Source organism: Episyrphus balteatus, chromosome 2 (genome assembly GCF_945859705.1).
Source record: "Episyrphus balteatus chromosome 2, idEpiBalt1.1, whole genome shotgun sequence".
NCBI lineage: Eukaryota > Metazoa > Arthropoda > Insecta > Diptera > Syrphidae > Episyrphus > Episyrphus balteatus.
The window spans coordinates 93,499,109-93,643,287 of NC_079135.1; the positions used below are offsets into that span (position 1 = coordinate 93,499,109).

Here is a 144,179-nt window from a genome sequence, read left to right on the forward strand (position 1 = left end):
ATCATTTCAAAATCTCGCATTTCCCTTCCTCTAAAAAAAAAAAACACATTTTGTATTGTAAATTGTTAAATGCTAAGCAATTTGTAGAGAATACATTGGTTTTCAAAAAAAAAAATAGATTATAGTTTTGAGAAGATAGTAATTTAAAGAAGACCAGACCCAAAAACATTAAAACCGTTATAATTCAAGATCATGCGAAAAGAGTAATATATCCCTTAAGTTTTTCGACTTACAATAACTTCAAGAACCCTTAATTTCTATCTGTGGCGTTGACTCTGGGACACCTGGGTAAGTAATTTAGTAATTAAAATTTAATATTTTCTTTTTGTTCTTTTCCAACACCCTTTGTTCAGTGCACTGAATTATTACACGTATTTAAATTAAGTTTAATTGAAATCGTGTTTGAGCCGTTTTTGGGAATATTGCAATTCTTCGAAAATTGAAAAACCGGGTTTAGGAAACTATACTTAAAAAACATCTATACCAAAATTTAAACAATTCGATTCGTCTGTTAAGGCCCTAGCTCCATGTGCCTATGAACGCATTCAGTACATTTTTATTTAAATTATCGTATTTAAGGGGGTGCTATAACCTTTAAAATTATTTATTTAGCTTTGTTAAATAACAAAAAATTGTTTTCGTTAAAAAAGTTATTAAATAACTTTCGTTTTAGCTGGAATAAATATGGCGAGGTATCCTAATGTTGCAAAAAAAAAATTTACTATCTGTTCGCATATAAAAAATGCATTACAAAATCGATTTTTAAGAGTTCTATGAGTGAGGAGAGGATATCCAACTTTTACGGACTGTATGACCATAAATAAAAGCGAATTAAATAAATATTAAAATAAGGATTTATTTTTATTAATACAATTTAATTTTCGTTTGTAAAAACATGAAGACGCGTTACCTTTTGGCAGAGCAAAGGTCCAATAACAGGCCGATCATGATCTCTTTCTGCCTTCATAGTTTTCTTTTCTATTTTGTGTTTGTTAAAATCACTCATTTGAGCAGTATTTGGGTTTGTGTTTGCCTTGAAAATCAAACAGCCTTTTTGGCTTATTAAATTTCAATCTATTGTCGTTTTCGATTGGAATAACTCAAGGATTCACTCATTCTGAAATCCAATAAAACAGTTTAAATCGCTTCCACTCAATTCTGAAATTTTATATCTGTATTGGTGAATAATCAAATAAAATTTTTTTGCTTTTCTACTAGAAAATTTTGTTTGACGTTTACTTATTTAAATATTAGTGATTTTGAGTGAATTCTGTTTTGAAATCAAGAAGAGAATTTTTATTTTCAGAAGCGTTCTGTCTGTCATATTAGTGCGAATAAAACACTTACAGAAGGCTTCTGAATGATTCCGGACGCTTCCGGAGAGCCAATCGAAAACGACATTGAACGGGATTAGTCGAAGATTCCTTGATACTACGATCAGGAACCTGGGTTCCTTTCATTTATAAAATGTTAAGATGTCTCTGAAATGCGCTTTTTTTCTTTCTTTCTTTCTTAAATAAATAAATAGAGTAAAACCGCAAGGAGCGAAGAGCTAAATGCAGAACATTTTTTTAAATTCGTTGTCCTTATAGAACATAGAGTCCTTTTATTCAATAAATACTTTTATTTGGGACGTATGCAAAAATACAAAACAATTTTAAAATTTCGTTCGAAATTTTTTCCATACCTGTTTTGTATGACGTACGACAAACCAATACTGAAGAAAAAAAAGCTGAAAAATACATAGAATTTTTGTCGTAAACGCTAAAAGTTGGCGCTTACGACAAACCAAAGCTAATCCGATGCTTATTTTGTGGATATACGACAAAATGCATACTAATTATCTCAGTAACGGTAAACGATAGGACAATTCTGATAACAGAAATGAAAAGAGCACGTTCTAAAACCTCTTACTACATATCCAGTTTAAAAAAGTGCATTTTGGCGTTTACGACAAAACAACTCTCGGGCGACGAAATCACAAATTCATATTTTAACTTTTGTATTAACAAATTTGTAACTTTTTGAAGTTCATACAGCAGAATTTATTAATATTTTACAATTAAAAAAAAGTGGTAGTAAATTGTAGCACAAAACCAACTCAGCTAGCTTAAAAAAAAAAAGTATAACCTAATGTTAGAAATTCTATCAATACCTTCATCATTTTTAGTTTATAAAAAACATACCCTTCTTTCTTATGATAAAATATTTTACTTTTCCAATTATGAAAAATTTGAGAATGTAACTCGTATCTGAAAATTTTAAAAACCTTATTAAAAACTAGAAATAAAACAAGTCTCATTTTGACTAGTTAAACATCTTCAGTCATTACTCATCTCGTATATTTGTATATAAGATTCAGTTAATGTTATCATTTGTGGTAAAATCTCCGTTACATGCAAATCTTGCATTTCATACCACTGTCCATTGGCTTTATGCAATATATGAGCACGGAATGTACCCTTTCCAGGTTCACCATCATGAACAATATTCGCCACCAGACTATATTTAGTATTCTTATGTCTGTCTCTATTTTCTTGTGTAAGTATATCACCGAAATCTACATTTCTGCAAAAAATTACAAATACAAATTAATAAATTACATAAAGGGTTTATATTTGCTTAACTTACTTAATAGGAAAATTAACTATAGTTGGATTCTTCTCCAAAAAGAAGGTATTCTTCGTAAACCGTTTGATATACAAAATTATATACTGCGGCAATCGGGTAATCTCAAATCGTTTCAAATAATTATCTTTATAAGTCTTGTATTCTTTGTCCATTGTCCCATTAAATTTCGATAAAAGTTGATACAAATTCACCTGAGGAATAATATTCTCTCTGAATTCATCAGTAAACAATGGCGGAGGTGGTAAATCGCAAGTCAAATAGAGAAAGTTTGAATCCTCACACTTTTCCTGATACTCTTCCGTGGCTAAAAGGAGTGCCTTTTGAGTATCATCCAATTCAACAGGTGGAATTTTTCTAGTGAATATCTTCATTTCCCCCAGAAATATCTTATAAATAATTGACGAGTCTGCTTTCTTGGTTCCCTTCATTGCACGATGTAACGAATGCAAAAACCATGAAAGAAAATCAATAGGATCACCTTGTTCAGTGATTTGGAATCGTTTATTACTCCAAAGAACAACTGCCTGCAACATTTCATGAGGCGAGACGTGTGCTTTGAAGTTCCTGGGATTCCACATTTTCCTCATCAACTCGCCAAATCTTTGGACAAGTGTGAATATGGAATCACCCGGAGGACGACGTATTTTGGCATAACTCTCTTCCCGAAGGAAGTAGTTTCTTAGTGGACCAACATGAGACAAAGCATGCAACACAACGTTGCAATAGTCATTTGCTTTGATATTATTAAGACCAACAACGCCAGGAAGATATAAAGTTCCATCGACAGTTCGTGAATACTTTACTAAAGGATTGTCAAGATTTTTTATATCTTTGACACTGAAAGTGGGATTTAGGACGTATTTAATATCATCGAGAGATGAATCAATAATTTCATAATTATCAGGGAGACAATAGAAACGAAGGGTTTGCAAGTTTAAGAAAACATGATGGGATTCGGAAACAGAATGAGTGTAGGCATGAGTGTTTGTACCTCGGCCTTGGAAGTATTTGCCACAGACAAGGCAAGCGTAAACGTTTATTCGGGTTAGGGAAATTGAGCAAAGTTTTTCGAAATCAAAATCGAGGAGTGGTCGGTTGATAGTGTCGAGATATGGACAGACTCTAAATTTGGGATTAAATGCTGATGGTGTTTCGAGTTCTGTGGAAAATTACATTACATTAGATTTACGAATGAAAAATTTAAAAAAACAAGAATATGTACCATCTTCATCTTCGTAGTCGATTTTCGGTTTCTTCACACGGGGTTCTAAAAGTATTTAATAAACAATCAATGATTTGAAGTATGGAAGTAATGTTGGTTAAATCTTACCGAATTTAGTCATTTTTATTTAATTTGTTTCTTGTTTAATTAAGAATTTAGTTTTTAGTTTATATTTTTATAAAAACAAACGCGGCAAGAAAATAAACTACCACTTAACCACTTAAAAGAAATGTCAAACTATAATTTGACGTTTGTTGTGGTTTGAGCAGTGTTCATAAATAGAACTTTTGGTTGGTGTGTTCATGTTCATGAAAAAAAGGATAAACATAGAGTGTAAAACTTATCCCGGATTTATGGTCGAAACAGACGTGCAGTTTTTTCCCTGCAGCAAAATAAAATAACACGGCGGGCTCTTCTAGGAGAAAAATCTGCATGCAGCGCAGAGCCTGCATCACGTCTCTATTTCTAAATTCCATTCCAAGTTTCATTGCATCCACAACAAGAAACAACAAAAATACAAAATACTTGCTATTTGGCATTACTGATATTGGCAGTTAACACAATCTATCATTCAAAAATTCAAATAACCTTCGTTTTGATTTTCTTAAAATGGAAGAACTAATTGAATTTATAAAAAAAAAAAACATAATCTTCTTGTTTTGTTTTATGAATTCAATTATTTCTTCCATTTTAACCGCTTATAATCCATTTTTATCGTTTTCTTACAAAAAAAAAAAAATAATAATAAATATGAAGGTCATCAATTTTTTTTGACGGAAATCGGCATCAATAATTTAAAAAGTGATGCACATGTATTTTGGGTGAAGCGTGCAGATGTACTGCACATCTGTTTTAGCCATTAAATTTTAGCTCCCATACAAATTATCGAACATTTTTAGCCGAGATAAAATGGATCCCATACAAGTTTATCTCAGCTAAATATTAGCGCGAGCAGCGTACCAGGCTTTAAGGCTTAACTACCTACATTCACCTATTTTTGAAAAAGTACAAAAGTAAAAATATTTTTTTTCTCGCTAGCGCAAGTTTTTGTTAAGAAAGAGTTTACAAATTGATGTTTATACTAAAAAATAAGCTTTCTGCATCATTTCTTTTAATTTTCTAGCCCGAAAAACCATACAAAAATGGGTTTGAAAATTTTCACTTTTTGAGCCAATGTAGTTAAAAGGCTTTACAGTGAACAAATGGAAGTAGGTACATTAAAAAAAAAAAATTTCATAATTTCTATCTTTTCCAATATCCACTTTTTTTTTTATGTTTTGTTCACTATGCGTATGAACTTCCCTCATGTCTATTTTGTTATTTTTTTTATTATTTTTTTTAATAGCTGTGTTCCTTTGGCCTTAAGTATCTACTGCTAAGTATACTTAGGTCCAATTTATTCACACTCCATTAAATTTAAAGTCGCCATTAAAAAAGGGAAATTTTAAAATTTGTATGCGATTTGACAGTTTTATAATTTTTAATGGAGCCTTTAAAAATAATTCCTTTACTGAGCCCAAAGGAACACAGCCAAAATGTATCTATTCACTATTATTAAGCTCAAAATAAGGACTTAAGCTAAAGAAAACTAATTTCTGGTTTGTTCAACGTTCCTAAAAAATTAATTAAACTTTTTGAAAAAATAAAGATTTGAATTGAGAAACAAATAGGCTTTTTATTTAAACACATATCATTTTGATTCGAACCAAAAGAAAACAGTGTTTGACTTTTACATAAGTATGCTCGAAATTCTTTTTAGCTTCAAATAAAAGATAAAACCATTATTTTTGTTCTTTTTGTCACTCCATATGCCATTGTCCAATATTCAAAAGACTTCTCTTTGATTTTAATTTATAACTCTTTTTTGCTCATAATTAATTTTGCATATTAAATCTACTTTATTTTTGAATCACCCAACTTGGATCTGCAAGAATTTCACATCTTATACATACAAATGAATCGGTCATTTCAAAAACCACTTAAGTCCAACAATTTTATTTTTTTATGAACCAATAAAAACTGTTTCATGCTCAAGCAAACGAATCTCGAAAGACTTTATTAAGCTTAATTTAGTATTTGAATTCTGAGAAAACTGATTAACACGTTAACGTTTTGACTCTCTCTATATAATCAGTAGAAAAAGATAGGGATATAGCAACCATACGTTAACGAACGTATGCCGTAGTTCGACCCCAACAACTTTTCGCCCGGAACTCACAATAGGGGAAAAGTGAATTGCAATTATTCCGGGTGGAATCTTGTTCACGTGAAACTCACAATAGGGCTGATTATTTTACCTTAAAGCCTGGTACGCTGCTCGCGCAAAATTTTAGCTCCCATACAAATTATCGAAAAATTTTAGCCGAGCTAAAATGAGTCCCATACAAATTATCGATAACTTGTATGGGAATTTTATCTTAGCTAAAATTAAGCGCGAGAAGCGTACCAGGCTTTACCAACATTGAAAAAGAACGTTTGTCAAAATACTTTTTCGTCCACTCAGAAATTCGGACTGCTAACACAAAAATGACAACATCGAAGCATAATACCACCCATATGACTGACTTTGACCATCATCAGATTCATCATAACAAACCTATTAAATGGCCGTTTACTTTGATCTTTTATTGCAAATAAAAAAAAAAGTGCTATTGCAAACAAAACAAAATTTGCATCAAACTCATTTTGTAACAGTTTTTTCTACCACAAAATTTAAAAAAAATTGCAGAAAACATAATATTCGTTTCAAAACTATTTTTGTAGGTTTTAGCCTGGTACGCAAATCAAGCTAAATTTTTGCTCCCACTATCGAACAAATTTATTCCAGCTAAAATTAATCTGAGAATCTTATCGACAATTTATATGGGAGCTTTAAGCTAAGATCTGCGTACCAGGCTATAACAGAAAATGTTTTTATTTGGAATATTATGCAATTTTTGTACAATAATAAAAATTGTACTTTTCTTATTTGCAACTTTTTTCAAAACAGCATATCTATGTTTGGTTTGCAATATATTTTTTTTAAATTGCAATAAACATTTTTTTAAATTTTTAATGGGAGGTAAATTCATTAAAAAATTATTTTTAAAACCCTGATTTTGAAACGGTAAAACTTACGGATAACGAAATAAAAAACAAACTATTTAAGTCCGTTGTTTTAATGTAAAAGATGCATTTCATTTTAAACCATTGTATCATCAATATCAACTTCATATACATAGTTTGACTATTTCAAAATCCTCATATTGAATTTTCATACTCGTTTTTATTTTGGCACCAGTCTCATCGTTGGTTCCATACTTACAATTGTTATCCCATCTCGTATAGAAAAGAATACCTTCTTTGTCTAAAAATAATTTTAGATACAAGCTGCAGAAATTATTATGATTACAAAAAATGGTTTATTTTTACCCAAAAATACAAAAGAAACAACAATGATAATTACTTCATATCATTCAAACTTAATAATTTTCTTTTTTTTTAGTTTAAGAACTTGCAGCACGTACCAAATTCTTAAGTACATCCTCCAATTTACGACAATCCACAGCAAAATTACGAATTCCTTCAGAAAGTTTATCATTAGCCATAACATCTTCATTCAACATCCAACGGAATGTAGGTTCGTCCAGCGAAATTTTATCCAACCTAACATTCTTAGCATTTGCTGGATCCAAAAGTCTATCTACTGATTCATCGCTCTCCTTAAGCTCATCAAGTAGTTTAGGACTGATTGTCAGCAAATCGCATCCAGTCAATGCTTTGATTTCACCGGTATTACGGAATGAAGCACCCATGACAACGGTCTTATAGTCAAATTTCTTGTAGTAGTTGTAGATTTTTGTTACTGATACTACACCAGGATCCTTCTCAGGCTCAAACGATTTTGTATCGGTATTCTTAACATACCAATCTAAGATACGACCAACAAATGGCGAAATAAGTGTAACCTCAGCTTCTGCACAAGCAACAGCTTGGCAGAAGGAGAACAACAAAGTGAGATTGCAATGCACATCGTGTTCTTTTTCTAGAACTTTTGCAGCCTGAATACCTTCCCATGTGGAAGCTAACTTAATAAGAACTCTGTCCTTAGAAACTCCGAGTTCTTCATAGAGTCCAATCAACTTAAGAGCTTTGGCAATGCTCTTCTCTTTGTCATAAGATAGACGAGCATCTACTTCAGTGGATACTCGACCGGGAACTATCTTGAGAATTTCACAACCAAACAATACGCAAAGCATATCCATGGCTTCTGAAAGTTTTTCCTCCTCGGTTCTAAAGAAAAGTAAAAATATTCAAGTTGGAAACGTGATTCGTTTAGTAGTAGGAAAGCTGATACCAGTTTTTGGGTAGGTATTTGAGGCAAGCTGAAAACTTGTGAGATAGCACTGCTCCTATACCCCAACAAGAAACTGCAAACCTGGCTGCAGGGGCTAAATCAACATATAAATTTTTAAAAATATTTTTGAAGTGAAAACTTCTTTAGTATCGTAGTGATTTGAAACAAGATGAAACGAAAACGCGACACGACTTCAACTTGTTATAACTTTTTTGTTTTAATAGATAGATGAAAGAAATTTGTACTGTAGATAGGTAATTAAATAAATTATAATTGTACAAAATTTTAATTAATTTCATTTTCAAAATTCGGATATAACGGTAAAAAGCTGTTCTTTTCCAAAACACGTTATATCTAGTGCACATAAAAATTTGATTTAACTTTAATGCGCATGCTGATAACATAACCTTTCATTTGATATATCACACATAACGTTACGTGCTCTACAAGTTACACAATCTTAAATTGAAATTTAAAAATACCTCAAAATACCTGTGTTTTTTTTGCTTTTTGGATGAAATTTCATCGAGTTTAAAAAATTCTAGCTCTTTTTGTAGATGTCTCATACACCTGATCGATATATATATTTTGAGCTAAGACAATAAGCTTTCAGATGATGTAAAAATTTGTACAGGTTGTTGGGGAAAAAAATGGATTTAATAGTGTGAGAAGATAAAAATACGTGTTTTTTCGCTTTTTTTTATGGAAATTGATCGAGTTCATCAAAAATTCTAGCTCTTTTTGTAGATGTCTCATAGACTTGATCGATACATATATTTTGAGCTAAGACATTAAGCTTGAAGGTGATATAAAATTTATCTAGGTTGTCATATAAAAAACATGGATTTGAAGGTGATAGAATAAAGATAGGTAGATTTTTTCTATTTTTTTTTTGCAAGAAAAATGATTTTTTAAGGTTTCACTTCTACCACGTGTGAATTGCACACATGATTTTTTTTTTTTTTTTATTTTTCCAAAAATATAGTAGAGGCAGTTGTGTAATTTTTATAAGTTTAGGAATAAAAAATGTATCTTTGTTGTGTATGATAATTTTTATTTAAAATGCAGTTACAACAAATATTTGAATTATCCTCCTTTATTTTATATATATATAGAGCTCGTTTTTACATATTTTATTTTTGAATATTGAATGATAGAGGTTTTTCAAAATGTATATTTCATTGGTTCAACTAGGTGCAACATATTACCAATAAGATGGGCTTGCAATAAAACCGAAAAAACGCCGCTCTAACATGTATACCAAATCAAGGAGGTCAATTTTAATATTTGTTGTAACTGCATTTTAAATAAAAATTATCATAAACAACAAAAATACATTTTTATAGGTTCTATAGGGCAAGTTTAGGATTCTTTAAAAAAAATCGAACTCGTGATAACAATTTTACATAACATTACGATGATGGAGAATGCCAAAAAAGTGGGTCCGGCAATTCTGTCTGTCTGACTATCTGTCTGTCTCTATTTGGAATTGCAACCTAAACGAGGGAAGTGATTTTCTTCAAACTTGGTACTTTGCAGTTTTGGGTGATTCCCTAGAGGGGAAATTACATTTTTTTTTTATGACCAAAACTAACGGTACCTGCCATATAACGGAAATAGAAAAGTTTTGATTAAAATTTTTGTGTGTAGTATTACACATAAGAGCCAACTTTAGAAATAAAAAGAAATATTTTTTGTACCATTATTAACGGTACCTGCATTAGAACGGTTTTTTTTGGTTTCTGAATATCTTTTACAAGATTAACCCGATTTTAACGAAAATTTTTAGATAAAGTCAATTTAAAAATTTTAGAAAATTTTTAAAAAATGCATTTTTGGATTTTTTAAAAATATTTAAAAATTTTTTTTTTGAAAAATCATTTTTTTGAAAACGGGTTGGTGAAAATTTTTGAAATTTCCTTTTTATTTGTATAATTAGTTTTTTCTTCAAAATAGCATACCAATTTTTTTTTGAAAAATATTAAAATTTTAGAAAACGCATTTTTGGATTTTTAAAAAATATTTCAAATTTTTTTTTGAAAAATCAAGTTTTTGAAAACCTGTTGGTGAAAAATTTTTAAATTTCGTTTTTTGTGTAAATTAATTGATTCTTCAAAATGGCATACCAACTTTTTTTTTTAAATGTTAGAAATTTGTATATACATATAAAAAATTATTTTTTTAAAAAACGGCTCTAACGATTTTCAAAATTTCTTTTCTACAATTTTTTTATACAAGAAATCAAATTACATACTTGGTTGTGTGTAAAAGATCGTTTAAAACGGTATTTAGTCAATTATACATAAATACAGATTTTATTTTATTTTATTTATTGGAGGTTTTCCCAAGTACATACTATAAAATGTATGAGCTGTCTGGTAAACTTTCTTGATAAGAATACATTAATAAAAAACTATGTATATGCTACACAATTCTCAAAGCAACTTGACCTCAAAGGTCAAAAATTACAATGGGTAAGAAAAAATTAAGACCTTTACCAAGTCTCTACCATTGGTATTAACAGAGAAATTATCATTTACATGAGTAAAGGTATATCAAAGTAAGCCTTTTCTTAAATCTTTCTTTAGGCCTGGCGATGATAAAGTCCCGACTAAATGGTCTGGATTATTTTTTCCGTATTCTTGCCTAAAACTACAACATATAAAATAACACTGTCTCAAATATATTTTTGGAAAAATAAGCAAAATATTTCAAAAAGTAAAGGGTATATGAGCAGTGCAATTTCACAAGTTTTCAGCTTGCCTCAAATACCTACCCAAAAATTGGTGCCAACGCTCGGACTATAGCTAGGTACTTACTCTCCAGCTTTGATTCCATGTTTGACTGCCTTGTCAATTATACTCTTATATTGTTCCATTTTGGCCGCTGAAAGGATCAGCGATGGGTTTGTTGTAGCATCGGTGGGCTTGTAAGCTTTGATAGCTAAAAAACAACAACAATAAATGATTACTTATTCTGAATCTCAAGGTTATCTTCTAAAAAACCAATTTAATTAAATTGTTACATGGACACTAAATCAACAAAAAAAAAACTAATAACAAGATAGTTTATTTGGAACTTGGATAAGATCAATGTGACACAGCAAGAAAAATTCATATTATGGAAAACAACAACTACACTTCTAGCCCCGAAGGGTAGAACTTTCCATTCGCAAATATCGTGAGCGGCATATTCTATTCTCTGCTCTGGGTGTCACCTTGAATAAAAAAAAAAACATACGTTTCTCTGCCGATGCACTAACTAGCACCGCCTCGTTGCTAGGTGCTCCTAGTTAAAGTAATTTTCTAATTACCTTCAAAATCTCCAGTATCGGCAACAATTGTGGTATACTTCTTCAAATGATCCAATGTGGAAGTCATTTTAACCTTTTTCGACTGATGAGAGGTCATATTTTTTGGAAATAATCTGTAGTCACGAAGAAAAAAAAACAAGAAAAATATAAGCACCGCAAGTTAACAGCACTTGTGTTTTCTTCAAGCAAAAAACATGGAATGAGAAAAACATGAAAAACAAAATGGAATGAAAAAGGTTATCGCTTATTGGAAGCGTTGCCAACTTGCCACAAATGTGGTTGATAAAATGAATATCGAAAGTAAAACCACGCTGCGAACGAGTAGATACGATAAAGTTTATTTGGGATTTTATTGATGTTTATTAAAAGCTAGGAAATATAGCGTGGGAATTGTAGCCATTTGCTTTTGCACAGAGTCTGCAATGTATGTATAACAAAGTACCCTCCCTGATATTTCCAATTGGAATCTTGTACATATAATTCGTTTTCAAAGAGGGGAAGAAAAGGGAGTCGGAAGTTTGTCAAATTGTATGTATGTACAATCTAGAAACGTGGTACACTTTATTCAAGAGTTATTTTATTCGAGTTGGAAAGCTTTTGAAATCGAGTTTCTAACCACTTAAGGAACGGGGATAAAAAACTTAAAAAATAAAATGCACGACTGGGTCGCACGTACTTGCTCTTATGGTAAAAGTAGCTCTTATCTTAAAGGTTTTTATGAAAAAAAAATACGAAAAATTATAATTTTTATCAAAGCAAATTTCTGATAATTTAAAGAAAATACATAAATTTTATAATAAATAATAATTTGAGCGGTTTTTTTAAAACTAATATTTTATTATATAAAACATTTTTCAAAAAAAAAGTTGGTATGCCATTTTGAATAAATAATTAATTAACACTTTAAAAAGAAAATTCGAAATATTTCACTACCCCGTTTTCAAAATTATTTTTCTTCAAAAAAAAAAAAATTAATTTTTTGAAAATCTTATAAAATTTTAATGTTGCGGTTACTTAAACGCTTTTGTATGAAAATTTTCGTTGAAATCGGGTTGGCCTTGCAAGAGATAGGTATCCAGAAACCAAAAAAAAAAAAAAAAACTTTTCTATGGACAGGTACCGTTAGTAACGGTTCAAAAAATATATATTTTTTTTAATTTCAAAAGTTGGGTCTTATCTGTAAAATTACACACAAAAATTTTAACCAAAATCGGTAGAGCCGTGTTTGAAAAAAATGTACTTTAGTCAAATCTATACACAATTTTGACACATTTACCAGGTTTACACAAAAAATTAAAAAAAAATTGGATTTTTTTCTGAAAAAATTGACAAATATAACGGTATTTGTCAGTATAATCATTTTCAAAAATGTTTTACTAAAAATTATTTGAAATGCATAATTGATTGAAAACGAATTTTTTGTTTTTATTTCTGACAAACAACTGAACCGATTTCAAACATTTTTAATTGTTATTATTTTATGAGATAATAAAAATATAAGAAATGGATTTAAATCGGTTTTTCGAGAACGTATCAGTGACTTTTTTTCTAACTTTAACTTTAAGGAGCTTCCACTCAAGAAAGGTATATTGCTATACAATTTTGTACCGTGTATATTATACAATTTTGGGTAATTCCCTAGAAATTTTTTTTTTAGGATCAAAATTACGGGACCTACTTGTCATACGACCCAAATAGAAAAGATATCAAAATATGTGTACTGTGGGAAATTAAGTCGTACATTTGTAATAAAAAAAAAAATTAAATTTTTGGGACCGTTACGAACGGCATCTGCCATAGCACCGTCTTTTTAAGCCAAGTCGGAATGTACTCGTACAAAAAATAAAGCTGAAATGAGTATGAGAGTATTCACTGAGAGCTTTAAACCAGGGATGGAATCGGCCTACGCGATAGTCGATAGTAGTCAATAAACAACAAATTATGGAGCAAATTTGTCGTTTTTTTGACTATCAACTATCGACTTAGATGATTACATCCCAGTTTTTCGAGAAAATCCAGTTTGAGCCAAAGTTTTAGTGAATAACTCGTCCATTTTTGATTTTTGATAGAAATAATTGAGGCCAAACTTATAGAAAATTATTTTCTCCAACTTTTATCTTATGGCGTTTTTAATTGGCAATCAGGAATTGTTCTTCGATTCGGAATCCCAATTGAACAGTTTTTTTTTATTCCGAAGAATCTGAAGTTTGGTGTGAATGTATTGTTTGAGTTTAACATGTTTCGCATATATGTGTATTCGCCCCAAATTTCATTTGTATTTGTGCTGCAAACATTTTGTACTGCTGACATTTAAATCTATGGATGTGTGAGTGATTCTGCTTCTGATTCTGTTTTTAAAACCAGAAGAGAAATTGCCTTTTTTTCAGAATCAGAACTGTCAGTTTTGCCCAATTGAACGCATTCAGATTGCTTTTTTTTGCTTCCAGATTGCCAATTAAAAACGCCATTAATAAATTCTCTCTATGACACATATTTTTCGAGTAAATTTGAAAATACTATTCCTTTACTCATCTCAAACGTTATACCCTCTTTGAGTATAGACTTTAAGATAAACGAGATATTGGGGTGTATACATGTATAATGTATATGTTTTTGAGGGTGAGAAATCTAGCTGTGATGTTAATTTTTGAGAATTCCTAAAATTGTATAAAAAATAAGTAATATCTTAAAATCGGTAAGTGATATGATAAACAAAATAAGATAATCAGCCTTATTTTGACATTCGCTTTCGTGCGAAAGTTGTTCGATTTCGAAAGATTCGCATTTTCAGTTTCGAACGATTCGAAAGTTCATTTATCTTTTGAAAATCAAGCAAATTTTGACTTTCTAATCATTCGAATCAAATGTCATTTATCTGACGTTAAAATTTTTGTGTCGAATAAAAACGAAAACACATGTAAGTTCAGATATTTTTGTTGAAAAATAACGAAAATAAATTTACATTTATTTGTTGGCGTATTAATTTAAGGTTTGCTTCCAAAACAGATATCACTTTTTGTACACAGATGATTGGGACAGTTTAATTGCGATCTTTGCCTACCCCAAATTGATATCCACCTTCTGCAACAAACCGCAAAGTTGTCGCTAGAATTATGATGGGAGGAATAGACAAAGATGTGCGTCTTTGAACTTCAGTGGTTAGCTCGTCCAACACGTACTTAAAGACACTTTTATCTTCAAAGAAAAAAGATATATATATGGGTTAGGCGCTTGGAAGGAATCAGTTTTTACTTTGAACTTTCCAGCTCGAATTGATTTGATGCATCCATTATCCTTCTCCTTCATATCTGCTCTTTGCCGCACTCTTCACTTCCCATAAAAAAAAACAATTGCCATTTATTGAAAATTAAACTTAAAATTCTAACAAAAGAAAAAATTCCGGCAATTGATTTTAATTGTTTTTTTTTTGTTCAGAACTGAAAAGTGTGACCAGGTGTGTAATAAGTAAAGCGAAACTTTGAAGTTGCATTCTTTTTTTTTTTTTTTGATCACACTAAAATTGACATGAATGTTCAAAAAAACTAGTACTCATCTATTCAAAACTTTTGAATTTATTTTGTTGATTTTTCATGTCAATAAACTTGTCCATCCGCTTTCCAAATTTAAATTTTTTTAAAATTATTTAAGTTATTTTTGTCTTTAAATAATTAAATTTACAAGCACTTTAACACAATATTATTTTTATTGTTATCTTTTTTTCTAATAAAGTATTTATTTTCCAACCCACCTTTTAACAAAAATAAAATTCTTTGAAAAAATTAGTTTTGTCACACTAACCCTAATATAAATGTCAAAAACAGCTGATTTCGAAAATGAAATTCATTAAGGTTCATTTTATGAAACATTCGAAAATGAACATTATTCGTTCGAATGTCCAAATATACTAATTTCATTCGAATGAATAGATCCATTCTATCGAATTAGCTATTCGTTCGAGTCTCAAAATAAGGCTGAATATTATACTCGTAACTGATGTCTGACCAAATAAAACAGTTTCTGATTTTTTGGAATCGTTTCTTTAATTCCACAGATATGACCTATTGTTTTAAAAAATAAACAGAGAGAGTTATAAATAAACAAATGCAATTTATAACAAAACATTTTGCATGGTTTAAAAGCATTTTTTTGATGCAGGATGTAGAGAAGTAAGTTATAAGGGACTTGGGACAAGTTTTAAATTTGGTAATGTGGTGATGGTAATATTAGTTCTAGAAAGGAAAAAATAAAGGGCAGCTTAAATGGCTATGTAGCTAGCTACATTAACAAAGAAATTGAATAACTTACTTATTTTGGCCCTACAACGCTGCCGTCCACAATTTTGTACTTCAAGTCTTTGGAGATAAACTTCAATCTAATCGCTTCATCGTCTAGTCGCTCTTCCTCTGTTTCGCATATACTCTGGCTTACCATTGAAGAGTTTAAGGGCTAGGCCGTCGGTATTAATTGGCTTAATAGTAATAAGGGAATAGTACTGACTTCTGACTAAATCTGTGAAGTAAATCTGTCTTCTCCTCATTTATGATAAGACCATTATTCGGCTCTGGTTCCATTATTGAAAAAGCACGAGTTCCACTTGGTTCTTTCTATGATAAAGAAACCAGGGTCAGCAAATTCCAAATATTATGTGAGGATTTTTGGTGGCTTTATGTGTTTCATATAATAGTAACAATAAAGAAAACATAATTTGTAGTCCCTAGTTTTTTTCCGATTTTTTTTAACATAAACAAAATTGTAGAAAAAAGTTTATAAATCTACATACAAAAAAACATTTGACTAAGTTGCAGTTTATAATTTATTTTTTAACAATAAAAGAGTTAATGTTGCATTACAGAGAAGGCAAAAAAAAACTTCGTCTTCAAAAATTCAATTAAATCTCATCTCGTTATTGGTTCCTTGTCTTTTCTTTTTTTTTTTAAATACATAAATAACTACTTTCTTCTTTAAAAAAATATACACATCTCAATTTACATAACAATTCTTCTTCTTACATACAAAAAAAAAATCAATCCATTGACTAGTAGAAGACATAACTTAAAATAAATTCATTGCTATAACGATATACTTCAGGTAATAACTTCGAATTCCTTTCCAGTCGCCTCTGCAAAGCCGAAAACAATGTTGGTGATATTTTGGTAGTATGAACACTTATGTCTTGCAGCCACGATTTCAACATTGAACTTTTGTCATCTTCATTATGAAACTGATAAAGAACTTTATTAGCCTTGCATTTGTCCAATTTAACCATTCCTGTATTGTTATTGAATCCATCTGTCGATATGGTTTGATTTCTTAAAATGTCCAAATTTCTTTCGAGTATATTGAGTAGAATGTATTTCTTTTTTCTTGTTGGCATAATTGCCTCAACAATTGCCTTTGAAAATTGCATTATGTGCAAATTATTGCCAATTGAGCATTCGTCAAGTATTCTAGCCATCAATTGGCTAACCATTGATTCTATATCTCTCGGTTTAAAGATAGCTTCTTTCAAAGTATCAGTCCAAATTTTTAAAGCTTTATTGTCAAAGAGGGTTTCCCCCAAATGCATAAGACATCGTCCACAAAATGCATTGTTTTCTTTAATTCGAATGCCTTTCAAGCATTCAGCATTTAAGATTACAAAAAAGAGTCCATAAAACATGTCATTGCGTTTGGGAATTAGAACAGAGTTTAGATCTGGTCCATGATGGCAAAAGAACTCACCTGCAGATAGATAGATAGATAATTTTTATTACAAAAAATTGTTATATACATACAATTGTTTCGGTTACATTTGATTAGAATATATATTTAGAAATAAAAGTGTTTTGACAATGCCGTCTGCCAGATTGATTATGTGTTTTCGAAAAAATTAACCAAATGTAAAATGAAAAATTGCAAAAATTACACTGCACAACAAGGTTTTGGATGAATAAACTATACAATACTTTTCCAAGGGTTTTTGCTGTGCTGAACTCGAATCCGGTTTCAGAAATATTCTATCAGCTCTAGTTTTTGAAATATTGCCATTAGAAAATGCAAAAACACGTTTTTTGGCTGATAGCTCTGGTCAACAAAATTTGACTATTTTTATTATGAATAAACCAAAGTATACTTTTCCAATAGTTTTTGGTATGCTTAACTCGAATATGAAGTCAGAATATTCTTTCAATCTTAGTTCTTGAAATATTGCCGTAAGAATTTGCGAAAAAAGCGTGTTTTGGCTGTTTTTGAGGTTATGCTATGATGTGATGTACCTTATTTCAACACAATTTTTAACGGTTTCTATAAGAACTGTTTTCCTTCTTTGAAAATCTTTCCGATATCTGTTTTATTATCCGGGATATCTGAAGTACGTGTGTTTTCGCTTATTTTATCAATAACGTTATATCAAACTGCAGTAACTTCAAATTAAAATATCTCGGATTATAAAAAAGATATCGCAAAGATTTAAACAGATTTTTAAAGAAGAAAAGCAATTCTTTATACAAACCTTCAAAAAGAGTGTTGAAAAAAATTCCCTCACATTGCAGCATAACTTCAGAATCAGGTGTTTTTGCATTTTCTAACGGTAATATTTTAAAAACGGGAGCTGATAGAATATTTCTGAATTCGGATTCGAGCTCAGCACATCAAAAACCTTTGGAAAAGTATTGTTTGGTTTATTCATCATACAAAAACTTTAATTTTGTTGTGCAGTGTTATATAAGGATGCAAATATGGCTTTCAGTTTAGATAAAATAAAAATAAATTACTAAATAGTGAATACATAATTTTTTGATAAAAGAATTAACAGCTTTTAGTTTGGCAAAAACAAAGTTAAAGTTGAGTAAAACATGGTTTCAAGATTACAAAAATGAAGAGCGTTTAGTTTGGCCAAAACAAAAATAAGCGCAAGAGGTAATTTAATATAAGGCATTTGAACCCATTAAAAATTAAGCGTTATGTAAAGACTTTTAGTTTTTCAAATAAAATTTCAATTATTAAAAATAATAATGAAATAAAACAATAAATATAAGAATAATATACACAAGTAATTAGAAAAACATGATATATGTATAATTGTACTGTTTTTAAAATAAGTATTAAGAAAATAATGTTATAATCATTTTAGTGGAGTACTGTAAGAATTATACCTCGGAATCAAGGGGAAGTCAGTGAATCTTTATATAAACTTTGGAAATGTGTTTTAATAGTAAAATATTAATTTTCGGATTCTTTCTTTATTTATATACAGTCGACTCCCTCTAAGTAGAACTTTCACGGTACTCGAAAATTGGTTTGAGTTAGAGGGATTATTTTAATATTTTTTCTTCAAAATTGTTAATCAAAAATGGTGAAAAAGTTCGACTTAGAGGGAAATTCGACATAGAGGGAGTCGACTGTAGTTTAAAATTATATATTAGAATGGAGAACTGTTTCAAACTTAATCTTGGGTCTCAAAAGGTTCAACAGCAGCTGTTGGGTGTTGTTAACGCAGGCTTAAAGCCAGAACTATAACTCTAGTTTTCAAAAAAAAAAAAAAATATTTATTTAAATTTCTTTTTGTATTTTTATTTTACTTACTGATCCGAAATACATTACATTCGACTAATCAATTGAAGATTAGAACTAAATACAACGTAAATTACATATTTCTATCTTCAAATCGTAAGAAATCATAGCATAAAAATGTTTTTTTTTTTTTTTCAAAAACTATACCTTGATCTTAAAATTTTTGCATAAGGAGTAAATCCATTGCGATAGTAAATTTAAACTTTATTTTATTAGATAATCTGTAAATTTAATATTTGGTAAGTATCAGCCACGTACACATAATAGCCGAATTTCTGGAGTCAGTCAAAAACCACAAAAATTGTTTTTAATTCAGGGATAAATAATAGTTATTTTTTTAATATTTAAGCCTAATACCAACGCAGCTGAAGCGAAACGAAAATTTCTATACAAAATTTCGTTAACGAAATCTTGAACGAAATTAAATTTGTTTTGTTTTTGCTTTAAAACTTATTTTCTAATGTGCTTTCTTAAATTTTTTTGGTTTTTACTTTTATTATTTTTTACTTTGCTATAATACCCGATGGTATTTTTTCGTTAATATGTTCGCTGTTGATTTTGGAGACTTCAAGATTTTTCGTTTCGCTTCAGCTGCTTACTTGGCTTTACTCAAAAACTATTATTTATTAGCTTTAAAATGTCGTTTCAAACATAAAGATATACAGCCCTATTCTCCTATTCGATTCACGTGAATTGCTCATGATTAATTTTAAGCGCCATTTAAACTCTTCTTATTTTAGACTTTCACGTGAATCGAATAGCAGAATAGAGTTGATAGAATAAAAATGACATTTTTCAAAAGTTCGAATTCGGGTAGTATTGCGACAAACTTTAAAATTAAATCACCACAGATTTATTTCCTTACAATCGTAGAAAGCATTCAAACAAAGTTTAAGCAAAATCTAAAATGAGTCAGTAATTTCGATTGGACGTTTTCATATGGAATGAATCAGCGGTACTAATTTTTCAGTAAATTGTGATTAAAAATTGTTTTAATCGAAGCGGTCAAATTTTTTTTTTAACTTTGTTATTTTAACTTAGTAATGCAGTCGATTTCCTAGATTTTACAAATTGTATCTTTTTGCGGCACTCCACTCTGTAAAAAATTGATTTTTCGAGATAATTGGATTGTTAATGTTTGCTCCATAGTAAGAGTCGGTTTTCCGAAGTAGAGGATCTAAGTTCTTTATAAACTGGGCATATTTCTGTGGCCACAAGCCATAACCGCCTAAGTCGAGATAGGATTTTTTACAGATCGTCTCACTAAAATGCTTGCCATTTATTAATTTGCTGTACTATCAGCTGAAATTTTTCTTAACTCGACTAAGGTTGTTTTGCCCTAATATTTGTTTGTATCAAATAAATTATGCGAGCGCAGGTTTACCCTAGGGAGGCAATATAAAATCGTTAATTCCTCGTTTTATGGCTTGTTACCACGGATTTATACAAAAATTAAAAGTATCTTATCTTGAATTCAAATTACAAAGGGTTCAATGTGTAGTGGATGAACCCTTATAGGGTCTTGCAGTTTAAATTAAGCTGCTAACTTTTTGCTTTACAGATTAAAGAACTCACCTACATCAATCGTGCCAGATGGAAACTCTAGAATCCGTTCAAATTGAACATCATCCTTGGTCAGAATACTTTGGCATCGGCTACAAGTTAATGTGACTTTTGCCAATGGTGTCACATCGGGAATTTGCTTTGTAAATTTCTGATCGTTGTCATTTTTGATTGGCCACAATGGAGAAGGAGTGTCAATGTTCATTCGGAAACTGGCATTGTTTTCCTCGACAACTAAGCTGCTCAAAGAAGGTGCTTGAATTGTGAGATGTCCTTGAAGTGCAATTGTTGTTTCTGTCGAGTATTCTCGTAGTTTAATGCTATTTTCATCGATTTGAATTTTAACAAATTCTGTCTCAGTAAGACTATGATCAAATTCGAGAAATACATTGGCACAACGTAAGTTCTTGCGAACTTCTAGTGTAACGCATTTCAAAGACATTTGGGATAACAAGTTGGGGCCTGTTGAGAATGAAATTTGAGTTAGTTACGTATTCAGAATTCTAGTTTAAGCAAGAGACCTTTTATAGCCCGTTGTTGAGATGATTTATTTAGTCTACATACCCAAAAAGAATGTAATTTTTTTATCTGGGGCTATAGCTGCATTGCTTTTTTTTTGTTGGATCAAAACCAAATTTTGTCTTGCCTTTGTTTTTCTTTTTTTTTTATGATATAAACTCCAAACTCTACCACTTCACTAGAATACGTTTGACATGCAAAAATATAGAAAGATAACAAATATTCCATAAACAAAAAATACCAAGACTGGAAAATTTCGTACGTCTTTCCCCCCAAAACCCTTTTGTGTACATTGCTGTCTGTGAATATATGTGAAAGCCACCACGTTGGTAAATGACGTTAACACGCACACATTTATAGATTCACGACATTCACCACACATTTGACACGAACACAACGATAGGTTCACGACATTCACCACACCTCGCAGCTTGTAGGCAAACGTCAGTTGACCGCCGAGTTTCCAGTCTTGGTATTTTTTGTTTATGAAATATTCCATTTTCCAGGCATCTTTTTCGCGGATTTCGGATCCGCGAAATATGATGCCGCACATACAAATACGTTAGCGTTTATATTTGACGATTTTTATAGGAACGATTTTTCTTGTTGTAGTTGTAATCAATCGAGATTTCATATCATTCCACTGGAAAACTCTCCTTTTTTCTTCAATAGGGGTTTTTCTTTTTTAGTTCTGAACAGAGTCGACTGTCAAAAAAAAAAATCGTATTTCTTTTTTGTTCAGAGCCATAAACAAAAAATACCAAGACTGGAAACTTTCGTACGTCTTTCCCCCCAAAACACTTTTGTGTACAGTATTGTCTGTGAATATATGTGAAAGCAACCACGTTGGTAAATGACGTTAAAACGCACACATTTATAGATTCATGACATTCACCACACATCGGACACGAACACAACGATAGGTTCACGACATTCACCACACTTCGCAGCTTGTAGACAAACGTCAGTTGACCGCCGAGTTTCCAGTCCTTGTATTTTTTGTTTATGTTCAGAGCGTTCAGAGCATAAACAAAAAATACCAAGACTGGAAACTCGGCAGTCAACTGACGTTTGCCTACAAGCTGCGAGGTGTGGTGAATGTCGTGAACCTATCGTTGTGTTTGTGTCCGATGAGTGGTGAATGTCATGAATCTATAAATGTGTGCGTGTTAACGTCATTTACCAACGTGGTAGCTTTCACATATATTCACAGACAACACTGATCACAAAAGGGTCTTGGGGGGGAAGACGTAGGAAATTTTCCAGTCTTGGTATTTTTTGTTTATGGTTCAGAGCTTCAAAATGTGTGTATCTTTTTTGTTCAGAAATCGTTCAGAGCTTGTTCAGAGCACGAACTACGAGCTCGGATATAAAACCGAACATTCTGAGTAAAACCTGAACGCATAAACAAAAAATACCAAGACTGCAAACTGAGCGGTCTAATGACGTTTGCCTACAAGCTGCGAGATGCGGTGAATGTCGTCAATCTGTTGGATGTGTGGTGAATGTCGTGAATCTATAAATGTGTGCGTGTTAACGTCATTATTTACCAAAGTGGTGGCTTTCACATATGTCGTTTTCCAAAATTATGGGAGTGAATCACTCCTTTTTCGTGCAATTTTGCAATTTGTTCACGAAGAATTTGACAAGTGGAGTGATTTGACGTTTGCTTTGCATGTGTTTGTAATACGAAATAATGAATAAAATAATAACACAATAGGGGTATTCACGATCTGGTGCAACAGGCCTAGTAAAAATGTAAAATTGTATTTTTTTACAATAGATCGTGAACGCCCCTTTTCTTATCTATAGTAAATATTGAAGCATGAATGAATCCATGATGTTTTTTTTTTAACAGGGTTATTCCTCCACTGTTGCTTCTTCTTTTTTTTCCATTTTTTATAAATTAATTCTTTGTTTTGTTCGCGTTAATTAGTTTTCACAAATTATTTTACATCAAAAGAAACTAAATTACGGGACATGAGTACCTACAAGCCGACAACCATTATAAACAGAATAAAAAAGACAAAGGGCCTTACCAATAATGAATCGCTAAACACACGTTTAAGTATCGTCGGGTTAAATTTTACCGTCGCGTTAAATTGGGTGTATACTAATCAAAATAAACACGCGTTTAACTAATTGTGCTTCTATTACCAGATCTATTACATTTGTTGTCAAAATGACATCATTGAAGTGACTTTTTTGCATGTAATGTAATAATGAACAAAAACATAACTACAAAATACCTACATACATATATTTTTATTTTTTTCATATATTTTTATTTTGATTGTAAAAGTTAAAAAATGGAGCCCAAGAAGGCCAAAAGTGCAGAAAAAAAGTTCATCTATCGTGAAGTACGACGATGAATATGTGCAGATGTATTTCTTTTTAAGTTTTCTTTTTCAGCCTATTCTGAAAGTAATGAATATTTATTAATAAAAAAGAGAAATATTTATAAACAAATTAATGTTTCCATTTACTTATTTAATAATTTGCCGCCAATACTTTTAATTTTTCTCAACAACTTGTTTACTTGACAAATGTTTTTTTTTTTTGCTGTCAAATGACAGTGCAAATCGTGCGTTTTAATTTAACCGTGCGTTTATAGTTCAGTTTCCCAACTATAAAATTAACGTGGCGTTAACCCTTAACCTGACTATTAAATTGGTTATTGGTATGGAGAAATATTTAAAGCTCCGTTAAATATTTAACTGAGCTTTAAATTTGATTATTAGTAAGGCCCAAACTGTTTATCATTAGCGACGCGACGGTGAGCTGCCATCTGTCAAAAATAATTTTACTCTATTGTATTTTTATTTTGCAATAGGTCTAGGATATAGCAAAAGTGCAAGACTGTTGTAAAATTTTAATCCGTATATTTTGTTGTTGTAGTGTTGTAAGATTTTACACTTTTGCACTTTTGCAATGATACAATCACTTTTAGTGATTTTTTACAAAACTTTATTGAATTTTGTTTGTAAATAAATATAATTTCCTTCACAAAAAAAAGTTAAAACAACTACCCAACAATTTGACAAGCAGTCCATGAAGTCAAATGTAGAAGTATTGGTAATCACTCCGTCACTCCTTCAAAATTTTGGGAGTGAAGAATTCACTCCAAAAATGCACTCCTTTTTCAATTTTGGAATTTGAAATCACTCCTTTTGGAGTGATTATATAGCTAGGAGTGTCACTCCTTCAATTTTGGAAATCGACAATATATTCACAGACAACACTGTACACAAAAGGGTTTTGGGGGTAAGCGGTAAGAAGTACGAAAGTTTCCAGTCTAGGTATAGTTTGTCGATGCCTGAACGCTTTACGTCAATGAAAAAAAAAAAAAACAAAAAATATATACACAAACAAAATTAAAATGGCTGCTGAAGCTGTCGGTTTGGTGCAGTTGTTAAGAGTTTAATAATAAATTACTTGAAACTATGTTATTTTTAATTATTTAAAACATAATTTTTTTTATTTGTTGGGTTTGACAACTATGAATTGATAAAATGTCATTTAGTGGCAGTTTGTTCTCAAATCTGTTTCAATAGGTGTGTTTTTTTGTTTATCTATATAGATTTTGTGCAAAAAAACGACATCGAGATTTTTGAAATCGAAACAATTTACGTGTTAAAAACAACAAAAACTTTATCTATATAGATTTTTGAAAAATCCAGATAATTATCCAGATTTTACTTTCTCTCGATAGAAAACAGTAGTGCCAAGGTAGTTTAATTGTTGTGTTCATACAGAAATATCTGAAAATATTGACAAAAAAAAAAAGCGGAGAAAACGAGGTTTGAAAAAAACTCTCATAGAAAAAAATAATCAAAAATTTGTTTGACATGGTTGCATTAAAATGTTAATATCTCGAGATATACGCAATGCACTTTTCAGATAAAAGTCTTAAATGGATCCTGATAAGATTGTTGAACAGATATGTATATAAAATTACCAAAGTTTTTTCGAAAAATTAGAAATAAAAATAAAAAAGTTTTCACATTTGATTTTTAAAAAATCGAAAAAAAATTCAATATGGCTACCTTCAAACGCTTATAACACAAGAACGACGCAACTAATGTTAATGGTCATGGTCTTAAAATGTAGCTAAGAATATACAGATAATTTTTGGTGTTTTGTGAAAAAACAATTTTTTTTGAATCCAACATGGATGACATGGCCATATGAAAATTTTTGTTTGCATCCAACATGGATGTAATGGCCTTCCCACTTCGGAGTTAAAATAAAAAAAAAACAAAAGCAATATTTTTGACAGACAGCTGCCAAAGTATATGTACAGTGGTGCCAAATGTTTGCATGGATTTCAAAAATCCCGATGTCGTTTTTTTGCACAAAATCTATATAGATAAACAAAAAAACACACCTAATATTAATTCAGAGCGCTCAGAACATATGTTCAGTTCAGAGAATGTTCAGAGCGTGCTCAGAATCATTGACAAACTATACCAGAGATACGAAGAAAAACACAGATTTGTATGAATTTGTATGATAATTTTTGTCGTATGTGCACGTTTTCTGTGCACTTCTTAGAGGATATAATATATGGAGTGCTTGTTCCTATACCTAATACATTGTAACCCCATATACATGGATAGGGGTCGCTGCCTTCGTTTTTCAGTGCGAGTCCGGTTCCGCAGCTGTAAATAAACACGCTTGTTGATGACAGCCATCTAATGAAAATAAAATGGAGGCATGTACTCATCGAAAAACTTAAAGAAACTAGAGCCCTCTATAAAAGCTTCACGGAACTAACAGCACAAGCACTCCATATATTATATCCTCTAAGGTGCACTTACGACAAAAAGTTACTGAAAATGTTTGTAAACCTACACATACGACAAAATGCATAGCGATTATCTCGGAACGGATACAGATATCGAAAAACGGATTTCACAGAATGAAGGAGAAAAAAAAACAATTAGCAAAACTGCATTCGAATCTCAAAACCTCAATTTTGCACATACTACAATATTTTATTGAGGCGACGGTATGTAAATCCAGCATTAGTGTAAATACCGCCGAAGAAAAAAAATCCCATTTCTCGTATACACACTCCACGAACACACCCCAACCAAAAATAAAATTTCCTTTCACTTTACCTGTCAAACACACAAATGACAGCAATCAAGGTCACAAGCCCAAAATGCCGTTATACCACACTGAATGCACTCCATTCCGTTATATTTTTCCAATTCCTCCTCCTCAATTTCAATAAGAAGAAAGTTGTTGTACTGTGTTGAAGTGTTTTGTCAATTTACTTTTCTCGAACATAAAGAAAAGAAATCCAACAAAAAAGTAAAATAAAAAATAGATAAAATAAAGAAAAATAAATCAAATTATTAAATTTACTTTGTTTTTCTTAGTTTTAATTTCGTGATAATTTTTTGCCTTGTCCGAGAGAACAAAAGCTTTTCTACAAAAAAAAAAAAAATATATAAAATGGTTTCCAGTAAGTAAATAAATTAACACTCAATTTCTTTTTTCTTATGTTTGACTTATTTTTTTAAATAATTGTTTAATGAAATTGAGACTTTAAATAATTCCAAAAAAATAAGAACATTCACTCTTTTACCCGATAGAATCATTGCAAAAGTCTCTTCGAAGTCTCGGAGATTCTAGCATGAATCAAAAAAGCAACTCACTGCACTCCCCATTTTTGTAGCATTTTTGTTGTTGCTTTATTTTTTTCATGGATAGGCCAACAACCTACTTTCTTTATTACTGCTCCTTTCTTTTGTTGGCTTTTGTCGTTTATGGGTTATTCTTTGTGTTTTTTTTTCTGGTTACTGTTGCTGTCTTGATAAAACTGACTTTTTTTGTTGAGTCTTTGTGTTGTTTGCAATTGTTTTTTTTTTTCTTGTTTTCGTTTGTGCAAAAGTAATTTTATTCCAAATCCATTGCATCGCATTAAAAAAATATTCTTTTCGGTCTCTGGAGGGAACACTTGCATTTGCATATATATTTTCCTATATTTATAATATTTTACTAATTTTATCGGTTTCTGATTATGCAATCAGGTAAACCTAGATTATTTATTAATATCATTGAATATTCATTCTGTATTTGTACATAGCTAGGTACCAGACTCGCCCTTATAGCCTCAGGGCCGCAGCCAGGGGGAGGGGGCATTGAGGGGTAATGCCCTACCTTAAATATGCTCTACCCTAAAAAAATGCCATACATCCAAAAATGCTCTTATAAAAATGCTTTTAAAAACCTTCAAAAATGCCCTACTAGAAGTGGTTGGCTTAAAAATTTTGTATTATGAGTTCTATTGGTCGGATTTTCAAGATCGATGTCTTCAGGGTCAAGGAAAATGACAGAGCTTCATATTGTGTATTTAAAATAAAAATATAATCCAATTTTTCATTCACACATTAAACGATGCATTAACAAGACTAATATTGCAATATCTTCATTCTTAATGGAATACAGTGAAACATCCAATGTAAAAGTTTGTCCTCAGATATAGCCCTTTCATTTGATACAAATTTCATTAATGGCCGCTCAACGTCCAAAATGCCCATTCTCCTTTTTCTCAAGAAATATAAATTTTAGTATATATTTTCATACAAAATGTATGAGGGTCGAAAACGACTCGCCAACGTAAAATTAGTAGTTTTTTTTTTAACGTATGTCTGCGTAGGTCATACCTTTAAAATGACTTATTTTCAAAAATGTTCTAGCCTATTAAATGCCCTACCTCCAAAAATGCCCTACTTATGAAATGTCCGACTTTCAAAAATTATATAAATTTATGAAAATTTCAGGCCTTCAAATGTGTTTTACCTATAAAAATGTCCAACTTTATAAGTATGTTGAAATATTTCTCCATTAGGATATTGTAACAAGTCAAACAACTGAAGATATTTTGGATAATAAAAAAAATATCGGAAAGATTACACTGGCCAACAGGGCCGTCTTTAACTATCCCGGGGCCCTTGGGCACACAAGAATTTGGGGCCCCTTTGGTAAGTAAAATAAGTACAATGGTTGGCTTAAAGGCAATGGTTATGGTTAAAAAGGGGTGCCAATATATCGTTTCATATAAAGTAAAGGGGGTACCAATAATACGTGCATCGAGACATCAATCGTTGACACTACCAATAATTGTACCCTGTATCCGTTATAAGTTTCAGTTTGAAGAATTGGAAAAAAGAGCTCAAACGGATTGATAGATTTGCTAAAAACTCGGTACAGACGATTTCTACGTAATTTTCAAGAACCGTTTTTTTTTATTTTTTGCCTTTTTATTTTAATGTCTCTTTTTCAACGGATATCTACAATATAAAGTTTTCGAGATATTGCAATTTTCTCAAAAACGGATAACGATTTTGCTTTGAAAAAAAAATATGTTTTGCTGCAAATAAGGCCGCACTTTTGAAAGAAGAAAAATATTTTTTGGACCGTTATTAACGGTACCTACTTGCCATAGAACCGATTTCTTAATGAAAACGACACAACCGATTTTAATGAAAATTTTTACATAAAAAGGTTTATACTGATATTAAAACTAAGAAAACTTAAAAAAAAAAAATTATTTTGGATATTTTTTTTTTGTGTGCCGGGGATGACAGCAACATGTCGCGACAGTGCCAGCACACAAAAAAAAAGTTGTATGTACTAGGAACCAAACCTATCTTTCTATATGTGTTTGGACCCGCTGAATCCGAATTTCAAGTCCGTTTTTCCTGGTCACCCTCCAGTTTTGAGAAAAATGCAACAATGACCCCAAAAAAGGTAAAAAACTTCCTTTTTTTGAGTTTTTGCTAATTTTAACACGCACTACAAATTTGACAGTTTTGCAAACTTCAAACGAAATTATTATTTAAGGAAAAGGATAATGGAAGAGAGTTCGTTGTTTTTTATTAATAAATAATAAATAATCTTACCTACAGTGGAAAAAAAGGTATTTTTCTTGTTTTTTGAAAATATTATTGTCTACTGTTGCATACAACGCCACATAGTTTGTTTTCTTTTTGAAAACATATATTTTCCGTATAGGTGTAGAAAAAAATTTATTTGATTGTTTGGTTGCCATATAAAAACTAAAATTTTTTGGTAGATGCTCTGACCGACAAAAATGTTTTGAGAATATAATATTCGTTCCTTCGGGCACGGGCCCCGTGTGCCCTTATGGTAAAGACGGTATTGCTGGCCAACAATTTTCAACTTTTTAAAATTTTCCAGAAAGATTTATATCATATTTTCATATTTGGGGAATATTCATACTAATTTTTCAATTTTTCTTATTTTGAGAGGTTATTAGAGTTTTCCAGAAAAATTTATTTTTAACTTAATGTATTTAGGGTCAGTAAACCTAAAAATCACATTCATATATGTAACCCTGTGCAGGGACGGGTTAGAATATTCCTGCAGCGCCTCCCCGCTTGTCGTAAAAGGCGACTAAAGGAGTAAATTTAACTAGGCCACAAACACCAAGGTGAACCTAGCGACACTTAACACCTGTAAACTTTCCCAAAAGTGTGCATGCCAGTCCCTGGGTTGGCACGACTGGAGATCACCGGTGCTGTTAAAGATAGATCAAATACAAAACTGGAGTATGCACGCGTCGAAAAAACAACAACAACAACAACGTTTCGCAAGATTTTGTGAACTGAAGCATTATGGAAGTACTCGTCCAAAGAAATGACACTACCCCGCCAGGCACTACCATTACTAATGGTACTGATCCTGGACCGAGTAGCAATGCTCGGGTCAGAGCTAGACGGATTCCGGGGGCTAGCAAAGTAATGCCACAGATTATACAAAATCTGAGAATTGCGAGTTGGAACGTTGGGAGTATGACAGGTCGAAGCTTCGAGCTGGAAGAGATGATGATAAGAAGGCGAGTAGACATCTTGTGTGTCCAAGAAACGAAATGGCGTAACACGGGAAATAGAGCTCGTTTCTTGGATACAAGGACAAAAAATTACAAGATGTTCTACTATGGAACGGAAAAGGGTAAGAACGGAATCGGAATCATCCTTACAAAAGACCTCTTAGGCAGCATATTATCCATTTCGAAATCCAGTGACCGTTTGATGTCCCTTAAATTGGTGATTAAAGGAAAGTTGTGGAATATTGTCACTGCATATGCTCCCCAAATTGGATGTGAGCAGGTGGAAAAAGATGCATTTTGGCTTGATTTTCACAACCTACTTAAGGACATCCCAAAGGAAGAGTTTTTGTTCGTGGGCGGAGATTTAAATGGACATGTCGGGAAAACAAACGAAGACTATGAAGATTGCCATGGAGGCCTCGGATACGGCACTAGGAACTCTCCTGGTGAAGACATCCTGAGCTCGTGCAAAACATATGGTCTTATCGTACTAAATACCATGTTCATCAAACAAAGCCGACACCTGGTAACTTACAGCAGTGGTGGAAATGAGACCCAGATTGATTACCATTTGGTATCTAGTTTCATGAAACCTCGGGTCAAGGATTGTAAAGTGATACTGGGAGAAGCGATCGCCCACCAACACCGTCTCCTACTGACAGAATTTTTTATGGAGACAGTGAACGACAACAAAAAGACAAAGACTTTTGGGAAGATCAAATGGTATAATCTGGATAAGGAAAAAGGCGAAGCTTTTATTTCGAATATGCAAAACTATCTGTATAACAACACCAACATTTTTCGAAATGAAGAGAGTACAGCACAAAGTATGTGGGACCTCCTACAGCGAACTTGCATAGAAAAAGCCAAAACACTGTTAGGGGTTTCAAAAGGACACAACCAACAAGGCAAAGAAACATGGTGGTGGAATGATGAAGCTAAAGCAGTTGTAAGTAAAAAGAAAATGGCTTTCAAAGCTTGGTCGAAGTGCCCCTCTAATAATACAGAGCAAAAGTCACGCCTCGAAGTGGAATACAGAAACTGCAAGAAAGAAGCGAAGAAGATATGTGCCCAAATTCAAGCCAAGAATACGGAAGACCTATATCGGGAGCTAGATGAAATTTCTACCCCGACTGCTGGTGCTATTCAAGAGCTACGACAAAACGTGAATAAGGGCGCAACCATTTTCAAAATAGCCGCTCAAAGAAGAAGAAATGCTCAGGAGATCTGTTCGCCGAAGTTTATTAACAATGCTCAAGGCCAACTACTTGTGGAAAACGACGAAATCCTCCACAGGTGGCGACAGTACTGTGACGAACTTCTAAATGAACAATTTCCAAGGCTACACTTTCCAATAGCTTCACCTAACTTAAGCGAAGTATCCGATGTCACAGTCGAAGAAGTTAGTGAGGCTGTAAAATACTCCAAAAAGGGAAAAGCTGTTGGGCCAGACGAAATACCCTCAGAGTTTTGGAAAAAGATGGGAGACATCGGGTCTAGATGGCTCATGGTTCTTGTTTCCAAGCTTATACGAGGTGATCGAATGCCTAATCAATGGAGGGAAAGTTACCTTCTTCCAATATACAAAGGAAAGGGTGATACTCGAAGCTGTGATAATTACCGTTCGATTAAGCTGATGTCACACACCATGAAGATCGTTGAGCGAGTCTTGGGTAGCCGACTGCGAAAAATAATAAGGCTATCTGATGACCAGTGCGGGTTTGTTGCGGGTAAATCAACCACAGATGCAATCCAGAGTATAAGAATCATTATGGAAAAACATCGAGATTCCTTGGAGGATTTGCATGTGGTATTGGTTGATTTTGAAAAAGCATTCGATCGACAACCACGAGATCTGATATGGGTGGCCCTCAGACAACGAGGAGTTCCGGAAACCTATGTGCGGATAATTATGGACATGTATGATGGAGCAGTAACTAAAGTAAGATGTGCAGCTGGAGTCACCGAAGAATTCGAAATCACAGTAGGTGTACACCAGGGAAGCGTCTTGAGTCCTCTGCTCTTTATTACCGTTCTTGATTACCTGCTTGAAGGCAAAGTGACGGACCCAAAAGTGCATCAGTTATTCTTTGCTGACGATGGAGCCATCATAAGTGAAGACCCGATATCCCTGCAACGAGCACTTGATGTATGGGTGGATGTTCTAGAAGGTAGTGGGTACCGCATAAGCGCGAAAAAGACAGAATACCTATGCTGCCCATTTTCTGATCCACACAGGCCTATTCCTGACATTTATTTGAATGGTGTAGTGCTTCCCAAGTGTGAAAAGTTTAAATATCTGGGGTCTATGATAAATAACGAAGGTACTTGTGATGACGATATCAATCATCGCGTAAGCGTAGGGTGGATGAAGTGGCGGGAAAATTCTGCCATCTTCTGTGATCGAAAAATGCCCCCTAAGCTGAAAGGAAGACTCTACACCGCAGTTGTGCGTCCAGCACTCACATACGGTTCACAATGTTGGACAATGTACAAAAAGTATGAGAGTAAGTTAACGGCAGCTGAGATGAAGATGCTTCGTATGACAGCAGGAGTAACAAAGCTTGATAGAATTAGAAGTACGAAGATCCGAGGAAGCCTTCATGTTAAAAACACCATCTCCCAAAAAATTGAACACGACCGACTCAGTTGGTATTGCCATGTTCAAAGGAGAGATCCTGAGAACCCCGTCAAAAAAGCAATATCATACAACGTTCCAACACGAAATAGAAAGAAAGGTAGGCCTAAAAACTCCTGGTACAAGCAAATGCAAAACCACCAGCATTCAGTTGGCCTTAGAAATGGAACAATACAAAACCGGGAGGCTTGCCGCCGATTTCTGAGGTCAACCCGGCGAACCCCACAGGCGGATCACTAGTGTGAAGCAGTTACGTGGGATAGTTATGATCCCCTCGACATCGAGATCATAACAGCGCCGAGAAAAAGGAAGAAGAAGAAGAAGATATATGTATTTCGAAGAGCTCTATTTTTACTTGCTCTATAGGGCAAGTATTGGTTTCGTGTCGAAAAAAAAATTTGAGGTTTTAATCAAAACCAACATTACGATGATGGAGAATTCCAAAAAAGTGGGTCTCGCAATTCCGTCCGTGCGTCTGTACGTCTGTGCGTCTGTGCGGTTGTGCGTTCATCTGTACACATTTCCACAGCCTAAACGGGTGGACGGATTTTCTTCAAATTTGGTACAGATGATTTTTATGGAATTCTGAAAGTTGTTTTTTTTTTGTTTTTTTATATCTCGTTTAGAACGTATACCTCCCATACAAAAAAATACGATATTGCGAATTTCTCGAAAACGGCTCTAACGATTTTGATTAAACTTTGTAAACGTAATATTTAAAGCAGTGGAAATAGAACTGCATTTTTATTTTTCTCAAAAAAGTCAAATAACAAAACAAAAAACAAATTTTTCATGCCCTAAATGTCGGCTCTTCCCCAATATCAATTTTTTTTTAAATTAAGAGCCAGCTTTTAAAATCTACAAGTAGACTAACATAAAAGTGCTTTGAACTGCAAGAGCAAGTACGTGCGACCTCAGTCGTGCATTTTATTTTTAAACATAATGCATTTGGGTTCACTAAGCCTAAATATTACATTGGTTGCTTTCTAGGAGCTCTAGTTTTTTTTAGATATTTTCATTTTTAACATTTTGTGGGTGATTTCATATTATGTTTTTTAGATTTTATTATTACAAGTGTTTTTAAAGTTTTGTTGGAAAAATTTGTTTCAATAATAATGTATTTCGGTTCAGTAAGTAAAATAAAAATACAAATAAAAAATTTTAAATAAAAAAAATTTAACAAAAAAAAAACAAATTTTATGAATTTATATGCCTTTTCATGTATTAATAATTTAAAAACTAGAGCTGCTAGAAAAAAACTAACATTATTTTTGGAATCAGCACGCTAAATTTAGTAAGAAATGATAAACAACGGCCTGGAAAATTTTTGTGTGTTGAGTTTTTGAAAGAAGACAAAAAGCATAACCTCAAAAACAGTCATAAAAACGTTTTTTTTTGTTTTTTTTTGCATTTTTAACAGTAATACATATTTCAAAAAAGAAAAAAATAAATATTTTTGACTTCGGATTTGATTTTGACCTTCGAGTTTGTGTGCCTACTTGGAGATTTCTTTTGGATCATATATATATAAAAAAAAATGCAAACGAAAGAGGTTTAAAGAGTTTTGAACTAAATTTGGCATATTGAAACTGTTTTATTTTCATTAAACAGAGTCAGTTTGTGGAATATTTTACTCCAAAACCATTATTTGGTCAAAAGTCTACCTAAATATGCGTTTTTAGACGAGCAAAAAAATGCAAATGTTTTTATTTTTATTGTTTGCATTTTTTTTTGCTCGATACTGTATATTTCTCAAACTCTGGCTACGGGCCTGTATAGCCCACTCCTCCCCCGCCAATTTAATCATTCTTTGATTTTCAATTGAAACAAAATAAATTAGACATGCAAAATGTTCCCTTGGTTCTTATTGTATTTTATTACAATTTACTTGGAATTTAGAAATGCAAGCAAACAGAACTGGGATCATCAGAAATAGATTTTTTATAATTTACCTAGTTTGTTGGCTTTTTTATGTGACACAATCTAGCTAGCTAGCAGAATGCAATAACGTGAGCATCATCTATAATCGTGATGCGATACTTACTAACAGCTCGATTACATTTGCATTTCTTAAACCAGTCATATGACTGCAGTAGCTCTCTCAGCTCAGCTTGTACTTGATGCTGATTGTTTTCTATTTTTTCAAGTCTAGTATGAGTTGTGTAGAGACAGGTGTTTTTGTTTTGTTTTTTATTTTTTGTAACCGGGGTAACCAATGTTGTGCAATTATTGGGAATTGCTGAAAAGTATATTGTGTATTGATAAATGTTTTACTTGCTTTTAGTTGAAATTATATCCATTTTATTAGGTTATTAAGATTTAAAATACTAATTTAAATTTAGATTTTATGATTTAAACCCATTAAAATGGAAGATGGTAGTTCTATTGATTTAAAACTGAGGGTTTAAGGGTAGGAAAATAGCACAAATTAATTCCAAAAAAAAAAAAAAAAACAAACAAATATTTAATTTCTCATTTGCACATCTGGCATTTAAGAATATCATGTTTTATATAATTATTAACTTTCTTAAGTAGAAGCATTTTATTTTTATCTACAATTTACTTTTTTTTTGTTTCTACAAAAACATGAAAGATAAGAAAGGGGTACCTTTTCTGATGAAAAAAAAAATTAATAGTGTTTTTTCTATAAAAATACTTTATAAGAGAATCAATAGGAAAGTTGTAGTCTTTTTTGAAATAATCTTTTTCGCTGCTTTGACTTTACCTCACATCTTAAACTAACAGAACCTTTAATCTGTTCGGGCGGTCACTGCAGAAATGGTGGAAACCAAAAGTAATAGCGTCTACATTCAACATTTAAAGGTCAAACCTGGTCGCGGTCTGTTTTACGGTTAAAAGCGATAAACCCGAATTATATAGGGCAAGTATTGGTTTCGTGTCGAAAAAAAATTTAAGGTTTTAATCAAAACCAACATTACGATAATTGAGAATTCCAAAAAAGTGGGTCTCGCAATTCCGTCCGTGCGTCTGTACGTCTGTGCGTCTGTGCGGTTGTGCGTCCATCTGTACACATTTCCACACCCTAAACGGGTGGACGGATTTTCTTCAAATTTGGTACAGATGATTTTTATGGAATTCTGAAAGTTGGTTTTTTTTTGTTTTTTTATATCTCGCTTAGAAAGTGTACCTCCCATACAAATTTTTCAATTCAAACCAAATAACTCGAAAACGGCTCTAACGATTTTGATTAAACTTTGCAGACGTAATATTCGAAGCAATTGCAACAAAACTGCATTTTTAATTTTTCTCAAAAAAGTCAAAAAAGTGTACCTCCCATACAAATTTTTCAAATTATACCAAATAACTATAAAATGGCTCTAACGATTTTGATTAAACTTTACAAACGTAATATTCAAAACAATTACAATAAAACTGCATTCTTATATTTTTGAAAAAAAAAGTCAAATAAAAAAACATTTTTTTTTTTTTTCATTTAACAAAATTTTGCCCTAAATGTCGGCTCTTCCCCAACATCAACAAAATTTCTTTAATTGATTTATACAGAGGCAGCTCTTAAAATCTACAAGTAAACTAACATTAAAATGTTTTAAACAGCAAGAGCAAGTACGTGCGACCCCAGTCGTGCATTTTATTTTGTAGAGGCTTATATTTTTGCATTTGTTGACGAGTTAAAGAATGGCCAGCCACCCGCGATATTGTCTGAATTTAATGAACAACAAAATTTGTAGTTAGCGACGAAAAAAAAAAAACTTTCACATTTATCTCCAAACTTGTTTTGATCATTTAGAAGTAAAATTGTACCGTTCATTCGATTTTCTTTCCATTCTATTATTATTTTATCTTCAATTTCGGTTCCGTCGAATGAGTAAAAAAGCTTTGAAGTGCACATATTTAGAATCAAATTTCACATAAAAAGCCATAACTTCGTGTATTTTAGCTATTTCTCTATGTTTTATCTAAAAAATCTCTTCATTAAATGAAGATAACCAATTTTTAAATGTCCTATTTTACGTGAACTATAAATATGATTACCGAATTCGGTGGTTTTTTAATTTGTTGTACTTTGATTGTCCACCACATTTCTTTGATAGTCATATCAGTTCGAAGGAAATTAAATTATTTTTATTTATTTTGATAAGATTTGGCATTTTTGTAGTCAATTGTTTATGGAGGAAATAATGTGTATAGAACAAAAAAGAAGCATTTCTCACCTTGTGCAAGCAAGCAATCTGCCTGTTTGCATTAGATAAGACTTGCCCTTATTTTAGATTACTTGATCTATTTGAAGTCTTTATTAATTTATTACTTTTATTTTAGACTTAATGTTTTGACGTCTTAAGATTGCATTCAAATCTATTCATGTTCACTGCTTTGCAATATTTTTAATAAAGGAAAGGAATTGGATTTTTTAACTTAAATATAAATTTTAAGGGATAACAGGATGTTATTTGAAATACTCAAGTTATGTCCATCTTTCATTTAGATTGATGGTCAGTTAAACCATTTTTGATTTACTCTCGATTTAATTTAAATTGATTATTTAGAATGACATTAGCGCAGGAATGACACAACTTTTCACAAGTTCTTCAAGTCTATTTTCATTTATTCACGCTTTATTCCATATCACTTGATACATTTTTCAACAATTCACCATGTTTTTATTGCTTCTTTTCAATTCAGTAAAAGCAATCAATTCTGCCTTATTACAAGAATTCTGTTTTTAAGAGAAATGACTTTGGACCTGATGCCATTTGCTTTCAAAAGATTTCTGTAATCAGTCTAGTTTTTTGCTTGTAGACCAATAAGTCAAAATTTTGCCTTTCTAGCTTAATTGAGGCATTGAGAGCAGGATGGATATAACCCAAATCTAATTATAGTTGGAGTAATTGTCCTATTGCAGTTAAACGTATGTAAAATATTTTGATTCAGGGATATCTGAGTTGATAAATCTCTCTTTCTTCTCCATTATCGGCGACATTAATGATATTGGATACGATCACAATTCTCCCAATTTACTGCTTCATTGTGGCTCTACATGTGGGGTTCGGCGGGTTTATCTCAGGACACGTCGACAGGTCTCCCAGGTTCAATTCTTCCATCTCTGAGGCCAACTGAATGCAGTTGTCGGTGCATTTTGTTTTCTACATAAGTTTTTGTGCCCTCTCTTTTCACGATTATGTTGGAACGTCGTATTTTATCGCCTTTTGAACTGGGTTCTCAGGGTTTCTTCTTTGTACATGACAGTGCCAACTTATGTCGAATTCCTTTCAATTGAAAAATCGAATTTTCGGCGATCTCGAAGCGAATTTTTTCTGAAAATCATGTTCCATAGAAAAAAAATTCGCCTCAAACGAAGCAGAATTCGAATTTTTTTTAATCCCTCTTTTTTGAGAGATTTACACGGATTTGCACACACACTTGTAACATTTGACATTTCTCAAACGTCAAGCTGAAAGTTTTCTTCGTGTTGTTTGTTTATTTGAGAACACCAACTTCAAATAAAGAGTAAATTTTAATTGAACATCGTATTTTTATTGCGGAAAAATATGAAATAAATAAAAAAAAACAATGTGCGATCAAAATATATTTTTTCCTGGCATATTTCTTGTGAAAAAGTAAAATTACTGTCACTTTTCTTCTCGTAATTGTCGTCAGAAAATTTTGTCTCTGTAAAACCACAGCATACGACCAAAATAATAACCTTCTACTTCATCTTCACTCAGATCTTAATAATAACTGCAATTTCCCTTTGATTCTGATTAAAATAAATCTATATTACCGAAGAAAATAAACAAAATTATTGATCAAAGGAATCTCTGGTTTTATTTTGCAGAAATTGTTTTGGTTTCAGCTTGACGTTCGTGTAAAAATTGTTGTCAAATGACACACATACAATCGCAAAAAGAATTCGGTCTGTTTTCATGTTCCTTTTTAACACCAAAAATTCGATTTTTTTGAGGCGATTCAAAAAATTGAAAGGAATTCGACATTAGTCACCCCTGCTGTATTCTATCTAAGACGATATTTTTGACGCTAAGGCCAAGATATTTGAACTTTTCGCACTTTAGAAACACCGCTCAATTCAAGTAAATATACAGAATAGGGCCGTCTGGTTTGAAAAATGGGCGGCATAGATTTTGTTTTTTTTTTTCGCGCTAATGCGGTATCCATTTCCTTCTAGAATATCTCGACGGTTTATTCTTGTACATTCTTCATTTTTAAAGAAAATAATGTAAATATGTACATATTTAAGGTTGGTAAACATGTTGGGGAAAAGAAACTGCAAAGAGACAAGCTTATAAAAATGCTTGCTAAATCTGTTGCATTAGTGAATTATTTGCTGTGGTTTTCTATGTTTCTTTATTTTGGTTTGAAATGATTTGTCTTTTGTATTTCCAAAAAAATGTTAACTTTAAAATTCACAAAATTAACGAACACAATCAAAAAAAAAAATCTTCTCTTAAATGACGATTCTTGTCGAAAATTTGTGATTCATTGCAGTTTTACGCTTGCAAAAGAATACCGCCTCGTCAATGTTGTATCGTCATTTAAGAAGAGATTCGCAGTTATTAGCCAGTCAAACAAACAATTTGCGTTTAATGCAACAAAATATTATGAAATTGCATTGTTCGAATGCTACCAATATAATATCAACAACATCAACAACAACTACAACTCAACGATCAACTACTACTACCTCCACGCATCTATTTTTAGCTCCAATAACCAGTGAACAATTGGACAAGTGGCGCAAGGAATTCTATAGCGAGCCAAAAAATCTACTCGCACAAAATGTCTGTTCTAGAGGTGATCCCTTTGAGGCGGCTTTGTCACGTCCAGTCTTACAATGTACCAATCATGTTTTCACTCATAAGGTAAATAAAAACCATTTACATAAATATACAAATTTTGAATTTGAATTGATCTTTTTTAGGTGGAGAATGAAGCTAAGCCTGTTACAAACCAAAAAAGCTCAGGAAGGTGCTGGTTATTTGCAGCACTGAATTGTATTCGTGTTCCATTTATGAAAGCTCTTACTCTGGATGAATTTGAATTCTCCCAAGGGTATCTTTTCTATTGGGACAAAATTGAGAGATGTAATTATTTCTTGAATAATATTGTTAAAACGGCAGAGCGAGGTGAAAAAGTTGATGGTCGTTTGGTTTCATTTTTATTGAATGTAAGTTGTAAATTTTTACTGCTTTGTATTGTAGTATTACTGATTTAAATTTTGTGGTGTCTCTTCTATCTAGGATCCAACATGTGACGGTGGACAATGGGATATGTTAGTTAATCTCATCACAAAACACGGCCTTATGCCAAAGAAATGCTTTCCAGAAAGTTATAGTAGCGAAGCTAGTATGCGTATGAATGCCATTCTCAAAAGTAAAGTGAGTTTATCCTTGTTTTTCTTTTTCTATAAAAATTTTTGTATTCAAAATAAAACTTTGCTTATAGCTAAGAGAGTATGCCAAAAATTTGAGGGATCTTCATGCTACCAGTCCACCAGAAGGTGCCCTTCAAGCAGCCATTCAAACAATGATGGGTGAAATTTATAAAATTGTTGGCATTTGTTTGGGTATACCACCAGAGACATTCACATGGGACTATTATGATAAGAGTAAGAATTTCTTTACTGTTGGTCCAATAACACCACTTGAATTTTACAATCAACGTGTTAAACCAATATTTAATGTTGAAGACAAGGTACAGTATTAAAAAACAGTCACACTTTTATACATTTATTTACATTAGTTTTTGTGTTTCATTTTTAGGTATGCCTTGTACATGATCCACGTCCAACAAGTAGTTATGATACTGCCTATACAGTAGATTGTTTAGGAAATGTTGTTGGTGGTCGTCCAGTTTTGTATAACAATCAACCAGTTGAGCTTTTAATGGAAGTTGTAACAGAGAGCTTGAAGAAGGGTGAACCTGTTTGGTTTGGCTGTGAAGTAAGCAAACGATTTGCTTCGAAACAAGGCATTGAGGATTTAGCGATGTGAGTATAAAATATACTATATAACAGTCATTTAAAAAAGTACCTATAAGTTTTGAGAAACTGTATCCAACGTGAGACCTGTGCAATCCCTTACTCAATCGCGTTACAATATAAATCGCTGACTTGGCTTGATATCTAGATTGGGATGAGGCTAACGCAGTTGCAGAAGAAAAGTTCTTACTAAGAGTGAACAGGGCTTTAAGACGGCGCTACAATAAAATGTGGATTCGGGTGGTTCTGAGCTAGTCTGAGTTAGCTTTGATAACTGTTTGACTATGAACGGAAATGTCTACATTGAGAATATTGTTTGGTTTTTGAATATCGTGCAGTTGCCGAAAAACACTTGAGTTGTTTATAAGACGTGATTCGTTGATTTTCATGATTTTATATAGAACCCAAATTTCTCGGAAAATGTCTTTAGTTATTCAAATTTTTCTCTTAGGTAGGTACAGATGGCGATCCCAAGCTCACTCGCATTGATTACCCAATCAGCGCGGAGTTGGCCGGGGGGAAGAACGCCATTTTAAGATGTGCCTTTGTTGACTTATTTAGATGATTAAGAAAAAGGCACCCTTGAATTTATCTCTTAAATCTATGATCTATCTATTATTTATTTATATAATTCAATCACTCGATTCTACGCTCCCATAAAAGTGCCCGTTCGCATGAAACGCACGCTCTCCAGCCTATTCCCTATTCAGAAATTATAATTGAATTTTTTTCCATTCAACCGTTTGGTACCTAAATATTTCTGTCTGGGCTAAAATCGTTTAATTTTTTCGTAGAGACAAAATAACCCCTCTAAGCTGGAAAAATCAAAAAGAAAAACCAGAAAAGAAAAAAAAAAATATCCATTTAAATCTTAAAAGTAGGAAATAAAAGACAATTTTCTTTTGCTGTTAAATAAAACTCGACGAAAGCTTTTATTTTATTGAAATAACTGGAAACCTGTAAATATAAAGAAAAAAAAATTATTCCCCCCATACCAAAAAGAAAAACAGAAAAAGTATCTAATTTAAAGCCTTAAAACTAAAAAATAAAAGACAATTTTGCTGTTGAAGAAAACTGGAAAAAATCTTATTTTATTTGAAGAAATGAAACCTGTAAATGTAAAGAAAAAATTAAATTAATCAATAAAATTAAAAATTATAAAATTAAACTAAAAATAAACCCATTAACGTTAATAGGATAATAATGAGATAGGGTCTTCTCAAAATTCTCCAACATTTATATTTCAGCCACTCTAGATTATATTCCTAAAAATAAAAAAAATCAAAGCAATCATTATTTAAAAAATCAAAAAAAAAAAAAAAAATATTAAATATTTGTCAATAAGAAAAATACATACATTAAATCGAATTCTTCTTGTTCTTGGCCTTTCTCTTCGAAATAACCGGAAGAACCTTCTGCTAGTAACATTTTGTTCAGGGTCATAAACTAAACCAAGATTTGGCTGAAGAAAAAAAAAAAACAAATTATAAGAAATTTAAAGATTTAAAAATATATTTATTTGGCTTACGAAGACAAACGTTCCTGGAACATTTTGTGGCCTGTCTTCAGCTTCACCAGGAAGCAATGCTGGCAAATAAATTTGTCCCTTTATTCAAATAAAACCACCAAGATTATTAATTAATTAATTCAATTTGAAAGAAAATATTAAATAAAATTTTCTTACCAAATTATTTTGTCTTCTCATCCAAAATCTTGGATTTGTCCATTGTCCGCTGTCAAACTAAAATACAAAATTAATTTATTAATGGTTTAACATTAAAATTTTTCAAAAAACTCACATTTCTACAAAACGCAATGTCCATTAAATTGTTATTCATCATTAAAATTCTTATTTCTTTTCTTCAAATATTTTGATATTTTTTAATATTTTTTTTTGTCTGGCTTTTTGTATTTTTGATACGTCTCTCGACTTGAAAATAGTCATTATTTCGTTGCTTAAGTAAACTTTTCAGCAGCAGTTGGATGCGAATTATAAGCTTTTAATGTAAATAATTTTCTAGGCCCCATTTAGACTAGGATGTGTAAATAATTTCTCTTAGGCCCTGTTTAGACTAGGATGTGTAGGGTCAATGTGGGTAAATGTAAACAGGGGTAAATGAAAACATGGCTCATAACAAGCTTCAGTTAAATCTATTTGATGCATACATAAGTACAAATCGCGGACGCATGTATCTTTTAATTTATACGTCAAGCTCATTGCTGTCAAGAGAGAATTCATTCGACGAGCGTATTTTCCGTGAAAGATAATTTTTTAAAGTGCCAAACAAGTCGTTAGTCAGCTATTACATGAAGCCTCAAGAGGCGCGCCTCTTGAAAGAAGATAAAACAAAAAATTATCCGACCGGAGAGTCGTGGGCCAAAATTCTGAGACTCTTTTTTGACGTTTCTTTTTCCACTCTTTCTTTTTTCAACATTCCCTTTCATTTCTTTTTGCTTCTTGGTGGAATACAACAACAACAATACTGAAATCAAAAAACAAATGTCAAATTTGAGTCTTTGACTCAAGAGGCATCGTGTAATAGTACGCGCCTCACAGAATGATTATCAAAAGAAAATTAGAAAAAAGAGTCCAGCCTCTTGAGGCTTCATGTAATAGCTGACTTAGTCTTTCAGAAAAATTAAATATTTTTGCAGATTCAATAAAGTCAGTATAATTTGCAAATATTTTTTTGTTTTTAATTTTGATGTAGATTCTATGTGATACAAGCAAATTTTAAAATACAGGACATTTATGTCGATTTGCATGTGTTTACATTTACCCCAGAATATTTTTCATAATGGGTAAATGTAAACAACGTATTCTGGGGGTAAATATAAACATACATTTTTGGTGAAATTATTGGTTTTAATAAAAATAACATATTTTAAGTCAATTACTACTGCTAAAGTGCCGCGGAGTCACATTTTAAAGTAGCCAACACCATCATTTTCAGTGGATGATGTTGCAAAATCGGCCTTTGACGTAAAAAAACAAAAAATATTACGTTCAGAGCTGCTCAGGATGCATATTGGGCGCCTATATAAAGAATCAAAGGAAGAAAACAAAAACTTTTATTGGAATTTGAAAAAGTTTTTGTCAAATACCTTCTTGAACGTTTTTCAAGTTGTTATCCATATGATAAAGAGGAAATTCTAAATTTTATACCACCGTTTACATTTACCCCGAATTTGCAAAAAAACACAAACATGGTGGGGTACAGTGGACTCTCGCTAACTTGAACATACGATAACTTGAACAATCCAATAACTTGAACATCCTATTTTCTTGAACTTTTTTATTGCTGACTCTATAAGTTGAATAATTTAAATATTTGAAGCTCTTTAACTTGAACAAATAAATTGTATTCCAACAGAAGTTTGAATTTCCTCAATGTAGGAAACTTTTTTTGCAATCGTGTTTTATGTCATTTACATTAATTTATAATAAAAAATTGAATTCGGGCAAAAACGAAAACTTTTTATATGTTCCAGTATCTTGAACAATCCAATAACTTGAACAGGCCTGGTTTCGTATGTGTTCAAGTTAGCGAGATTCCACTGTATTTGTAAACATGCCATATTTGACAGTAATGTAAACAATTTGGGAAATATTTGTTTATATTTATAAAGAAGAATTGCCTTCATTTCATATTTGCATTTGAAGATACCATTCAAGTTGTTCCGTGAAAACATAAAAAAATCTAAAGTCGAAAGAAAAAAAAGACATGAAATTGTTTACATTTACCCACATTGACCCTAAATAATTTCTTAGGTCCTGTTTAGACTACGATGTATTGTAAACAGGGTCTTATGGGAGGTTTTGAGGATTGCGGATCTGCTCCACGATTTTAGTGCGCCGGGAATATTGGCAAAATTTTAAAGAACGGTCCAATGCACTTTCATACTTTAGGTATTGCATATAAAATGGTTAAAGTGCATCCGATGCACTTTTTTCCAAAAATCTTCAAAACAGTTAAACACCATTGTCGTTGTGTCAAAAGTGCATTGGCGTTGCAACAAAAGTGGTAAAAATGCATCCAATGCACTTTTCAAAAATGTTGAAAAAAGTTAAACGCCATTATTTTTGGGTCAATAAATGCATGGTGTTGCATCAAAAGTGTTAAAAATGCATTTTTTTGAAAAATTTTCAAAACAGTTAAAGATCATAATTTTTGGGTCTAAAAGTGCATTGACGTTGCATCAAAAGTGTTAAAAATGCATTTTTTTTGAAAAATGCTCAATAGTTCCAGATCATCATTTTTTGGTTAGTAAATGCATTGACGTTGCCTTAAAAGTGTTAAAAATTCACTTTTTTTGAAAAATGATCAAAACAGTTCAAGATCATCTTTTTTGGGTCCAAAAGTGCATTGGCGTTGCATTAAAAGTGGTAAAAATGCACTTTTTTGAAAAATTTTCAAAACAGTTCAAGATCATCATTTTTGGGTCTAAAAGTGCATTGGCGTAGCATCAAAAGTGTTAAAAATGCATTTTTTTGAAAAATGCTCAAAATAGTTCAAGATCATCATTTTTGGGTCCAAAAGTGCATTGGCGTTGCGTTGCAACAAAAATGTTAAGAAATCACTTTTTTCAAAAATGTTCAAAACTGATCAACACCATCATTTTTAGGTCCAAAAGTGCATTGGCGTTGCTCAAATGTGTTAAAAATGCACTTTTTTCAAAAATGTTCAAAACTGATCAACACCATCATTTTTAGATCCAAAAGTGCATTGGCGTTGCATCAAATGTGTTAAAAATGCACTTTTTTTAAAAAATGCTCAAAACAGTTCGAGATCATCATTTTTGGGTCCAAAAGTGCATTGGCGTTGCAACAAAAATGTTAAAAATGCCCTTTTTTGAAATATACTCAAAACAGTTCAGGATCATCATTTTTGGGTTCAAAAGTGCATTGGCGTTGCATCAAAAGTATTAGAAATGCACCTTTTTGAAAATTGCTCAAAACAGTTCATGGTCATCATTTTTGCTTCTAAAAGTGCTTTGGCGTTACATCAAAAGTGTTAAAAACGCACTTTTTTTGAAAAATGCTTTAAAAAGTTCAAGATCATCATTTTGGGTTCAAAAGTGCACTGGCGTTGCGTCAAAATAGTTAAAAATGCACTTTTTTGAGAAATGCTCAAAACAGTTCAAGATCTTCATTTTAGGGTCTAAATGATTAAGAAACTTCATTTTTGTCACTTCATTCCCATACGTTAATTTCGAATTAAAATGTATCCTAGTTATATGAAATTTATATTTTCAGACACGATTTTAAATTAGTATTTGATGTTGACATCCAAATAACTCTTCCTAAAGCCGATCGTCTTTTATATGGTGAATCAGCAATGACTCATGCTATGGTCTTTACTGCAGTATCTGTTGATGTAAGTTAAATTTTTAAATCTTATTTTTATATTCTCAATTTAAAATCTCAAACTATTTTTTTTAGGCCAAGGGCAACCCAACCAAATTTCGCGTTGAAAACTCCTGGGGTGAGGATCGTGGCGAGAAGGGATATCTTGTTATGACGGCTGATTGGTTCAAAGAATTCGGCTTTGAAGTTGTCGTCGATAAAAGTGTTGTTCCAAAGGAAACTCTAAAAGTATTTGATATGAAACCAATAGTGCTTCCAGCGTGGGATCCAATGGGAACTCTTGCTCAGTAAAAACAACAACAACAACAAAAACTAATAAAATTCAAACTTCATCACAGGAACATTAATCTAAAAAAAAAAAATTAAACAAAAACAAAGAACTATATTTCTTTTAAAAAAGAAGAAGAAAAAAAAACTGCATTTCGCATACTAAATTCAATTGAATGCCATTTCTTTTTTTATGGATGAAAAAATATGCTATTTATAAAAAAGAAATACAAAAACAGAAAAAAAAAAACAAATATTTTATACACTTATGTTGATAGAAAGAATAAAAATTTATTGAATTAATTTTTAAACTTTTTTTTGTTTTTTTACTTTGGATCACAATTAATGAGAGGACTGTTTTGAGTTCGATTCATTTTATGAAGTTTTTTTTTTTTTTTTGTTCCCTTTTAGAAAGAAGAAAAAATAGAACCATCCTAATGTGTTGGTTTAACAAGGGGATGTTTTCTTTCCATGCCAGCTTGTTTTCTTTTTTGCTTCAACATGTATTCATACTCAAGTCGATGCCAAATGCCAAAACACATTTTTACCAAACGACTATCGGTTGCTTTGTGTTGTCGGGCAAATTTGTACTGCTCTCGGATAATATATTTAGCATAACGTAACTGGCCGGTTTGTATTAATGATATGCTATAATATAGTTTACATCGAGCTTGAAGAAATGGATCACCTAAACGTAATCCAAGTTGTAATTGGCGGAGTGATATTTTACCAGCTGTTTCAGCCTGAAAATTCAAAAGAAATAATTCAAATAAATCAAATTTATTTTATAACTAATTAAAATTAAATAGATTTTGAACTAGCTTACAAGACAAAATTTAATTGAGCTCAAATACTTTTGAGTACCGAAGTCTAAAATTACATACATTTCGATTTCGATCATACGTTATTCTTATTAAACAAAGTTGATTGCTTGTCAACTAGAACTCTCGAGTCATGCTTTTTCTGTAGATGAGTTAGTGCATACTCTTAATCAGGTCAACACTTGCTGCTGAAAACACGGAGCAAGACAATTTCATTCACTTCACTCAGGCTGAAGGAAATCCGTTCATTTGTCTATATATGTATATATGGTGTAAATTGAAATCTGATTGAAGAATTAAATCAATCAGCTAAATGGTTAAAACTTAACACGTCTTCTACCATCTAGTGCAAAGAACTTGGGTGTCATTCTGGAAACTTAATTGAACTGGAATGGTAAATATTAAAGAACGAGTCAAGATAGCGGGCATTGTTTATTTACTATTAATACAGTAAAACCTTTAGGGAAAAGTGGGGCCTCCAGTTAAATAAAATACACGACTGGGTCGCACGAACTTGCTCTTGGGTTCAAGTTGCTCAAATTTTTAAGAGTATTGATATAAAAACTTATGTACGACTGGAGCTCTACTTTATCGTGTCCTTTAGTGCCGTAAGGCCAAAGGAAACCAGATTACAGTCATAGTGATACAACAGGCATAATACATTCAGATATGTATTGGTTGCCGAAGCAAGGATTATTACTACACTTCCACAAGTATAGGGTGCTTTCATAATTGCATGGTTGCTTTGTTTACATGCGGTCATTTGCGATCAGACCATGTCAGAAAAACTATTCGCGCATGTATTTTACTTTGAATTTATGAACACCTTTTCTGATTTGCGTCATTTATCAAATTTTTTAAGTTGCAATTCAGCCTCTTTTGCAAAATAACAATATATTATCTTAATTCCATCCTTTAAGAAAAAAAACTTTTTTTTAAACATTTCTGTCAATATTTACAAATTTATTATATCCAAGAAATTCGCGACTATTTTTGTTATATTGACTTGAACTTTGAATTTCCAATTAATATTTTGACAGAATTGAGAAACAAAGAAAAGCTGTATCATCTTTTACGTCATGTTTCTTCTTTCTTCAAGTTTAAATTCATTGCGCATGAGAATTTTTTCATTTGCACATTTGCGCTGCAAATATTTGCGTTTTGCATTTATGAACACCTGACATTTGTCATTTGCATTAATGAATGCTTTGCTTTCGTCAGACTTGCGCAACCATGCATTTATGAAAGCGCCCATATTCTTCCTCATGTTCTAACAATCCAGGGTGGCGTTGGTGCAAGTATTTTTATGAATCCCTTAACATTTCAAAATCATGTCGGCTTCCCAATGTCTTCCAAGTAGAATTGGTGGCAGTAAGGGAAGCATGCAAAAAACTTATACAAAATCCATTTCAGAAAATGTAGCTATACTAACAGATAGTCACGAAGCTACATTAACTCGGCCATGGCATCCTTTAAATTGGTTCAATAGTACAGATAGAAACTCGCAAGTTTGAGCGGCAATCTCAAGGTCACTCTTACCTGCATATCAGATCATAGTGGTCTTGAAGGGAACGAAATGGCAAGTGAACTGGTAGACTCACTTGAAGAAAGAGTAAACATTCCCATAGGAGTTGTGAAGGTCAATATATTTTCAAATTATATCAAAGCAAATCGTAACCAAAAATTGCTTGACTAGCTATATCCAGGAAAATTTGGCCCACCTTAATCAAGAGCAAATGAATATTATCCCTCTGTCGGCACACGGGTTGCGAATTTGGCACGACAAAAATGAAAAAATTACAATTTTTCAAAAAAGTGGGTGCAAAAAAGTCTCTTTATAATGGTGTAAATACATTTTTTTAAATTGTGAAAACAATATTCGAATTCCTCGGAAAATTCTACATCAATTTCATACAAGTTTTCTCTATAAAATATGAGACATAAAAAAGTTCTAGCGACATGAAAAAGTAGAAGCCAAATTCGCACCCGTGTGCCTATCAGGTCACAAGAAAGAGGTGTGCCTACAGAGGGTTATATTTCGTAGTCAAAATACGTAGTAAACATATTGTTTAACGATTTATTTTTATAATTGTAACAATAATTGAAACATAAGTTTGCAGAAATCAATAGATTGTATGGTGTTTTAAAAAAACCGGAAACAGGTAAAGTTCAAAAAAATTAGCATGGACAAGAATAATGGAAACACCTAGATGTCATATATCTGAGGATTGAAATAAGTTATCTACATAAATGAAAAGCAGTTTTTAAGGGTAGTATTTTATTACATAAGTTAAGTCGCAAATCAAGTTTTTAAGTGTAGTATTAGAATTGCAATTTCTGTGGGTCAGGGTATGTCACAGTAAGGTTTTCTTAAATCCCCAATAAACGACGTCACATTGTTACAGAAAGTTTCTCAGTTAGTTAGAATAAGTCAGTTCAAATGGGTTCTAATAACTTACAAAATGTCGATTTCTTTGAATAACGAGCATTCTTCAGTGGCTTTCCAATTTTTATTTTTCCACTGTCGAATAAAAAAGAAGTATGATTCAGAAGACCATAACGCATAAACATTACGTTGCACGCAGTGATTTGAAAGAAAAGTCCAAAAACGGTCCACTCTACTGTGCGCACTAAAAGAGTTGGGATGGGTTTAAAAGGAGGAGCCGATGCACATTGATTAAGAAGTTCTGAACATTAAAATTGAAGTAAATTACTGTGGCGGGTGATACATTTCACATTTTCGCAGTACGAATAAACAAAAAATTCTCTTAACTTGGCGGATGTGATTGTATCTGTAATGAACCTATCACCTTTCATTTTCAAAGCTCTTGTTTGCACCCTGTCTAATTAGCTAAAGTGGGTTCAGGGACAACCTGTCCAGATATAAAAATAATACTCGAGCTTTAAACAATTCTAATTTATAATATGCTTACACTAACCGTGGAAAATGTCTTACATCAGGCATGTCAAACTTGCGGCCCGCGGGCCGCATGCGACCCACAAAGAATAACTTTGCGGCCCGGCCCTGTCCACATTTTTATTAATTTTGAGTTTTAGATTATAATTTAGATTTTATGTTCACAGCTTTTGACACACATGCACCTCCTTTTTTTCCTAATCAACAAATAAATATGGGACAAAACCAAACAAAATAGTAAATTTTATAAGATCTCGTGGCTTAAATTAGAGTAAGTTATCTGATTTCTTAAAGTGAACTAGAAAGCGAATATTCTGAGTTAACCTACAAACGATTTTGGGGCTTTGGAATTTTTTTAGTTTTTAATGATAAAAGTCTTTAAACCAGCATGTCTTGCTATCTAAAATGGTTGCAGAGTTTATAATTTATGATACCTACCTACCTAGATGTAGCAAAACATTAATTGAGTTACTCTCAAAACTGCGAGTAAAATTCATAATAATAACGAATATGTGAACAAATGCAACATTCAAATGCAAATTTGCATTCAAATGCAACCTAGCTCTTTTGGAACATCAGAAGATAAACCAGGATTTGACGTATCAAAAATACTACGCAAAAAATCTAAACTATAAAATTGAATACGAAAAAGACTTGAAGAATATTTTTTGAAAGACAAGTTCTCTTAATTTTTTTCGGTTTGTTCCATAAACATAGAATTATTGCCGAATTTGAATCCGAAATAAGTTCCAAATTCGTTGAAATGCCCGATTTTATAAGTATTTTTGTGCACTTGAAAACTGCCGTATAAAATTGTTTGCAAATTTAACAGTAGGTACCTGTCGATGCGAGCAGTTATTTCAGTCATTAAGAGGAATGAGTTACCTATAAAATCCTGAATAACTAACTTTGGTCTGAGAAAAAAAAGGTAAATGAGAAAAAAAATAGTTTCCTCATTTTTGCTGTTTTTTTTTTTACAAAATTGTTTGACATATAAAAATTGTAGCTTAACATGTTCTGCGGCCCACACAAATTTTTATCTCGCTGTTTTGGCCCCTTGTAACAATTGAGTTTGACATGCCTGTCTTACATATTTGGAGGACGTTAGTGCAATTGGTCGATAGTTGGAGGGTGAAGAAGATTCTACTCTTTTAGGAAAAGGCTGGACAAATGGTGTATTCTAGTAAGAGATTATTAGAATAGAACAGATGAAGAACCTTAAGCAGTGGTATTGCCAGCGTAGGAAACATCTTTTCAGAACAATGGAAGGAGTTTCGAGATTATATGGGTTAAAATCGGGTTCATAAGGGGTTTCAGGTTAGTTTGAAATGGAAAATACAATTTCTCGGTTTTTTACTGACTACCTATGTGAACATGCGATAAATAGTACGAACTTAACTTGTGCTTGACCTGAGGCAGTAGAATAAACGTAATAAATACAAAATAAATACTTACACATGTTGAAAATTGTTCACCAAGTGCTGAGAATCCTCCACCCAATGTTGATAGCCATGACATCAAATAATCAACTTCAATTTTTTCCCATATTGTATAAGAAGTCATTACGTTCCTAAAAAGAGAATCCAATCAAAACCGTTAGGTATAATCAGTCTCTCAAATATAACAACTATTCCTACCATTTGTAATCGATTGCTTCCTTTTCCGGTCGGACAATCTGAATTAGCAGGAATATTCCATCTTTTGCATTATCCTTATAAAATATTTGTCTATAACTAGTAAAATTGAGTATTTCACGAATGAAGAAATATACATCTTGTCCATTTGCTTCAGTTCTAAGTTGATGTTTTGATAGTTTATTTCGTGAGGGTTTCTCTTGCAGTTTTATTACTTGATCTTCATTAAAGTTAAAATATTCTTTTTGATTAAAATAATCAGAAATACATATGGTTACTGCCATTGTGTGTGATGTTTATTATCTTTAAAATAAATGGCAGTAACATAAATTAATTAATATAGTTAAGGAAACAATTTAACTTTTTACAAAAAATAAACTTTTTAGATTTCCGATAATTTGCCTTGGCAAACAGGAATCAGCTGTTTTTCTTTTTGACAGCCGAAAATAGAAAATCGCATGATATTACTGCTGTCTCATGCTAGTTTTGTGTTTATTTAAAGGTGTATACATAAGAAACTCACGATGACATTACGGTGGGCTAGAACGCTATTTTAGTTGGAATTAATTAAACAAATTCTCGAAATATTCTAAAATTGTAATTAAAGCTATTTAGATGATGTCGAATGATTTAATAATAATAATTTTATGGTACAACAGACACTTATGATAAGAACAACAACAAAAATAAACGAAATATCATGTAATAGGGTAGAGTTGCCTATTTGCGGCCGTCTCCAGTTTTCGGACTTTATTCCAAAATTTCGCTTATATTATAACGATTTTCCGAAAGGTGGCCGGAAACTGGACACGGCTGCAAATAGGCAACTCTACCCTATAGGGTTTACAAATTTAACAGATATATAGGCTTTTTGCAAAGTTTTTTTTTGTTAAAAGCGATTTTATTTAAATTTTACTCTTAAAGCCTGGTACGCTGCTCGCGCTAAATTTTAGCTCCCATACAAATTATCGAACATTTTTAGCCGAGATAAAATGGATCCCATACAAGTTATCGATAACTTGTATTTGAATTTTAACTCAGCTAAATTTTAGCGCGAGCAGCGTACCAGGCTTAAAGTTTGTAGGAGCCACATACCTACCCGACAAACAATTTTGGTTCTATAAAGCTTTACAGATGCAATTGTTGCTTCTGTAAAGCATTATAGAAGCAAAATTGTTAGTAGGGTATTGGTACCTGGAAATAGCTTTCCAGTTTCCACGCCATTTACTACTTGAAGCCTGGTACGCTGCTCGCGCTAAATTTTAGCTCCCATACAAATTATCGAAAATTTTTATCTGAGCTAAAATGGATCCCATACAAATTATCGATAACTTGTATGGGAATTTTATCTCAGCTAAAATTTAGCGCGAGCAGCGTACCAGGCTTGAAGCGGCACCCTCAAAATGATATATATTTTTTTTTCGATTTGCCGTTCAATGTAGTTTCCATAAGAAAAAAACCAAAAAAGACATCGAAAAACATTTATTTTACGAATTAATTTTATATGAACGAGTATCATATTGTAAAATGATAATAACACTGGTTAACAAGGGTTCTGTTGCCGGAACAAAAATATACTTTTCTGAAGGTTTTTGGTGTGCTGAACTCGAATCCGAAGTCAAAAAAATTCTAGCAGCTCCCGTTTTTGAGATATTACCGTTAGAAAATGCAAAAAAAACGTTTTTTTGAGTTTTTCGGACCTTATTCTATTGTATAAGGAAAATTGTTTGAGCATATTTAGTAACGGTTTCTATAAGAACTATTTCCCATCTTTCGATACCTGTTTAAATCTTTTCAATATCTTATGTATTGCCCGAGATATCTTAAACTGAAGTCAGTGGGTTTGGCTTCATATATCATAAAGAAGATAATGACATTATAAAATTTTTAAAAATATCAAACAACTGAGGATATCTCGGGAAGTAAAAAAGATATCGGAGAGATTTAAACAGATTTAAAAAGGTGGAAAATAGTTCTTATAAAAACCGTTACTAAATATGCTCAAACAATTTTCCTTATATAAAAGAATAAGGTCCGAAGTGCTGCACTTTCTAACGGTAATATCTCAAAAACGGGAGCTGCTAGAATTTTTTTGACTTCGGATTCAAGTTCAGCACACCGAAAACCTTCAGAAAAGTATATTTTTGTTCCGGCAACAAAAAAAAAGTTTAATTTTGTAAACCAGTGTAATATGTGTTTATATCTAAATCAGATTTAAAATACATCAAAAAATATAATAATTCCTATGGTCTTCAAAAAGTGTTGCAACTTGTAGGAAAACCACAACAAATACTACCCAAAAGAAAGAAACTATTGAAAATAAAAAAAATTCTAACCTAGGTACTATTATTTATGAAAAAGCAAAACAAATACAAGAATAATTTAACAATCACTATATTTTTTTTTGTTGTTTTCAGACGATTTGCTTAAACTTTTTGAAAACAAAATTACACAGGAATTATTATTAGTCCAAAACGCGTCTAAGACGGACGCGTTTTGGACGCGTTTCGGACGCGTTTCAGACGCGTTTTGGACTTGTTTTGGACGCATTTTGGACTCGTTTTGGGCGCGTTTCGGACGCATTTTGGGCGCGTTTCGGACGCGTTTTGGACGCGTTTTGAACGCGTTTTGGACGCGTATTGGACGCTTTTCGGACGCGTTTTGGGCGCGTTTCGGACGCGTTTCAGACGCGTTTTGGACGCGTTTCGGACGCGTTTTGGACGCGTTTCGGACGCGTTTTGGGTGCGTTTCGGACGCATTTTTGGCGCGTTTTGGAAGCGTTTTGGAAGCGTTTTGAACGCGTTTTGGACGCGTTTTGGGCGCGTTTCGGACGCGTTTTGGAAGCGTTTTGAGCGCGTTTTGGACGCGTTTCAGGCGCGTTTTGGACGCGTTTCAGACGCGTTTTGTACGCGTTTCAGACGCGTTTTGGGTTGCACGCTCAGATCCGAATCGGGGAGCTGAATCGAATCGAAAACATGCATATATAGATACCTATTTCCAAACTTATAATTGTACATTAATTATGTTATCTATTTTCTTTTGCCCTTTGTGTTTTGGTTAGATTTTTCTATTTTACTGTCAAAATATTTAGGAGAAAACTGTGTTTTCGATTCTATTTCAATTCGATTCCTCGATTTGGTATAATCAACTGGATTGAAATTTCGATTCAGATGCAATCCGATCTTTAACCACAGTACACATTATATGGTGTACTGTGGACTTATACTACTTTCAATCAACAATGGTTTAAATTTTGATAGTTCCTCGGATATGCTTTCTGGAACTAGTTCCGACCGAGAACCATTCCATGTTCGTTTGGGCTTTGGAACTGTTTTGCGCATCTCTACAAAACACGTAAAAAACGCGTTCAAAACGCATCTGAAAGATTTATGCCTATCTCAGCCCAAAATAAAAGATGCAGCCAAAAAAGCCTAAAATTTAGTACTTTTTAAGTAGTTTAGTTTTCAAAATTCAGTGTTTAAACATAAACAGAAAACTGGATCCAATTTACAAAAAAAAAAAAAAACAGTAAAAAAACGAAAATTTTGCTCCAAAAATCTTCGATATTGATTTTATCAATTTTATCGACTATCGCGTTATCCGATTTCACCGCTGCTGATCTGAATTTGAGATCGCACTAAAGAGTTCCTTATCCTGAGAAAAGTGAAGAAAAAAATATTGGTGCAAAATTAAGGTTTTACTTTTCTTTTATTTTTGGTAGCAACGTAAAAATCGCACAATTTTATAACGTGGCTGAAATATTAACCAAACAAAACAAAATAGCTATTATGTTTCTATCAAGTATTTCCAATTAACATTTAAAACATATTTTTGTATCTTCTAAAATATTATTCATATTCATCGATCATTCTCTATACTTATAGGCTTTTTAAACTTAATTCCTTTTATTAAAATTTACAAATCCATTTATCTGACCATGATTCACTTATTATCATAAACATATTTTATAATCAAGTCACTGCAATCTAAAATTAAACTTCCACGTAATTATTGATATAGAATGAATATTGAGTCTATAAGGTTTTTTAGCAAAATTACTAAGAATTCCATTGACAAATCTATAAAATATGTCACAGGTGAGGTAGTATGACAAAAAAAAAATAACCTGCTTTTCACAGGACCTACATAAGTTATGTTATCATGAATTCTTGTTTATCCATAAATATCACCAAAAAACCAACCCTTTATTTGCATAAAAAAATATTGTGTAAGTAATAATAAAATTTGAGTTTGAACCAATTCCTTGTATTAAAAAAAAAAAATTATTAACCTTTATCGCAACATTGAAGAATCTATCCAGCGATATGAAAAAATGAAGTATTGATAAGATTAGGAGCCAACTATGTATAAGTTATATTGACGATATGACGCGCTTTCTTGAGCGGCAAAAACCAATTCGACTTTAGAAAATAAAATTTTAGTGTGGTTTTAGATTTTAACGGTATATCGTCGTGAAAAGTTCATAGTTGTCCGGCGAGCTCATATTTGATTAAACTATATTTCCATAAAGTTTCCCAATAAAATGCAATATTTTTATTTAATAGTCGCAGCATTAGCTTTTGTCACATATGTCAATTGTGGTAAATATAATAATTCCAACATTTCAAATTAAATTAATTTATTAATTGCTATTGTTATTAAATTAAAAAATAGTGAAAATCATTTCACCTAAAATCTACAACTTTAAAAGCTACTGAATGCTTTAGTATAACAGTTTCATCGAAATTTCCAAGAAAAAGAAAAAAAAAATCAAAGTCCGATTTTATCAATACCTAATACTAATACCTACTAATACTGCACAAACGATAAGGAATGCTTGACTTATTATTTCCTAGATCCTAATTTTGTGTGTTTAAGTGCCCCACAGGTGATATGCTATGTGTGAAAATATAATCAAACGATTGGGCGGTGTCGAATACGAATGTCAATGGGTAGTGGTTTTCGATCGACTATTAGAAAACAGGGTTGGAAGTTTATTGATGACAAATCAAATTAAGTTTATGATTTCAGAAACATGGTTTTTTATTAAAGTTGTCTGTTATACTTGATTATTTATTGCTTTTTATAAAATCTAATTATTACGATAAGATATAATAATTTATCCATGTCGTCTTCTTCGTTAGATAGGGTTTGACTAAAAATAAAGGGTTGATTCACTAACCCTTTACTTTTTTAATGTATATGTAAGTGATTATGTAGCCTAAGAACATTGTTTTCTCAACTATTATCAGCTCTAATCTACTAAACAATTCGATTGAAACTTTGATCAACGTGAATGATTCATTCAATTATAAATATACTTTCTGGGTTACTCAATTTTAAAACTGAACCCAATTACAAGCTTTTAATTCCGAGGGCGAAATTTTGCTGAACATTTGTTCCCGTGTAGAACAATACAACTGTAATTCTAAGGCATAATCTAGATCCCTTAACTTATAAGTTTGCCAACTCGCATTCCCAATACCAATTAAATTGTATAACAAACTTAATCTGTTGTTCTTACATAGATACTTTTTGTGGTTTTATTTTCTTTTAAAAAAATATCCTTAAAACGACTAAAAACCAACCGATCGATGCGATGAAAAAAAACGCTCGCCTCTAATCATCATAGCGTTTTTTGAGGAAACTTCAACTGACTACAAGCATCCGGTTTGGATTGCTAAGCACAGTGGCGGCCTTAGGGGTTGGCGAGCAGGGCAATCGCCCGGGGCCTCGCGCAGCAACCGAAACAAAATTTATTGTGCGGTGGAATAGGCTGATGCGATAGTCGATAGTTTATAGTAAAAAAACGTTAATTTTTCTCCGAAAATCATAGATTTTGATTATCAATTTATCGACTATATCGCGTAAATTAATTCATTCAGAACATAATTGAAAAATGTATTATGTAGTATTTGAATATCGGACCTAAAAACCAGAGATACCCAGAAGGAGATGAGAAACTTCTGACGTCATACTGGTTTGCCTACAAGCTCGGATTGACGCTTTTGACGAAGTATATACGTGAAAAGATTGCCGCTTTTGGATAGGTACGCCAAAGTCGGGCGATTTTGGCTAAGAATGCGTGAATACACACACTGTGGTTTGGTTACACTGTTTGTGAACCTATTTCTCATTTATTCTCCTCCAGGGTATCTCTGCAAAAAAAACACTTGAAGACCGATTTTCCACACATATCGCAGGTGTGGATGCTTGAATAAAAAAAAAATGATTTTTTGTTATAATAATGCAAACAAAATTATTCTTAAAAAAATTTTGTTGACAGTTTACAATAGGTCTCCACCCAGTTTGAGACTTTCGAATTTGGTTATATTTGGTGATTTTTGAACTGATTTTGTCCCGAATCTCAAAATTTGTTTAATTTTTCGAAGAAAAGAGAGAGCTAAGGAGAGAATACAAAATTTCCCCACTTTGACAAATTTTGTCCCAAAAATTTCTTTCGGTAGAAAAATGAGTTCTGTTAATTTTGTAAATCTCACAATATAAAATATTTAAAAACAGCACATACTACTTATCAAGAAAGACAAAAAGCCTCCCAAAGCCCTGCCGCCCGGAGCCTCGCAATGGGTAAGGCCGCCGCCGCGGGCCTAAGCAAATCATGTAACGAAGATTTCTCCAATCACTTACTAACCATATCAGTAATGGTCGATAGTTTTTTTTTCGACAAATCGAACAGATTGATATCTGCTCAATTTCACCGAAAGCGTGAGACGAGCTTATCAACTCAGTTCTCTCGAACATCCCTCTCCTAAGTACAAAAATTCGCAATCGGTTGGAAAACAAGCAAAAACCTCTTCTCGTACAAATTAATCATAATTCTCTTTAAAGTCTAGTGTTTTAACTGTTGGCTTTGGGTTGGTACTATTTTCATTAAATCGCAAACTAAAAGAAAAGTTTATCAAATGGAAAAAAAATTTTTCAATTGCAATTTAATGCGATTTTGCGAAATATTTCAAACTTTTTGTATTAAATAATTTAAATAAAGATTTGTAGGCAGCGAAAATTCAGAATACGTAGGACACTTACAATAGGTTCAATGGGGTTTCAATACCTTTGATATAAATAATTCATATTATTTAGTTCACAGATGAAAGACAAAATTTAAACATCTTAAGTGTTTTAGTGCGAAGTTAAATAATGTGAAGTTAACTCCACTCCACACTTTAAATTTAGTACCCACAGCGCCACACTAAGTTATTTACTCCAATACGCAATTGAAAATTTGGTTCTAGAGTAAGTTGGAGCCTAATAAAAAATTTAACAAGCGTGGGATTTTGTATTGCGGTGAGACTATTTTAGCCCTCACCCTTCAGAAAAGGGAAATCGAAATCTGTTTTTTTGTCGGTGTGATGTTAACGATTCACGAGATTTCATAATCTTGTTACCGGATCAAGTATAAGTAGTGCTTACAGTAATAGCTGATATTTGAATGGGCAAATTATCATGTTGAAGCTAAATTTGTTTTCTGCAAATGTGATTGTTTTCTGTAATTCATATCGTCACCTTATCAAGTTATGATGCTTAGTATGCTCCAATAGTATTTTTTTTATATTTTTTGAATACATATTATCTAAAAAAAAAACAACCAAAAATGAAAACAGTCCTTTTTTCTTGAAGCCCACTCTCCCTTCCCAGCCGAAGGAGAGTAGTATAGGTTTGCTAGCCCCCGGAATCCTTTTAGATCTGATCCGAGCATTTCTCCTCGTTCTTGGATCAGTACAACGTTAGTTCCTGGCTGGTTAATCCCATTTCTTTTAAAGAGTATTTCTATAACGCTTAAATTTACAAAATCTTGCGAAACGTTTTTTTTTGTTGTTGTTTTCTTTTGGGGTGTATCTATGCTCTAGCTTTTTGTTTGATCTTTGATCTCAGATCAATGATTTGCATGTGCACCTTACGTAGAATTTAAAGGTGTTAAGATGATTTTAGGTGTAACTTGGTGTTTGTGATAGTAGATTAATAAATGCATTTGTTCACTAAGATTTTTTAGCAACCAAGCGGTGGCAATGAATGACGCAATGTTTAGCCAGCACGCCTTTGTGAAAGAAAATCTCGGAAACATTGTGATAACTTGTCCCTTTGGGGCCTATTTCTCGACGAGCTACATCAACTACATCAACGACTTTAAACTTCAATATCTCCGTCCCATCGTGCCCTACGGATAAAATTTTAGTATTTTTGAAGTATTCCGACCACAAACAATATTTCTCAATATTAAATGGAGCTTTACTATTGGTTTTTAGGGTCGTCGATGTAGTAAATGTAGCTGATGTAGTTGATGTAACTTGTCGAGAAACAGCCCCCTGACAAATGTAGTATTACATTTGAAATGTTATGAAATTCTATTTAGGGTTTTTCAGCCTTGGTTAAAGTTTCTAACTAAACTATTTGGTTAGTTCTGTTGTGCAGTTGTATTTCGACCACGTATTTGGCTGTAACCTCAGACATACCACCGTTAAAAGACGAAACTGTAATTTCCTTACCGTAGGTTGTTAACGCGATCATGAAGTCAAAGTTAAAGTAACACTGCCTATAATTTATACTTAGTGATTTTTGTGTTGAATTTACTGTATAATTTGGAAGCATTATCCTTATCTTCAGATATGAAGTGTCAATTTATTCTTTCCATTGTTATTTCAGTTTGAAACTAAATTTTACTCAATTAATATGAAGTTAATTGTAAAATCAATTATCTAGTATAGCTTCTAAGGTTCGGTTTTTTTCAGCGGCAGATCATACTTTTTTTTTATTTTACCCCTACTTTTACTGAAAAACTGACCCTTGGAAGACAATTTAATACAAACCATAGATGTGTACCAATATAAATATATTAACAACACAACTTTCATTTACAGATGCATGCGTTCAATGTGACTCAAAAACTGATCCAAAATGTGCAACAAATCCTGAACGATTCTTAGCAAAAGAATGCTCAAATTCCACTTCCAAATGTTTCTCTAGAGTAGTTGGTAAGTATCAATATAAAAACAAAGTAATATTAAAACAAAACATTTAAAATAACTCATACTCTTTCATTAAAAGGTGGAACAACAATCAGAGGATGTGCTTCTGATTTGGACAATAAAACTGCCACCGCTTGTTCAAATGAAATGGATTGTTTGATTTGTACATTTATGGAAGGATGCAATAGAAATGTAAGTTTTAAAGGGATAGATTTTTTTTCAGACTTATAGGTAGGTACATACCTTTGAAATCTAAATGATCTCTTATACTAAAGTCTAGCTCTACTAAAAGAATCAATGATGTTAATATTTTTTGAATTCTATTTTATAGGTCTTCCCAACTCACAGATCACAGTGCCTACAATGCGTTGGAAATGGAACTGGTTTCTGTGCAAGTGATACTTTTGCAAGACCCAGAGTTTGCCCAATTTACGAAATTGGTGACAAATGCTTCATTCGCAAATCTAAAAGTAAGTAACTAAAAATTCCATTCCTTTCTTTTCATTCAATCCACTCAACTTACTAAGTCTTTAAATGGCGCCCAATGACTGGCCCTGCATCACAATCCGTTTTCCTACCCCTTTCCAATTCCTACACATCTAAATTAAAAAGCCGTAAAATGGCGCCCAATGTGGGATACGGCCTCAAATTAACAATAAAATTGTAAAAAAACTACATTGCCCTTCCCTTATGTTCAAAAAAATTATATTCCTACTAAATGAGATCAATATCACAAATCACTTATTCTTCTTAATAATAAGTAAATCTACAGTTTAAAAAAAATGCAGATCAATAAAAGTTTTAATTTTCTGAAATAAAATTTATCTTTTACAGATGCCAACCTTACAAACGCCTTTATGCGAGGATGTCTTTCATCGGCTCACGCTGAGAAATTATGTCGCAAAGACGATTGTTACACTTGTGAGGGTACTGGATGCAATTACATCCCAGCGGACTCAGCAGACATACCTTTTGCCAATGCTGCAGCTATCTTAAACTACTCGCTGTATTTAATTTTCGGCATTTTCCTAATTCGATCAAAATTATTGTAAAAAGTTAAATTTAAATTAATTTGAAGTTTTTTTTTTTTTGGTTTAAATGTAAATTTTGTTTTTTAAGAATTTTTATTTCAATTTTGTTGTATTTTAACAAAAATTAACGTTATTGTCAAATAAATCCATTTTAATTTTTTTTGTATCTTTAAAAATTGTTTTTATTTTTTTCTTTTCTGGTTTGTTAAGATCAAAATAATTTTTGTTTTTATTTATTCAGTTTTTAAAATAACATTTCAATATTATGCGCCTATATGCAACGGAAGTGCAGGAAATAAGAAAATTTTACGATGTGTCAGGGAAATGCAATTATAACGAACGAGTCAAAGGAAGGTATGAGTTTATATAGTGTATCCATGAAACGAAAACAGATTCCGGGATCGAAATGAAAATTTTTGTTTTTATTTTAAGGGTGACTTTGTTACTGTTTCCAATAAATATGTTATCACGATAACAAAGAGCGTTTATATGAAGAGATTCGTTCACACAGAAGGGTATTTCATTCATAAAATAAGATCAGATAAGTTATTTGATCTTTTGCAGTTGTTAGAGTAATATTGTAGGATGCCTGTACGATACCTTCGTACCTTTTGATTGAATTTTGGACCAAGTTTTCTGTAGTGTATTTGCTTTTCTGTTTTCTTATAAGAGCAATTTAAAGATACTTTCGTAGAGCAAAACAAACTTAGTTTTAAAAAAATTATAGCCGTGTTTTATTGGTAACTCAGTACTTAGGTCAGTAAGGATAAACAAAAGTTTTTGGCTTACAGAGAAAATTTGTTTCTAAACTTATACATTTTTGACTTTTCAACAGTGAAGGATTATTATAATAAATAAAAGTAATCGTTTGTTGTTGTTTACAGCATAAAAATAAAATGTTTACTCAGTAAAATACTGAATACCAATAAAACACGGCTATTATAAAAAATAAATTGGATACTAGACTTTTCATATATTGTCTTATTAATTTAAATTTATTTTCCAACTTTGTTAAGTTAAGTTGTATTCTACGATTTAATTATAATAATTGTATTGTCTCATTCCTAGTACAGGGTCTCCCAAGGTAGTCATTTGAGACCTATAATAATCTTTATTTTGTCAATCAATAATGTGATTGAGCATCCTGAAGAGCCTACACAGAGAAAAAGACACCTAAAATTAAGCGGGTTTCTGCATGATTTTTTGCCAAGATGGCTTCCGTATTAAATTAAGCGGAAATCCATTTAATTTAAGATGAAAAATTCTTCTTAATATCCACTGAACCAAATCCTTACGTAAATACAACGAAAAAATTCGTTGAGCCAACGAAAATTTAATTAATTTTCAGCCGATGAAAAATTTAATTGGCTCAACGAAATGGCTTTCATACGTTAATGAAGAACTTCATCAATCAACGAAAACTGTAGTATTTTAATGAAATTTTTCATAAAAATTTTTGATCGAGAGTTAATGAATTTTTACATCACTTTACGAAATTTTTCATCGATTAACGTAAAATTTAATTAACCACGGTGATATTTTTCGTTAGTCAATGTATTTTTTGATTAATTTATGAAAGAACTTTCGTTAGCTAACGAATTTTTTCGTAAATTTAATGAAAATTTTTATTAAATTACGAAAAAATATTTGTTAGCTAGCGAAACTTTTCGTTGTATTAATTGTATTTTTTTATTGGACTTGTTAAATTATTAATTTAATATTTATATTCAGCTCAGCTTACATAGATTTTTAAACGAAAACCTAATGTGAACTATATAAAGCAAGATTCAATTTTTAATCATTAAAACAGAAATGCACCCAAGTCTACGTTTTTTTCTTGTAAGGCAACGATTTTTTTCGTTAACTGATGTATTTTTTCATAAGCCAATGTAATATTTCATAAGTATATGAAGAATTTTCATAAGCTTATGAAGATTTTCGTTAGTTAATGTTGAATTTCATAAGTTAATGAATTTTTTCGTTACTTAATTAAAACTTTAATAAAGTAAGGAAAAAATTCTTATTTTTATTCTTTAAAATGAGTATGACATTTTTCGTTAATTGATGAATCTTTTCATTGAATTGGATTTTTTGGCACTAAAAAGGGAGAAAAAGTGTATGAAACGTTTTCATTAATTGATGAAGGTTTTCATATTACGAAAAATTACATATTTTCGTTGAGCCAACGAAAGTTTCGTTGGGCCAACAAAAATGTAGTGTATGAAACGATTTTCGTAATTTTACGAAATTTATTATTTTCAGTGTCAAAAATAAGAAATCAGAAAATTATTTTTTGTTATATCGTAACCATTTTTTTGTTTTTCAAAGTCCCGAATATTAATTAATATATATTCTCAGTTTTGGTCAAAAGGGGGTCCTGGAAGCGCGTTTTCCATAAAAGAACATAGGTACCCCAACGAACAATATCCCTTCTATAAAGCTTTACAGGAGCTACATTACCACCTGTAAAGCTTTATAGAAGCAAATTTGTTAGTCGGAACCTTTAGTATTTTTTGTAATTTTTGGGGCAACAATTTCGAAAAAAGGGGCTAACTTTACACACTCATATCTGTACCCAAATTTCATCAGGCTCTTCAGAGAACTGACTATGTTGGAAATGAACCGGTATCGAGAATGTTGAGAAGGGCGAATTATAATGCAAGTACATATTTTGGATTATAATCATAACAAAAATCGAACTCGAAATAACAACCAAACATGATATTACGATGATAGAGATGGCTGTCTATCTTTTCGAAGATCCTACATGTGAAATACAAAAATAAAATGTTTGCCTTGTTGTAGACTAAATGTGAAAATTAAGACAAAATAAAACAAAAGTATTAATGTTTTTGGAGTCGAAAACGGACCAATTAGTTTGAAAGTTTGTTTCATTGTGTCGATTAATATTTTACTTTTAAAGCCAATTTTTCAATAGTCAGATAAACCTCAGTTAGAGCTTATTCCCAGGAATAAAAATTTTTATATTAACAGGCGATTGAAAAATCAGGGCTTAATGGCATACCAAATTTTTTTGAATATTTTTAAATACAAATTTTTTAGATTTGCTTAAATTGGTTCTCAAAGGTTGTTAAGTTAAGTTTGCTTAAATATTTAATTCGCCTTTAAGCAACGTTGCTTAAATTTGTATTTATAATCAAATTTCCACAGATGATTAACTAAACGATAGCTGTGTCAAAAAATGAAGGGGAATTAACTAATCTAGTACCAAATAATATTACATTTTAGAAACATCACGTGGTTTTTGACAACTTGAGGGTATTTATTTTTGTAAACAAAAATTCTTAACCTTGACTTCAAAAAAACAACACATTAGGTCGTTGACGATGATTCTGCTATCGTTAGGTTCATTACTAAAATGCACAGAGCAAAGCCAGAAAACATTAATTTTTTGTATTTGTAACCATTTTAATTTTTTTTTTAACATTCTTTAATCCTTTAGTTTAAATTTAAAATTCATGCTCCTTTCACGGATTAATTTAATTTTAAACCCAAATGACGTCTTCACCCCACACCCTAGTTAAATTAATACCATGATACTGTGCTCACGATCTTAGTAAAAATTCAATCAATCTTAAAATGGCAAGCTCTAAATGCGGTGAATGGCGGTTAAGTTAAGCTATTGTTAAGCAACGTTGCTTAAAAGTGTAAATTCTTTATAAATACACATTAAAGCTATTTAGAGGTTGTTTAACGTTAAACAACCTTTAAGATTCCTTTATAAATATGGCTGTCATTTTTTTTTTTCTTGGGGTTCAAAACATTTGAAAAGGTGTTTTTGTAATTTTAAAAACAAATTTTAAATTGTTTTATGAGTTTTGCATTTTATGCATTTAGTTGTAAATAATTTTAATGGATAATAAACATTTAAATTACTTTAAACCTGCTCTGTTATAGTCTCATTCTCTCTTTTCTTGTTAGTAATTTAATTGTGAGGTCAATTTTAAAAGAATTCTTATTTTTTATATTTTACTCATATAACGCACATGCAGTGCACGACAAAATTCTTCGTGCGATGCACAAATTTCAATTTTAAACATTCTTAGGTAGGTACATTATGGTTTCTTTTATATTTTTATAAAGCATTAGAGAATCGCTAACTATAATGAAATCTTTTATTGTGTCCCTTAACTTGTGTGTCTTCACTAAGTGCTCTTTTAAGTAATTGGAAAACAGCTTTTTGACTTTTGTACGAAGAATTATATCTGCCAGTGTATGTATGTAGGGGAAAAGGGGGTACATTTGACACTTAGTTTTTAAAGGTCTGTATTTTCTAAAACTGTTAATTTTTTCCAATATTTTGTTTTGTATTTGATTTATTGACTATTAAAGATAAGGTATACTAACAGTAAATTTTTTTGTTTTACCATATAACAACATTTAAAAAAATAATGTTTTCTAAAAAAAGTCATTTTGTCAAAAGTGCCCCGGGACCGGGGCACATTTGACTTTAAAAGGGGTACATATGACAATGGTGGATTAAACCCCACATCGTGTGCATTATATTTTTAAAACTATCAGCGAATCTTGCTTGTCTATTGTTTAATTAGAAAAAAAAATAAATTTTTGGTTTTAAACAATCTACTAAACAATATAACGAAAAAAGAATTAAAAAATTTATTTTCTAAAAAGAAGAAGAAAAAACAAAAAACCATAAAATATTTCAAAAAATCTCTGCATTTAAATCTAAATCAAAATTAATCGATGTCGATTTATTTTTAAATAATTTATTTAATATAAAATTCCCCAAAATCAACGTAAAACTGTGCTTACATTGCAAAAGTCAAAGGTGCCCCGAAGGAGCCACAGAACTGTTTTTCTTTTTTTTCAATAACTAATACTATTTTTTTACAAAGCTGGTTTTAATTTACTTAATTTTAAGCTTAGTGCTATCAAAATATTGATTCACCATTAAAAAAACTGTTTTATTAGGTTCAGAAATCGCTTGCATACCGGTGGTCAAAAATTAGATCAGAAATACAGAAAACACGAAAACACGTGGTACTCCGCGAAAAGTTAATGAAAGACTGCGAAATTTCGCAAAATTTCATTAAATCAAACTAAGCTTCTTTCTTCATCCAAACTATTGTTAATTAAGGGCACGATCATACCGAAAAACGCAAAGTCAAATGTGCCCCGGTGTCAAATGTACCCTACATTAGAGTGGTCCTTATATAGTTATTTTTTGTTTTTTTTTTTTTTTTTTCCGAAGTTCCACGGTGGATGGACTGGACATAAATTAGTTGAAAATAGGGGAAAAAAATTCTCTATGCGGATTTTTATTTCAACTGCTTAATCTGTTTTACAACATTTCTAGCGGGATGGCAGCAATCCAACTGCATGTAACCCTAATGTACCTTCAATGTATAGGAAAAAGAAAATTTTTTAAGTCTATAAAATATAAAAATTAGATTGATGTGATTTATACAATTTATCTAGATTTATTTTGCTAACTACGATAATAGTATTCAGATTTATATACATCAGTATGGTTAGCATAAATATCTACTCAACAATAAAACATGCCAAGAAATAACGCAGAACTAACTAGTGTTTAAACATAGATATTTTCTATCATTGATTTATTATTTAATCTCAAAGTGTACGTACATATGCAAACAATAAAACTAATTTTATGTTTATTTTTAATTGTAAACCAAAAGGTAAGTTTAATTTTATTAAAACCTCAACCTATACCAGATCATCTTGGTTTAAATTTATTACCTACCCCATAAAAAAGAACTACAATACCTGCACTGAATAAAAAAACAAAAACAATAATTTTCCAAAGGATCACGTCGAAGAAAACAAAAATTGTTTGTTGTTTTTTTTTTTTAAGATCTTCAGATATCCGAACATTGTATATTTTATAGACTGCTCTGCGGTTCAGATGAAGTGGGCGGTAAAACCACATACAATTCGTTATTTAATTTTTACCAATATTTACACTTTGACGCTTCAATAAAGCACCCGCAATGAAGAACCAGAGCCAAGGTACTTCGTTTCTACATATATATCTTGTGATTTATCACCGTGAATTGTTGAATTCTACACATAATATAAACTAACCATAGAATACACCTGCCAAGAATTGATGTTTCGAGAATAACCAGAAGCACAAAATTTTACCTATACCTACTCCTCTAGCAAAATTGTATAAAGGTGCTCCCTTAGATTAAGTATATTCGAAACAATCTTCAGAACTATATTGTTTACAGTATTTTAAATGTTTCTCTGCATCAGCCATTTCAATATTCAATGATACTCCGACACCAATTTAAACAATTTTCGAACTTCGGATTTGTTTATGACTGCGTGGCTATCCCCCCACTAATCGAATCGAAGGCGGATCCAAAAAGGACCCAACCCCGTTTGGCAATTAAACTATCTCTGAACTTTCCTCAATGTGCCTCAGCCAAACTGAAAATTCCTTTCATTCTGTGTACAGCGCAATCAGCATGATCTTTCGATCTGCGAGAGTCAAAAACTGTTCCAAAAATAGATCACTTGTCATTCTCTTTTTCGAAAATGGGACGTTCCTATTGGCTCACTGCGAGACAAAGTATCCCACGGATACAATTCCTGCGCGCTTTCGAAATTATATACTATCGGTTCGGTCCGGTAGATGTGATCTTCACACTTTTTCATTTATTTATAAACAAAGATCACTTCGACGTGATTGCTCATTAGTCCGATCGATAGTTGGATTTTTTTTTTTGAATTTGATCTTTGAAGTTTTTACGGGAGGGCCTGGCTATCTTGTCTATAACCTAACTGAATTTCTAAGGCTACGCGTGAACAGACATTGTCGACGACGACACTGTCGACGTTGATTTGTTGAGTCGCTTGTTGATTTTTGAGAAGTGAGCATATAGAACGTGTCAGCTGAGGAATATTTGTGCGGACGGTTGAAAGTTTAATTGACGCTAAAAAGGTTATTGCGCTGATATAAAAGTGTCGAAAAATTGCAAATCGAAAGTGCTAGACAATAAGGTGATGATCCGATGTTTGTTATAATTCGGCTGATTATTTCGGCGTTGAAGTTTTTCACTCAAGAGTGTTAATAGTATTTTAGTATTTTTTTCAAAATATTTTGGTTGTTTTTTTTTTGGTGCAAAAAATGCTGATGATTGTAATTTTATTGAAAATTCGTTTAAGTCCTTTCAACAGTTTGTGTTCAATTTGAGTGATAAAAAATATTGAAATTAGTTTGTTGATTTAGCAACAATAATTGTGTTGTTTGGTTCATAATTTTAAATAATTTAAAGACTTTTATTTGTTGTTGTTGTTAAATAATTTGAGATTTGAGTTGATTGAAAGATTATCTAATAAGGAATGCATCAGACGGCATATCGTCGAGCAATGGCATCAGATTGCACTTCTATGGTAGCTTCTATGTCACCATTTATTGATAATGGATTAAATGCTGGTTTTACGGAATGTTGTTACACTGCAACGGATTATTGGTCTGGATCTTATGGAAGTAGTGCTATAAGCCCTATGAAACAAATTGAAGGTAGCTTAATTATATTGATCAGTAATAAGTGTTTTTGAAGTGAATAGGTAATTACATTTGGGTTATTGCATTCGAATCAGAAAAATGATGATATGTGTATTTTATCATAAGGTTTGTTTGTTTAGACTAAGATTTACCATTGAAATCAGAGAAAAATGACTGAAAGAAAACAAACTTTCAAAGAGGGAAAAACAAAAACAAAATAAGGCCCGGCGGTTCTAATTTCGTTGTCGGGGCCTAATACAACCGACGGATAACCTCAACTTTATTTTACATTTTACTTTTGCAAGATCGGAAATCAAGTTTATCAAATGTTTAAAACACTGTTTCTTGTTTTCGTTATCAAAAAAAAAAAAACAAATAATAATCAGTTATCAAAACGAAAATTGGAAACAAGCAATAAAAACATACTTGGCAACTTAAAAAAGTTCAAATATGTTTTTCTTCGCTTCGCAGGTCAGTGGTACAGTGTACAGTGGTTTTGAACGAATTTTGTTATAGACAACAGGATACCTTCTTCAAAAGATGATGGAGTTTATAAAAAAGTTCAATAATTATTGAAGAATATCTATTCAACTCATTGCTTTCTGAGCCAGTGACCGAATTTTAATATATTTAATACCATTGGTTAAATAGATTTTAAAAACGAGGTTTTCTTATAGCATAGAAAATTTTGTAGCTATATCCCATGGATCCCGAAAAAACCAGTTGATTTGAGATTACACTAATAATGCCTACAAAACTCATAAATAGTAAATGAAAGTTTTGTTTATGCTACCATCTTTCAATGTATTTTCATAGGTATATGAAAAATGTATTATGCATTATTTATAGCTTTTGAGATTTCTGGAGATAGAACGGGTTTACAATTATATTTCAACGTCTACAGTAATATTTGGAAAACATGAAATGGTAAAAATTTAGATATGTCACAGCCATAGCAGTATTTAGGGGAAATACGAAATTTTTTTAGAAAATCAAAAGATATATTATTAACAAATTCAAGTCTAATATGTGTACCACTAAATGGTTTGTTTTTGTATTTTAGTGATTTGATTAACTGTCTGAAAATCTCCTTTAAAGTCTCTACCAATTTTGTATCGTTAAAGAAGCTTTTGATGAAGTTTTTATAAGGGAAAACAAAAATTTTTTGGTCCATTACAACGTTTGGTAAAGAATTCTTCAAAAAACTAGTTTTTGCCTCTGTGACCATTTCCTTAAGCACCATGTTAACACCTTAAAATGCTCTTTTAAGAACCCTTTAAATATCACAAGTATTTATGCATGTTTTTTGATGCCGAGACTAAACTATACTTTTTCAAAGGGTTTCGGTGTGTCGAACTCGAATTCAAAGACAGACATATCCGATCACATCTCGTTTTGAAATATCACCGTTAAGGCTAGGCGCACACATTCGATTTAAGTCGCGCTATTATTCAGTCGCAAAAATTGATCCCAAGGATTTCAATGCCTGTGAACACTAGGGTGGTCCTTAGGGAAAAAAAATTGGGGACGCCCCTAGAATAGTTCCAATTCAAATGCCCTAATTTTTTCAAATTTTTATTCCTGACCCTTCCTGACCCTTTTTGATTAAGAAGTTTATATGTATAAATGATCAAACATCCGCCATTTACCCAATACTGGACACTGAATATCGCTCCTGCTATCTCATCAAAATAGGGCCAGGAAGGGTCAGAGATAAAAATATGAAAAAAATAGGGTATTTGCAAATTTTACATGGGCGATTTTTAAGTTTCAAAATGGTTTAAAGTGACAATTTTTTGCTCGTTTGCCATTCAAGTTATGTTTTTTATAAAGTTTGTTCTTTTCTCTTGAATAAAATTTACAAGTTTACGTCATTAGTAGGTGGATACTATTTTAAAATATTAATAATATTAATAATATTTTGAAACTGAAAACCCAAAATTGGACATAGAACAATTCCTATATAAGTACGTTTTTTTCCTTAAATAAAAAGTGGACCTGAACAAAATATGATGGGACTTAAGACAATCAAGAATACTCGGGCTCATTTTCTAAAGGCTACTTCCTGTTTTTATTGTTCTATGTCCCATTAAATTATATTATCTGCGGAATGAAATTTTTTTTGACAAAAACGGTTTTAAAATTCGGAAAGAGCACCCTCAAATTAGTAAAACTACATCATTAACTCATTTTGGATAAAAAGTGGATTGAGAACAATTTTGCTATACGCCGACGATATGTGGGCCTTGTACCAGAGCTAAACCGGAACATTACCACTGATTTCAGAAAATAAAAGTTGCTGAACCACGGATGGAATATTTGTACAACTGGCGAAATAATTTTTTGTATAAAGCCTAAGAATGGTTAAAATTTGTTTCTCCAAAAAAAATTTCTTCCTCGCTAACGCTCGCAATTTATATCAACCAACTTATCACTCTTTGTACCAATTTAAACTAAAGATGCCGCTCAATATTCGGCCATTTTTAAATTCGATTACGGTAAGCAGAGCTATTTTAAACTTTTAACTACGAATTCCTCTTTTAAAAAATACTTAAAAAGGAAATTGGCAAGTTTTTCGCTTCGACAAAGTTCTAATGACCATTGCTTTAGCGGGATTATCGGGAGAATTGACTGTAGTTACACATTAAAGTTGAAACAAAGTATTGTGATTCCTAAAAAAAATGTTGTTTGGTCTGAGCTAACCCCCCCCCCCCGAAATGAAATCCTAGCTACGGCTATGGTCACAGCGGAAAATCGAATTTTCCTAGACATATTTGACTTTAAATAATTCTTCATTTCCCAACTATTCCGAGCAATCCAGTTTTATTTAAGCTAAGCTAGTCAGTATAGATTGTTAAATTTAGCCTCTGTCTCCACAGTGCGAAAGACTTTTACAGTGCGGGAATTATTGACTGAAAGACCCCTTATATGTAAATAATAACCATCAGGCTTTTAAATCACAGTTTCTGCTGACTGGACCTCTATCACTTGTAAATAACATCTTTAATATTATTTGGTTTCTACTCTTCCGAACTCATTTAATTTCTTAAACGTTCATGAGTTTTTGTATCAAAATGACACCATTCATTTTTTTCTTTCACAGAATTCTTAATTTTAATAGCAACAGTTTTAATTTCTTATGCCTGTTACTTCTAATCCCGCTCACCCCTATTCACAAAAAATATTCATCCCTTCATAAAAAGGATTATAAACATTTCGTTTCAGGTCTAGTTCTGTTCAGTTATTCAGGATTATATGAACAAAAATTGCATGAACAAAAGTCTAGATCAAAAGTCTTCTCCTTCCATACTCTTGCATATGCGTTAAAAAAAAAAGCCAAAACAATAATAGAGCACGTATACGTCACAGTGTATGTAGTCAAAATGCAAGTAATTCGAATTAAAACTTTGGCCTAGATGCTAATACACCCTAATCGAAATTAAATAAACACTTGTACTCAATAACTGAACAAAATTTTCATTGTCTTGTTGGAAATGGTAACGTAGTTGAGAATAACAGAGTTACGCGCGACAGAGTTACGGCCGTCAAAGTTACTCGAAACCGAAGTTACGAAAAACTAGAGTTACGAATTCTAAAGTTATGTTAAGCTATGACATGTGATTTTTGGGTTGGCGACAATTGCGAGGAACGATATGCAATTATGGAAACATAAATAAGAGAATATCGATTCTCATTGGTTATTTTAATAGATTTTAACGAAAATGGGTTTGGTTTAATCTTTTTATGCAAAAAACAACCCCATTTCTTGTTTATTTATTTGACACAGGATAAGTTAAAAATCAAACAAAAACCCCACCCCACCACACCAAAATAACGTCTGTAAAAAAAGGGGTGGTTTGGTTATTATTTTAATATAAATAATAACAAAGTGCGTATTACAAAATACGCTATGAATAATTATATTAATTAATAAAAAAAAAAGAAAAATACGTATTTGCAATATTAGTTGGACAAATAAGAAGTTAAATTCAATTATGTCCCCCAAACTTACATAAGTATACTTAATGTTTTTTTTTTCTATTTCAACGTTTTTGCAATCTTCTCACAAAAACAAAACCATATATCGACGGTTAAACTGCAAAATTTCTAAAGTCGTTTTTGACTCTTTGTTTAGAAATCGAAAAAAATCTCTTAAAACAATTAAAAAAATTAAGGAAATAAAAAAATTGTTTATTTAATAACTCAAATCAACTATTTTTTTAGTTCTTTAATTTTTTTAAAATTGTTTAAGAGGTTTTTTTCGATTTCTAAACAAAGAGCCAAAAACGACTTACGAGGTTTTGCAGTTTAACCGTCAATATGTATATCTATACCTATCCAATCAAAATTTTATAAGATTAAATAACACCCATTTTCGCTTTACTCATTTAGTTCTGACCAATGAGAAAAATGTTAATCTCTTGATTGTATTTCCATAATTCCATATCGTTCCTCGCAATTGTTGCCAACCCAAAAATCACATGTCATAGCTTAACATAACTTTAGAATTCGTAACTCTTGTTTTTCGTAACTTCGGTTTCGCGTAACTTTGACGCTCGTAACTCTGTCGCCCGTAACTTCGTCGGTTTCCCGTCTTGTTGTAACTCTTAATAAATAAACTGAAAACAAATTCCTTTCGAATAACAATAAAAAAAAAATCGCAAAATTCTATGTACATATTTTTTAAAAATATATTACATTATTTTTTTTTTAAATTTTAATCTCTGTTTTGATATTCTATAAATAAGCTCAAAAATCTTTAAAAAATCACATTACGTCAAGTCTTATTGCATTTTAGATTAACACAAATGAAAATTTTTTACTTTTATGACACATGATTTGAACACCTAATCTTGTGTTAAGTCAAACAGAAAAACTTTTGTAGTGACACTATGTCTCAAAATGACATTTATATTGAGCATGCAAAATCACAAAGTGCACGATTGACCCTTTTCCAATCCAGATTCGATGCAAATATGTTCGGAACAGTTCCCACTTTTAAAAGTAGCTCAAAATCTGATGGTAGTTCATAAAACTTCTGTGGAATACCAATACATTAGTTCTTACAATGCTGTGGCAATATGAAAAATGATATTTTTGTTTTGATTCATTGAAAAGAGAATATTTTTTAACAAATGATAAACTTTTGGTTCATTGTGTAGCGATCCTAAACGTCTGTTTTTAATTGATTGGATCTGTCACGGGCTATTTTACATTTCGAGCGTACCAATCCAAGAGTTTTTGTTAGTTTTTTTTTTTTGTTTTTTTGAAGAGGGTAAAACAAATATAAAGCACACTAATTGAATACCATCTCCGCACCGATGCGAAGCCATTAAGGATAATTTTTATTTAATTATATTTGTAAAAACCACCGCAAAATAAGTAGCAAGTCGAATTCCGATGTCTTGTTAGTGACAATTGATGGCATTCCGACCCGCCATGGGTCATTTCAAGACTAAATACTCAGCAATGTGTGCTTCTCTATATCCACTGATCCACTCCACATATATTTACATAAGATCTCCTTTGAAACATAAAGCCTAGCGCTGCAAAGTTGTGGTTATATATGTACTTGTATATGGCGTGTCTGATACGGAACGGATCGCTCAAGTAGCCGAGTTCTCAGCCAAAATGAAAAACAATTTTTTTGATTTATTTTTTCTTTCCCTGAAAGTGTAGCACAACTTGGCGGCATCAGAAGACTTTGTTCCTGAAAGCATAAAAATAGAAATTCACTTGACTTGATATTTAGTCGGTTACGTGTGGCAAGATTTTGATTCTGATTCTGGTGTGGCGTTGATGGTTGGCCATCCTTCGAATTCGTCTCACAGCAATCGACCGACCTGCACAAGTATGTCAATCATCACACATGAAAAGCGTGTTGTTTGGCCACTAATAAACTAGGTGAGATCTCTTCGACTTCATAATTAGATGAGGTGGATTTCTGTTGTGGAAGCCGCAATGGTATTCTATTATTTCGAATTAAAATGTCTCCTTTTTGCTGAATTCCTATATGGAACATGCTACAAATCTTTATGTCAAGAAAGTGTTCATGTTGCTGTTAAAATTGAATAAATCACTTCTGCCGTCAGTTATAAGTGTGTGCATCGCATTGCGGAGAAGATATGGGACAGCGGCAGCGTCCTTGTATGTTCCATTTCATGAATGCAATCATAAGCGATTAATTGGGTATTAGGTTAGCTAAAGAGAAAGAAATTTGCTTCAGAAACTGAGATCATAATTAATTATGACAAGTTGTACATGGTAAGTCTCAAACAATTTGAAATAATGATGCACTTTGCTGTTGCACATGAACAGAGTTTGTATAATGTTTACATTAGTGAACATTTTCGGTGCATCTTGTGACAATATAACGTGGAATGACGTGAATTGGCTGATATGTGGTTTGCTGTTAACAAAATATTTTAATTTAATTTTTTAATACCCGAACAAAAAGCCAAGTTGAAACCTTTGTACTTGCTCTTGCTATATATAATCAGTTCCTACTTAACTACTTAGTGATCATTTGATATCGACTTTAGTCGCATTTTGGCCCTTTTTTTCAGTTGGTGTGACTATGATACGATCTTTTCAAAAACTAGATATTTTCACCTTTTTTTTTTAATACTGCGGCTTTCTTTTATTTCTCTTTTTGATTAAAATTATTTTTATTGAAATAATAAATTTGTTTTCCTCCAAAAACAAATTGTTGTAAAAACGTATAAAAACGTGTAAAAACGCAGTATAAATTGTACTAGATTGATCGTCACAAATTATACGACATCCACTGATTTCAATTTTACAATTCCATGCTTGTAGAATTTGCAAATGATTTGTAAAAAATACAAAATCATCAATATTGATTCGAAGATAAAATACCAGAAAAAATTAAGGAATCAAAAGAATATTTCAAATGTGGGGTTTTTGAAGTGACTGTATTTCCATTAAAAATGGTCGTACTAAAATTTTAAAATGACTGTTGATTAATAAAATTTTGAATAAATTTCCCAAAAAAAATAATGTCGATTTCGATTGAAATCACTCAAGGATTCACTCATTCTGAAATCCAATAAAACAGTTTGAATCGCTTCCACTCAATTCTGTTTTTTTGTGTTTGTGTTTGTTTTTCTGTGAAATTTAAAATGTCAAACATGGCATACGACTTGAAAAATAATTAATATTTAAAGAAAATTGAACCTAATTTTTAACCAATTAATGGGGAATTCGTTTTCGAAAATATTTTAAAAGCATAATTTTTTTGTTTGAAAATAAATTAACAAATTAATTGCAGAAAACTAAAAAAAATTTAATGAAAATCAGAAAAAAACAATGATTGAGTGTTTCTTTGACATGTGAGTATAAATGTATTAGTGCTTCTTCATTGGATTCGGATTTGAAATCGAGAAGAGAATTTCTCTTCTGAGAAGCGTTCTGGCTGTCATTTTCATGCCAATAAAACGGCATCAGAAGGCTTCTGAATGCTTCCGGACGCTTCTGGACGTCCAATCGAAAACGACATAAGTATATATATGGGATAATAAGGAGTCAAATTGAAAGTATTGAGAAAATAATGTCGTTTTCGATTGGTTTCACTCGAGGATTCACTCGTTCTGAAATCCAATAAAACGGTTTGAATCGCTTCCACTCAATTCTGTTTTTTTTTGCGTTTGTGTAAAATTTTATATGTCAAAAATTTGAATTAATTTTTTTTTTCTGGCAAACGAATGACATGGATTAATGTTAAAAAATAATAATTATGAGGTCCACGACGAAGAAGATGATGATTATAAATAATTCCGTCGCTTTAATGCAACTATTTCTTTTTTTAATTAATTTTAATTTCAGAAAACAATTAATTCTTGAATAAAAAAAAAAACACACTGATTGAGTTTTTTTTTTGGCATTTCAATATTTATGTATTAGTACTTCTTGAGTGGATTCTGATTTGAAATCGAGAAGAGAATTTCTCTTCTCAGAATCGTTCTAGCTGTCATTTTCATGCCAATAAAATGGTTTCAGAAGACTTCTGAATGATTCCGGACGCTTCCGGAGAGCCAATCGAAAACGACATAAGTAGTTTTGATTATGCCTTTTTTTATTACAGCTTAATATGCCCACAAAAATTCTACAAATTTCGATTCAATTCATCAAGCCGTTTTTTTTTTATTAGCTGGAATTTTTGCGAAAAAATTATTTGTATCTTATTATGTCATTACTATTTTTGCTATATGTAGGTAATTAAAAAAAAAAACTAAATTTCAATGTAATTTTGTTTATGGGCCATTCCAAAGTAACGGAGAGGATATATTGACTATTGTTATACAGTTTATTTCGCGGAAGAAGCAATCTACTTTCTTGAAACTTGGTGAGCCTTAAGAGCCTTTCATAAAATGGATATTCTAGAAATTTCACGAAAATCTAATTAAACGTAACCAAATTACGATAACAGATAAAAAGGTAACGGAGAAGTCGTGTTTGATCTTCTTCGTTACCTTCTTTCTCTATGCATAATTTGGCTATGTTTATTTAGTATTTCGTGAAACATTTAGGAGTTTGATGTAGTAGGGTCAATGTGGGTAAATGTAAACAGGGGTGAAAACATGGCTCATAACAAGCTTCAGTTAAATCTCTTTGATGAATACATAAGTACAAATCGCGGACGCATGTATCTTTTAACGTATAGAATTTATTCGACGAGCGTATTTTCCGTGAAAGATAATTTTTTAAAGTGCCAAACAAGTCGTTTGTCTTTCAGAAAAATTTATAAATATTTTTGCAGATTCAATTAAGTTCAAGTATAATTTGCAAATACTTTTTAGTTTTGAATTTTGATGTAGATTCTATGTGAAACAAACAATTTTTAAAATACAGGACATTTATGTCGATTTGCATGTGTTTACATTTACCCCAGAATCTTTTTCATAATGGGTTAAATGTAAAGAAAGTATTCTGGTGGTAAATATAAACATATATTTTTGCTGAAATTATTGGTTGTAATAAAAATAAAGTATTTTTAGTCAATTACTATTGCTAAAGTGCCGCGGAGTCACATTTTAAAGTAGCTAACGCCATCATTTTCAGTGGATGATGTTGCAAAATCGGTCTTTGACGTAAAAAAAAAATATGACGTTCAGAGCTGCTCAGAATCCATATTGGGTGCCTATCAGCGTTACCGTTGAAAATTTTTGAAAGGTCGCTAAAAAAGTCGCTTTCAGAAAAAAAAGGTCGCTAATCTCAATAATTGAAAAAAGTCGCTTTTTTGTCGAAAAAGTCGCTATTTGAAAAAATAAAGTCGCTAAACCGTTTTCATATGTTTTTACATATTGTTTTGAAACAAAGTTTTTATTAACAACAAAAAAAATAACAAAATTAGAAACTAAGATAAAAAAATCTTCATTTTAGCAACTTAAATTTAGTTGGACGCTACGCTTGAACCGTTAAAATTTGAATAATGAAACATTTAATTTCAACAAGAATAAAATATTAAATGAAAAAAGGCTTTCAAGCTTACCAATATATTTTTTCTTTTTCCAATTCCATTGAAAATTCCATCTTTTTAGTGGGTATTTTTTTTTAGGAATGTGGAAGCAGTGCAAAAGAACAAACCTACCTACACACATGCAATGTAATGGACTTTGAGTTTGAATTGAAGTTGTGGGTATGGAAATGGATGAGTTAATTGGTAGGCGTTTTTCTTTTTTGACTCAGAAAAAAGTTCTGAACAGAGCCAGAACCTTCTGAGCACGATCTGAACAGCCTCTGAACAAAGCTTGTTCTGAGCGCTCAGAATTATTTTTAAAGCATACTTGTCTATTTACTTGTAATTTTCTTCTACAGAAACAAGAAATAAAACTTAAATTAATATAAAAAAAAAAAACTAGAAAGACTACTGCACTCTTGCGCCATTATTCTATTTGTTTGAAATTTCTTTCAATTTCACTTGCTAAATGCTTGTGTTTAGCATTCAACTCGGTCTGCTCAGTTGTTTTATTCTGAGTCCATCGATTTCAGAAGCTCAGAACGAAAAAAGAAACACATATTTGAATCTCTGAAGAATAAATGTTCAGAGGTAAAATAGAAATACAATTAAAAAAAAGTCGCTATTATGAAATTGGTGAAAAAGTCGCTTTGAATAAAAAGTCGTCGCTTGGTCGCTAAGGCTTCAAAAAGGTCGCTAATAGCGACTAAAGTCGCTTAGCGGTAACGCTGGTGCCTATATAAAGAATCAAAGGAAGAAAACAAACACTTTTATTTGAATTTGAAAAAGTTTTTGTCAAATACCTGAACCTGAACACCTGAAAAGTTTTTGTCAAATACTTGAACTTTTTTCAAGTCGTTATCCATATGATAAAGAGGAAATTCTAAATTTTAAACCACCGTTTACATTTACCCCGAATTTGTAGAAAAAAATACAAACATGGTGGGGTATTTGTAAACATGCCATATTTGACAGTAATTTAAACAATTTGGGAAATATTTGGTTATATTTATAAAGAAGAATTGCCATCATTTCATATTTGCATTTGAAAATACCTGTCAAGTTGTTCCGTGAAAACATATTAAAATCTAAAGTCAAAAGAAAAAAAAGACATGAAATTGTTTACATTTACTCACATTGACCCTATGTTTGAAGTTATTATGTAGGTATTCCAGTATCTCGTAAACGTGAAGTATAGCAGTGAAATTTTTGACGATTTCTGAATTAGCACACAAAAGTCCTTTAGAAGTATGGTTTGGTTCAAGTTTTAATTTGTTTGCGGACCAAAGTTATTTTTATTAGGTATAATTACATTCCGAAAAAAATTTTCTAAACTTTGGATAAGTATGTTATTAAATGTTAACGAATTTGTTTTTTTTATATTTTTAAGAATATATTTTATTTTATAACTATTTCGAGATTTATTAATTTCTAATAACGTCAAACTTTTATTGCAAATAACATTTTCTTTAAAATTTTTGGGTATCAATATATCGATTTTTTAAGTGAATTTATTATAAGTGGGTAAACGCCAATGTAGAAACAATTTTTTTTGTTGATAAAATTCAGGTTTTGTTTAAGATATTAAAATATCTTTGATATCGATGCTAAACTAAAAAAAAACTCCTTAATATTATATTTTTAGCAGTGTATACTGTATACGAATTAGATTTTATTTTGATATTTATAAAAAACTTTGTAAAGGCAACCATTTTTTTGAAACTTTTCAAATTTCCAAAGGCAACTCTGATTCCTGCACTGTTAAAAAATTTCGCGTAGTTCTAACGAACATTTCTGTTTATTTACGAGTAGGTACATTTTATTTAGAAAAAAAACCCATAGCGCCTTTGAATTATATTTTTTCTCAGAAAAATGATTCCAAATGCTTTTTTGAGAACATAATACTTTTGAAGGTACTTTTTTAGGTTATGGAACCATGAATCTATATTATGTCTCTTTTCATTTACATTTAAAGTATCTTCAGATTGATTTAAATTATATTAAAACAAAAGAAGACGAGTAATTAATTTCAATTCTTACCAATATAAAGCTTTAATTTATTTGCCTAGAAATGTGTATATTTATGTAAATATAAATGAAAATAAAAATGTATTAAAAATTTTAGTTATTTTTGTATACTTTTTAATTTTATTTTATTTTAAAAAAATTTTAATTTTCATAACATTTATTATTTTAACAATTTATTTAGCGACGCGTTTTGGTTTGGAAAACCCTCATCGGGCTCAATGTCGTGACTTCAAACCGAAATGTGTCGCTAAATAAATTGTTAAAATAATAAATATTGTGAAAATTTAAATTTTTTAAAGTAAAATAAAATTTAAAAAAATATACAAAATTAACTAAAATCATTAAATTATTCTCTGCACCTACCTCGAGCACCGTCACATCTTTTTATATCTATCTTTATTTTAGAGCTATTTCAACATCAAACAATATTCTGGATCTGTTTTCTCCCGAAAAAACAATTTTCGCTTTATACTCTGATTTCTAAGAATGCTAGTGCAAATCAATTTATTTTTGAACCCAATGTTAACACATTTTATCAATAAAATGCAGATTTTTTTTAGTCGCACTAAGTCAATGTGGACTACAGTATCTGCAAATTTTAATATCAAGCTATTTTTTTTTTTTTCAAATCCTTGTCTTTTTTTAGAATTTGAAAACACATCATAATTTTCGATCTCAATTCTAGACATGTCACAAAATTCTAGCTTAAATAGAATACTAACTTAATAACATACTCTCTGTATTTTGTTGATGTCATTTTTGTTTTCATTTAAATGTTACTTTACAGCCTGCATTCAAACAGCAGGAAAAGATCGATCATCATACAAACCACTTGAACACATAGCAATCAATTCCAAACATCCTGAAGAAACTTCTACCTGCCAAGATAATAATCGGACAAACAATGAAAATATTAACAGTAATGGTACTAATGGAAAGAAGTTCAAATCAAAAAAGGATACAAATAAAAATGTCAGTTCCGTAATTTCTCATAAAAAAATACTGTATTTCATATAATTAAACTTTTCACTGTAGGATGAAATCGTTCACCCGTCTGTAGCTCAAGCTGTTGTCATCCTTGAAACCAAACAACTGTGGGATAAGTTCCACGAACAAGGAACTGAAATGATCGTTACAAAAACCGGAAGACGAATGTTTCCAACCTTTCAAGTTCGAATTGGTGGCCTTGATCCTCAGGCAACGTACATTATGATGATGGATTTTGTTCCAGTTGATGATAAACGATATCGATATGCATTCCACAAGTAATAAAACTTTTTATTTTATTTTTAAAGAAGATTTCAAATAATTGTTAATATAGTTCCAGTTGGGTTGTTGCGGGTAAAGCTGATCCCATTTCCCCGCCACGCATCCATGTCCATCCGGATTCTCCAGCGCCCGGCACTAATTGGATGAAACAAATCATTTCATTTGACAAACTCAAACTCACAAATAATCAACTTGATGAGAATGGCCACGTAAGTTGTTTTCGAGTTCGAAAACCAAACAAACAAAATGCATTCTTCTTTCAAAATTTAAAATTCATTTCTCTTGTGTTTTTCAAAAATTCAATCTAATTTATACACTTTCTTTGTTTTTGTTTGTTTTTCTCAGATAATATTGAACTCGATGCACAGGTATCAGCCAAGATTCCACATTGTCTACCTACCGCCTAAAAATACATCTCTGGATGAGAATGAACACGCCAGCCATTTTCGCACTTTCGTCTTTCCGGAAACATCGTTTACGGCGGTCACTGCCTATCAAAATCAGAGAGTGAGTATAAATTTTTTTTTAAATTTTTAATTCAGATGAAATGCGACTGTTTAGCGGCTCTTTTGGACCATCAGTGTGTTCGACACTAATTATGACTCTAATGAAATCTATTAGAAACATCTATTCGAGTGATATATAAACATAGTTTTTTTTTGAAAATGCGTTCACAACACTCGAGATAAACGTTTGTCGGTGTTTTTGAAAAAAATTCATTCTTTTTGAAAAAATATATCAGATTTTATTAGAAGAGGCAATAAAATTGGATGATTTAATATTCAATTTGGAGAGAGCATTGTTTTGATAATTTATGTTATGATTTGGCGGGAAGCTCCAGTTGTGGCCAACTTGTGTTTTAAAGATGCACAAACAGAAATATAGAAATTTTTAATTTATTTACACATTGTTAGCTAGTGACACACACACAAAATTATATAGAGAAACATTTATGTGGTTTTTTTTTTGTTTGAATGCTCTATAATTTCATCATAATTTAAGGTGGGTCTTTATTAATCGTAAAAAAGTTAGTTATTTGTTAAATTTACGAATAAATAAATTGAAATTCATCATTTCTTCATTATAGTGTGTAAAAATATTTATGACTTTGAATGTTTTACCTTTGAAAAATTGAAAGCTGTTTGATGTTTTTTGATGGTGGTTTTATTTTGACAAATTTTAAAAGATATATTTTTTGTAACCTGTTTGATGTGGGGTTTATTAATAGAAAAATTAAGGTTATTATTATATTATTAACATTGGTTATGTTTTTAAATGATCTCTTAAGAATTTAAATATATCTCATGTAACAATAAAAGCCCTAATTACGGTTAAGGTTAAGTATTGGTTCGTTTTCACAATTTGTTAATCCGACGGATTTTTATAACATAATTTTAGTTTATGCACTGTTCTATTACAACAAACAAATATGATCAAATATTCAGAGACGAATTAAATTGGTCATTTAGAATTTAAATGGGTTTTACTGAGTTTTGATTTTTTTTGGAAAGTTTTTCACATTTTTTTTTACAAAAAAAAAAGTTTTTATCCCATAGTAACTATATTGTCTCTTTTTGAAGCGTAGTTCATTTCTTAGTAGACTTTACTAGTTGAAAATTGTAGTCTTATAAACTGAAAAATACTATTTCACAAATAACGATGACATAAACGTTGTATTCTGGCACTTTATTGTACTGCTAACAGAGCTACTTTCACTTCAAATTTTAGTCTTTTTTCTTCACTTTTCACCTAATTTTCCCTTTTTTTTAGCCCTAAGAAAAATAAATCTACGTGGAATCGCAGAGAAATATAAGCACTTACATACAATCAAGATTATGGTCTTCTTAAACTTATTTTCGGGTTGGGGTCGAAATTCTGTATGGGCCAAAATTCGGATTTCAAAATTCTGTATTCCGAAATTCTGTATTTGAAAATTCTGTAAATTCAAAATTCTGTAAAAACAAAATTCTGGATTTCAAAATTCTGTATTCCAAAATTCTGTAAATGATAAAAGAAAAATTGTTTTGATAATGAAAAAAAGTGCGCACTTTTCAAATGTAGCGAGCATCTTTGGTGTGGAAGTTAGAGGGGGGTCGAAAATGGCCTGAGTTGTTTCCTGTAAATAAGGGTGTAGTGCCAAAGTTGCTAGAGAACTTGGCTGGGCACGGTGCAGGGAAATAATCCCACGGGAATCTGCTTCACATGGGAATGTCTTCCACTTCAAGTGGGAATCTATTACACTTTTTGAAGTGGAAAAAATTCTCACCGTGGAAGGGAATTTATTACACCTATTTTTTTGTGGAATTATTACCCACCAAATCTTTGAAAAATAGATTGATTTCTACATCTTGTGGATATAAGCAATTATAAAGATAAAGATGCTATGAAATAACGCCAAGTAAATTAAGACCAACATTTAAAGATTGGCCTTATTTGACTTTTCAAAAGAGAAATGAGGCAAGTTTTCAACAATTTATTTTGAGAAAAAAGGTCAACTTGGCCATATTAATCTTTATATTATTAATAATAATAATAATAATATCTTTATATTATTAATAAAACGAAATAAAATATACACATGAGTTTATATAATTCCAGTTCTTCAGAACATAAGTTCTTTCAAGTTGGTTGGTGTAAGTTTGACATTTGGACATAAAGCTGCCCGATTATTTTAGTTTTAATGTCTAATAATATACCTACTGGTATTTGATAGATACACATATGTACATCTATGTATAGGTATGTCATATAATCCGGCAAACGCTAATCGGAAAAAAATTTGCTCACATGAGATTCCACTAAAATTGAGAAGCAAATTTTTTTCTACTTCGCTTTCAACCAATTATTATAATAAGAGGCGTTGATATGTTTCTGATCATTAAGTTATCATTATTTGTCCGCTTTGTTTGTAAGATATTTCTTTAAATCACGCGATCTGAAAACTATGAGACTTGAAAGAAATCTTCTTCCTCTTTTCAGTAAATCATTGTTTTGCTATGTTTAACTTTGATTTGGGACAACAAAAATCAAATTCGACTTTAGACTATCTACTTATTAGCGACACTGCTGTTTTTTAAAGTTTTTGATCAGTTTTCGTATGAAGAACATGTAAGTAGATACATATCTAATATGTACCAGTTGACACACAGTTTCCCAGCTCAAATTTGAATTATCATTCAAAATTACATACGTAGGTACTATCCATTTCCGCAAAACCAGGGGCGTACACTCCCTTGGGGCAGGCGGGGCGGCGCCCCGGGGCCCCCGACCGACCCCAGGGCCCCCACTAGAGACAATGCAGAGAAGGAAACTGTTAGCATAAATTGAATATTTGAATCACTTCGGATACAAGGGACACAAATTATGTCATTGTAAATCAATATATTATATTGATTTAAAAAAAAGGTTACCCCAGGGGCCCCAACAAAATAAACTGCTTTTTTAAAAGAAAATTATAATTTTATCTTAAGGCCCCAAAAAATATTACTTGAAAAATCTTTGCAACCACAAATAATAAAAAAAAGCAAAAAAAGTTTTGTTCATGGCATACCAAATATTACTTCAAGTCAATACATTGAGGCCCCAAAAAGGCAAACAACTTCAGGCCAGAGGCCCCAAAAGCCTTTACTTCAGGGCGTCAACAAAAAAAATTAAATTAAAAAAAAATTGTTTTGTTGAATTAAATTACACTAGCCGACCCCGCACTCAAAATTCGAGTGCCAACTGTAACTTTTATTTATGCTCAAATAAGCACACTATATAAATCACTTTATTTACTACTAAGAATATGCAACACTTAATTTTTTTCGAAATTCGAGAATGTTTTCGAAGGTTCTCGTCTTTGCTTTTAGAAGTTTCCACTTCCAGAAGGGAGAGGGCGTGGTTCAGCACATTTGTTTTTGTTTTTTTCCTCAATTTTAATTTATTGTTTTAAGCTATTTCGGTAAAAAAAAATAAATAAAGTATATATTCTGCACATCTAGATAAAATTTCCTATCGTTCCGTATATAATTTATGCCCCTTCGGTTTTTGTGGGCCACGTATTTTGTACCACAAAATAAGTGTTTGCCGTTTTATTATATGATTTGTTGATGGATTACTAAATATTACTTTAGGAGCCACAAAAAATATGACTTCGGGGCTCTAAAAATTTTATATGAAGAGTCCCAAAAAATTATTTTTCAGGAACCCTGTTAGTTGATAGGCAATCAAATATTAATTTGGGGGCTAAGGAGCATAAAAATATTCATCAAATTTTCTGATGGATGAAAATTATTTGAGGAGGATCCTCAAAGCTATTACTTCAGTGGTTCAAAACAATCAAATGGAAAATTAAATATCAATTCAACATAAATACATCAGGGCCTAAAACAAAACATTACGTTATTGGTGGCATTCCGAATATTTCTTCAGAACAGATGCCCCAACACCTATTAATTCTTGGCTCCAAAAAAATTATATTACTTAATCTTGAGGCCCCAAAAATAATTTTTCAGGGACCCCCAAAGAAATAAACTATGTTTGATGATGGAAAATCAAAGGTGTACATTTTCAGTTTTCACTATCAATTATAGGGGCCTCTATAAATATTTAATTTTTGGGGGCAATAAAATTAATTTTTCAGGGCCCCAAAATAAAAAAATTATGTCTGCTGATGGAAATGGTTACTCTACTGACATATTTTCTATAAAATGGCATTCAAAAGTCATTTTCGAAAAAAGGTGGAGTTACGCGGTTTCCTTTTGAGACCGACGATATGTATTTATTACTTCAGAACAGAGACCCCAAGAACTATCAATTCTAAGCTTCAAAATTTTGTATTTTATGCGCCTCTAAATATTTAATTTTGGGGGCCCCAACATTAATTTTAAGTAAGTATAGCAAAGTGCATATTAAAACATTAAAATAAACCTATAAAAATAAATAAGCCATACAAAAAAAATGTATGGTGTAAACGTACTTTTTTTTGTATCTAAGGTTCACCCAAATATCAAAGGGGCCCCAAAATTTAGTCTTGCCCCGGGGCCACGGCGACTCAACGTACGCCACTGCGCCAAACGCAGCTTTTTTCCAGATTGCACATACAATACAAACATAAAGTAAAATCATGCTCCAAAATGACAAGGAATGATTGACTAAAATTAAAGGTGAAGTTATTTCCCAATCAAAAGTGTAATAAATTCTCACTCGTGGCGGGAATTTACTTCTTCTTCTTCCTTTTTCTCGGCGCTGTTATGATCTCGATGTCGAGGGGATCATAACTATCTAACGTAACTGCTTCACACTAGTGATCCGCCTGTGGGGTTCGCCGGGTTGACCTCAGAAATCGGCGGCAAGCCTCCCGGTTTTGTATTGTTCCATTTCTAAGGCCAACTGAATGCTGGTGGTTTTGCATTTGCTTGTACCAGGAGTTTTTAGGCCTACCTTTCTTTCTATTTCGTGTTGGAACGTTGTATGATATTGCTTTTTTGACGGGGTTCTCAGGATCTCTCCTTTGAACATGGCAATACCAACTGAGTCGGTCGTGTTCAATTTTTTGGGAGATGGTGTTTTTAACATGAAGGCTTCCTCGGATCTTCGTACTTCTAATTCTATCAAGCTTTGTTACTCCTGCTGTCATACGAAGCATCTTCATCATGGCGGGAATTTACTAAACTTCAAAAAGTGGAACAGATTTCCACGTGAGGTGGAATAAATTCCCATGTGGAGCAGATTCCCGTGGAATTATTTTCCTGCACCGCTGGGCACTAGCGTGCCTCTTGATTCATTATTATTTTATAATTATTTCTAAGACCAGGGTCCCAATTCCGCAAGAGTGAGTTCCTATGTGTACACGACAAAAAAAAATGTAAATTACCTTGCAGACAAGGCACAAAAAAACTCACACAGAAAAACCCACTCTTGCAGAAATGGGCCCCAGGTTGGCTACCAAAACTTCATGTTTTATATACATATCGTTATAAAAAGGTTCGTATGTTTTTTTAATAGGTCATGTTTTGCATATTGGTGAACAAAATCGACGGTATGCTTGTTTAAAAAAAAATATGCATTATCTCCGTTGTTCATTAAAATATCTCCAAAACTTGTTCACCATAAGTTTAGTTATTTTTAGTAGGGACTTTGTATAATTTGAAATTTAAAAAAAAAATTAAAAATTGGTCCCAAAAATTTTTTGTTTCCATTTTTCACAGTAGTTTTCTGTGATAGTAATATTTTTACACCATCCTAAAGTTAAAGTTTTAACTTGCTAGAGTTTTGATTAAAAATTAGATTTTTTTTAAATTGTTTGATCAAAATATTAATGTCAAAAAATAAAATTCAAGCTAGCTTAAAACATAACAACGTACATTTTCACAAAATTTTATCTAAACCTAATTATTTTTGTTAAAGTTAAAAATAGAAAAAAAACGAAAAAAATAATTTTTGACATCAATATGACAATAGGTGTGTTTTTTTGGCATTGCTATCCGTGTCCGCAGTTGGCGTTTACATGCATTACAAAAACAATACGCAGCTGCCGGCCGATAGGAATACAAGCTAAACCAAGCTTCAGATAGAATTTTTACCAAGTGTATAAGTTTACGTTTTCCTTTCTCTTGGTTTGTGCTTATAAATTTTTCATCAGTGTTGATATTTGGAAAATCCTACTGCGGATAGCTTTGCCAAAAAAAACACGCCTAATATGTAAAAAAGACCCAAATAAAAGTTGTAGAATGTTTTTTTTTATAAGCTATCGACATCTTTAACATATACATTTTTGTCGATTAGAGGGTTTCTTTTTCCAGAAATAATATTTAATTCAAAAAATCAAAATTTCAAGTACGGTATCAAAATAAGAGATGAGAAGAGTTGCGTTTTTCTCAACGTTTGGAATCGTTAGGCAATTCACAATACTCTCGCCTCGCAATATTGGGAATCAAGTATGATGCTAGAAATACAAAATTTATTAAACACAAACTTCGGAGTCACTAGCCTTAAAAAAAAGACATTCTTGTAAACAGCTAAAATTTTAAATAACTTTAATGAAAAGGAAAAAAATTTTAAGAAAAAAGAATCTAAATTCCGGAGATAAAACTTAGATTTTTCAAATTACAGTTTTGGGCAAAAATATTTCGCGGTGAGGTCAAATAATGTTAGTTTTTGACCTGTTTATTTTGAAATATCAGACGAATAAGCGCATGACAATCTTTGGAGAAATTTGGTAAGACCTAAAATCGATTTCTGCATAAGTAAAAAATGTGGATGCAAATAACATAGTACCATACTAGTAAAACATAGCTAAAGAAGGTATTAAAGCTTTATGAAAAGCCTTTAAAATTTGGATCTAGAAAACTACTATTCCGTGTCGCATTTTATTTTATTTGTTCGAGTACAAATTTGACTTATTTGTTACTATATGGCATCGCTAACTCTTTTTGTCTTATTATATTTATTAAACCACTAATATTGTTTCTTTGCAGGTTACTCAGTTAAAAATTGTCAGTAATCCGTTTGCTAAGGGATTCAGAGATGACGGAACAAATGACGTGTAAGTGTTATTGTATTTATTTTTTGTTTTTTTTTTTTTTTAATATAAAAGTAAAAAAAAAATTGGAATTTTGAATCAATCCTTTCGAAATAATATGTATATAGAATTTCATACTTATGATATATTTTTTAAGATGTGGATGAAAAGGCATTCCCAAAAACGAGACAGAACTTTAAGATTTTATAAATGAATGGATCATACCTGAAAATATTAATATTTTGTGTATTTTTGGTTGGTAATATATACAAGATTGCAATTAGAAACAAAAAAAGAAAACTAGAGTAAACCATACATCATCTGTTCAATAATAATAATCTAAACAATCTAATCATATCTACATTTTTGTTTTTTGGAAAAATACAGATTTTTTTTTCTTATTTAGAGCAAAACCATACACCAATGTAAACAAACTTGAAGAAAGAATTTTTTTGATTAATTCCTCATTTTTCATCAAGAGTGTGCTCTTTAATTTTATAAACAATCAACCAAAAAAATAAAACTTCTTTCTGTTGGTTATGATAGTTTCGAAATTTTAAAAACGAGTATAAACTCTCGCATATTGAAGTGAAATATTAAAAGACACTGGAACAATGAAATATGAATCAAAAGTTTTGTTTACAAAAACTTAAAGATTTCTGTTGCCCTATGGATTCAACTATACTCTTCAATTACGATGATTCTAGCTGCCAGCTTTCTTATAAGATTGAAAAAATTAAAATGATATGGAAAAAAAGATATAATGACGAAGGAATTTTTTATTTGATTGCGTACTTCAGACGAAAGATGCGTTCGCATTGTTTATTGGATTAATCAAAAGAATTTTTTTGGAATAAATATACAAAGTTATGACTTCTCTGGAATTGATTTTTCAAATATATGTGTTTGTCTTTATTGTTTCATCGAAAATAGTTTTTGTTTTTCTGTAATGATAATTTAAAATTTTTGAATAATAATATGTATATACAATATACATATATCCAAATATAATAATATAATATATACACATATCCAAAGAAAACATAATTTTTAAGATTTTAAAAGTTATTTTGTTTTAACTTAAAGAGAAATAATCCAGTCAAATAAGGGTTTAACCTCGGAATGAATGTTAGTAGAAATTTTTTTTGCTCAATATCTTCCTTTTGCCATTCTATAACATATCTCAAAAGTCTAGAAAAATCTCATGTCCGCTTGTCGCGATTTCAAGGTCAAATCGCGAAATGGAGATTTTCAAAATTAGCAAAAATAGGCTATGGTATTATATGCACATATGATACATGACTTCAAGGTATTTTTTATCCTATAAGGGTTTTTCGGCAGCAAGTTTGCAACTGTTATAATAATATGAGTTGACAGATGAAAAACAGGTATAACTTTTTCCAGAGACGTCAGATTGTCTTGATTTTAGATTTTTTGGAATCAGCATTAAAAAATACCTTGAAATCATGTATCATGTGTGTATATAATACCATAGCCTATTTTTGCTAATTTTGAAAATCTCCATTTCGCGATTTGACCTTGAAATCGCGACAAGCGGACATGAGATTTTTCTAGACTTTTGAGATATGTTATAGAATGGCAAAAGGGAGATATTGAGCAAAAAAAATTTCTACTAACATTCATTCCGAGATTTACCCCTTTTTTCTCCTTATTTTACTGTATTAAAAGTAATATTTCATTTTATGTACTGATGCGGTGTTTCTAAAGTTTTTTTTTAATCTTTAGCGCTCGTTAACTTTGAGGTCATAAACTATGAAAATCAGCACATGTGTGTGTTAAATGAGCATTAATTACAAAGTGCATAATGTGTTACGACTAATACTCCGTGTGTGGTGGTTTTTTTTTTTAACTGAATTTACTACTTTATGATTTATTGTTCATACAGTGTAACATTGGTTCTTATAGTAAAAAGATACACGTACACATTTTGATGTGTTTCATAAAATCCTTGACAGATTTTCAGAGCTCAAGTTAGAACCATCGTGTTATTGGTGTTTGTAATAAAGTCATCGACAATTTTCGAAAAGTCATAGCCACGAGATATCTTATTCCATGAATTAATCGGTATAGTGACGATTTAAGAATGGAGTACACTACACATCACAACTCATTAAGGGGGGAAATCCCTCTGGAAATTTTTATTTTTGCATTAATTTTTTTTTTTGCCTTATAAATTCATTTATCAACCGAAGAAACTATTTTCAGTTGTCTAAGCCTTAAATGAAGCCTCAAATGCATCAAGATAGTCCCGAAACCTATGCCCATTGAACCTACCTCAGTACAAAAACGAAAACTTTAAACGCTTTTTCCTCAAAACGCACTTATTTCCGCGCCGTGCAACGTAACTCAAAAACTAATGAAGCTATCGACTTGAAATAATTTGCAAATTACTCTTTAATTTATTGGCCATTGCATGAACCTAAAAGTTCAACAAAATTTTTACAATAAATATTTTTTTTAACAATTTGTTTATAAAAAACATTGTGTTTTTTCGTTTTTTTGGTCTCTAATTTTTATTTTACACTTTTTTTTACTAAATTTAAGTTCATGCTATGCGTATAAATATATTTTATTGGAAAAAAATTTCTTTTTTGATTATAAATAATTTTCGTCAACTTTAAAGAGCTGTAGAGCCGCCATTTTGTTTTTTTTTGTACTTCAAAAAAATTGTATCAATACTTTATAATGTCAATAATATCACATACTTTCCCAAATTTCAATAAATGCTTTCAGTTTTCCAAAAAAATTATTGAAAAAGCTGTCGTCCAGAGGTATTTCCCCCCTTAAAATAAAATAAATAGTCTGCTCTTATTAGGACACGGGTGCGAATTTGGCAAGATAAAAATTAAAAGTGGTCACAAAAAATTCTCTTTATATGCGTGAAAATATATTTTTTTTAATTGTGAGTACAATATTCGAATTCCTCGGAATATTCTACATCAATTTCATATATGATTCTCTATAAAATAGTGGGATCGAAAAAAGTTCTAGCGACATGAAAAATTATAAACCAAATTCGCAAAAAAGAGGTGTGCCTACAGAGGGTTAAAATCGAAATATTTATCTAATTAAACATTATTCATAAGTCCTTTCACGTGCACAATTGTACAGGTTGATTCGTTTAACAAAATTTTCGATGACTAGGCAACATATTTCAATGCAAATGAAATCTTTTTACGAATATTTTTTTTTCCGAAACTCAAATGTTTAAGAGAAAACCATTTTGAATGTCACTACCTAAATTTAACTGCAAAAGGTGTATTTTTTACTACTAAACCAACCTCACATTAAAGTCTTTGACCATATGTATGTTCTATTTATCTTGGAATATTTATATCTAGACAGGTCATTCAATAACAAGTCGAATAATGTTCAGGTCACTGGGGTGTATGCGCACTATTTTGTTCTACAAAAGAAATATAAAAATTCTTTTTCTAACAAGGATAATTTTAAGATATTTTATATGATTTTCATGAATGGTTGTTCTAAATCAAACATGAATGATTTTATAATTGCAGACACAGTCTTGAATGCTACATTCTCTAATCCAACTTTTTTTGAGTTTACCTAACGAGTAATTTGTTGTTTTTTACTTGCTCAATAGGGCAAGTATTGGTTTCGTGTCAAAAAAATAATTCGAGGTTTTAATCAAAACTAACATTACGATGATGGAGAAGTCCGAAAAAGTAGTTTTCGTCATGACGTCCGTCGGTCTGTGCGTCGGTGCGTCGGTGCGTCGTCAAAAAAAGCTGTACATGAAGCTGCAGGCTAAACGGGTGGACGGATTTTCTTGAAATTTGGTACAGATGATTTTTTCGTAATTTCCAAGGTTGGTTTTTTTTTGTTTTTTAATATCTCGCTTAGAACATATACCTCCCATACAAAATTTTCGAGTTATTGCAAATTTCTCGAAAACGGCTCTAACGATTTTGATTAAATTTAACACACGTAATGCTGTACGTAGTTCTAACATAACTGCGTTTTTAGTTTTTCTCAAAAAATGCGGATAGTGAAAATATGACACTAACTTTTTTTTTTAATCGCGGATGTCGGCTCTTCCCGTACATCGTTAATAAGTTGATTATAATTTTCTCGAAAACGGGTCTAACGATTTACTTAGACTAAATCTGACATACATAATGCTTTAAGTGATTTTATTATAGCTAATAGCGTAAGAAATACCATGCAAAAAATGTACATATTTTTGCATTTCTTATGAAAATAGTTAAAAAATCAAATTTGACTACCTAATTGAAAATATTTTTCTTAAAAAGCTTTGACATAAAAGCTACTTTTACCATAAGAGCAAGTACGTGCGGCTCCAGTCGTGCATTTTATTTTTTATTAGTGTTGTAAATACAACATAGTACAAAAAACGCTCAATATTAGATACCTTCAATTGTTTCGGGACTTTGATCCGAAAATATCTGCCTCCGAATTAAAAAAAAAAAAAATATTTCGATTGCAAATAATTCAGCAACCCGAACTCCAACAAACTATTGGTTTTCAGTAATGAATAGAGTCTACAAAGTCCTTTCTTTTGATGTCTCATTCGATAGATTTGGAGAAAATTTTTGAAAACTCCGAATTTTCAGACAAGGGAGTAAACCCTTGGATAATTTTCGAAAATCTTAAAAAATAAATGTACAATTTTTTTGCTCAATGCATATGCATAGGTCCGTTCACTTTGATCTCATATCTGTACACTTTTACTTGTTTCGGAACTTCGATCCGAAAATATCTGCCTCCGAATGAAAAAAAAAAAAAAAAATATTTCCATTGCAAATACATAATTCAGCAACACGAACTCCAACAAACTTTTGGTTTTCAGTAATGACTAGAGTCTACAAAGTCCTTTCTTTTGATGTCTCATTCGATAGATTTGGAGAAATTTTTTGAAAACTCCGAATTTTTAGACAAGGGGTACCTTGGATAATTTTCGAAAATCTTAAAAAAAAAAACTGTAATTTGTTATAGTTGAAAATAATTTTGCAATAAAAATGCCTTCTTCCAATATTTCTAGAGGCCTAGAAGCAACTTACGTTGCTTCATTTAATTTTGTGGCTTTATTTCTTGACTTATGTTCATTTTGTCATGATAAAATTTAAACCACGATCTTTTTGCAAAATCGCCACAATTGAATTTCACTTGAATGGCAGTAAAATCAAAAACGCATGTTGTTTTTTTGTCCGAAAACACAATCTTATCTTAGGCTCAACCAGAACCAGGGCCAGGGGTAGATACAAGTTAATTGGATTTTTTAAAAAAACATGACTCACCAGAATTTTAAACAACAGTGTCTGGTTTATTCAGAGTCAATACAAAATTTAAGCTTTTCTCAACTTAAAATAAAACAAATAAAATGCTCAGTAATGGAAATGAAAAAAATTAATTTAAATAAATATATATTTATTTTGTATTACTTCCAGAACATCCAGCAACATGAGTATAACCCAGATGAACCACGAAAATCATAATCGTATGAAACAGCAACAACAACAACAACAACATCAGCCACAATTAAATCAATTGAAGCACTCATCGAAGGATTCGAATTTAGGTAATAAAATTACAATTAATTTTTTCCTTAATTTCAACATCATGTATTCCTAACTTTAACCACAAATCTGTCAATTCCTCTTTTTATTACTCTCAGAGTTAGATGCACATCAAAATGCATTGCAAGTGACAGCTCCTCTTCCACCCTCAACCACTACCCACAACCACAATAATGCCTCACCCGAATTAGGATATCATTGTAGCAATGGTATAAAAACTGATGCTACATCTGCAGCTGCGGCTGCCTCGACAGCAACCCTCAACAGTACCCAAATGAATAGTCTGGCGACAAACGCGACCAATATATACTCCGCCATCGGGCAATCCTACACTAGCGAGAGCAGCAACTTTGGAGCGATCTATCATCACAATCATCACCATTTGTCTCATGGCCATGGATATGGCAATCCGTATGATAAAATAAAAGTGCCAGGTCATATGCGTCAGACGAATCCCTACAGTACGTATCAGAGTTTCTATGGCAGTCCTCATCATCAGATGGTGAGACCCAATGGATACATTGACTTGGTTCCAAGGTGATTTGGGATATCTTTTTTTGTCTCTTATATTATTTGTATTATTATTTTTGTCATATTTATTTTTAAATAACATAACTTGTATTCATTTTATTGAAATTTTGATATAATTTTTGAAAATTTTGTGTCCCAATTACTTGGCTTTTAACATTTTATTATGGTCGTTTAGTTTGATTAAGAAAAAAATAAATAAGTTAAATTTTATGCAGGTAGATTCTTTGATGATATATATTAATTATTTTTTTGTTTATTTTTTTTCGTTCAAAAAATAAATATTGATGTGGGAATCATCACAAAGTATTATAAATGTTTATCTCAATAATAATAAATTTGGTGTGAGTTTTAAATAAATTATAATTTTATGAATGTATATAAATCTTAATTTAAATTGTTTCTTTTTAGATTTATTAAAAAATGATTTAATTAGTCAGAACGAAATTCTTTGTATAATGTTAGATATCAATAAAAATTTGTTCGAATCAATTAGAACCTTGATATGTAAATTGTTTTTTATTTCATTGAGATTTTTGAGAAATATGAAGTAAGTATCTAGTTTTTCAGTATGACTTGGATATGATAAAGCACATTTATCTAGCTTTATCTAATTGAAAAAAAGAGACATAAAGGAGACCAAAAAAACTCTATGAAAAGAAAAAAAAATATGCTCAAATCATTCGCCATTGAGTTTTATACGTAGTTTTTTGTATTCATTTTTTTTAAAAGGTGTAGGTACCTACTTACTTTTTAATTAATGTAATAACTTCCTGGAATTTTGTCTGGACGTTTAACTTAAAGATCGAAATGAAAAAACACCATCACAATTTATTAAGTAGGTAGAGGAATTTTTTTAATGCGAAGGTTTTTAAATGTTTATATAGGTACTCACAATAACTTTCACCCTTAAACAAAAAATAAGTTATAAAAATAATAGAGAATATTTGTGCTATAGATTAGATAGAGAAGGGAGAAGGGGTGGTGGTGTAGCTGTAGTAGTTAAGAGAAATATTCAACATAAATTAATACCACTTATTAATACTAAAATAATACAAAGTATAGGTATTGAAATTCCATTTTCAAATGGGTCTTCATTAAAAGTTTTTGCTGCATACTTTCCGGGTGGCGCATCATCTCCACAATCTAAATATGAATTTAATAACGATCTGCAAAAATTAGTAAATATAAATGATATTTTTTTGGTCGGAGGTGATCTAAATTGCAGACACAGAAATTGGGGATGTTTAAGAGCAAATTCATGGGGTAATATACTTGCAAATCTTAATACCACCCACCGTTTTGACATACTATTTCCTCCACATCCAACGTATCACCCTGCAAATAATCGTGCAACCCCCTCTACATTAGACATCTTTTTGACTAACATGCCTGGTCTTTTTAATCAACCTATGGTTTTGAACGAATTAAGTTCCGATCACCTTCCTGTGTGTATAAGTACTTTTTCCCGCCCTAATGAAAACAGAAATGAAGTGTTGGATTTCAAAAAAGCAAATTGGGCTACATTTAGGAATCAAATCCGAGCAAGATTAAGAAATATTCCTCCATTAAACACAAATACAATAAACAAGTCAGACATCGATTCTAATGTTTCTTCTTTTACTGAAGCTATTACCGAAAGTGTAGAACAATCCGTTCCTTTGAAAGAAATCAAAATTAACAGTACGAATGCTCTACCATCAAACTTAGTTCAGCTTATTAAAATAAGAAATAGTTATAGAACAAGGTGGATTAGAACAAGAAACAATTTCTATTTAGCTGAAATGAAAATTTTGACAAACGTAATTAAAGATAGAATTGCGAGTTTTAGGAACAATGAATGGAACAATAAATTAAAAGGGCTTGAAAAAGGTAGCAAGCCTTTTTGGAACATTGTCAAGGTCATAAAAAAACCTAAGTTTCATTTGCCTTCGCTAAAACTTGAAAATGGTTTAGTAACAATTTCAACTGTGGAAAAGGCAAATATCTTGGCAAAAACTTTCACCGATAATCATATTAATTGTAGAAGTTTAAGGCCCAATAGTAGCGTGGAAACTCAAGTATCTTGTTCTATAAATACAATTAATTCAAGTTTAGACTATGAAAATGACGATCGAGTTTATGTTACCATCGAAGATGTGGAAAATGCATTCTTTTGTTTAAAGACTCGAAAGTCTGCTGGATTTGACAACATCAAAAATCTTTGTTTGAAAAACCTTCCGAGGTCAGGAAAGAAGTTCCTACAAAACTTATTCAATTCTTGTTTTAAGTTAGGTTACTTTCCCGATGAATGGAAAAAGGCAAAAGTTATTCCGATTCTAAAACCAGGAAAATCTGCTATTCTACCTACTAGTTATAGGCCAATTAGTTTGCTAAGTTCCATAAGTAAATGCTTCGAAAAAATAATCAAATATAAACTCACGGAGCATATAAGCTCAAATAATATTTTGCCCTTGGAACAATTTGGCTTTCGTTCACATCACAGTACTGTGCAACAAATTCATCGCATTACTCAACACATTAAAAACAATTTTGTAGAAGGAAAAAGTACAGGTATGGTGTTGCTAAACGTTGAAAAGGCATTCGATACTGTCTGGCATGAAGGGCTTTTACACAAACTTCTAATGTTTAATTTTCCTATGTACTTGATTAAAATGGTGAAGTCTTTTTTGGCTGTGAGAAGTTTTGTCGTGTTTGTCAATGGTTGTTGTTCCGATGATTTTGTAAGTTCTGCGGGTGTTCCCCAGGGATCTGTTCTTGGCCCAATATTGTATTCAGTTTTTACGTCAGATTTTCCCCAATTGCAAAATTGCGAAAAAGCTATATTTGCTGATGATACGTGTATCTTTTCTTCGGATTCAATTGGTTCTACTATTGGAACCAATTTGCAATCTGCTTTAAATATCCTGGAAGAATATTTCAACAGTTGGAAAGTTAAAATAAATGCTTCTAAGACTCAGGCAATCTTTTTTACTCGAAAAAGAAAACCCTGTTTCTTACCTAGTAATTCGCTCATTATCAACAGCGTACCGACTGATTGGAAATCAAATGTAAAGTATCTTGGGGTTCATTTAGATAAAAAACTAACGTTTGGTCTTCATGTTCAAGAAATTATAAGAAAACTTAATATAACAATCAAAATACTCTATCAATTTATTAACAGGAAATCAAAGTTAAGTAAAGAAAACAAACTTATAATTTTCAAAGTTATATTTCAAGCGATCATGTTTTACGGATCACCTGCTTGGGGAAGTTGTGCTACAAGCCATATTAAAAGGCTCCAAATCATGCAAAATAAACTTTTAAAAATGATGCTAAACCTTCCTTGGTGTTTATCAACTTCTGAACTGCACGCGTTAGTAAATGTTGAATATGTCTCCAACAGAATCTTAAATCTTAAAGAACGCTATAATTTGTCATGCGTTATGTCTGACAATGTTCTGATTTCAAATTTAACTTACTAAAATGATACTTTTTGTTTTTTGTTTACAATATGCATTTTCTTTTTTTAAATTGCAAATTAATTCTTTAAATATTTATTTATTTACTTATCATATTCTTATTAATTACTATTTATCTACTGACTGATTTCTTTATTTCTTTTTTAATCTATTTATTTAATCATTTATTTAATTATTTATTTATTTATTATTTATTTATGTATTTATTTATTTATTTATTTATTCATTTATTTATTTATTTATTTATTTATTTATTTATTTATTTATTTATTTATTTATTTATTTATTTATTTATTTATTTATTTATTTATTTATTTATTTATTTATTCATTTATTAATTTATTTATTTATATATTTATTTACATATTCATATTTTTGTTTTTTGTTTGTTCTTTAATTTATTTATTGATTTATTCATTGTTTTTTTTTTGTTTTTCTATTTATTCGTTTGTTATCTATTATTTATTTATTTATTTATTCATGCGTTTGTTTATTTATTCATCTACGTTTAGTTATAACTCCTTTAAGACTGATAATCTTAGTTTATATACATGTAAAAGTTAATTTTGAAAACTCATTGTTGGTCTTGAAATTTAAGCCACCCCTTCTCCATCTATAACAAATTTTCCTATCTTTAGTATCCATTTTTTTTGTATTACTATTTTAATTATAACTTCTTTTGTATTTATTATTATTTTTTTTTCTCTTTAATGAAGGTTTTTACAAGTAGCTTTTCCTTCAAACATAATTAAATAAATCACTAACTTGTTCAAATAAATTTAACTTGGCAGCAGTTAGGTAGCTTATATACCAATCTCTGTAAATTGTGCAATATAGTTTTAAGAAAAAATAATTTAAATTTTGCTACAATAAAACAATATATATAATATAAGTTATAAAAATCCATCAGATGAAATTGATTTTTATAACTTTTAAATATAAAATTCTTGTGATAAATTAAAATTAAATTAAATTTCGTGAGACTGCATTTTTTTTTGTGGTATCTCCTTTTTCTACATTTCAGTCTTCTTAAAAAATGCATTTCGTAGCCATAGATACCATAGATATATTTGTAGATTAGAAACATGTTTGTCGTCAGAAAATAACAAGTCGCATGTGGGTATTCCTTCTAGGGTACTCAATTCATTCACCCCAGAAAAAGTCGGGAGGGTCCGAGTTTCAATTGAACAATTTTCCAAGATTTTTGCAACAGATTAAGCTGTGGAAGGAAAAAGAAAACAAATTAAAAACTGTTTTCATCTCAAATTGTTGAACCTTTAAGAGTAGGATCTGAGGCACGATAATGCCCAAGCTTTTACTGCTAGAGTGGTTTCATGCTCGCACTAGACTTATCAAAGGATCTCTGTACTGGACGTTCGGAATTACTCTAAATATAAAGTGATGGGTAAACAAAAACAGACATGATACATTTATTGGTGCCTGCTCAAGATTTTTCTAGAGTACAGGCTATTGGAAGGTTTGTTTTTTTTAAGAGACCGAAAGCGGAAGTTTCAAGATCATGATGCCAGAAACATCTTTCGATCAAAACTTATAAACGGTTTTCTCATAGATTTCCATCAAAATCGGAAAAAAAAATACAGAGGAATTGAGAACCTCCTACTTTTTGGAAGTCGGTTAAAAACAAGAAAAATTAAACAGGAGTTTAAACTTCTATTATATGACAAAGACCCGTAGTGGTCAAATTTCTTGTTAGGTGTATGACTTTATTTTTAGAAGAAACTTGTGCCATTTTAACCCTGTTGCAATAAAACTGAGTTTTAAAAATCATACCATTTTGAAATCTTCTAATAAATATTCTATGTTCGTTCGATTTGTCTGCCCTATTCGAGTACACTGGTCAGTAAGGTTTTTGTTACAGAAACAAAATTTTACTTTGCCTAAGGGTTTTTGTGTGTTGAGATCGTATTCTAGCAGAAAAAATTCTATCACATCGCGTTTTTTCACATTTTTTAGATACAAATTCCTGTAATAAAATACAAAATAACGTTTTACAATGGTGATTTAATTTACGTTTTACAATTGTTTTAACTAAATTTATGATTGTTTAAAAAAAAAAAATTTTTTTCTTTAAAATCAGTTTATGTCTTTTCGATATCTTTTTCCCTCTTCGAGAAATATCTAGTTGAATTTAACATATTTGGTATATCATCTTCTTTGTCCAAAGAAATATTTTATGTTCATTCGCGTTCTCGCAAATCGCAAATCTCGATAAGTTCTAGGTATACCGATCGGTTTCAAATTTTGATATAACGTTCTATTTAAATACCTGTCAGTTCTTTGAAAGCGATCGGTAAAGAAAAAAACACACGCCTACAGAGACGGTTTAGGGAAATTATATAGGAAGGAAATTATATTAACTTTGAGGCCGTGACATTGTCAGCGACTAACTAGTTCTTAAATGCTTAAATCGGTACTCCAGACCGAAAACCTTAGAAGTAGGTCTCCTCTGTTTCGTTATAACTGATATCCTTCTCGCCTTCAATCGAAAGAGTTTCTTGACATGAAGTTGAGTATTTTTTTCAAATTTCCTGCATAAATTGATTGGGTGACTTCCTTTTCACTTCATTATACGGCTACGGCTAAATACTTCTAGCAGCTTTTACTAAGGTACTTTAACTCTATGGTTTAAGTAGGTAGATAAGTATTTTAAAGTACTTCAATATAGTTCAATTGAACTCCGTTAAAAAATATAAGTCGATCAACCGATATTCGAGTAGGGATGAGTCAAGTATGTAAGAATAAACTAGTTTTTTGTGGCTTGAGTATTAAAATAATATGATACAAAATAATCGATTTTGTTGAAATAGACCTTATTTTCTCACGTTTAAAGGAACTTATGAACCAAATAATTTTTTTTCTATGCAGCTTTTCTATAAGATATAAAATAAAAAGAAGTCATTCGATTCACCCCTTTTTTCTTGTCGTTCTCCTTGGAATACAAAGTGCATCACTTTTTAATTATTGCCCGCCATCGGAAATTGAGCACATATAGGAAGTCAAAGGCAATAAAAATCGGTGCCATATTTAATGCTCTATCCCGTTCTTAAAAGAAGTGATGAAATTTTTTTGAATTAATGTTAGTGATGACAACTTCTTCGCGCGAAGAAACGAGCACACTTACTGCCTCAACATGGCCAATGATTCAAAAACACACAGAGCCCAAGTAGTATTTTTATGCTTCATACTGTACGAAGAGTATACGCGTTGTCGAACACTCACCACTAACCCCAAGAGCAACATCGATCGTTTTGGTTTTGAAGATTCTCAAATAGAAAAAAAATATGAACTTAAAAACAGAAGCAACTAAAATTACAAAAAAAAAAAAAAAATACATGAAAAAATATGGGAATAATATTGTCGACTGTTAACAGATTTGTGAAAGCGTTTATGCCTCGATGCAGTTTATGATTCGGATCAAAGTGTGCACTTTAGAAAAAAGACTCACGACATGGATAGATATAGAGACCATGAGTGCATTTTGCATTCTTGGTCTTTCGATTGGGTTGGTGCTATAACAGCTTTTATGTTCTTTACAAACTATACGATATAATGATTCACTATATGAACGATGTCACTCAGTTTATCTTTATGCTTTTTGTCTAATATATGATCTAATTTTTGGTTCACGACGCCGCCGATACAAGGTTGTAATTCATTGTTTTAGTGAAATAGCTGGCAAGGATGTATTGAATTGCTGACATAATGTTAAACACCATCAGTATTTCGCATTAAACATGCTCGCAGAACAAGCGTTGAATTGCATTAAGAATTTCAAAAAGAGATTGATGAGAAAATGTATAGGACTTAATTTAGGAATTTATTAATTTGCATTTTAGGTCTCGAAATTGTTGTTAATCTTCTGCCTATATTGATATCTCGAAAACTTGCGATTAAAAACTTTTAATTTGATTTAAAAAAAAAAAGTAAAATGTAAAAGTTTGCGAGATGTTAACATGGCTATTAAATCAATGAAAAAATCTAAATTCGCGGAATAAAAACTGCTAGATGGAATTTTTGTTTGTTATTCTAAAGAAGTTTAAGGGTAATTCCATTGTAACGGGTGTGACTTTATATATTTTATTCATTTGTTAGTATATGCTTAAAATTATTTTGTTAACCTGTCATTCAACGTCTCAAACTTTTAAGATTAGATGTAACGGGCGTGGTGTTAGAAAATCGATTCAGTCTACTTCGGTGTTGAATGAAAAGTTGTGAATATCTTATTCAATATGAAATAAAATGCACGACAGGGTCGCACGTACTTGCTCTTGTAGTTCAAAGTATCTTTATCTTAAATATCTATTGGAAATTTAAGATTTTGTGGAGAAAAAAAAAATAAAAACAAAAAAAAAATCGAAAGTTAAAAAAATTCAATTTTTAAAATATTTTTTGAAAAACTTTTTTTTTAAATTTTTTTTACATTTAATACTTCAATACCTATGATGTCTGTTAATTTTGAATAAAATTGACTTATGCTTTGATGAAATATATGAACTAAAAAAACATGTCAATTTTTGAAAAACGGCAACGCCATATTTCCGTTCTCCGCATTTTTTGAGAAAAACTAAAAACGCAGTTTTGTAAGAATCAATAAGTCTATTACGTATACCAAATTTAATCAAATTCGTTAGAGCCGTTTTCGAGAAAGTTGCAATACCTCGAAAACGTTATATGGGAGATATGCGTTAAAAAGGAGATATTAAAAAAAAAAAAAAGTCCTAGGGAATAACCTAAAAAGCATCTGTACCAAGTTTCAAGCAAATCCATCCATCCCTAGCTCGATGTACAGATGGACGCACAGACGCACGGACGCACAGACCGACGGACGGCATGACGAAAACCACTTTTTTGTTCTTCTCCATCATCGTAATGTTGGTTTTGATTAAAACCTCAAATTTTTTTTCTACACGAAACCAATACTTGCCCTATAGAGCAAGGAAAAAAGATCTAATTAAGTTGCCAGTAAGCATATATTTTAATTTTGGATAAAAGTGAGCGTTAACCTTCAATACAGTTTATTCTAGGCTTTTTAAAATAATGCCGGCCTTGGAAACTTTTAGAATGTTAATTTTCCCCATCTTTTACTAATAATTTTTTTTATATTTTTAGATTTTTTAGCATTATTTTTTAGCATTATAAAAAAAAATATTGAATAATATGAAATTATTAAAATAAAATTTAATTTCTTATATTTTCACTTTCATGTTTTGCCTATTGGTCAACTTTCGTGGAATTACCCTTAACCCGGGTTGGGTACGATTGACCGCATTTTAAAATCTCGTTTTTAAAATCTCGCATCTTAAAATCTCGCATTAAGAAATCTCTTATATCGAAAACTCGCAATTACAAAATCTCGCTTAACGAAAGCTCGCAACCTTGAAATCTCGTAAACTAAAATCTCGCAATTTAAAATCTCGCATTGAAATAAAATATTTATTAATTCGCGCGCGCGAATTAATAAATATTTTATTTCAATGAGAAAAAAATAGAAAAGGTAAAATTTTGTTATATGCATATTAGACTTCTATTTCAGTTGTTCATAGTGTTCAAGATCAACTGGATTAAGGATTAAAAGGACTTAATTCAATCGAATTTGTCGACTTTTACAATGCGAGATTTTTTCGGTGCGAGATTTTGTTATAGCGAGAATTTTATGCAGAAGCGAGATTTTTTCTAAAAATGCGAAATTTTGGTTTGCGGGATTTTGAAAATGCGAGATTTTCTTATGTAAGATTTTAAAAGTGCGAAATTTTGTTTTGCGTGAAATTTTAAAAAATGCGAGATTTCGTTATAAGAGATTTTAGTTTGCGATCAATCGTACCGCTCCCCCCTTAACCCTTAAGTGTTTGCGCTATAATATCTGACGAAATGGCCACACTCACAATATAAGCTCAGAGTTGCTATAGCCTTAAGGAATCCCACTAGGTTCTCTTCAGGTAATAGATACATATGTATCAACCTTGACCATGAAACCAGCAATAACTTCTTAGTTGTGCATTCTACTTTAACAGACAATGAAAACGTTATGGTGTTTAATATTGCATTCGCACCAGCCCATCAAGTCATGTAAATTTTTCATGGTTCAGATTCTTCCTAGTATCAAATAACATTGATTCAGTGAAGTGCGACCACCAAGATGTCCTTCAAAGTGATTGACACTTTCAGAGCATGTAACACTAACAATGTCAAGCTGTCAAACATCCTTCATGTCTAGCGTAAAAAAAAATTATACCTTGTGTTGTACTAGGAGTATGTTGGTACATAACCGAATGGTTAGGTACCACACATAAAAATGTGGCTGATCTTATTTTAATTGGTTGGGTTGTTATAGGGTTAGTTTTAAATATTTCTTGAATTCGATCTTTCCGCATTCTATCTAACGAAAATCACAATGATCTAAACAAATTTTGCCCAAACATTATTTTTTGTCATACATAAATTACTGCCGCACAAATCACTTGAAACAGTCACAACGAAAAAAAAAATTAATTATTTATAGCTTCCTCACTGTCGAATCCCTCATCGTCGATCCTCCCTCTGCCTGTTGTGTGTATCTTCTATTATGGAATCGTCTCTAAAAGTAATTTTGCCGAAAGTGAATAATGTATATCTATAGCGGGAGTGTAAACAGATTTGTTTACTTATGGAGTCATTTGTCAATGGAGTCGAATTGCGGTACTTTACATTATCGATGGTGGCACCCTGTGGCGCACACGCCATTCAATTGCCCAAACAGCGCCCAAAAGTATCTGACGACTGACTTGACTGTTCCTTGTATTTTTTTTTAATAAGCGTGTGAGGTCCTTGAATATACTAATCTGAAATATCTGAAATGTGATGATCTTGCCGCATTGATCGGTATTTCGTATTTAGGATGGAAGAATACAAGGATTTTTGTTGTTTGTGCATTTCTTCTTGTCTGCCTTTGGAAAGGGTTTTTTGTGTAGTTCAAAGATTGCCACATATTACGGCTTACGAGTAACCTATACAGAACGGAGTTTGTTTTTGTATATTTTATGTCAAAAAATGAAACAATCTCAAGTGGATACAAAGAATTCGATACTCTTTAGGGTTTTGAATATGGGAAATGCTTATCCTTTTTTTGTTAAATTTTGTTTATTCAAAAATTATTGTCTGTTAAGAAAACGAATTTCAGAATATTCTTAAAAAACAGGAAGGTATCTCTTTTTCAGAGGATAAAGATAAACTTACAGTTGAAAAAAGTGTTATTAAAACACTACAAAATTAAATACCACACAGTAACAGTTTTGGTAAAATAATAAATATTATAGTTATAATTTGTTTTTTAAGGAATTAAGAGTCTTTTGAATGAATCAAATTCGTTCAAGAGTTTTTATTGCTGAATATGATTACCTACATGGCATAAAAGTAGTATACTTCGGCCAAAAATGCTATTTAATAAATTGGCGCATTTCTGAAAAAATGGCAACACTGGTCAGTTGGTTCAAAAACACTTTTAAATTTAATTCTCTCTAAGGTGGTTGAAAATTTTAAAAGATTAGTTTTGACTAAAATTCTAACCTAAAAACAAGGAAAAATGGTTTTACTTTTTTTTTTCTACTAAAGCCCAATTAATTCACTCTCCATTATATTTAAAACCGCCATTTAAAATGGAAAATTTTAAAATCCGAAGTATGCGATTTGACAGATTTTCAATTTTTAATGGCGACTTTAAATTTAATGAGGAGTGAATAAATTGGGCCTAAATCACTTTGGTGTACGAATAATTTATTTTTGTTTTTTTTTTTTTTGTTAAGAAACGAGAGAAATGTGCCTTTTCAATAATTAGCACTTTTTCTTTATTTTTGACTCTTTTAGTTGAGAGCAAGATTTTAAAATTCGATAAAAATACACTGCCGCTCATCTGAATAGGTTCACATTTTAGTTCATTTTACATTTGGCCTGTCTTGGTACTTATTGCAATGGCACATCTTTTTTATGTATGTAACGAGAAAACATCTTTATGCGCTTAGTTAAGAAGAAAAAAAATTGTCTTGGGGCCTACCGTTCTTCTCACACGGTAGCTAGACCAAATCTAGTCATAAAATCAAGCATATTTTTTGGTTCATCTGAATAGGTTCAAAAGCAAAAAAGTTAATAAATCTTGAGTTGCATGGGTCTGTTGGACTCAAAATTGTGTCTGTCAATAAATCTGATTGTGTATAACCTGTTCGTGGTTTGTAAAGTGATAATTTTTGCGAAGTTTTGTTCTCCTCAAATGTTTACCACTTGACAACCCGTTTTTCCGTCGTTAAACCACATTTTATACCGGTTTTCAGCTTAATTTTGAGCTCGAAGTCATGCTATTCTGATCATTGCACATCTATCGGCCCATGTTGTGACTGAGTTACATCGACTTTTAATGTTGTTTCTATACCCTTGGATATTGCGCAAATAACTGCTTACTAAATTTTAACTTGTGTTTGTTTTTGTCCCAATGCATCGTTGGTTTCGGTCTAATTCAAAGGCTTCTTTTATTTTCCACATTTTTTCCGCGCCTAAAGATTTTTCACGACCCGTTTTCATCCTTACAGGTTATACACAATCAGATTTATTGACAGACACAATTTTGAGTCCAACAGACCCATGCAACTCAACATTTATTAACTTTTTTGCTTTTGAACCTATTCAGATGAGCCAATAATCATTTTTAGCAAAAAAACAAAACCGACTTCCATGGATCAAAACTGGGTTTTATGGTTTTTAAAATAGTTCCTATGGCTAAAAGTGAACTGAATTGAAATGGGACCACACTGCAGCCACCAGCTTTCCAATACAAAAAGAATTATCAAAATTGGTTCACTCAGTCCAAAGTTATGCGGTAACAAACATAAAAAAAAAAAAAAAAAAAATACAGTCGAATTGAATACCTCCTCCTTTTTGGAAGTCGGTAAAAAATATGCGTGATTTTATGACTAGATTTGGTCTAGCTACCGTGCGAGAAGAACGGTAGGCCCCAAGACAATTTTTTTTCTCCTAAACTAAGCGCATAAAGATGTTCTCTCGTTACATACATAAAAAAGATGTGCCATTGCATTAAATACCAAGACAGGCCAAATGTAAAATGAACTAAAATGTGAACCTATTCAGATGAGCGGCAGTGTATAATAGGTAATTGGTTAGTTTTGAACTTTTAAAGTAAACTGACCACGAGAGATTGATTGATAAATTAAGTATCACAAACAAAGAATTTTAAATGCATTTGTATGGCCTTTTGGGCAATTTTGTGTAACTATGTGTATTTTAAAAAATACGGATAGAATGAATGGACCAATAACCGATTGCTATTAGACTTGGTCAATTTTTTTTTTTTTGAAAATTGAATTATCGAAAACGGGACATTGAATTTTGTTTTAATTTTGGTTTTAGGTGTTGATTAATAAAATTGCTACAAAATAGCATACCAATTTTATTTTAAAATTTTTAAAATTTATTTATAAAAAACTAGTTTTTTAAAAACGGCTCTAACGATTTTGACAATTTTTTCTAATATGCATCTTTATAAAAGAAATCAAACTGAAATTATCCTAGGTAAAAGTAGGTTTAAAAAAAAACGTAGACAATTAAGTTTTGCATCTTTTATGTTAAGAACACTTTTTCGATATTCAGAATATTAAAAAACTTACAAGCCAAAAAAGTAAAAATAAGGAAAAAAAATTTTTTTTCAAGCTTCGACTAATTTTTATCAAAACTATGAAAAAAAAACTACCGAAAAAAGATTGTTCACCTTAAAATTCTCTACATTTCTGCTAATAACTTTTTTTGTATCGCTATAAATAAAAAGTTATTTTTGTTAAAAAAATGCCCTTTTTTGTCAATAATCAAATATAGATAATAATCAATTAAAAATTAATTGATTTGAATTTATTAATTTTTTTTTAACATTATACTGTTTTAAACTATTTAGAGCCAATTTTTCAATCTTCTAATAAACAGTCAGTTAACTGTTCGAAGAATAAAGTTATAAGGCTCATAAACAATCAGATAAAAACATTGAATTTTTCAATCAAGAATAATTTATTCTACAGAATAACAAAAAAAAATTGTCAAATTCAAAAATATTTAAAATTAAACGTCATTTTTATTCATGATTGTTTTTGTTTTCTTGTTTTCCACTGTATTTTTTTCAAAATTATTTCAAAACAGCTTTGACAACTGACACAATATTTTTTTTTGAGATTATTACTTAGAATAATTTTTATTCGTCTCTGAAAGAAGCCGATAATTTAATTCTTAGGAATAAGCTATATCTGCCTGTTGAAAAATTGTTTTTTTCTCTATTCTTAGGAATAAGTACTAACTGACTGTTTAACTGACTATTGAAAAATTGGCCCTTAAAAAAATTAAATAATAGAAATATTAATTTTTATTTGAAATTAAGTATCTATTAAATAAAAGTAATTTTTTTTTTAATTGATTTATCTTTATTTTTTATAAAATTAATTATTAGGGGTGCTCAAAACTTTAAAAAATTTTCTTTTTTTTACTTTTTTGGCTTGTAAACTTTTTCAATATTCAGAATATCAAAAAAGTGTTCTTAACATTAAAGACGCGAAATTTAATTGTCTAAGTTTTTTTATAACCAACTTTTACCTAGGATGAACAGGAGGTCTATTACGTAATACGAAACGAGCGGCAAGTCAACGATACTGAAGTAAACAATAGTTTACGATTATGTAAAACGATAAAGTCGTTTGGCCAAACTAATGTCGTTTTCTATTGACTTTTGAGATTTTTGTGTAAAATTCTCAGATTTTCCACTGCAAATAGAATATGAAATCTAGTTTTGTAATTGTGTGCGAAATCTGTGCATATAAAAAAAATAAAACAACAACAAATGTTCAGACAAATGTCAAACAGAGGTGTGTGTGTGAAAGTGCGTGTGTTTGTATGCGTGAATCTTGATAAAAATCCAGAATCAGATTCTTGAATCTCAGATTCATTTTTTTGTCATTTTTTTGAATCTCAAGACGCAAATAGATCATGAAATCTGAGATTTGTCCACTATTTCCCCTCTTCACCCCCCCTTTCAGCTGTCAAATTCACAAATCTCATTCTGAGATTCGTCAATAGAAAACGACATAAACCGAAAAAAATATTTTTTTGAGGCTCACATGAATTCTACCAGCATACGCAATAATATTTTGACAGCTAAACGAAAACGAAAGTCAAACGATAGGTAAATGCATAAACAAAAAATACCAAGACTGGAAAATTTCGTACGTCTTTCCCCCCGAAACCCTTTTGCGTACAGTGCTGTCTGTGAATATATGTGAAAGCCACCACGTTGGTAAATGACGTTAACACGCACACATTTATAGATTCACGACATTCACCACACATTTGACACGAACACAACGATAGGTTCACGACATTCACCACACCTCGCAGCTTGTAGGCAAACGTCAGTTGACCGCCGAGTTTCCAGTCTTGGTATTTTTTGTTTATGGGTAAATGGCAGTCGTAAAGATTAACGAGTATCGTTGAAGTAAAACGATTATCGTAATGCGTAGTCGCATTTCAACGAGAACGAAGTAGTTTGAACGATTATCGTTTTACAAAATAGGGCCCCAGAAGTCGAGATATTTAATAAAAACTAAAATCCAAGACGGCGGCCAAAAGGTGAGTTTCACGAGTGCGAAAAATCAGTGTTATGATATTCACCCAATTCTCTATCGTAAAAAAAATTTGGGGGTGGTACAAACTGCTGGGTCGCCCATATATGAACATCATAAATGCACTGGACTACAACAGATAATTGGTTTTGATAAAAAAAAACCAAAAATACAAAAATCCATTCGTTAAGACAATTGAGCTTATTGCGAATTAAGATTCTTCGGAACTTTTTCCCATTTTTGGAAACAAAAATTCCCCCAGAAAATAGGTAGGTAGGTAAGGAACGTATCGTTAATAATAACTTTTCCCTAATTTGAATGAAAAAATTACCACAAGTAAATTGTTCTTCAACAAAAAAAAAGTAATAACTGTTAGATCTCTAGAATCGGATGAATAAAAATTTAAATAATAACAACCGATAGCGCAATAGGTACTAATATTTGATTTTTCGTACTAATGACTCTTTTCAAAACTAACTTTTTTTTACTTACATTTCTCTCCAAAAAACCAATACGGGGATGAATAAATGAATCTATAAAATTTACAAAGTTTCAGAAAAAAACTTTGGAAGTGTTCTAGTGGCGTCCTTTATCTACCACCAAATTTTCATTAAAATCAGATTTTACGCAAATCTCAACCATTTGAATGGACTACATTGATAACATAAGCGAACAAAATCAAAATTTCCATTAATAAAAAATTATCTAAAAATGCAAATTTTAAGTTTTAACGTTTTTTTTTTTTCATTTTTTATTCATACGAAATCCAATTAACTTCGTCAGACTTAAAATTTATTATAAAAAAAATTATATTAAAAAATATTTTTATACAATAGCATATTGTTCATACAAAGCATTTCTAACTTTATAATATTCATCCGATAGACATCCTTCAAATGTAATTTTTCCCGTATCAATTCTCCTCAACGCCAAAGTTCCATTATTACACCATAGTGCACCGCCCGAAAATTCCGAATTAATATTACTCTTCATCAAATGTTGTTTAAAATCAGACAATCTCAACTCATTAATCAAAACAGTCTTATGTATTGGTATTTCATCAACATCAAATGGTTGCAAATTATAAATCCCTCTCTCACTTTTAAGTGATTCCGATTGTTTCCTCTTCTCATTGGCATCTTGTAAACTATCAATTTGTTTATTACGCAAAGTTATTTGCGAATCTATCCAAGCAACTTCAGCTGATTTACATTTTTGGAATTGTAATTGCGAAACTAAACCTTCTGTTAGACGAATTTGATAAATATGTCTCTCTGATGTCACATCAATGACTTCACCTTTTTCTGGGGTGAATACCTTGGCATTTATATTTTGATGACAATGTTTAGCCAAAACCTCTATCGCTGTTGGTTGACCTCTAACAACCACAACTCGACGCGGACGCAATTGCGACAATATCTTCAACATCGATTCTCCATCAGATCTTCCCTCAAAGTCAATAAACTGAATTTGAGCATTTATTTCAATAGTCTTTCGACTACTCAAACATTTTGTTGGATTCTCTTGTAGTTTGATTTCTTCTTTCTCTTTTTCATCTTTGATATTCTCTTTGGATGGAACCTCAGGGCAAACATCCATATTATTATCAGCAATTCGATAATCTTCTAAGTTAATAATTTCCCCATATTCATCACCTTTTATCTTCCCCTCAGAATATGGATACATCACATGATGCTTTTTATTGGATTTAAAAAATCCAATATGTTGTTTGCTTCCCGGTCGGAGGACAATATCATGTCTTCCTGTAATGACGCTAATTTCTATCTCATCTTCAGACTCTGAGCTATATTTATCATCTTTTTGAACTTCAATGAGGTTAGTCATTTTCTCACTCTGAGATCTCATGTACTCCTCAAGTTCATTACCTTGAAGTTCCACCCGTTTTCGGATATCCACTTCAATAGTCCTTCCATTTCCTCCATTCTCCAGCAAATCTCTTGCCAAAGTATCTGGAGATGACCTTGAAGTCAATATAATACTATTATTTGGATTTTGTGCCCAAGTTAGGAAGAGTTCCCTGGCAAATCCACTCTCCATATCTGGTGTACTTGCCAGGACAACTTTTGGACTATGCATCTTTGCCAGATCATTAATATTATGACAAAATTTCATATGTTTAAATTGGAATGGATTATTCCTAGCTCCCTCGAATGATTTCATGAGTTTATCACTCATCCATTCAATTTGGGATTTAGCAAATTCAATGACATTGTAACAGACATTGTTTAAAAGAGCCAAAGAATATGCCATTAAACCAGATTCTTTATTCTTCCACAGCTGATCAAGCATATGGGCAAGTTCAAGAACCCTGCCAGCAGTATCAGCGGCAATTAAGACATTGCCATTATTTCTTACAGTTTGTAAGATATTTGTCATAAGTTTTTCATCTCTAGCTCGTCTTCGAGCCTGCTGATAGTTGGCATTAAAAGCATCTGTAATAAGTAGCGAAGGTCTTTGTAACCTTCCCAACTCACAACTATTCAAATGCCTTTCTTTTTTATGATTATAATCAATAGCATAGACAATATCTTCTTCGCCATCTTTTAAAATCTTCCAAATTGTCCCGCCAACCATGTGACCAGCTTGAATTGGACAAATGACAATCCCGTAACCTTTGCCTTTCAACGGGACAGTTTGATTATATTTAAGTTGTATGATTTTATCAAAAGCTGCATCAACATCGTCCAATGAAAATAAATCAAAATCATACATGTTATAGTGGGACATGTATAAATCATACATAAACATTTGACCCATTTTAAAAACTGGGATTGTAGCGTAAATTGGACAATTTAGTCCGAGTTTGCCAACTAAATATGGCAATGCACCTAAATGAATATTGTCAGGATGTGATAGTAGAACGGCATCGATATTATTTACATGTTTTTTCAATTCATTGGCAAAATTGGGATTGAATTTTTCATCCCAGCCACAATCCAAGAGGATACGGACATCGTCGATTTGGAGTAAGTAACATGGTGGTGATTCGTCCATGGCACCGGAGAGGGTGTGGAGTTTGATGATTGATGTCATTGTTGAATTTGAAGAATCTTTAGTGGATTAATAATTATAAATAAAATTGGATTCAATGAAAAATAATTAAAATACCGCCAGCACAAAATTTCAACTTTTTTTAAACAAATTTTTTTCTTCTGTCAAAACAAAATGTCAAACCAGTAGTAGGCGTGTTCATTGAACAGCAAAATTATTTTTTGGTTTTGTCTTCTTGGGCACTGTTTACACTAGGAAAGAAATTATTGGAGACTTTTTGGCGTTTTTCAGAGGTGGATTCACATACTGAGTGTGTTTCTTCAGAGGCCGCCTACACAGGAGATAATTTTTGTCATCTACGAAAAATTTCGTTTTGCTTTTCGTTTTTCAGTACTCAGCTCAAGCGAAGAATTGCAGAGTTTTCACTCAAGCCTAATACGCAGATCGGGAAAAATTTTATTTCTCAAACAAATTTTTTCTCGGGCAGATTTTGTCTTGAATATTATTCCAAGCAGTACGCAGTTCACACGCAAAATTTAAATATTTGGAGCCGCTGTAAAGAAAAAGTCTAAACTTAATTTTGCGCGGACAAATAATTAATGTTCGAAGCATTATTCTGCCGGCAAAAATTGTGACAAGGAATAAAAACAAAACAAAATTGAAAAAAATTCAAACAAAATTAAGGTGGACTCTTTAATAAAATACTTGGAAAGTGAAGATGAAGCAAATACAAACAAAAAAAAAAATAATTTAATTTGAAAGAAGAAAAAACTTAGGGTAAACTGCCCTATTGTTGCCACTCCCTATGTGTGTGGACTTTTCACGAGCCGATTTTTGCCGTCCCGACAGACAATTTTGGTTCTATAAAGCTTTATAGATGCAATTGTTGCTTCTGTAAAGCATTATAGAAGCAAAATTGTTAGTAGGGGTGTGCGAACGTAAGCCGCAGGTGACCACAGTACACATAAAAAGGTAATATCTTCCAAACTGACATTGGTCGCCAAATTGTCAAAACATGACAATTAAGCGACCAATGTCAGCTACCGTAATTCTTAATTGTATTAAATTATAGACGAAAAACGCACAAAAAACGAAAATCCACACACACCACAAATTTTTTAACAATTATAGACCATTTTTTGCGAAGAAACACAAAGAAAATTTGTTATTTTTTAATTTATAATTTTTTCAAATGACATTTTATAAATTAAAACAAAAACAAATTTCCTGTTTACTGCGGTTGAAATATAAAAATTAAAGGCTGGCGTGACAGATTGGTTCCCATTTTTGACAATAAAATTTTGACAACTTTGGGAAGATATTACCTTATTATGTGTACTGTGGCAGGTGACTAAAGTAACAATTAACACAGAAAAATTATAATCGACTTAAGTCGTGTGACATATCGTGTGGCTAAAATCAACTGGTGAAAAGTTGGCATTAGTCTGACATTTCGTACAAAATACAATGAAATAACTTTTTTTTCATTCATTCGTCTTTCTTTGGTCGTGGTCATGTGAACAGTGTCTTATGATTTCGTCTTTGCAGATGAGTGGAGAGTTCAGGTTTAAAATTAGTCGAAACGTAGCCTTAAAAATAAAACACTTGGCATCACTACTATGGTCAACTGTCAAAAATGACAACTGTCAAATTTGATGTTTACAAAAAAAATTTCCTGACCAACTTGATTAAAAACGTACAAAATAATTTTATAAATTCTTTTAACAAATTCGCTCTTTTATAATTAAGTACCTGGGTGACCGAGCTTTGCTCGGTATGTTTAAATGTTATATCTAACTTTTAGTGAAAAAAGTCAATTTTTTGGAGTGGGTTTGAGTTTGCAATGACCAGTTTTTTCGCGGGTTACACCACATTCGCACTTTATAATCCAGTTTATTTAGGTTTGAATATGTGCCCTTAATTATGAAAGTGGACTAAGTCACTCCTAAAAATGGCATCAAATCTAGCCTAAAAATAATTATTATTTAAGGGGTAAAGTTTATTTGAAAGAGAAATTGCAGCAAATAGATTTCTTTATTGCTCCTCTAGTGATTTCATAAAAGAAATATAATTAAATCGTTATAAAAAAATTATTATGTTAGTTTTTCTTCAAACAATGCAAAAAGTGACTTAGTCCACTATCATAATCATAGGCACATATACATGCGACGATCAGCAATGGATAGAAGGGTTACATGAATATGCATTATCGAAAATGCCTACAGCAATGAGATCCCTTTTTGTTCAAATTTTAATTTACGGGTCAGAAAGTTTTGGGTGGTGAATATAAAGTTAATCTTTTTTCAAGTTTAGCCTTGTCGACAAAGCCTATTAGGAAGAAATACTATTTTTATCGCTGTCTCTGTTTTATTCTGTATCAGTGGATGCTTTACTTCTTTCTTTTTTTTTACTTATACAGGGTGTCTCACAGTCACCGCCCCAAACGAAAACCATTGATTCCTGAGGTCATTTTAATTCGAAAAACTCGAGAGGTAATTTTCTGGTTTTCGTCCCGTTTTCGAGTTATGACGGTTTTTATGATTTTTGCTCTCTTTTCCTTTGACTGGCTTTATCTTTGTCAAACTACGTCTGATTCGAAAGATTTTTTTTGCAACCAATCAAGAATTTATTACAGTTTTAGTTTGTCTCAAAACTTTTTTTCTGCGGACAACCGTTTCCCCGCAATTTTGCATCAAACACAATTTTCTTCGTTTTTTAAGTTGTTTTTTACATTTTCATATCATTTTAGTAAAAAAAAAAACACGTAAATGAGTATTAAAGTTTTGCTACAAACTTAAACTGTAACAAATTCTTGATTGGTTGTCAAAAAAATCTTTCAAAACAGACGTATTTTGGACGTATTTTGGCAAAGATAAAGCCATTTAAGGGAATGGAAAGCAAAAATCATAAAAACCATCATAACTCGAAAACGGGATGAAAACGAGAAAATTACGTCTCAAGTTTTTCGACTTAAAATGACCTTAGGAATCCATGGTTTTCGTTTGGGGCGTTGACTGTGGGACACCCTGTATATTATAAGATTGACATTAGGTCAATGGTGTTGCTTGTTGTGAGTTATTTTATTCTTATACGTTAACAATAGTCGCATTAAAACAAAACAAAACAAAAAAAAACGTAAAACAAAGATAATTATTGATACCAAATTAACAAATTACTTAAAAGTTTCAATACGAAAAAAAAACTAAGATAAGAGAAAATACTTCCAAAGTGTTGTGTTTGCCTAGAGGAAAAAACGCTCAAAATTTCATCGAAATCTTTAAAGCAATAACCAAAAAACTTATATGTGAGAAAAATAAGCGTAGCTGTGGGCGGATATTTCTAAAAGTATCAAAATTTCATCGAAATCTTTAAAGTTGTTACTAAACAAAAATTCTATGTTAAAAAAGTGGGCGTGGCAGTGGGCGGATTTTTCCAAAAATACTTCCAAAACTTTTTACTCGCTTAGATAAACAAACCCTGAAAATTTCATCGAAATCGTTAGAGCCGTTTCCGAAAAAACTTATATGTTAAAAAAGTGGGCGTGGCAGTGGGCGGATTAAAAAAAAAAAAAAATTCCAAAACTTTTTACTCGCTTAGATAAACACACCCTGAAAATTTCATCGAAATCGTTAGAGCCATTCCCGAAAAAACTTATATGTTAAAAAAGTGGGCGTGGCAGTGGGCGGTTTTTTTCAAAAATACTTCCAAACTTTTTACTCACTTAGATAAACAAACCCTGAAAATTTCATCAAAATCGTTAGAGCCGTTTCCTAAAAAACTTATATGTTAAAAAAGTGGGCGTGGCAGTGGGCGGATTTAAAAAAAAACTTCCAAAACTTTTGACTCGCTTAGATAAACAAATCCTGAAAATTTCATCGAAATCGTTATAGCCGTTCGCGAAAAAACTTTATGTTAAAAAAGTGGGCGTGGCAGTGGGCGGATTTTTCAAAAAATACTTCCAAAATTTTTTACTCGCTTAGATGAACAAACCCTGAAAATTTCATCGAAATCGTTAGAGCCGTTTCCGAGATCCCAATTTTATATATATTTATATATATATATATATATATATAAACAATTTTAGCTCGTTTAAAGTTATAAGATAAAATCCCAAACAAAATCATGGACGAATCACCTGGAAGTAAAGCTCTACAAAACATGAAATCCTTATCAAATAGTCTTGTTGAATTTAAGAAGCCAACGATTCCAAAAAAACGCAATAAACCAAAAATTCTTACTGAGGAAAAATACATTGAGGTAAGATTTGGAGTATAAAAATAGAATGATCCCTAAACCTACAATAACTTTTACAGGAACTCTCTAAAATAATTCAACGTGATTTCTTCCCCGATTTGGATAAATTACGAGCTCAAAATGATTACCTAGACGCTCTGGAAAAGAACGATCATGTTAAAATGCAAGAAATCCGTTCAAAATACAGTGGAAAACAATTTTCTGAACGAAGTCGATGTAAGTTGTCACATTACTAATAAAAGAGTTTCTGGAACCCATCTCGGCATAAGCCAAGAGTGCCTATCCCTCTATTGCAAGAGATTAGGCTCTATTGTGTTCCCTAGATCCTAAAATTCTCAGTATATGAAATTAGAATAGAAAACCTTTTTGAACATCTATTAATCACAATTTTTTATATAATGTAGAATAAGTTTATTTTTGAAAACAAGGGACGGGTTGGCAAAAAAAAAACAGCAATGACAGTTAGAAATAAAGTGAAGTACCATACGACTGACTAACAAGCAGAAAATTTTAACGACCCACAGTGGTCTAAAACCTGGCCAAAAATATTTAGGCACATTTCCCACATCAAATAGGTACCAAATGACCAAAAAGTTATTCGGAAGGAAAAATTTTCATTTTCATTTTCATTTACAGTAAAAGCCACTTAAGTGCTAACCCTCTTACTCCTGGATTAGCCGGAAGAAAAAAAATATAAAAAATCAGAAAATGCACGTACAATTCTTTATTTAATTTTTTGACTTAAGTTGTTTCACCAAATAGTTTTTGAGAAATTAAGTTTTAAAGATGAAATTTTGAAAAAAAAATGTTTACGTTTTTTAATTGATTTTGTATAAAATTTTGCAATACTATGGACATAATTATACCATTAGTTAATGACCTAGTAGTTTTTAGTCAAATACTAAAGACTTCATTCTAATAAATATTAAAGTTCCTAAGAATAACAAAAAAAACTGAATCATACTTTTTTGCCGGGAAACCCAGTTTTGTTTTTTTTTATTTGTATTAACCTTTTGTAACCCAAGGTCGTAAATTTAAAAATTAATAAGACAATCGATTGGCCTTTATCTTTAATAAAACACGTATTTTTTAAAAATTCAATAAAGTCATTATTTACTTAGTTATTTCGATATTTTGGGAGTAAAAAAAAAGTTTAAATAATTTATTTTTATATAAAAATGCAAAAATTCAAGCAAAAAACTATCTAATATTAATTTTTAGGCACTTTCCTAAAATCCAAAAATAAAACCCCGTGGGGTTTACTAACAAAAACTATTTTTTTTTCTGAATTTCGTATTTTTTACACAAATTTGCTTATTTTCAAAAAATCCCAACTTTCAACATTAACTGTCAATTAAAAACTATTGGTGCTATTTATTAGAAATTTGAAGTACTATTTCGATAAAGCAATACTTAAAGATTATAATATTAGAAGCTTCAAAAGAAAAAAAAATAGTTTGTAGAGCTTTTATGCAATCTTTTTCGGTTTGCTACAGAAATGTCACATGGGGCTACAAGGGGTTAAATTGTTTTATACCTCAAGAATATTGTGTTCAAATTGTAGGTCTCTTGGAGCCAAATTGACCAAGTTATGAGTATTTTAATACTTCCCTTAGGAACGTTTTAGTCTTTTAGTCCAGAGTTCAAAACTTTAAATCGTTATCCCCACAACTAATGTTTTCAACGCCGGTGCTCCTCATAACTTCAAAACTACTGCACCGAATTTTTTGAAATTTGGAACACTATTTTTTTTACATATTTTTAGAGGTATCCCTGGAGAAATTTTCTCAATAAAATAATATTTATAAAAATCTATAAGTAAGGGTCGCTTTTGAGGAGTTTTTTTTCAAGGGGTCTTTATTTTCGGGGTGCAAACTTGGGCAAACTTCTGAAATGCAAGTTTGTTCTACATATCCAGCAGTTCTATAATATATAGTTTATGCAATTTTGTGACGTGTTCCGCTATTTTAAAAACACTAATGTTAAAAAAAAACAACGAAAAAAGTGCAAATTTTTTGATCCCTCTGTATGAAAAAATAGAGTTGCATATACAATTATTTTTTTTATATCATTCAATGTCATTCTATGTCCATATCAAAATTTTTCACCAAAATCACTTTGAAAATTCACTTTTTTTTAAATCGAAAAAAAAAATTCGTGTGTACCCAACAAATAGCCGTTTATTTATTTGTGAGGTGGAGCTATTCATGGGAAAGGGATGCAACAATCAACAAAATTCGCATTTTCAGCCAGAAATAGACAAGAGTTTCACTCAAGTTCTTTCTGTTATTATTCATATATTTTTAAAACTCTTATAGTTTGATTTCCTTTAAATATGAACTTTAAGTTCTGGGGGGGGGGGGGGGGCACGTGCTCCCGTAATTTACGGGGGCACGTGCCCCCCCCCCTGGATCCGCCTATGAAAAACATTACTGTTAAAAAAGAGCCGAGTATGTTGAAATTATGCTGGCACAAAAAGTACTGAGATGTAAAAGTGTACCAAGTTCTAAAGTTTGGGTTCAAATTCGTATCAAATTTTTCTTTTAATTACCGATTTTTAAAGTTATTTCAAAAATTGCCAAGTAAACAATCAAAATTTTATTGATACGAATTTGAACCCAAACTTTAGAACTTGGAACACTTTTACATCTCAGTACTTTTTGTGAGAGCAGAATTTCAACATAGGAGAACTTGCCTCTTTTTTTAACAGTATTTTTTTTTTGTGATTTCACTACTTTTTGTAAGGTATGGCTGTAGAATTGAAAATCTCTATATTTGATGAAAATTCAGTGAAAATGGGCGGCTGTCACGCCCCCTAGCTAAAATTCTCAAATTTTAAATGCTTTCCTTTGTTTAAACTACCAGCTCTACCATTCTACCAAATTTCAAGATTCTGCTATAATCAGAAGTGCTATATAATATTTGATGAAAATTCAGCGAAAATGGGCGGATGCTACGCCCCATGAATTGAAAATCTGAAATTTTCGATTTTTCCTTTTGTTTACACCACAATTCCTATCACCGTGTAAAATTTCAAGTTTCTACGATAGTTTTGATGATCTGTCAGTGAGTCAGTTACGGTTTTTGCGATTTTTGACGCCCTATATCTCAGAAACTACTCATCGTCATAGCCGTATTTAGGGGGGGGGGCGTATGGGGTTTAACCCCCCCCCCCCCGGAAATTTTTTTATTTAGAAGATCAAAAGATATAGTATAAACAAATACAAGTCTAATATGTGCAGCACTAAATGGTTTGTTTGTGTATTTTAACAATTACCTATCTGAAAATTTCCCTTAAAGTCTCTACCAATTTTGTATCGTTAAAGAAGCAGTTGATGAAATTTTTATAAGGGAAAACTAAAGTTTTGTGGTCCATTACAACGTTTGGTAACTGATTTTTCAAAAAAACTAGTTTTGACCCCTTTGATCATTGACCTAAACACCTTAAAATGTTCTTTTAAGAACCCTTTAAATAACACCAGTATTTCTACAAGGTTTTTGGTGCGAGACTTAACTATACTTCTTCAAGGGTTGCTAAACTCGTATCCGAAGACAGAAATATTCGATCACATCTCGTTTTTGAAATATTACCGTTAAATCTATTTAAATATCCGAGATATCATCAGTTGCTTGTTACCCACTTTTGTTCTATGTTAAGCTTAAATCCTGTATATAAACGAAAATAAACGTATCCTTTTATTTAGAGAGTGAAGCTTTAGCTTTCTATTATCAAATTGTTTAATTAGAAAATTAAACAATTTAAGTTTATAGTTTAATTTCAGTGCATTTTTCAATGTTTTTATATATAAAAGTGCACGAAATAATTTTTTGTGTAAAGCCTTAGAGTGGTTCAAATTTATTTCTCCAAAAAAACTGTCTTATTTATATCAAACAACTTATCACTCTCTGTACCAATTTAAACTAGAGATGTCGCAGAATATTCGGCTATTTTATATTCAGTAAATTTTTAAATTCTTCTACGTCAGTATATAAGTATATTGGCAAGTTTTTCGCTTCGACTAAGTTCTAATGACCATTTGCTTTAGCGCAATTAACCCTTTCGTACCCAAGCTATGAAAATCAATATTAAAAAATGCCTTTTTTGGGTAGTATCTGGTCAAAAACATGACATGAATAGCAAAAAGTTATTTTCCAAAATAATAAATAGCAAAACTAATGTGTTTTTCTCATGTTACCTGTATGTAACATGCACTGCCTATGACCACCAAAAAAAGTCGAAGAGCTGAGAAAATAACTTTTTATGAAACTATAATGTATGCTACTTCTTCTAAGCAAAAAAACAAAACACTTTCTGCATTTACATTTTTTATATCTTTTTTTCAAAATTATGACCATATACAGGGTGTCCCAAAAGTAATGGATCAAACGAAGTATGCTGATAGGGGATCTTAAGGGCTCTCAGAATTTGGTAACTTGTTCATCCCAAATATTTACGGTTCTCGATTTAATGCAATTCTTGTGAAATTTCGAAAAATCCCTACTTTGCAACAGTATTTTGCTTCCTACGCCCATTATTGATTTTTGTTTTTTTTTTAAATTCTTATACAAAAACATTGCCAAATAATTAGGAACAATTAATTAATCAAAATATTTTTTATTCGATACGCCATTTCGCTGCAAATTAACTAACAGTTTCAAGTTTTATAAAAAATCAGTTTCTTACATTTTTTTGAGAGCAACACCGCAAAAAAAATTTGTACGGTGTGAGAATGGTTTATTATTTTTAAAAGTTGCCCTGTTATTGTAGTTTTCAAAAAAGTATAAAAGTTCCCAAAGTTGCAGTTAGATCGCAAAATATTACAATTTGAATTCAACAAAACGTAGTTTTTCAGAGCAAAAATACAAACAAAAATAGAGGCTTTTGTTCAAAGAAAAATAAACAAATAACAGTTCAAGAAAATGTTTTTATTTTTGGTTGTTTTTTGTTCTGAAAAACCCTGTTTTGTTGACTTAAAATTGTAATATTTTGCGATCTAACTGCAACTTTGGGAATTTTTATACTTTTTTGAAAACTACAATAACAGGGCAACTTTTTAGAATAATAAACCATTCTCACACCGTATACATTTTTTTTAGCGGTGTTGCTCTCAAATAAAAGTTAGAAATTGACTTTTTATAAAACTTGAAACTGTTAGCTAATTTGCAGCGAAATGGCGTATGAAATAAAAAATGTTTTGATTAATTAATAGTTCCTAATTATTTGGCAATGTTTTATTAAAAGAATTGTAAAAAACAAAAATCAATAATGGGCGCAGGAAGCTAAATACTGTTGCAAAGTAGGGATTTTTCGAAGTTTCACAAGAATTGCATTAAATCGAAAACCGTAAGGATTTGGGATGCACAAGTTACCAAATTCTGAGAGCCCTTAGGATGCCCAATCAGCACACTTCGTTTGATCCATTACTTTTGGGACACCCTGTATAAAAATTTTTTTTTTTTTACAAAAAAAAAAAAAAAATGTGAATTTCTCGATAAAAAAAAATTTAATAACTTTTTGTAATAATCCAGTAACTAGGCTTTATTATCTTTCAATTAAGCCATCGTAACCTAAAAAATTGTTTAATTTAATATTTTTTACGAATTTAAAAAAAAAATGTTACATGAGAGTAATGCTGGGTCCGAAAGGGTTAAAAATCGACTGCAGTTACATGTAGTTGATAAAAAAGTTTTGTGATTCCTAAAAAAAAATTTTGTTCGGTCTGAGGTAACCCCCCCCCGAAATGAAATCCTAGCTACGGCTATGCTCATCGTAAGAAATTTAGTGAGGAGTTTGGTTTTGACCAGCTCAACATGTGTAGCGAGTTTGAAATTTCTAGCATCTTTAGTGTGGAAGTTAGAGGGGGGTCGAAAATGGCCTGAGTTGTTTCCTGTAAATAAGGGTGTAGTGCCAAAGTTGCTAGAGAACTTGGCTGGGCACTACCGTGATTACTTTGCAAATACTCTTGAACCATATTATTTTTATATGTGAATTAATAGTAAAGCAATATATTTTAGTCTCTGTTTAATACTCATCCAATTTAAAGTTTCCAATGTCACTCTTATGGAGATATAAACACTCACACTCAATGTTACTCGCATTGCATTATTCCGGAGCCGATTTACAATCTACTAGCATACAATATCGTTGCACAATAATAAAAATGGGTTAGCACAATAGTAAAAAAATAGAAAACTAAGAGCTGAAGTGAACCAAGTCACAAAAAGTGAATTCTGATATATAACGAGTAAAGTAAATACGTTTCCTTTGAATCTTATGATGAATATTTTTTTCTCCAACAAATGACAATTTGAATCGACACACCCTTTGAATCAATTAATGAAAGACGATAGTAGAGTCAAACCTATAGCAGATTTTGGCACTAGATTTGGATTTTTTTCTTTTTATTTTTTTGACTTGGTCCGTTTCAGCTGTGAAATTTCCATAATATATAGTAGAAAAGTGCATCAAATGTCAAGTCTCTTCTATTTCTTCTCAGAAAACTAATTTTTTTTTTGTAATTTTTGTTCACATATCTCCCTTGCTCTTTAAATTTGAATCCAAAACGCCTGCGAGATATTTAAAACTACCATCACACTCAATTGTCTCTTCATTAATAAAACATTAATTGGTTCAGTAACTTTAAATTTCATATATTTACGCTGTTTAAGTTCTTATTTAAGCATTATACCAAACATTCAAAAATATTTCCACTTACTTATATCAAGACATCATCCGCAAACAACAAAATTTTGCAAAATCGCAACGCACATTTAATGTAATTTGATGTCTCAGATTCGCTCCCATTGCATTGGATAAAGTATTTCTTACCACTGTTCTTTGAGTCCTACCTGTAAGGTACGATTTAAACCAGCTCAATTCATTACCTACGACTCCATACATTTCCGATTTTTGCACTAACATACTTCTTTCGATAGTTTCAAACTCACGTTTAAAATCCAAAAACACACTACTTTTACGAGGTTTTAACAGTTTTAACGAATTGTAAACAATTTAACGTAGTTTCACAAGAGTGTCTTTTTCTGAACCCAAATTTGTTCTTGCTCTAAAATTTTGTTATTTTACAAATAGTCTTGAAGTTAATTTGCCTCATAACACTGCAAGATCTTTTCAAATGTTGACATCATATTTACAGAACCGAACTCTTCGCATTTAACTGCCGTGTTTACCACTTTTGGAATAGGAAATAAAATGAATTCTTTCCAATTGTCTAGAAATATTCCTGAGCACAGTGAATTATTAATAATTTTCAAAAGTACGGGGGTAATAATTTCAATTGATTAAAAAAAAAAAACAGGCCACACAATGATTCTACACTGGCATACCGAAAATGTTATAAACACAATAAATTCAGTTGTATATTTGGTGAGATATATTGCTGCAAGAGAATTGAATTGTTAATTTCAATCAGACTATCAATAAAATAGGTATTGAACCTATTCGCAATTTGATATTTAACATTTGAAGTTTCATCACCGAATTTAACGTTAGTGATATCCTTACATTCATTGTTTTTCATTACAAGAGTCTTGATTACGACTATAATTTTGTATTTTCTGACAAATGTGCTCATATTTTGCTTCTAAGTCTGTTGCTGTATATTTATTTCGAATTTGTTTATATCTCTGCCAGCTTTCGAAGTTGTTGCTCTAAATACTGCTATTTTTTCTTGTTTCATCAATCAATATTTTTGAATTTTCTATTCTTGCAGCCTCATTTACAATTTAAATATCACCTTGATCCCTAATTAAATCTAACATTGTTAGTATCATTTATTAACAAGTCAATATTAAAGTATCTCATTACTACATTAAATTTACTTTCCAAATGCTCAGTGTAGGTACCTTTCATAAAAACATAAGAAATCATTTACTGATGCGCTTGATGATCTATATCTATATACACTCACGAAAATCCATTTTTTAACCATAATTTCAAATTTCGCACAATATTATCATACATTCACATCAACATTCACCACTTTAAACCTTAATCCTTTTCTTATATAAACCAATACGTTGACTAATTTTCCTCTTTTTCCAGCAATGACACCAGCTACATTTGAAACTCCACAAATCAATCCCACGGGGAGCTCTCCAACACACCACAGACCGCCTTCAGTAAGCGACACTCCCAAATCAACACAGTCTTCATCCTCAAGTGAACCAAGATCACTGTCGACATCACACACTCTAGATTCTTTCCTGCAAGCCTACACCAGCGAAGATAATTATAGTTTTCAAGAAATCATCGAAACAGCCGATGAAAAACTACGAGAAAAGTTTTCTGTCCTCTATAATCAGGAATTCCTATCTGCAGACAAATTGGCCAGAGCTTTGACTTTGCCCAATATTGAGACACAATTTAGTGAAGCAGATCCACAAAGATCGGTAAGTAAGACGTGTGGGAAATGCCAAGTGAACAATTTCACAATTCTTTCCATTTCAGATAGAAACATGGTCCTATCGCAACAAGAACTATATAATGTACATCCCTGAGGGTGTAGAGCTCACAGAGGATGAAAAAATCGAAAACATCAATAGACGACAAGTCATATCACACAGTAACACTCGTCTATCAATGAATCCATTCAATGAATCCCGAAACAAAGAAACAATGTCAGAAATTATCAAAACCCAATCACAAATGGTCAACGGCAAAGTTGGTGTTGATGGGAATATCATGAATTTGAAGAATGTCCCAAGTGTTGGTGGTTTTGATTTGGTCAAAACTCCATCACCTCGACCGGGTGAAGCATTTAGTCCTCTGATGACATGGGGTGAAATTGAAGGAACCCCCTTTCGATTAGATGGCAGTGATACGCCAGTTAGATCGAATAATGGTCCTTCTTTTCGAATCAATGAGAATTCAAGAAGAGAAACTATCGCCTTGGCTTTGGCTGAAAAAGTTGGTGAAAAGATGCGAGCACAAAAGCAACGTGCAATGGACACTGCAAGGAAAAATATCGGTTCGCCTTTTATTAGATCGTCAATGGATCGATTGGCGTCTATGTCACCGGCAGCAAGACGTTTAGCAACATCAAAATTAGGTCTGCGTACACCTAGTCCGCTGAGGACACCAGCGGCACCTTTTGGAAAACAAAAAACGAAAACAACTCCTTTATTAATTGGACAACGTAGAAAAACACCGATAGGATCGGCTTCGGCATCTTCTGAGGCTTCAAGGGCTCCCGATTTGACTGATGATTTGTTGAAAATTCCTACAAAACGATTAAATGCATCGGATTTCTTTTGAAATTTCTACACGATGCGTGTAGATATAACTAAATTAATTAGAAAATAGTTAAAATAAAATTTTCATTTGTTTCACAAGGAATTGAAATATTTTGTTTTAATTGAAAACTGTAACGGCAGTTAAGTGAAATTGAGAGGGTAACAGGAATTTAAATAATTCCTAGGTTAGCTTAAAGCTGGACTTCGGCCACATTTGCTATTAAATGAGTACATTGAATAGGACACGCGGAAACATACAGATTTTAGTCAACATAAGACCTTTATAAAGCTATCATAAGCAAAAATCCGACATCTAGATCATAAGTTAAGGTTGATTTACAATTTATAAACTCAAGGTAGAAAGAAACTGATAAAAAATCCCAAGGCACAATGTTGGATTTATTGAACCAGATCGATTTGAGACTTGTGAGGAGCTTAATAAAACCTTTGGAAAGTAAGCAATGAAAGGGTCTTTAGAAATACATTCTTGCTTTGAATTAGAAAATGTAAATATGTACTTAATCACTGTTGAATTTGCTAAAATTGTGAATTGGTCGATAGCAAAATTGTTTTATTCCGATGGTGAAATGATAGTCAAACGCTCAAAAGGTACTAGATTCAAATTTCAAACCAAAAAACGTAATCCATACTGTAAGGGACGGCGGAGGATTTGTAATGGTTTAGGGCTGGTTTTCAGCTGTAGGTTGACCAAAACAATGGACGTGTGGATCATTTTTAGTATAGAGGCATTTTGGAGTCGAAAATGCTTCAATGTCTTTGCGTCTTTGAGAAGGTAGTAATCTCAAACGTTCTTCAAAGCTTGTAAAAGTTCTCACTTTTAACTTGCGATATATTGGTACTATTGGAAGAGTTAAGGACTTGTCTGTCAGTCTGTATCTATCTTGATGTTCTGATTGGTAGTTATGAGTTTTGTTAAATTATGTTTTTAGAACCAAAAATGATGGTTTTATTTATAATAAAATATTTTTTTTTTCAAATTAATTATTTTAAAATCAATCTAATATATATATAAAATTCTCGTGTCGCAGTGTTTATTACCAAACTCCTCCGAAACGGCTGGACCGATTTTTATGAAATTTTGTACGCATATCGGGTAGGTCTGAGAATCGGCCAACATCTATTTTTCATACATGTAAATGGTTAGGGTGGTACAACATAATATTTTTTTTTTAATTCATGGAAAAACATTTTTTTTAAATTTTGCTATGATTCACTACTGAAAAATACATATAACTTCAAATTTTTAAACATTCTAAGATCAACCAATGTTTTTCAATTGCAATTTTTTGTTAAAAAATATAGTGTTTTACTATTGTGATACATTTTTTATGTTGTTTTGTTTTTTTTCTGTCGAAAAATATTAAATGTTTTATCATTTTTATGTCAAATAAATTATATTTTGTTTAAAACGTATACGTGTTTAATAAATATAATTTTTTTTATTACTATGAAAATAAGATGCAAACAAATGCAATATTATAGGAAGGGTATAACCTGACTCAGGCAATAGCACGACTCAATTTTGATAATCTTTTTTGTTTTGTTGGACCACTCTTACCATTTATGAAGTTTTGTATGAAGTTTTGTGTGCATATCGGGTTGCTCTGAGAATTAGCAAACACATATTTTCCATTTGTTATTGAGACCCTATTTCTGTTGGTATTGGAAACTTCACACACTGGAGATTCAAAAATTGGAAATAAATACTAGAAAAGGTGGAACGAAGTCCGCCGGGTCAGCTAGTTTTTATATAATTTTTTTCAGTTTTATTAAATTTCTTATTAACTTAAACATATTTTTTTCATAAATTTTACATAAAAACTTTAATTTTCTAAGCAAGAACAAATACGTGCGACCCAGTTGTACATTTTATTTCATTATTAAAAGAAATGTTTCTTTTATGATTTAAACATTTTAAAATTAATCCAGTCAAATAAGGGTTTAACCTCGGAAAGAAATGCTAATAGAATTTTTTTTGCTCAATACCTTCGTTTTGGCATTCTATAACATACCCCAAAAGTTTAGAAAAATCTCATGTCCGCAAGTCGCGATTTTTGAAGCGCGAAATGGGGCTTTTCAAAATTGACAAAAATAGACGATGATATTATATACACATATGATACATGATATCAAGGTATTTTTTGATGCTGATTCCAAAAAATCAAGGCAATCTGACGTCTCTGAAAAAAGTAATACCTGTTTTTCATCTGTCAACCCATATTTTTATAACAGTTGCTAACTTACTACCAAAAAACCCTTAAGAGTATACCTACATCAAAAATACACAATGCTCCTATCCATTGGGGTACACTATAGACAATTTTTAAACACCATTTTTTTACTTTGAGAGAGTCTAAAAAACTACCTACAAAATTCACATATAAACGAGTTTTTGGCTTAATGAACGAAAGTTAAAATTTAAACGGTCAACGTGGCGTATTCGTAACATTTTTTTTTTTTTATTTGTTTTGCTTAAGAAAAGTTCAAGTGTTGCTTAACAAACGATAAAATCAGTTAATATGTTTAACATATGTATAAAGTTCTGGTCCTTGTAGACTATTCAAGTTTCAACACACTGATAAACACGATCGTAAGTAAAATGGACTTCATTACTGCCTTTTGGCTGGTTATTTTCTATACAGCAAAACTTCACATTGCTGAAAGCTGAATCCGTTTTAAAAAGGAGGTAATGCCTGTTATTTGCTTAAATAACTGTAATCAATTATTTACTAGCCCTCAGAGTTCTTCCCAGAAGTTAATTCTTACTGCAAACTCATAATAAAAACGCTCGTTAAAACGGAGATTGTTTTATCCTTGTTAAATAAAACTTTGTGTTTATGCATATCATATAATAAATCCACTAACATGGTTAAGTTCGTTTAAATTTTCAAGTCTATTCGACTGTTATATCTGCGAAGTTCGGAGTTATTAATTGATATCCTTCATTAAAAAAAAATTATTTATTGATAACTTGAAGCATGCAAAAAAAGCTAAAATTTGTGTCATCAACCTTAAAACCAGTCCAGATTAAACCAGATTAAATTCAAACAATCTCCAAAGAAGATCCCACCAAAGTTTCTCTTCCGATTTCATCATTCTTATACCATTTAATGACGCGTACTCTAAATTTTAATTGGTTCTACTTGAATGAATATACATTTTACACAAATAACAAAATATTTTATGCGGCATGTTGTTCAATATAATTAACACTTAAGTTTTATGGCTTATCGAAGCCGCTTATCAAAGACGCTCTATTCTATTTGTTAGATTACAAATTCTCAATCAAATCATTCATCCGACTCATAAATAGAAATTTGGTACCAATATTAGCATCAATAGATTTGCGTATTCCTATTTCCTTTTATATAAATAAAAACAAAAATAAAAAGAAGTGAAACAAAACAAAAACACCCAATAAATAAGCTATAAAAGCAATTTTTATCTGACCTTATACGAAGTTATGTACCTACTTGTACAATGAACACTCATGTTAACTTCACGCATCACACTGAATTTTATTTTTTAATGCAAAATTTTTATTACATACAACTTTTTAAGTATGTACCTAAATTATTATTATAATTACTTTGAGATGTTTTTGCTCCAGATAAGAATTTAGATGATGTTTGTTATCGCATGAAATTAAATAATTTTTTTTTTAATAAAACAAAATAAAGGAACGTATTTATTTCAAAAATAATCAAACAAAAAAAAATATAACTTAAATCTAACAGCACCATGGGAATAAAATTAAAAATATTTTTGAGACTTTTTTTTATAACCTAATAAAAGTAATTAATTTAAATAATAATTAACAATTTAATCATAATAATCAACATGGTCCCCAGATTTGAACTTGAACTCCTTTAAAACTGCCAAACATTTAGCAGTAGTTAGTTGAGTGGTTAATATTGTTTTTTGTTCCCTCGAACTTCGGAATCCTTCTCTCAATTCTTCACTCATAGATTCCTCTTGTACGATTATTGTCATGTCAGTATCAACTGGACCTGGTGAATAATTTAACACAGTTGTGTCTTTCTCTTCCAGAGCCAAAACTCTAAAGTACATTTCTCGAGCTGCCTTACCAGCTCCATATTCTGCCATACTTGGAAAAGGTTCAATGCCAACTTTTGAAGTTATATTCACCACTAACTTTGGAATATCTTCGAATCGCCTCATAAATTCAGTATTCAATGCGCAAACTCCGAAAACATTCAAATGGAAATACTTTTTCCAATTTTCAATGTCACCAAGTTCCTTTGCCGATTTCGTTACATCTCCAACCGAACCCACATTATGAACAATAAATGCTCTTTCAAAATCATTAACTCCAACTCCATCCAAGGCATTAGTTAATGTATCGTGATATTCTTCAGATGAAATCTCACCCAAGTCTAATGGAAACACTTTGACTGTGATGTCACTATTTACAGCAATTATCTCATTCCGGGTCTCTTCCAGACCTGAAGCTGAACGGGCAAATAAAATTGCCAAACTTTCTGGCTTAAATAGACGACAACATTCGATAGCTAAAGTTTTGCCAATACCCTTAGATGCTCCAGTAAGGATAAAGATAGTTTTTTGATTAAGATCCATTGTTCTAATGATGATAAGTTTTATTTTTTTATTTTGTGACGAAATATCGATTGTCCGACAATACTGCAACGACGAAGGCAACGTCCGTGTAACTCAAGTTAAAAATGAGAAAGTAAAAGTTCAACTTACTGGTTGGACAAACACAACACCATTTGAAATGAATTATACACACAGTTAAGTACAAGTTCTTGTCTCACTGGATTGAGTGTCTGAGTCAACGAATTCTCGCAAATTCCGTTTAGTTACCTTTGGGTTTTTTTTTTTTTTTATTAACACGAAATGAGATTGTACGAGAGTCTCTTTCTAATAAATAATTCACAGAGATTCACTCAAGAAAAAAAAAAAAAACACCACGACCACTTGTTTTTTGAGTTGTTCTACTGCTGTTTTGGTTGATAGGTAGTGTTGCCGTATGTAAAAATTTGATTTAAATAAAAAAAATTGTAAGTTTTTTGGTTTAATCAAAAGTTGAACTTTTTTGTGAGGGGAAGGTTTGATTCATACAAATCGAATTTCAAACATTTCGCCATACCATTGAGCCAATTTACTTTACAAAAATATTGGTGACAAAAACGAAATTTATCGGTTTCTCCTATCTTTTAAAAAAATAAATTGAATTTGATCAAAAATAAAGAAAGGTACACTAGGGCGTATACTTACTTTTTTTTTTTAAAGCTTATTTTTCTTCCAAAAACAAACGATTTTCTTTTTTTTTTCTTTTCATCTTTTTATTAAAGTATCTACGATGAGAAAGGGGGTGGGGGCTGAAAGGCAGAGGTTGAAAAAGCCATATAATATTAATAAAATTCATTTTTTTGGCGTAATTATGATGTTGACTAAGTAATTACAAAAGCTAGCATAATTTTATTTTAAATGTAAAAATAATAGTGCATAACTGACATTGTCTATTTACTAGGCAGAGAGTCAACTGAAAATGATTTTCTCTGCAAAAAAAAAAACATGGCTAAAAATTAAAAAATTGTATCCGGATTGCATAAGTTAAAAAGAGGCCATCAAAAAAAAAAAAAAAAAAAAAAAGTGGACAAAATAGGATCTATTTTTGTAAGATAAGGCGTTCAGTTCATAAAAGTAATAATTTTAAGAATTTTCAAATTAAATATTGCACCTATGCTGTTTTGCATTGTTTCAAATAAAACACTATTTTTTTTTTTTTATTGGAAAAAAACGATTAAATAAAACTTTAATGTTTTTAAACCAGTAAAAATAGCTTACAATTAAGTGGACTTAGAAGTTTGAAAGCTTCCCATCCTTTAGACATATATGAAAAAAATTATTCATCATTCGATGTAAAAATATTGGTTGTGTATATAAAATTTATTAACGATGAATTTTTGTTGCTTGAGAACAATCTTTTTGAATATGGTCCGTCTACTTTTAAAAAATTGGAACGGTGATTTTGTTATCGAAAAATTGTTTAATCATTTTATTTTGAATTTATGCCTTTCTACAAACAACCTTTAAAAATTTGAAATTGATCAAAAATCCAAATAGGGACACTCGGGCGTATACTTGGTCATTTCCCTTTTTACTTTTGATGTATGTAAATGTTTACTTATAGGTCATAACAAGCTTGTTGTGAAATAGAAAATTTGAGATTCAACAAGCCTCTGCTATAAAAGGTGCTGTATCTTGTATGCTTATACTAAACTATACGAGTTTAGTGTTTGATGACAACAAAAATTGAGTACAAATTTTTATTTTTTTTTTCCTACAAGAATTTGTTTTCGTTTTAAAAACAACTTGTTGTAGAAAACTTGTAATCTTGTTTTAAAAGCCCCACAAACTTATGTCATTGCTGACGCGAGTCGAAAACCCCATACAAATTCAAACAACGTAATCGTATAGGAGTAAGAGAATACAGAAAAAAATTCTTTTAAGCGTAAAGTACTTTACTACTTTAGGCTTTCAAAACATCGTTTTTATTTGAGATCATCGTTGCAAGAACTAGTCCAATAGGTTAAATTTATTCATAGATGTCATCTATAATAGAGTTTAGCAAATTATTTACATTATAGTTAAGATTTGTACTCAAGTAAAACTATTTGTACTATGAAAAGAATAAAATATACGACTGCAAAGAGGTTCCTATTATAGCAAATGCTAAAATACCCGTTTTATTTTAACATCAGAAAATTTGTATTGTATAAAATGAAGTTTAAAAAAATTTTGTTTATAAAAATTACTATTACAGAGGAAATATTGTGATTACAATATTAAAAAAAAAGAAAACAACTTATAGTAGAGTAACTAAAGCAAATTATTAGGGAACCCGGCCGAACAGCTCTGATTTTGACGATTTTTTTTCAAACGTAGGTTATTAAAAATACTTTAAAGTCGATAGATTAAAAATTACCGATGTTGCCGTATTGTTTTTTAAAATTAAAATTAAATTTTTTTTGAACAAAACCATTTTTTTTGCTTAAATTTCATAAAACAATTGATAACAAAACATTCTCTAGGTAATTTAAGGAAAAAAAGTATAAAGGAGTAAGGGGCAATCTTCCATCGTTTAAGCGATAAATGCAATTTTCTCACAATCTGACTTCAAACACAAAAAAAAATATTTTGAAAACAACGGCAACACCTACAATATTTTAAATTACATTTTTAAAAAGCCAGAAGCTCATTCTTATCTCTTAAATTTAAATCCACTAAATTTAATGAAGAGTTTTTGAAAAAATGGTAATCAAACTCAGAATTTAAAAAAAAATGTTAAAAAAAAAAATTTTAAATGACTTTTTTCCAAACTTTTTGTAATAAAATATGAATTTATTTTTAAAAAAATTTTGGCCATAAATATTATCAGTTGAATTCCGAAGAGGAAAAGGTAATATATATTACAGTTTAAAATTTTCAATGGGTTTTTTTGATAAAAACTGAATTTTTGCATAAAAATAATTGATTTTCTCAAAGACTTTGGTAAATAAGAACTTTAAATTTTTGCTATTTAGCTTTCAACAATAAGGGTTATTAAATTAATAAAAAATAATATTATATTTAGAAGTTGAACTTAAAAAAAAAAATAAGTTAAATTTTTTTCCAAAACTTCTATTCAAAAAAGTTCTTCGAAAATGAAATACTTTTTAATTTTTTTCATAAACCGTAATACATATTGACATTTCCTTTTATAATTTCAAATCATAATAAATGTGGTAAAAAAAAATTGAAAAAAAATGCATTTTATATTACGAAAAAGTTTTAAAAACCACATGTTAAAATTTGTTCAATAATTTTTTTTTTTTTTTTTCAAAATCTGAGTTGAGTTACCATTCTTTCAAAAGCCCTTAATTCAATTAACTTAATTTTAATTTTACAAATATGACTAAGCTTCTAGCTTTTAAAAAATGTACATTTAAATATTGTAGGTGTTGCCGTTGTGTTCAAATATTTTTTTTTGTGTTTGAAGTCAATTAATAAGAAAATTGCATCTATTGTTGAACGATGAAAGATTGTCCCTCACTCCCATATATTTTTTTCCTTGAATTTCCTAGACAATCTTTTGGCATCAATTAATTTATGAAATTTAAGAAAAATTTTTGAAAAAAAAAATTTTTTTGTTCACAAAAATCTTCAATAAAATTTAAAAAATCAAAACGGCAATTTTTAATCTATAGACTTTAAAGTGTTTTTAATTACCGACGTTTGAAAAAAAAGATCATCAAAATCTAAGCTAATAATATTGCCAATTTTTGAGCTTTAGTTACTCCACTATTATATGAAAATGTAGTTCAAAATTCATTCTGTTGAAAACCATTTTCAAGTATCTGAGTTCTTTAAAATTTTCTTACTGTCTGTTTTGATGCAATTAAAAATCGATAGAAGTTTTATTTCACACAGACTATTATAAAATAACTCTGTAATGGCATTTTAAATATGAGTACATTTTTTGCCAGCCTATGCATTGTACTTTGAATATTCATAATAAAGATATTGTGAAAAAATCACTATTGTATGGAAATTAGAAAATCCATTAGGGGAGATTTCATTTATTATTTGCTTGTAAGTTAAGATTTTATTTTTATAATAATATCTATACTTTTGTATTTAATTCTTACTTCGTCAAAATCAATCTAAATTTTCATTCATTCATTGCCTATACTTCCAGTCTGCCAAGTCGTTTGGTCTGTTTTTCAAAATCTTTACATAATTAAGAAAAAAATATGTTTATTTACCCATCATTTGTTATACTTAAGGAGTAGGTACATATTTATTTGAACGACAATGTGGACGAGGGTGTTCTGTAAGCTTGCTCAAAAAATTGTGGTATTGAATTCAATTTTTAATTTAAATTTTTTTAATTTGTTGCTAACTTAAAACACTTCAATTTTGCGAAAAATCAAAAGTTTTTTGGAAAAACATAAATATATGTATTGTACATGTACATAATGCAAATCTAATAAGCACAATTTTTTATCCCATTTCAATCGGTGAAGGAATTCGGTAGTTTGATTTTTATAATAGGTTAATGTTCTGATAAGTCTCTTAAAAGCATCAGTTCTGTTTTTTACTTGCTCTATAGGGCAAGTATTGGTTTCGTGTCGAAAAAAAAATTGAGATTTTAATCAAAACCAACATTACGATGATGGAGAATTCCGAAAAAGTGGGTCCCGCAATTCCGTCCGTGCGTCTGTGCGTTCATCTGTACACATTTCCACAGCCTAAACGGGTGGATGGATTTTCTTCAAATTTGGTATAGATGATTTTTATGGAATTCTGAAAGTTGGTTTTTTTTTGTTTTTTTTATATCTCGTTTAGAACGTATACCTCCCATACAAAAAAATACGATATTACGAATTTCTCGAAAACGGCTCTAACGATTTTGATTAAACTTTGTATACGTAATATTTAAAGCAGTGGCATTAAAACTGCATTTTTATTTTTCTCAAAAAAGTCAAATAACAAAAAAAAAATTTTTTCATTTAACAAAATTTTGCCCTAATAATGTCGGCTCTTCCCCAATATCAATTTTTTTTAAATTTAGATCCAGCTTTTAAAATCTACAAGTAGACTAACATAAAAGTGCTTTGAACTGCAAGAGCAAGTACGTGCGACCCCAGTCGTGCATTTTATTTTTTTTTAACAATCCGGGCTTAACTAAAAAAAACTTGACAGCACTGCTTAATAAATAACATTTTCTCTTGCATTCAATGCACGAAATATCAAACAAAGTTCAAAATATATATGTGGGTTAGAAGGTCTGATTGGCCAGCTATCACATGAAAATAAGAAGCCATTTTACTTATTATGGCAAATAGCCAATTAAAATCCTTCTACAAATATTTAACCGTTCTTTGGTTTTTATGTAATCTTTCTTTGTTTTCATTAGTCAAAGATACTTTTTTTATCTAATATCTTAATTTTAAATTTTAGGACATCGAATTCAAGCATTTGGAAACATTGGTTAAACGAAAAAACGTGGGAAAAACATTTGATTTAATTTTTTTAAGAAGCTTCGAATTTTTAGAAGCTTTAAAACTCATGTTGACGCTTCGACACAGTTTATCGATAACTTTATTATCTGGTAGCAAAGATTCTTACGTGTTAATTGGTCGAATACCTTTTCCTTTTAACTCCCATTTTCCGTCTTCCACTTACGAATAGGCACATACGACATACCACATGTGACATGTCGTAACATTGTCCCATGCCACTTGCAACATGCCGCATGCATAATGCAACATGAAATATACTAGGTAGATCTCACTATCCACATCCAGCATGCTATACTTGCCACATGTCATGTAAAAATTCGTATTAACGTATGGACACAAAAAAATAATAGGTAACTTAAAAATTTAACTCATTTAATCATTACATTATGCATCTAAGCTAGCGAAAACAAGGGACAAATGCTTACTCGGTTCTTCAAACGTTGAGCTCCAACAAAAACTGTGTGAAAATACGAGAAAGATAACTGCGACATTGCCAATAACTTCCCAAACAAAAACTTAGAATAAGATTTAAAGATCATAAGACTAATTTGGTACATGGCCAATAAGATACAAACATTTAAGGTGCTTTTGCGGGTTCAATTCCAATCTAGGGGGCATAGCACTGCACTCCGTCGTGGACGGTTTCCGGAGATGTACCCAGTGACTTTTACTCGACTGATCTCCGAAATAAGCATCTTGGTTTTTTGGGTTTTTTGCTGTCTTGAGTGAGCACCTGAACAGGTTTCACTGCATTGCTTGATTTGCAATGCAGTCGTTGACTTTTTAAAGTGAGTGGCAAATCCGCTCTTCTAAGAAATTCTTCTTTTAATGTGCTAGAACATCCTTAAGATGTTTCGGAGACATCTTTTACGAACGTTTGCAGCTTCTTTACTGCAATAGGTGTAACTTTCCAAGTGCTGCATCCGTACAGCAGTATAAATTTAGCAGTATAATTGGTTTTCGAAACTTTTTTTACAACTAAGGTCTTCAAGAATAATAGTATCGTGGATCGTGATATTTCAGAAGCCGGTTTCTAAGCATTTCTTAGCAATTAAGTGGCAGATTTTCCTTAAAGTCATGCATTGTTTCAAGCTTTATTTTATTTTGAGATGGAATAATTTTTTGATGTCTTATGTTAAGGCTACTTAAACCTTGAGAATTTAATTTTCATATAGAAATTGGCTGTCATTTGCGAGAAATTTTAGAACCATTTGGTGGAAAGATCCAAAAACAATCTAGTGAATTCTTAAAAATCGATAGCTTCCAAGTTCAACATGAGTCTAAACATTCAAAAGATTTATGATCCCCTCAACATCGAGATCATAACAGCGCCAAAAAAAGATCAAAGCTGTAAAATTAAAACAAAATGTCTACCAAAAAAAGAAATAGGGTTATACTTGTTACTACATTAATGGCATTTTATTAGACAAACTGAATGACTACACAAAAATACAATACTTTTGACAATAAGATTTTTTCCATTTGTTCAATTTTCTATTATTTGATAATTATCATTTGTAAGTAATTAATTAATGAATTTCATCAAAATAATCAACGCGATCACCAGACTTGAATTTGAACTCTTTCAGGACTTGCAAAAACTTTTTAGTAGTTAGCTCAGGAGTCAAAATTGTCTTTTCTTGTTTCATTTTTTCAAACTGTTTATTCAACTCCTCGTTCTTTGATTCCTTTTGAAAGTTCGAAATGAAATCTGTATCAACAGGACCTGGTGAATAATTCAACACAGTAGTATCCTTTTCTTCGGTAGCCAAAACTTTAAAGAACATTTCTCGAGTAGCTTTCCCAGAACAATACTGTGCCATTGTGTTGTATGGTTTAACAGCGGTCCCAGAAGTAATATTGACAACAAGTTTTTCAATATCTTTAAAGCATGTCATGAACACAGCAGTTAGAACACATAATCCAAAGACATTTAAATGAAAATACTTCTTCCAATCATCAACATCAGATAGATCTTTGGCAGTTTTCGAAACATCTCCTACAGAACCAACATTATGTATGACAAATGCGCGCTCAAAATCTTTTACTTTGAAGCCAGTCAAGGCATCGGCCATTATCAAATGATAGTCTGTACATGTAGCCTCTTCCAAGTCCATGGAATAGATTTTTACGGTTATGGTCTCATTTACAGCTTGAATTTCTTTGCGTGTTTGTTCTAGACCTTCTCTGGAACGCGCAAATAAAATTGCCAAACTATTGGGCTTAAATAATCGACAACATTCGACTGCCATTGTTTTTCCGATGCCTTTTGAAGCTCCAGAAATGATGAAAATTGTCTTTTTTTCTAAATCCATTTTAATAATTTTACTTTTTTTTTTACGAAAAACAAAAAATATGTATTTAAAATAATTTATGGAACGCACAAATTACAAAATGGTATGACTTGGTTCAATCAAAGTTCTACAGTGCAATGTGATCAAATGACTGAAGGTGATATTTTTCGATAACTTCGATAAACAACTTTAAAGAGATTTTCTTTATCATTGCGGTGTTAATGCATATATTTCACAATATGATCATGGTTGCCACCAAAAAACAAACTAAGTTTTAAAGTGAAGTTGATAAGTTTTTAAGTTTAAGAAAGTTAAAAACATGTTTAAGTTAAGTCTGAGTAAATTAAAACAAAAAGCAATACCCATTTTACTTTTTTACTTTTAAGCCTTGTCTGAAAGAGTAAACAAACAAGTTTGATATCAAATGAAAAATGACATTGAGCTTGTTGTATGATTGAAATATCTTTAAATTCGGTCATGGGAAAGTCGAGATATTTCCTCTTAAAATTAGTGATTACAAAATTAAGATTTCAGTTTTTTTTTTTTTAAGTCTCATACAAAATTAAGGGTATTTTCTTGTCTTTACAAAATATATTTAACAATTTTACATAAAATTTATTGTTACTAAAGCTATCCAAGGAACGATTTTCAAATATTGACATTCAACAAAGATCGTTCCAAACATGCAGATCAAGAAATAAAACCACTAATATACTTTGTCTAAACTCTATCAGCTGAAATAAGCTTTTACTCTTGTTGACAACTGCGTGTCGTTTTTTCCATTGCCTAAAAGGCTAAACTAGGCCATAAAAAAACACACACCAAATCGATCCATTTTTTAAAGTTTTTAATTTTTGAAAACAATCTTTATAAAAAAGAACAAACGTAATTTTTGCATGTATCTAGAGGCCACCAAATTTAATTTTAAGTATTGTCATGTATTTCTTAACCAGCGGACAAGCAGGACGCTTGCAACGTTACATAATTTGTTCAATTACAATTTGTCGTTAAGAAGCTATGATAGTTCAGATGAACATTTATAAAGTATACGGTCGAACACATAACCTTCTTTTTGGCTTTGTCATCGGGTGAGCAAAAAAACATTCTTCAGAAGGCCCTTCGTTATGCTAAAGACCAGAAAAGATAGATTTTAGGGTCAAAATAAAGATAATGTTTGGTAAATTCTGTATTAAGATACTTTTTACATGGCTTTGGGCGGAGAAGCGTGCGTATGTGGGAATGTATGTTCATCTGTTCCCTCATAACTTCTTAACTACTTAAAATAATTTGAAAAGTGAGATATCGTTGGAAGTGTTTTGACTGTGCGCTAGTTATACTCTAAGTATAACGTCATCTTAAAAATTGAAGTGCAGGGGAGGGAATTTGGGGAAAAGGACTGGTGGAAGGATCACGCCAAATTTTATTTAGATTAAAAAGCAAAAAAACCTTTATTCATAATTTTTGTGTTGTAAATCCAAATTGATGGTATGTACTAGTAACTTCTTATGAACCGATTTCTAAATAAGAGGATGTTAACAATTCGATTGTATTTTTGTAACCTCAGAACTTTCGACTGGGTTAACCTATTTTGACGATTTTGTATTTATTTAAAAACTGGTAGTGTCGTGTTCAGTTCTGACTATATGGCATCCAAGTCGAGTTTGGTTTTTTGTTAGAATTACATGCTTTTTAAAGAAATTGACTGACTAATTACAAAAATATGTTTCAATATTACATTCAAAAACCATGAATAATAAAGAGCAAAAATATGAATATTAATAAGTTTTTGAACTAAACGGTTGGTAACCATATTAGATGTGACAAATGACTCTTGTATATTTTTTTTTATCATGTTAGTACTTGAATACTTAATACGGCTACCATTCCATTTACGTATGTGTGTACATATATAAGTTTTTTTTATGTTATCTTGTTCAATAGAGAAGAAAAGTGGTGGATAATGAAGTGTTGTATTATTTGCGATATAGGTTCTTTAGGGTAAGTTTAGGATTCATAATAAATTTTTGTAATTTAAGTTTGGCAACATTTTCAAAAAACCAAATTTTTGAACTTTCAAAATTAGTATTAATTTTTTTTTTATAGATTAATTTTTTCGAAATATTTTTTGAAACTTTGTTTTAGCATTGAATAATTATATATAGAAGTGACACCTATAGTTTCTAGCGCCACACAATTTTATTTTTTTCGGCAATCAAATGTACTAAAAATTCCCCAGTGAGAATGGAGCTTGTCCTAGAAAATAATGTTTCCAAAAATTTGTTTTTAAAAAAGGAAATTTCACTAATACACACACACATTAGGAAACAAATATCAAATAAAAATAAATCGTATCGATACATCGACATCCTTTAATAGAAAAAAAAAATGAGGAAATTTTACTCACACATAAAACATAAAACAAATATCAAACAAAAATAAATCGTATCGATACATCGACATCCTATAAATGAAAAAAGAAAATAAGGAAATTTTACTCATATGTACATACAAAATTACACAAATATCAAACAAAAATATTGAAAAGTTAGTTGACATTATAAATGTATCCATAGTAACTCTAAACTAAAAACAAGAAATTTATTTATTAACGACGAGAATTTGAAAAAAAAAATTAAATATTATTGCTGTATATCCTAGGCACGTTATAGCTACAGGGCATGAAAGTTACCCTTATTTCTATAGCCCTATTAGCGTAGGTGACAAGGTGATTGCTCTTTAATTTTGCTCTCTGAGTTCGTATCCCCACAGAGATTGCTATTTTATTATATTATATTTTTCTTTTGCAATATATTACGAAATGCGTAACAATTACAGCCGTTTTTTGCTGAATCGAAACTTAAGCATTTATTTACAACATAAATCCTTATGTGACAGTTTACGCCGAAGAAAAAGTAGAGCATAAAAGTTTATGTTCAACATAGATTATTTAAGGTTCGTTTCAGCAAATGGCCCTTAAAGAAAAAAAGAAAAGCGTTAGGAAAAACTCAAGGTAATATTGTAAATCAGGTAATAGCTCAAACCAATAAGTCGATTTGGCTAAAACTTTTTGTTTATTTTTGATTCCACGGATGGGAAATTGAAAATTTTTAACGGTACAAACTAGAGATGCTGCGAATAATGAATCGGGTGAATACTGATCATTCGATCACACTTATACATTTACTTACTATTAGGCTAGCCTACACCTGATAACTTTACTTCATGATAAATACATTTGACGAAGATGGAAGTTATCGTTTGCACCAAAGAATTCTGAATAAGAAGTTTTATTCACCAAAACTTATCATTAGTAAATTTATTTTCTATGGGTCTTACCAATAATCAAATTTAAGGCTGACTTAAATATTTAACTGAATTATACATATTTCACCCTACCAATAAACAATTTAAAACTCAGATACAGGGCTAACGCTCGGCTAGATTTAATAGTTGAGTTTCATAACCATAAAATTTAACCGAGCAAAATTCGTGATAGCTTCAAAACAAGTACCTAATCGATTTGATTTTTTCTACTAAGATAGATTTTCAGAAAAAAAATTCAAAATCGTTCGAACCTTATAAATAAATAAAAAAAAAATTCAAAAATAAAATTGGTACTTATGCAATTTCTAATCAACTAATCAACATTCAAAACTAAAATTTCAAAAGAGTTTTATGTCCCGTTTTTGAAAATTTGTTTTTTCAAAAAAAGTGTTAAATTTTTTTCCAAAAACTATTATTTTTCCAAATTTTCTTTCTGTTTTATATTTAAACTAAATAAATGCTTTTGTATACAAAATTCGTTGGAATTGAATTGGTAGTTTGGCACGGTTCTAGGCAGGGTAAGTTAATAATAATTTTTACTAGATGATAGTAACCAAAAAAACTACTATTAGTAGACTACCACCTCCAATGGAACAAGGCTATAGTAATGCCATGTCTGATTGTTATCTCAACTTTTTTGTTTGTACCAATGCATAGCTTGACTATATAGTATCATGACAAAATAAAAATCATGTAAAAGCTACATTCTTCTAGTTTTAGGATATCAGAACCAAATATTTTATTTCAAATGGTGAAATAGGAAAATCATTGGAACTATCCAGAAACCATATTTTCTTACATTTGCGATTAAAATAGGCCTTTTCACAGTTTTTTTTTCAAATAAACTCAAATTCTTTTGAGTTTATTTGAACATTTTATTAATAAATGTGCCCATGATTATGAAAGTGGACTTAGGTCCATTTTCTTCACTCGGAGTTGAACAAAACTTGAGAATTTTTATATTAAAAATTCTCAAGTTATGTTCAACTCCGAGTGAAGAAAATGGACCTTAGTCACTTTTTGCATTATTTAAAGAAAAACTTATATAATAATTTTCTTACAACGATTTAATTATATTTCTTTTATGAAATCACTAGAGGAGCAATAAAGAAGTTTATTTACTGCAATTTCGCCTTCAAATAAACTTTACCCCTTGAATAATAATTATTTTTAGGCTACATTTGATGCCATTTTTAGGAGTGACTTAGTCCACTTTCATAATTAAGGGCACAAATATCGTTTAAATTTTAGATACAAAAAAAATTAAAAATAAAGAAAAGTATACAAAAATGCTACGAGAAGATTTTT

General features: G+C 31.1%; 11 protein-coding genes and 1 long non-coding RNA gene across 14 annotated transcripts; 4 read left to right on the forward strand and 8 right to left on the reverse strand.

Annotated features, from left to right (window-relative positions):
• Nucleotides 1–2,301: 2,301 nt before the first annotated feature.
• LOC129911195 (U4/U6.U5 tri-snRNP-associated protein 2) lies at nt 2,302–4,084 on the reverse strand. The gene is made up of 4 exons (XM_055988911.1): nt 3,962–4,084; nt 3,854–3,898; nt 2,632–3,790; nt 2,302–2,568 (listed from the first exon to the last, which is right to left on the reverse strand). Exons 1-4 carry the CDS (start codon nt 3,972–3,974, stop codon nt 2,322–2,324), a joined length of 1,464 nt encoding a protein of 487 aa, XP_055844886.1. The 5' UTR covers nt 3,975–4,084; the 3' UTR covers nt 2,302–2,321.
• Nucleotides 4,085–7,231: 3,147 nt separating this feature from the next.
• LOC129911199 (probable transaldolase) lies at nt 7,232–11,709 on the reverse strand. The gene is made up of 3 exons (XM_055988919.1): nt 11,503–11,709; nt 11,009–11,132; nt 7,232–8,125 (listed from the first exon to the last, which is right to left on the reverse strand). The coding sequence occupies exons 1-3, from the start codon at nt 11,597–11,599 to the stop codon at nt 7,339–7,341; spliced, it is 1,008 nt and encodes a 335-aa protein (XP_055844894.1). The 5' UTR covers nt 11,600–11,709; the 3' UTR covers nt 7,232–7,338.
• Nucleotides 11,710–16,297: 4,588 nt separating this feature from the next.
• Nucleotides 16,298–21,345, reverse strand: LOC129911198 (E3 ubiquitin-protein ligase E3D). 2 transcript variants are annotated; one of them, XM_055988918.1, is made up of 3 exons: nt 21,181–21,345; nt 20,629–21,078; nt 16,298–17,223 (listed from the first exon to the last, which is right to left on the reverse strand). In XM_055988918.1, exons 2-3 carry the CDS (start codon nt 21,056–21,058, stop codon nt 16,538–16,540), a joined length of 1,116 nt encoding a protein of 371 aa, XP_055844893.1. In that variant the 5' UTR covers nt 21,059–21,078; nt 21,181–21,345; the 3' UTR covers nt 16,298–16,537. The 2 variants fall into 2 exon arrangements, with proteins under 2 accessions (XP_055844893.1, XP_055844892.1); XM_055988917.1 differs by having other exon boundaries at nt 21,138–21,345.
• A 4,956-nt stretch (nt 21,346–26,301) lies between these two features.
• Nucleotides 26,302–46,285, forward strand: LOC129911192 (bleomycin hydrolase). 2 transcript variants are annotated; one of them, XM_055988908.1, is made up of 9 exons: nt 26,302–26,454; nt 26,523–26,608; nt 39,123–39,496; nt 39,556–39,801; nt 39,875–40,012; nt 40,080–40,328; nt 40,397–40,623; nt 45,872–45,992; nt 46,058–46,285. In XM_055988908.1, the coding sequence occupies exons 2-9, from the start codon at nt 26,599–26,601 to the stop codon at nt 46,271–46,273; spliced, it is 1,581 nt and encodes a 526-aa protein (XP_055844883.1). In that variant the 5' UTR covers nt 26,302–26,454; nt 26,523–26,598; the 3' UTR covers nt 46,274–46,285. The 2 variants fall into 2 exon arrangements, with proteins under 2 accessions (XP_055844883.1, XP_055844884.1); XM_055988909.1 differs by having other exon boundaries at nt 26,303–26,454; nt 39,339–39,496.
• LOC129911206 (uncharacterized) lies at nt 41,930–42,692 on the reverse strand. Its single transcript, XR_008771610.1, has 3 exons — nt 42,299–42,692; nt 42,143–42,220; nt 41,930–42,076 (listed from the first exon to the last, which is right to left on the reverse strand). It is a non-coding gene; the product is annotated as an uncharacterized LOC129911206 (long non-coding RNA).
• Nucleotides 46,286–46,377: 92 nt separating the features above from the next.
• LOC129911202 (uncharacterized protein F58A4.6) lies at nt 46,378–52,044 on the reverse strand. The gene is made up of 3 exons (XM_055988922.1): nt 51,625–52,044; nt 51,443–51,557; nt 46,378–46,992 (listed from the first exon to the last, which is right to left on the reverse strand). The coding sequence occupies exons 1-3, from the start codon at nt 51,903–51,905 to the stop codon at nt 46,684–46,686; spliced, it is 705 nt and encodes a 234-aa protein (XP_055844897.1). The 5' UTR covers nt 51,906–52,044; the 3' UTR covers nt 46,378–46,683.
• Nucleotides 52,045–56,050: 4,006 nt separating this feature from the next.
• Nucleotides 56,051–61,796, forward strand: LOC129911204 (uncharacterized). Its single transcript, XM_055988923.1, has 5 exons — nt 56,051–56,222; nt 60,498–60,611; nt 60,685–60,797; nt 60,937–61,075; nt 61,440–61,796. Exons 1-5 carry the CDS (start codon nt 56,165–56,167, stop codon nt 61,655–61,657), a joined length of 642 nt encoding a protein of 213 aa, XP_055844898.1. The 5' UTR covers nt 56,051–56,164; the 3' UTR covers nt 61,658–61,796.
• A 7,036-nt stretch (nt 61,797–68,832) lies between these two features.
• On the forward strand, nt 68,833–95,780 carry LOC129911193 (T-box transcription factor TBX1). Its single transcript, XM_055988910.1, has 8 exons — nt 68,833–69,173; nt 81,452–81,636; nt 81,700–81,929; nt 81,986–82,142; nt 82,279–82,440; nt 89,394–89,461; nt 94,888–95,018; nt 95,115–95,780. The coding sequence occupies exons 1-8, from the start codon at nt 68,993–68,995 to the stop codon at nt 95,555–95,557; spliced, it is 1,557 nt and encodes a 518-aa protein (XP_055844885.1). The 5' UTR covers nt 68,833–68,992; the 3' UTR covers nt 95,558–95,780.
• Nucleotides 95,781–111,423: 15,643 nt separating this feature from the next.
• LOC129911191 (probable cleavage and polyadenylation specificity factor subunit 2) lies at nt 111,424–113,874 on the reverse strand. The gene is made up of 2 exons (XM_055988907.1): nt 113,792–113,874; nt 111,424–113,733 (listed from the first exon to the last, which is right to left on the reverse strand). Exon 2 carries the CDS (start codon nt 113,714–113,716, stop codon nt 111,488–111,490), a length of 2,229 nt encoding a protein of 742 aa, XP_055844882.1. The 5' UTR covers nt 113,717–113,733; nt 113,792–113,874; the 3' UTR covers nt 111,424–111,487.
• A 1,434-nt stretch (nt 113,875–115,308) lies between these two features.
• Nucleotides 115,309–127,289, forward strand: LOC129911196 (splicing factor ESS-2 homolog). The gene is made up of 5 exons (XM_055988912.1): nt 115,309–115,421; nt 117,777–117,931; nt 117,988–118,144; nt 125,991–126,337; nt 126,396–127,289. Exons 2-5 carry the CDS (start codon nt 117,797–117,799, stop codon nt 127,200–127,202), a joined length of 1,446 nt encoding a protein of 481 aa, XP_055844887.1. The 5' UTR covers nt 115,309–115,421; nt 117,777–117,796; the 3' UTR covers nt 127,203–127,289.
• Nucleotides 127,290–130,868: 3,579 nt separating this feature from the next.
• On the reverse strand, nt 130,869–132,030 carry LOC129911201 (sepiapterin reductase). Its single transcript, XM_055988921.1, has one exon. The coding sequence runs from the start codon at nt 131,798–131,800 to the stop codon at nt 131,024–131,026; it is 777 nt and encodes a 258-aa protein (XP_055844896.1). The 5' UTR covers nt 131,801–132,030; the 3' UTR covers nt 130,869–131,023.
• Nucleotides 132,031–138,644: 6,614 nt separating this feature from the next.
• LOC129911200 (sepiapterin reductase-like) lies at nt 138,645–139,704 on the reverse strand. The gene has a single exon (XM_055988920.1). It carries the CDS (start codon nt 139,566–139,568, stop codon nt 138,783–138,785), a length of 786 nt encoding a protein of 261 aa, XP_055844895.1. The 5' UTR covers nt 139,569–139,704; the 3' UTR covers nt 138,645–138,782.
• Between the last annotated feature and the right edge of the window lie 4,475 nt (nt 139,705–144,179).

Bases quoted from the DNA above. Each gene is read 5' to 3' on its own strand.
- LOC129911191 (XM_055988907.1), bottom strand. From the start codon at position 113,716: ATGACATCAATCATCAAACTCCACACCCTCTCCGGTGCCATGGACGAA.
- LOC129911201 (XM_055988921.1), bottom strand. From the start codon at position 131,800: ATGGATCTTAATCAAAAAACTATCTTTATCCTTACTGGAGCATCTAAG.
- LOC129911202 (XM_055988922.1), bottom strand. From the start codon at position 51,905: ATGGCAGTAACCATATGTATTTCTGATTATTTTAATCAAAAAGAATAT. The intron at 51,558-51,624 runs GTAGGAATAGTT...TTCTCTTTTTAG, and splicing joins GAAGCAATCGATTACAAATG to GAACGTAATGACTTCTTATA. The intron at 46,993-51,442 runs GTAAGTATTTAT...TTGAATTTTCAG, and splicing joins GTGAACAATTTTCAACATGT to GCTGAAACAGCTGGTAAAAT.
- LOC129911198 (XM_055988918.1), bottom strand. From the start codon at position 21,058: ATGTCTTTGAAATGCGTTACACTAGAAGTTCGCAAGAACTTACGTTGT. The intron at 17,224-20,628 runs GTGAGTTCTTTA...ATCTATCTGCAG, and splicing joins ATCTGGCACGATTGATGTAG to GTGAGTTCTTTTGCCATCAT.
- LOC129911195 (XM_055988911.1), bottom strand. The intron at 3,791-3,853 runs GTACATATTCTT...AATTTTCCACAG, and splicing joins CGACTACGAAGATGAAGATG to AACTCGAAACACCATCAGCA. The intron at 2,569-2,631 runs GTAAGTTAAGCA...AATTTTTTGCAG, and splicing joins ATAGTTAATTTTCCTATTAA to AAATGTAGATTTCGGTGATA.
- LOC129911196 (XM_055988912.1), top strand. From the start codon at position 117,797: ATGGACGAATCACCTGGAAGTAAAGCTCTACAAAACATGAAATCCTTA. The intron at 117,932-117,987 runs GTAAGATTTGGA...TAACTTTTACAG, and splicing joins CTGAGGAAAAATACATTGAG to GAACTCTCTAAAATAATTCA. The intron at 118,145-125,990 runs GTAAGTTGTCAC...CTCTTTTTCCAG, and splicing joins ATTTTCTGAACGAAGTCGAT to CAATGACACCAGCTACATTT.
- LOC129911193 (XM_055988910.1), top strand. From the start codon at position 68,993: ATGCATCAGACGGCATATCGTCGAGCAATGGCATCAGATTGCACTTCT. The intron at 82,143-82,278 runs GTAAGTTGTTTT...TGTTTTTCTCAG, and splicing joins AACTTGATGAGAATGGCCAC to ATAATATTGAACTCGATGCA. The intron at 82,441-89,393 runs GTGAGTATAAAT...GTTTCTTTGCAG, and splicing joins CTGCCTATCAAAATCAGAGA to GTTACTCAGTTAAAAATTGT.
- LOC129911192 (XM_055988908.1), top strand. The intron at 39,497-39,555 runs GTAAATAAAAAC...GATCTTTTTTAG, and splicing joins ATCATGTTTTCACTCATAAG to GTGGAGAATGAAGCTAAGCC. The intron at 40,624-45,871 runs GTGAGTATAAAA...TTATATTTTCAG, and splicing joins GGCATTGAGGATTTAGCGAT to ACACGATTTTAAATTAGTAT.
- LOC129911199 (XM_055988919.1), bottom strand. From the start codon at position 11,599: ATGACCTCTCATCAGTCGAAAAAGGTTAAAATGACTTCCACATTGGAT. The intron at 11,133-11,502 runs GTAATTAGAAAA...GTTGTTTTTTAG, and splicing joins CGATACTGGAGATTTTGAAG to CTATCAAAGCTTACAAGCCC. The intron at 8,126-11,008 runs GTAAGTACCTAG...ACTTTTCTTTAG, and splicing joins CATGGAATCAAAGCTGGAGA to AACCGAGGAGGAAAAACTTT.
- LOC129911200 (XM_055988920.1), bottom strand. From the start codon at position 139,568: ATGGATTTAGAAAAAAAGACAATTTTCATCATTTCTGGAGCTTCAAAA.
- LOC129911204 (XM_055988923.1), top strand. From the start codon at position 56,165: ATGCAATATTTTTATTTAATAGTCGCAGCATTAGCTTTTGTCACATAT. The intron at 56,223-60,497 runs GTAAATATAATA...TTTCATTTACAG, and splicing joins TGTCACATATGTCAATTGTG to ATGCATGCGTTCAATGTGAC. The intron at 60,798-60,936 runs GTAAGTTTTAAA...TCTATTTTATAG, and splicing joins TGGAAGGATGCAATAGAAAT to GTCTTCCCAACTCACAGATC.